The 121,896-nt window shown below is 42.8% G+C and overlaps 6 protein-coding genes across 9 annotated transcripts; 4 read left to right on the top strand and 2 right to left on the bottom strand.

Moving 5' to 3' along the window:
• Positions 1-46,648: 46,648 nt before the first annotated feature.
• arhgef7a (Rho guanine nucleotide exchange factor (GEF) 7a) lies at positions 46,649-73,425 on the bottom strand. 2 transcript variants are annotated; one of them, XM_041950140.1, is made up of 22 exons: positions 73,156-73,425; positions 70,235-70,318; positions 65,833-65,917; positions 65,568-65,701; positions 64,349-64,550; positions 62,863-62,951; positions 61,893-61,987; positions 61,601-61,696; positions 61,234-61,356; positions 59,112-59,250; positions 58,967-59,026; positions 58,707-58,853; positions 56,350-56,436; positions 56,193-56,271; positions 55,970-56,109; positions 53,974-54,198; positions 53,778-53,871; positions 53,041-53,130; positions 52,416-52,595; positions 48,600-48,699; positions 47,685-47,739; positions 46,649-47,513 (listed from the first exon to the last, which is right to left on the bottom strand). In XM_041950140.1, the coding sequence occupies exons 1-22, from the start codon at positions 73,318-73,320 to the stop codon at positions 47,391-47,393; spliced, it is 2,592 nt and encodes an 863-aa protein (XP_041806074.1). In that variant the 5' UTR covers positions 73,321-73,425; the 3' UTR covers positions 46,649-47,390. The 2 variants fall into 2 exon arrangements, with proteins under 2 accessions (XP_041806074.1, XP_041806075.1); XM_041950141.1 differs by lacking the exon at positions 52,416-52,595.
• Positions 73,426-79,191: 5,766 nt separating this feature from the next.
• On the top strand, positions 79,192-97,875 carry aff3 (AF4/FMR2 family, member 3). 2 transcript variants are annotated; one of them, XM_041951499.1, is made up of 19 exons: positions 79,192-79,368; positions 81,279-81,323; positions 85,521-85,595; positions 86,426-86,459; positions 86,565-86,622; positions 87,348-87,399; positions 87,832-87,866; positions 88,034-88,223; positions 90,199-92,178; positions 92,292-92,419; positions 92,536-92,692; positions 92,784-92,887; positions 93,060-93,123; positions 93,836-93,972; positions 94,075-94,146; positions 94,264-94,357; positions 94,493-94,542; positions 94,656-94,861; positions 95,011-97,875. In XM_041951499.1, the coding sequence occupies exons 1-19, from the start codon at positions 79,297-79,299 to the stop codon at positions 95,130-95,132; spliced, it is 3,675 nt and encodes a 1,224-aa protein (XP_041807433.1). In that variant the 5' UTR covers positions 79,192-79,296; the 3' UTR covers positions 95,133-97,875. The 2 variants fall into 2 exon arrangements, with proteins under 2 accessions (XP_041807433.1, XP_041807434.1); XM_041951500.1 differs by lacking the exon at positions 79,192-79,368 and adding an exon at positions 81,027-81,031.
• A 222-nt stretch (positions 97,876-98,097) lies between these two features.
• Positions 98,098-109,388, top strand: rev1 (REV1 DNA directed polymerase). Of its 2 annotated transcripts, none has more exons than XM_041951318.1 (22): positions 98,098-98,366; positions 99,187-99,262; positions 99,604-99,736; positions 100,181-100,349; positions 100,466-101,017; positions 101,119-101,939; positions 102,350-102,448; positions 102,573-102,689; positions 102,799-102,925; positions 103,012-103,140; positions 103,225-103,379; positions 103,456-103,575; positions 103,674-103,894; positions 103,995-104,167; positions 104,281-104,510; positions 104,593-104,771; positions 104,859-105,143; positions 105,767-105,866; positions 105,956-106,164; positions 106,281-106,431; positions 106,543-106,645; positions 106,736-109,388. In XM_041951318.1, exons 2-22 carry the CDS (start codon positions 99,197-99,199, stop codon positions 106,845-106,847), a joined length of 4,251 nt encoding a protein of 1,416 aa, XP_041807252.1. In that variant the 5' UTR covers positions 98,098-98,366; positions 99,187-99,196; the 3' UTR covers positions 106,848-109,388. The 2 variants fall into 2 exon arrangements, with proteins under 2 accessions (XP_041807252.1, XP_041807253.1); XM_041951319.1 differs by having other exon boundaries at positions 105,959-106,164.
• Positions 109,389-109,962: 574 nt separating this feature from the next.
• txndc9 (thioredoxin domain containing 9) lies at positions 109,963-114,008 on the top strand. The gene is made up of 5 exons (XM_041951458.1): positions 109,963-110,025; positions 111,060-111,265; positions 112,115-112,233; positions 112,958-113,212; positions 113,313-114,008. Exons 2-5 carry the CDS (start codon positions 111,092-111,094, stop codon positions 113,431-113,433), a joined length of 669 nt encoding a protein of 222 aa, XP_041807392.1. The 5' UTR covers positions 109,963-110,025; positions 111,060-111,091; the 3' UTR covers positions 113,434-114,008.
• A 731-nt stretch (positions 114,009-114,739) lies between these two features.
• mrpl30 (mitochondrial ribosomal protein L30) lies at positions 114,740-117,986 on the bottom strand. Its single transcript, XM_041951459.1, has 5 exons — positions 117,629-117,986; positions 116,443-116,529; positions 115,936-116,082; positions 115,391-115,464; positions 114,740-115,171 (listed from the first exon to the last, which is right to left on the bottom strand). The coding sequence occupies exons 1-5, from the start codon at positions 117,668-117,670 to the stop codon at positions 115,039-115,041; spliced, it is 483 nt and encodes a 160-aa protein (XP_041807393.1). The 5' UTR covers positions 117,671-117,986; the 3' UTR covers positions 114,740-115,038.
• Positions 117,987-118,386: 400 nt separating this feature from the next.
• On the top strand, positions 118,387-121,401 carry mitd1 (MIT, microtubule interacting and transport, domain containing 1). Its single transcript, XM_041951171.1, has 7 exons — positions 118,387-118,619; positions 118,715-118,816; positions 119,467-119,603; positions 120,261-120,347; positions 120,454-120,566; positions 120,688-120,748; positions 120,875-121,401. Exons 1-7 carry the CDS (start codon positions 118,475-118,477, stop codon positions 120,968-120,970), a joined length of 741 nt encoding a protein of 246 aa, XP_041807105.1. The 5' UTR covers positions 118,387-118,474; the 3' UTR covers positions 120,971-121,401.
• The last annotated feature ends 495 nt before the right edge of the window (positions 121,402-121,896 follow it).

Raw genomic sequence — 121,896 nt, forward strand, 5'->3', positions numbered from 1 at the left:
TAAGACGGTTTGCAACGCTAACATAAAGTAGTTATTTTGTTGTACAAGTATAGAATTTATAATCCTTGTAAATACAATATTAAGAGGCTACTTTAAATGTGTTGTATGCTTCATGCTTGTAGAGACATGTGATTTGTAGCAAAGAGCGAGCAGAAGATGTGCCGGAGACAGAAGAGCCAGTGAAAACAATTCAGGCGAAGAAAGCGAGGGATGTGAAGGTTGCTCTGAGAGGAAGATGAGGGGGGAACTGAAGAAGAGGAGGGAAAAGTGAGGGGACTGCTGAATAGTGTTTACCAGATGACCCAGGATAATGTCTTATCAGTTGTCTTTTACTATGAAGTGCAGTAATTCCTTCTCAGGGTAGAGGCCAGAAAAGAAAAATGTCTTTTTTTCTACCTTTGTCCAACATCCAGGCCATAATAAAGACCTATGCAATCGTGAAAGAAATAATGTTCTACAAAGTTCTCTCTCGAAGCAATCCTCATAATAAAAGACTCACACAATCCTGCAGCGTGTTGGCTGAAATGTGCAGAAATTTAGTATTGTGCAGGGCAAAACGTTTTTTTTTTAGCAATGCAATACACATATCAGACGATACACTCATAGCTAGTACAGATGCACACGTTTAGGTTTTGATTCAGTCATTTTAAAAATGTTCAAGCACCTGACTAACAATTCTTAAAATGACAGCTACTCCTTCTCTCTCATTGACAAATCCAGAGTCTATGCAAATATATTTAGTTTCAAGCATTGAACTATTGGACACAAGATGTTTCCTACTTTATTGAAAAGTCCATTTTCAGTGTGTATGTATGTGTGTGTGTGTGCGCGCGCACGCCCACTGGAGATTTCAAGTTTGCACATTATACTTGCACTGAATTGCATATTGAACCACGATTGAATTTCACACCTGTGTGAATGTGATGTGCTATGTACACACCTTTGACTGCAGATGACCGCAAGTATAGCAGTGAGGGACATTATTGCAATCTAATCACACGCAGTCGGCAGTTTATTTAACACCGCTTGCTTAAACTAATGCAGTAGTCCTGCAATAAATCTGACCTTCAAGAATGTTTTTAATTAAACTGTTTTAAAGAGGTGCTGATCCTTTATTTTCATCTCGGAGGCTGCAGTTTGTGGTATAAAGAGAGGTGTCTGTTATTTAGCGTAAATCACTGATATAAATGGGATATGAATTATAATAACTGCCATTATAAAGTAATACAAGTGACACTCCAAACGCTCCTGCCAATCAGCATGAAAACCCTCACTAGATCCACAACCTGTCATGTGGCCACCATGTTTAAAGGCTGTATTACAGTCTTGTATGATTATACATGTTGGATTTGCCATGCTCCTCAGAGATCTTACAAGCACTGTTGAGACTATGACATTGCAAAGCCATGCTTAAAGTGTCGGAAAAATGCCATGTGCAGGATTTTGTTGCTGTTCACAGTAATTATTTCTGTTTATACTAAACTCAATTGCAATTTTCTGCACTCTTAACAGCACTCACGTTCTTCTTGAAATAGTTTGCTCAGAATGCAATTATCCTTGGTTGTGCTCAGCCCATGTGAACATCAAGCAGCCCTGTCAGCTTAGCTGTGATGCAATCAATGTCACATTAAAATCATCAGTTAGAATCAGTGGCCTCGAAGTGGATTCATGGTATGAAAAATGTGGGAGTCAACAGTCTCACTTGCTTCCAACACTTACGTTCTAGCATGTGAATATTACAGGAAAAAGTCTGAATCATGGTCATACAGATTTTTCAATGTAAACAACCAATGGTTTAAATCTGAACATAATGTAAATTACATTTCACTCTGATTGGATCTTATATGATAACATACGACAAATAGACTTGATTGACTTAACTGATAGAGACACATTCAATACCAGTACATATACTTTATGTAGACACAAAACACATGGTCCCATCTCAGGTGTTAATGGGGAGCGCTTTAACACAGCAGCATAGTAAGCTGCCTGACTGTGTCCCTTTCGCTGAGGCACACTGAAAGTGTTACAGTGCTTGCAGAGCTTGCAGTGCATGAAGTGTTTCCCCAACCAAATGCTGCACGCCACTTGACAACGAGCTGAAAATAGCCAAGTGAAAATTTCAACCACAGCCTGAACCTTACTCTCTCAATAGCATATTCTTACTCTAAAGATTTGCTTATGCTTGGATTCACTTACCTTTCACCTGCCCTTTACAAGAACCTGATCCTATCTTTAGCTGCTCCCTCGTCTTGCCCAGACTAAAAGACTGATATTTTTCACACTCGAGCCACATTTCCATGGGCTCTCCGGGGCAGTAAATGTGAGCACGAGATAAAATGGGGTTTTAACTGTGTTCACTTTGTTATGTTTATTGAAATGGAGGCTATGTAGACCATCGAAGACGAGCTAAGTTAAAGGTGATACTGGAGGTCTACAAACAAGTTAGCAATAGGGTTACACCTTTCATTGGGGTTGGTGCATTAAAATGTGAAACCATTATAACAGCATGGGATCCCACTTTAAGCTCATTCTACCTTAGTTGTTGTAAATGCTGTGTACTAATCAGCTGTCAAACATACAGTGCACAGCGGTGACATGCAGAAAGTGGCCCCATTTGTTTGTGTTTACCTGTCTGTCATGCAGAAACCGAAAATGGTGCATCTCATTATGTTTACCATTTCCACTAGGTGCTGACAGGACCCAGTTCAGTTTAAAACAGGCGTATCTGTGATCTTTTAGTAAGTGTCAAATTTTGACTTTCTGAACAAAATCCAACAGGCAACATAGCTGTCAATTTTTTGAGGCTAATGGCCTGGATCAAATGTCTGACTGTTTCCTTGTAGAATCATTGTAAGGCAGTAATAGCACACCTCAGGCACTACACATACTTCACAGGCTGTATGTGGAGAGACAGTAGGGGTCAAGTACTGCTAGGCCAATTAGCTTTTTAGCAAAGTAAAAATGAGACTACATTACGCCACAATGTTTCTAGCTACGGCTTCTTAATGTCAGAAACCTCCACCTCCACATCTCAATTCTCCGTCTTTCACAGCGATAAAAATTTATATCGACTTCTCATGCCTTCCTCCTTCTGCTGTTCAGTCAAAACTATGTCAAAGGACATGAAAAGGGACACTGCAGTATGTACAGTAAGCCATAATCACATAATAGTACTGACAAGGACACAAGAGAACTGAAACCAATTTCCCTTCTGTATAGGCGCAAACATTAGGGCAAGCATTCAGCCGCGTTAAATTCCTGGTAGAGATTGCAAAGGGCGCGAATAGATGGGGGTTGCACCTAAGTATCTGGCCTCATGTTGTGATCCTGCACCACACTGTGGAAAAAAAACTGTACATTTATTCTGAGCCAAGCCAGAATAGCCTTGATTGTAAAACAAGCACAAATGTCTACTCTCATTTTTTGTTTTTTTGTTTTTTTTTTTAAAGGAGAAGCTTGTCTCAGGGTCACGCAGCTCTCACTGCTGCGCTAATTACAACCTTATTAGCCAGGAAGGACTCAGGTGCTGCAGAATCCTTCAGTGAGGGACATCTGTGGCTGACAGTGCCTGGAAGACTGTGTCATCCAGCCTCAATGGCTAATGAACAAACACAAGGATTTTCTCTCAGATTCATTATCGTCACAATCAATGAATTCCAGGTCCTTTTGGTTGTCGTTCTCAGCATATTATCTTCCCATCAGCCTGTCAATCACCCTCAGCCCACAAACAAACCTCTATCTCGACACAAACATGGATGCATACTGTCTAACACACACCCAAACACGCACAAAAGGCAAACACACACACACACACACACACAGAAAATCAGATCAGCTAATTAAGATGTGGCGGCTGAGTGGGAAGTAAACTCAAACAGGGCCGGACAGATGTCTCACTCTGGTGACTTCAAAAGGGAAATAAAGAACGCAGGGCCATGTAATGTGATTTAGATATAATGCTTCCAGGTCAGGGGTGATGGCTAGACCGCTGGGCAGTGGGAGAGCAGCTGACAAGCGTGTAACTAACCATGACGGATGGGAATTCAATGGAGTGCCTACACTACACACTTGGAGCTAGACGGGAACAAATTACGTGGCTGACCACCTTGTCGTCTACAGCGGAGGAGACGATTCATTTCTTGCTGGAGTTTTTTTTGTTTGTTTGTTTCTGACACATGTATGGGCGATAATCACGTCAGACAGGACAGCATTCTGAGGGAAATCCTCCTCTCTGACCCTGCAGCAGGAACATCCAGTCACTACACAATGATATGATGATTAATGAGAAAGAGATGCGCTGCTGTTCTTCCTGCATTCAAAATGGGTGACAGTGATGAGGCAGTTTCCAGCGGTGAGCTACAAAGCAGGTGTGTTACAGTAAATGTTTGTCAGACTGAAATTCCTTCTTGTGAAGAAATCAGCATATTGTATGTTTTGACTCACTTAAACGGTCAAAATTATTTCTCCTCATTTGATTGGTGCAACACTTGTGCTTGTGGGGCGCTAAACACAGTTTGTTACATCGCTTTAACTCCAATGGGGCTGATGTCACCTGTTGCTTAGCCTCATGTGTGATTTGATCACTCAGTATGTTACTTTGTGTCATGATCAAATCACAGAGTAACACATGTAGTGCTGCGGTTCCTTAATGCAGGACAGACACAGCACCGATGCCCCGTTCACGTCATATAGGACGGATAGTCGTTATGAAGACGAGGTGTGCTTACAGAGCTGGTCAGGAAAAAGGTAAAGTAATTCTAGTCAGTCCGACTTGCAAGTTAGGAAGCCAGTTAGCCAGTGTGCTAGTAGGGTTGGGTGATTGGATGAATACATCCGCTATTTCTGATAAGCTAAGTCTATTTTTTGAGGGCATTGTTTGTTATTTTATTTTGCTAAATCAAAGGTCTGCCTCCAAAGAACGAGTGAAAGCCAATTTTCAGCGACAGATTTTTGTTCACTGAGCTAACCGAGTAGCGCAAAGAGGCCAACAACGGCCAAGAGAGGCAAAAACAGCAGCCTGACGTCCAAACACTGTTTCCACAAATATATCAAAATGGATTTTATCCTTTTTCGAAAGCTGGAAAGTTATTCAAATTCGCTGCAGGACTTTTGTAGTTTATATTTCCTTTGAAAAAGTGAAGGGAAATGTATTGATGATACTATACATTATTATTTCATGATGGTGAACAATGAACCTGTTCAACCATGATCTAAATAAACTAGTATCCATGTTGCAATTACCATCTCTCTCAAACAGTATGAAAAAATCATTTGGGAATCCTCGGGTTGGAGAGAAACGCAAAAGACAAAGACATTTTTTGAAGCTCAAGAGAAATCAGAGGTGAGTGTGTAATGGCTGGGGAGCTGCGATGAGCTATTAAAATACAAGGAGAGCATGCAGACGTCAGCGAAGACGAGGCGAGAGAAGAAATTAAGGCAATGAGGGGTTAAAACATTTCGCCTATTATGCTCCCACTCTTTGGTACAGTCTGAGAAATTAATAGGAGAAATTAGCAAAGCAATTACCACTTTTAATTGGACTAATTCTTCTGGTCCTGTCACAGCTGCATCCAGAGGTACACTGTTAAACCTCCTCGTTCATGTCTTCTTCACCCTTTCACAAACACTATTATTAATTTCACAAATTTCCGTGGACCTCTTTTAGCCTTTGACACCCGAGCCACCGAGGGTGAGCTGCTGACAGCTTCCTCTAGATTATTATCTTCCGTTAGTATCTCTCTATCTCTCACTTACAGAGACGCACGACGCCCTCTACCCCTCTGTGCCCCATCACTTCTTCTTCTCTTATTCTTGAAGGAAGGAAACAATGGCGCAGTCCTTTGTGAAAGAGGAAGACAGCTGCAATTATCAAATGAGCTTTAATGTGGTGCACGGAACCTTTTGGACAAACAAAACTGTCAGTGCAACCTCGCCGCCACTTACTGTACGTTTGACCTTTAAAGTCTGACTCAACATGTCTGTGCCATTTCAATGCAGGAAGACATTTGTCCGTTGCATTGATTTAAAGAGGAATTCCACCTTAAATTTAGTGTACTGTGCACAATCACATAGATTGCTGTTTGTGTAATATATTAATACCACTGATTTTTTTTAAAATAGCCCAGACTCTGAGGTCTGTTTCATTAATTAACACTGGCTGACCTCTTTTCCACAGAGAACATACTGACAGTTGAAACAGAGTTCTTCATGCTTCTTCCTGCAGTATGGACCTTAACAAGGTGCTTCTCAGTCAGGGCAGCTAATACCTAAACTTCTTTGGTAGTGAGTTGGCTTGAAAATGTCTATTAGTGGCTAATTACACTCTCATTGTCTAAGCTAAGGAGAACCATCTCTAGCTAATGGTAGCTTTGTGACATTACATGGCGTTTCCTGTCCACTACTGGACCCCCATGGACTTGGCACCTACAGATGCAGCCTCAGGTCCAGGAGGCGCAGACCCGGCCATCACATACTGCACTGTGAAGACCCCCCACAACTCTTTGCCCCCACAATGGCTTTGTGTGTTTGAAGGTACGACATGGGCTCCACCATAGCTGATGTGTTGCCTCTCAAAAATGTAACTACACCTCAGAGAAACACATTGGGACCGCAAAGAAGTGTAACTGGTCAGCAAGGACTGCTTGTGTTTTCCTAAGTTTCCGGTGCTATAGAGATTGTCCAGAGTAAATACAAGCATGCTGAAAAAAAGCACAGTTTTCTTCTCCTTTTCAGTGAAAGACAACAAAGTCTTTCCCCAGCTGCACAGAACAGCCTCCTATTTGGTACAGAAACAAGGCAGACCTTCTCTCTGTTACTGTTAATGCTAACACACATAATTGAATGAAATGTCTACGACAGTGTCAACATTATAGGCACGAACAGTCCATATACTGGAGTGCATTAGACTGTGGTGCACCGAATACAGCAACCACTGAGTGTAATTAAAGCAGGCCAGATCATATATGACGTACCCGTTTAGTGTTGTGGTAACAATATCATGACATTAAATCAGTCGCTGAACTACAAGAGCAAGGGTACAACAAAATCCCAATGATTTCATTGTTAAATTTGACAGAAAAATTGACCAAACAGAGGAAGGAATGTCAGGAGAGACTCACTTGCTGTTGCTCAAACGACCATCTTGGTGATTCATTGACGAGATTGATCCCCGAGTATATCACTTGAGATGCAGTCAAACTGTATTTTTCACACAGAGAGGAGAGGCGGGAGCATCTGTTGCCCCTGATAGCTTTGACTTATTTGACTTTTCCTGACACAGAAAGATGGGCGCCTCCTTTGAAGCTCCTCAGATACGTTAACCCAGGCCCTCAGCAGTGATTCCCACTGGGGCCACTCACAGAATGTCCTGCCCTGATGGGCTGATGGGAATCAGAGGAAATCAATAAGCAATGATAGACTTCTGCTGTCCACTCAGCTAATCCAGTTAGTGATAGCTGTGGATTTAATCGAATGGTTGCGCACACCACAGAGACTCAGACGAGTGTATGTGTGAGGGCGTGCGCGCCCACACACCCACACATGCACACGCACGCACACAGACACAGACACACCTCCGAGTACACTTAACCCCATAACATTCTTATGGATAAGATCTGCAGATCTTCCACACACACTCCACGCTGTCATTTTGTTGAGACAAGCAGCAATTTGAGAGACAATTCATTCAGCGGTTAGAGGAGAATCAGTCAATTTAATAAATCCTTTGCTCATAGTCCAAGTTGGACTAGATTGCGGGAACATTTTCATTGGAGCTGAAGACGTGGAATAAAGACACATTTTGTCCCTATGATCGTTCGATAAAGGATCTCTTTTTTGATATGGAGATCAGTGCAATGCATGGCACTGTATGGGAAGAAATGGACTTCCTTTGACAAAGACGATCTCTCCACATGCCGTATACATATCAAAGTGACATAAACCCTGATAACTACACTCAATACATGAGCCACATATGTTGCAAAGTATTTCTGGGTTAATACTTTAACCCCCCCTCCCATGAGTGAATAGACATTATGAAAGCAGGCCCCAGTGGCACATGTTTAAAGGTACATTAAGAGAGCACATCAATTGTAGATGACATAATCCCCAGCCCTCTTTTCAGTCGCACTCTCACTTCCTTAATCTCTCCGTTCTTTAACCCTCATCTTCTAAGAGGCTGAAAGCTCCCTTCATCTTCTCCTCAAGCTAGCAGAGAAACCGCAAGCTGCCCGGGGAGAGAGGAGAAGAAGAGGTATTACTGAAGTCTGATTAAATTAACACTGTGATGCAGATTTCTTGCCTTCTCCGACTGTGTGGCGTCTTTGAAAATCAGATGAACTTGTCACATGAGGGTTTGCACATGTATAATGTGTGTGCTTGCATGTGCATGTGCATCTGCTTTTAATTAATTACTTTCGGCTGTGTCATTAGCAGGATCCATGACTTGGGATCCTGATTTGCATTGGTGTCTTTGATAAATAAATAAATACAAGATAATGGGAGCTAATAAAAGACGGGAGTGTTCTCTCAACCTCGTCCACCCCCTCTAACCCTCTGTAACCCCCAGCCCAGCCCCGGCTCTCCACGAGGCAGAAAGCGGAACCATCCCCTGTCGAAGTACTTTAATTACAAGGTTCCTACATCCAAATAACAAGAGGTTTACACAAATCCCACATGGGCTACTCAGTATTCAGAAACTATTCTTGCTATCCCTGTCTCCCCTCTCTAATACAAATGTGTACAACAATGTGAGCTCCAACAATGCACATCCTGTTAGAGTTAAAGTTAAATAAATTAAGAAAAGTTCACTTTGTCTAACCTTACGTCCAATTTACCTCCTTACATGTGAACTAAATTCCAGCTCAGACACTGATTACATTCCATCTATCTGAAGCTAATTAATCATTTCCATTATGTCTAATATTGTCATAAGAAAGGTGCTTAGTTGACACTCTAATTCATAGAATATGGCACCTCTCATAATGTGATCAGTACAATGTGCCAACAGTAGCAAGAAATAGAATCTGGCTCGATGGAGAGTATTAATTATATTCGATAAAGACATTGACCAAGACAATGTGTGAAGATGGTGGTATAAAAAGGAACTAACTTGAAACATAGTAACTTAATATTAAAGATCATAGTCAGGTTAGGAGCTTTAGTTAAAGGAAGTGATTTTTCACCTTTTTTAACCAATGAGGAATTACTGTCAGTCACAAATGCGGCTTTCTAGGTACCCATATGTATGCTAAAAACATGTAACAAACTAAATATAATTCCCATCTCACCAGCCAACCTTTCTCCCCCTCACAGAATTCTGCAGCATCTTCTTATATCACATTTGATCCTAATTTATCCCAAAAAAAAAAAATTGGCCACCGTATGGAAATTGTGCAATTTTATTACTTCTGGCCATTCAGTGCCAGAACCAGTGCCATTGTCCTGCTTCTTCTTCATTGACCCCATCCTGCCTCCGCCCATCTGCTCCAACAAGGTGATGTTTATCTCCAGCAGGAGGAAATTAAAGCCTTGCTTCATGAGTTGCAGATATGCAAATCTTGCACAGTGCAAATAGATTGCAGAACTCACACAGTGGACGGCGTGCGTTGGGCCGCCCATTGAGGCCCGCTGATTTGAAATCCAAATCAAGACACGCGGAAGACGCACATGTGGCTTACTAGAAAAATGTGGACTTTGAGATATTAAGGAAAATAAATAGGGAGGAGAGGATGAAGAATTAATGGCGGGCCTAAAAATTAAAAAACAGATTATTTATTCAGCTGGTCCGTCATGGTAGATATGGTTTAATAACTCTTGTTCGACCACAGGTGAAGGCTTATCTGAAGCTCTGACACACGCAGCATGGAAATAAGTTCCTCTGATATGGCCATTACATGGGGTATGTATTTTCTTGAACTCACAAAATTGGAAAGTAATAGTGGCCATGCAAAATGCCTTGCAGTTGTCGAGTATGTAATTTTGATATGCATTAGTGTTATTGTCAGGCGGGGTATATGGGCTGTTTCCTTGTGTGATTGCAGGTCTGGCTTGTATTGTGGGAGGGAAGCAGACAGGAGAAAATAGTATTAAACCTGTCCTTGCCATTCCAATCTGTCTGCATGTTTCTCTTTATCATTCTGCAGTTTCTATCCACTTACGCTATAATTAAGTTTCCTGACCCCTGCCTTGCAGCCTTAACTAGGCATTGGGAAATATACAGCCACTGCAGATCTCTTAGCCTGATGTGCTCTCTCTCCCTCCTCTCCCGCCTCCCTCTCTCTCGTCTCCGTCCCCGTTTCTGAAAATCTCTCTCTCCCACCATCTCTTTCTTTCTCTGAGTCTCCATGGCACTGTAATGGAATAAGAATTATTAATCGAGTAATTGTGTGGAACACATTAGTTTGCATTGAATTTCTCTCTCTCATTTTCGATGCTTGATTATCAGGCTGTTGGGCAGACTCTACCCCCTCCCCTTCACCTCTCTACCCACCACACTCCAAACACATAACACATGCCCACGCACACACACACACACACACACACACACACACACACACACACACACACACACACACACACACACACCGTGCTAGATCACACTACTCTAAATGGCATAATCTGCCGCTGTTTCTCTTGCACATACATGGACACATACACATATATGCCCAAGCACGCACAGTGGCTTGAAGTGTGTGTTTGCATCACACCTGATGCTTGGTGCATGTGTGTTGGAGGTGGTGGAGGAAAAGGCTCCTGGTGATGGGAGATTTAGTGCAATGTCCCTTTAACCTCCAACATGTCTGATAAAGAAGAAAAGCCAAGCACACAGCAAATAACCCCCAGCATATGTACAAATATGAATTACAAAATAAGAAAAAGAGCCTAAAACCCCTAACATCAGAGACAGACGCACTGGCACTGACATTCATCATAAAAAATCCCTCTTCAATCATAATTAGTCTAATTAATTTAAATCAGTGTTGGATGCCTATCTAAATACAGTGACAACACAAAATGAACATCCACCCTGCAGCACATAGCCTCAGCCTATACGTTCCCATAGTGAAACACACCCTCGTAGGATTAGAGCAGAAGAATAGGGGGATTATTATTTCATGACCTTTCAATCCGCTGCCTGTCAGGTTGAACTAAAGCCATATATGCTGCTGGAGGACTAATCTCCTTCTCCCTTTGTGTCCGCAAGGGATGTGTCATTTCTTTATCCCCTCTATACAGATTTACTCCATAAAATAAACTTCCTAGCCTGATCTGATAAGAAGCCATCTCCTTACCGGGATAAGGCTGTGGTGCCTCGTCTCCCTGCTTCCCCGTAGCCGTATTTTTGGGTGTCAGATAACTCAGACGGGGATGGGAACAGTCAGGAAATGCCACTTTGTCTGTCTGGGAGCAGGTGACAACAAAACGACAGTGACTCTGATTAGAAAACACCCTCTTTCTCACCCCCACACCACCACCGCCACCACCATCACTCTCTCTTTCTCCCTCTAAAACCGCCAAAAATTACATATTATCAACGCTTACCAGGTCGTGTATTAAACACTAATAAATTTATATTTTCAGACTTATACAGACATGCAAAACTTGCCACGTCACAGACGCACACTGCTTTTGTTATCGTCTCATCTTAATTACTCGCAAGTCATCACTGCTCCAGATGTCGATGTGATTGAGCCTGAGCCATGATCTGCTGATCTGACCGCTGCTGTCTCCGTCCTGCGTCCCCGTCTTCCCTGCCTCACCGTCTGTGTTTTATTATTTAATGGACATGACTCATATCTTAGCTGCCTCCTCAGACTGCAGGGCTCTGACCGTTTGACTGGATATCAGATTTGATGCACATAAATATTTCAGGCATTTTTATGAGGCGTATGCTCCCCTGTTGCCTAAAGGTCACAGCCTACAGGTGGCAGAAATGACAATTATGGATTGAAGAAGCAGAGGTTTACAGCAGCTGGCGTCGTCAACATCCAGCACTGCTGTAAAAACACTGAAGAGAAAAACATAATTTATACTTGGCCCTGAAAAATGAAAAATATGGTCAAAACTGATGAAAAGGTGCTTGGTGCTGCAAGGACTGCTGCATCAGAGGGTATTAAACCAATTTTGTGATAAAAAAAAAAAGTTGTCTTTCTAAATTGCATTGGGGGTGGGGGTGTCATGCCTAATCACCAACTGCACAGAGCCATTATTAGTCCACACTCCACAGCCTTTACCATTTAAAATAAAAAAGCTCTTGAAAACAACAGAGGTGAACATGTGGACCAAAAATAAAATAAATTCTGGCAGACACAAAAAAATCACGTCATGCTGTGCAACAATCAGCAGCAGAGTCGATTTTCAGCAATTAAATATCAGGGAAAGGAGCTGCAGAAAAAATAAATATTTATCTGGACATTTTAAAAGCAGTGAAACAGTGAAAAGGTGATGGAGTAGATTGTGTTAGGCCCGATCAAATCAAATCACCACAAGATTCATTTAATACTCCTATCGGAACTTTTTATTCTTAACATGATGATATTCGAGGTTATGTTTAATTGATTTCAGTGGGATATAGTTCGTTTCTCCGAGAAGAGAGACGATTACAGCCACTCAAATTTACCAATTTATCCCAAGTGCAAGTGTCGCAGTTCATTAAGAGCCGTGCTGGCGCGGGCTTGTCCTGCTGCACCGGACCTCTCGCCACGGCCGGACCTTGAAGCGCCCATTCATCTGTCGCCTTTTGATCCCAGGCCACTTTTCCTCCTTCGCTCGTTTCCTCACCTCCCAACTCTGCAACATTATTGTTCTGATTGGCACGGCGCAACATTTCTGCTTGTCTGCAAAACAGGATCCACACACAGACAGCAACGTCGTCGGGTTTTTTCTTCTTTTTTTTTTCCTCCCCTCCAACACGACGCAATTGAAAGACAGGCGCATTTTCGGAAAGCAGTGTGTATTTACGCGCACTCTGAATCACCGCATTGCTTTTTAAAAAAAAAAAAAAGCGAAAAGGAAAAAAAAGAAAAAACTCCAGACAATCATAAAAGAGACAGAAATGTCTCTTTTAAAATGTCAGAGTTATGGTGATAAGAATCTGAGGATGCAGGGAGGACTTTGGTGAGAAGTGACTAATTACCCTGTGGACCGTCCTGATAGTGGAGAATAATTAGATTCACACAAAAGACCCTAAACCAGCATCTGAATAACAAGAGCAACATTTTCAATAGAAAATTTAATTTGATTTTGTTGCGAGTTCCCTCCGTGCACTCGAAAGGGAAAGTGAGAGAAAAGCATTATAAGGACAAATAAAATAAAATCAAGAAAAAAAGGAAAAAAACGGGACGGTTTCATGCCTGATTTGGTTGGAAAAAAGCTGACAAAACCCCACGGTAATCAAAAGAGGGCCTACACGGCAGACTATACGTTCACAATTAAAGAGCGATTAGATAGCAAAACATATTGACTAAACATGCATTCAGTCAAATAGCCTGTCTTATTGTGAAAGCACCGTTCGCTGTGGCTTGTCCTCATTTTAGAAGAAAATTGGCTACAAAATCTAAATCAGAATTTTATCAATAACAGACCATAATTAGCAAAGACAGTTAAACTGTGAAATAATACACAAATTTGAAGGAGTCCAATGATCATAAGGCCACAAAAACATTTTAAACTGGCTGGAAAATATTACATCTATGGTACAAACCCATGAAATAAAAAAAACCTTCATTGTTGAATTGTGTTATGAACAGAAAGTGTGTTACAAAATAAAAAAAATGCCTCCAGTAGACAATTTGTAATGTAGGTAGTGAGGTAATAACACAACAAAAACAGGGTTAAATTGATGACTCTATCACACAAGAAAATTATTCTTCCGTCACTGTTTAAAAGATTTTTTTTTTTTTAAATCAGAGCCTATATAGATGGGCATATGCAAACTATGTAGGCCATACTACATGCAAATGGTGTAAGAGTGCTTTAGAAGATTAGAAGATAGACACCCGGCCCGCAGTGGGCTGAGAGGAGTGGGCTCTCCTCCAAGACTGTGTCCTATCTCCTCAGGACTGGAAAAAGCATCCTAATCCTTTACCTTTCATAGTGATCTAAAGCCGATTTAAAACTGTCACTACCCTAGTTTGTGTTTATTTCATGTTCATCTGCAGCTCAAGGCAATACTCTGCACACCCACTTATGACATGAGCAAAAAGATGTGTGTGTATGTGTGTGTGCGTGTGTCTCAGGGAGCAAGGGACTATATAATGAGAGAGAGAGAGAGAGAGAGAGAGAGCAAGAGAGAGAGAGAGAGAGAGAGAGGGTAATGGTGCATGCAGCCAACTGACCAGCAGATGAAGGAATACCCAGTGTGTGTGTGAGCGTGCGTGTGTGTGTGTGTGATCTGACTGCACTAATTGTTATATTGTATGTGTGCAGACTTGCTGCTTTGAGTCTCAGACATCCACCTCTTATTTCATGCTTTGTCTAACAAAACCAAGTAACTCAGCTTGAATTCACTTCCAAAAATACTCTCTCCCACACAAACAGATAGTCCAGAAGACAGATGAGCAAACACACAGTCTCTCGCTCTCTCTCAAACACACACACACAATAACAGAAACCATTGACCGCTGAGCCGGCAGGCCTATAGGCAGACCACCTTCCTCTCCTCACCCTCCTGCTCCTCAAGGCCTTACTGTATTATTCTGTAAGCAGCAAGAGCTCAGCATTGACAGAGCTAATCACTGGAGGCAAGGGCTCTCTCTCGCTCACTCTCTCTCTCTCTCTCTCTCTCACACACACACACACACACACAGAATGATTGACACACAATAGCTGTGAATCTATGCAGTGCCCCCCTGTCTTGCTTTTTGCTTTCTCTCTCCCAGCTGAAAAGACAAGGGGGGAGGTTAGTGTGTGGTGTGTGAGCGTATGTGTGTGTGTGTTGGCGGCGGGAGGAGGGAGGTGAGGTGGCGGCGGCGGTGGTGGGGGGGGGTTTACGAGGAGCGATGTCCAACAAACCGAGGCAGATCCAGAGGAGAAGCGAAGACGGCAAAAGATGAGCTCGTGACTAGCGCTGTTGCTATCCCTACTCCTAATCCCCACACCCCCACTCTGTCAGGTGCAGCAGCCAATCTGGAGTGAGTCTCAACCCCTCTCATATGAATATGATCCCTGCGCTGGCTGAAGCCCAGCGGACCACTGATCCTGTTATCATCTCACCGGAGAGACAGAGAGGAGAAAGGAGAAGGAGAGACAGGGAGAACGAGAGAGGGAAGAGGGGATGTGCGTTGTTTGTTCTTTACTCAGGCCTCCTGTGTCCTCACGCCAACACTGTCTACCCATAACCCCACTCACTAAACTGAATTCCTCCATAATCTTGAACCTCATGGGATCTACTTTAACAATATGGCATTTATAGATTAGTAGTTTGCTCAGGTGATAGAGCATGGTCGGCCATTATCGTTAAGGTCAGTGGTTCAATCCCCTGCCATCTGTACACATACACAAATGAATCATGTCTGACCCTCTTGCTGATTTCTCGGTACGGGAATATGTCGAGTAACATCAATGTTGAGCAGCAGCATTCATTTTCAGACATTTTTCAAAAAAAAAAATTGACAAAAAATTGACTCTCTCTAAGGAATTTGACATCCTCCCCATCTTGTCAGAGCTTCAGGTTTCCAAAAATTAGGTGCAACAGGTTCAAGTTTTCAGCCACTGCACGTGCAATGAATGCTTTTAATTCTAATGCAGCATCAATTGGCTCTTTGTTGCTTGCACAGCTTAGCACTTTATCTTATCCTTATTCTTGTTGCTGCAGCTTGTCTTTGCGTTTATCACATGAACCCTTTACTGTGTTCTGTATTGCCAGAGTAGCAACACTTTCAGTCTCTTCAATTGTCTTATTAACTTTATATTTCTATTTTTAAGTTTTTATGCTTTACAATTCAAGAATTTCCTCTTGTGGGACAATAAAGATCTGAACCCCAAATTCCTTTCATTGTGGGTGTCTGGGGAACAAAATGTCCTCTTGGACAAAAGGGTTGGGTGATAATTCAATATTATGGGCAAATTTCTGCTGTCCAAATGAACAATTCCAGACAAGCTCTAGGTAAAGACAGACAAAATTTTACCTTTTACACATGACGAATTTGTAATGCATAACATCCGATCAGATTGATTATATTATATGTGATTTTGCATATTTGTGATATAGTGATACATATATAGTGATACATATCATATATCCATATTTTATTGTTTATTGTTTAGTATATTTTATTGCCTAAGTATATTTTCATTCTGTTATATTTTTAATTGCTTCACGAATATTTTTTTTTTATTGCATGTTGGTTTATTTTATTTTATTGTAGTTATCTTAATTTTATTCACTCTTTCTATCCTTATCTTTCTTACCATCTAACATGGGGGTTGCAATGAAAATTTCATTGACATGTGCAATGACAATAAAGACTCTTGAATCTTGAATTGAATATCAATTTCACAAAATATCCTCATTATTATGGTGATAATGATTTCGACCACTTCACTACAGCCCGGCATCTTCCACATGTAACGTAATCTTGATTTATTTATTACTGTTTTGACATTGTGAGGCCAGTCGTTTTCTGGACGCCATGTGCTGGTTGCCCGAGGTGACAGGAAGCGGTGCAGTTAATTAAAGAGTGGACAGCACTCCAGACTCCACTCACAGACTCCTGGTATTGTCATAAGCACCACTCCTACAACACACTCCCTCAAGAGTCATTTCCCTCTGTTTCTCAGGACGTGAAGGGCCGCGCCGTGCACACTGTGGCGAGTCTGGCCTGCGTGGATGCGCACAAGTCCGCAGCCGCCATCTCTGCATTGACTCATCCAGATAGCCAGCAGATAACACTTTCAATTCAGCTTGATGTTATCGTTTTTCCTTTCTTAGAGAAATATGAACCTGTCACATGGGGCGCCTTACAGATTTGTTACATAGTTCCACGGTAGATAAATCCAACAATAGAGGCCAAGGCCTTGCTCCCTCTGCATGCACAGTTAGCAGGACTGCAGCACTAATCAGTGGGAGAGGATCACATCTGGCCTGACAGCAGCTGCATCACTGTTTAGAGGAGCTGCCAGCGTGAGAAACACACAGGTCGATTCCCTTTTCTCCCTGGACAGAGTGGGTGTTCTTCTCATTCATTTCTTCTTTCTCAGTCCTTTTCTTTGAGCTAGCCAATTAACCTGGGAGCAGTGTACTAATGAGTTCCCTCTGGTGGCTCTGCACCGCTCAATGGAGAAGAGGAAAGGGTGAGCAGAGAGGGGAGAGAGGAGAAGGGTCAGGGAGGGATAGCACGGGGCTGCAGGGAGGGAGAGGTGCAGGCATGGCAAAGGCGAAGGGGGGTAAGAGAGTTTTGAGAAAAGGGTGAAGAAGGGCTGATAAAGGGGTGAGGAGAGAGGAGGGGCGAGGACAGATGGGTTCAGGGCAAGGAAATATGGGATGGGTTGATGCAGGAGGAGAGGGGACAGAGCACCATCCAGTTGGCCACTACGGGCCTATCACCAAGACATTGTCAGCCAGACAATGGGCTTATCAGCCTCCTTTTCACACCAGTCTGATTAACTGGGAGGAATGGGAGGAAGAGGAGGGGAAGGGAAAGGGTACGTCCTTGTACCAGCCCAGTAAATGTCAGAGAATGGGCCAGGCACCCGGACTGGCCTCATGGTTTGAGTGTACATCACTTAGAAAATAGGGACAGTTTTAAACCAACTGCAAAACCCACATCCTCCCTGCATGTCTGTGAGTCGTGTGAGCATCAGAGAAAGATTCTGCCATAATAAATCTACAACCTTTGTAAATGTATCTCGCTAACCAGATTAGCAAGGACCTGATAAGCACCTTTAAGCACCATTAGCTACATCTGCGTCTTATCAGTCACGAAAATGGCATGAAGCAAGTAAGGTGTAGTAGACGCCAAGTTTAGAGAGGACAGACATAAGAAGAATCAACCATTCTACAATCGTCTCTCAAAAGAATCAGAAATGCACGTATTTTCATTCTTGCACGAAGTAATGACAGAAACGTTGAAGCATACATTTTTTAGAAATCAATAAATGATATTAAACCTGCCAAAATCTGCCATTTAATAAACAGAACAAATCAAAATCACGACTGTGAAAAGGAAAAAAAAAAATTGAACAGAAAGATAAGAAAAACAAAATTAAACTTATCTTATTTGTGACTGTATTCCTCTTTTGTTGCCTCTCTATAAATGATGATATATATGAATTAGTACTCGGAACTGTAATAACATATTTGTGAGCAATCAAATATGTGTTAGTAGCTATACAAAGCAGCGTCAAACTGGCCTTGCCTGCCAGCCACACTTTTCAAGCTTGGCGAGAGCAGTATAGACCAACAAATGACTAAGAGCAGGCTTCAGCAGAATTGTTTGTGTCATTGTTCAATTAGTCTCCCATATTGATCCCGGCTTGTTTGTTTACTTGCTTACTGCTTTCCATTTGTACGGCCTTGACAGCCATCTGTCACGCAGAGAGACAGTGAGAGAAGGGAGGCAGGAGGTGACAGAGTGGGAGGGAGAGTGATTTACAATGTGAATGCTGAGATAAAGGTGGATGGAAAAACTTCCAATAGGCTACGAGTGGAGACTTGATTTAACATAGGGGGATATAAGGATGACAGTGAGATCTTTTGTGATCTAGAGCTTGAAATGTTTTTCAAAGTAAAGCTTTTTAGGAAATATAAATTCTTAATCCAATGAATCCATAAAAGCTTGTTGCTCAATGACGCCAATTCACTGAGGAGTGTTATAAAAGCAATGCTTGGAGCAACAAGTGGTTGTACTCTTCTTGCTCTTCATTTCCTTCTTTTTTTCCTGCGTTTCTTTTTTACAAAAGAAAGGATGCAGTAATTAGAGGGTACACCAGGTGGAAGTACACAGCTCAAGAGCTCGGCACTAGCTCGCCCTCTCCTCCACAGGAAGATGGGAAGAGGGAAATGTGGAGGTGGGTAGAAGAGGGTGAACATGACTGGAGAGGAGAAAGTGGCAGAAGAATACGTCTAGGTAAAAACAGGGAGAGGGGGAGCAGCAGCCGGGCTTAGGAGCATATTGGGTCAAAGAAAATAAAATGTGTCATTTAGCCAAAGAAAGAAGATGAGAGCAGTGTGCAGAGCGAGGATGGGGGGCTTTGGGGGGGACGGCCGGCTGGGCGAGGTGAAGGGGAGGTGGAGGCGAGGTTAGCTGTTAAATAAGGTGGGGGTCATAAGAGAGGGGGTGGATGCGGGGGGGGCCACCCACAGTACAACTTGGCCAACAAAGCTGCTTCTGTCTTGGCCTCCCTCCTCCACAGACCTCCTTGAGTGGGCAGGATTCCATTAGCAAGCTGCAGAACCTGGGGTCTATTCAACCGCCCGTCCAGGCCTGAGTGAGTGTGTCTGCGAGCGCATGCACACGCACACAATGACCCACAGACACACAAGCATACGCGCACATATACACAATGACCCACACGCGTGCTCACCGAGCGCACACACATGCACTCATTCACAGTCACTCGCTCACACACATACACAACACCGCTAATTAATCCTCAGATTACCCAGCCAATTATTACCACACTTGTACTAATTAGAAATTATTTAAAGCATTTCCCAATTAGGGTTTACATGCTCAGTTGGGCAGGAGTCTGCCTCGATAAACCAACTGGTTTTATAGCGGGAAAAGCTCATTCGTATACACATGCATGTGCGCACACACACAGACACGCATTTCTGGATCTGACTGTGGTAATCAGGCCGTCTCAACGAGTCCCTCTGTTAGGACGAGGGGGATGAGGACAGACAAGAGGAAGAAAGAGAAAGAAATAAAACAACAAAAGACATGCTCCTTCAGTGCAGCAGCAATACTGTAGGTCGCTCTTGTTAGGGCTGGGGACAGTGATTAGGAGAGGCCACAATAAGACCTGCCAGGAAACACATGCCAATTAGGTTACCAGGAGAACCACAGGCCCTCATCGCTATGGGAAACCCACTAGTCTGTGTACCACACGGCCCCATGAAATACACACATATGCACGCACGCACGCACGCACTAACCCATGGCCGCATGCGCTACCTTTTTCAACCCTTTGATTACATTATGACATGGATAAGGGGAGGCCAAGGGAAAAAAGAAGCTAGAAAAGGGGAGAAAACACCGCAGTGCAATGGCCAAAATGACTGTGGCGAGAGCAAAAGGTCGAGGCAAAAGGAAAAAGTGGAAGTTGACGTTGGAGATCAAAAGTTGGTTGCTAAGAAGTCTCCCTGCGGATTAAAAGTGCACCCTCTGGTCAGCGCAGCCTTCGCTCAGACGACGACGGAGGGAGAGAAAACACAAGAGGGAGAGGGGAGAGACGGAAAAGCAACAAACAGGCTGTGGTGGGATAACAGGGGCGGGACTCTAGGGGGAATTATTAGCAGAGAGAATTACAGGCTCATCCATGGGTGACATGTAAGCCTGAGAAACACTCTCAAATGTTTACAACAGTGATATTTGCTCAACCGCGATGTTATCAGGCCTCGATGTAATACTCAAAGCTTTTGTTCTGACTTGCACGGCGACACTCACCACGTCCACAGATGCAATAAGCAAGAAGCAGATAGCAGCTCAGTGTTTGCAGGCAATGTTTGTCCTGAGAAGCTGTGACATGACCCGGGCAGAACAGAGAAGAAAACTCACTCTTTATATATATATATATTTGCGCTGATGTGATGATGGCTGAGATGTTGATTAATGTGCACGGTCCCTGTTATTTAATAAACAGGGTGAATACACAAAATATATTGAATAAATTAGAGCGTGAACTGATCTCCACTGCAACATCCAGCTCATTAGAATGCATGAGGAAACGATGTTCTGATTGCGACAAGAGTCACTCATTAAGCCATGTTTGTCCCCCGCCAGAGCACCACTCCCTGCACGCTACCCCCCTCTGCCCCAAAACACTTACCCCTCATGCCTGCCACACTCTCCACACCAAATCCCTCCCTACTGCACACTCTCCTGCTAAAAGCTCCCCGACTGAACAGCACCCCTTCCCAATGGACGTCACCAACAAACCACTAACCCTCTTTTCACCTCGACCCCCCCCCCCCCCCCCCCCCCCACCCCCCTGCACATATCCCTCATTTTCCTCCTCCTCCTCCTCCTCCTCTGCTGGGATCTGTGTCATCATTTTAATTAATTTCTAATCAGGCGAGAGTAAACTAATCAGGGGAGGCGTTAAACAATGACAGCTCTGCCTGCTCAGCCTCACACTGGGGGCCGCCAGGCTGTTCTGCATGCCGAGAGGAACCGCACATTGATAAACAACTCTGTGTAGACGGGGCTATCTACACCCATCTCCTCTCCCATACATGTTAATATGGGCCGCAATGCAACGCATATGTGGCCCATTTGCATTTGCAGATTGGACACGTCGCGAGCAGTTGATTGGTACAAGATTAAATTACCAGTATTTTACATTTATACCACCGTGTGATCACTTTTATGTGCATTATGTGTGATGTAAAACCATGCGGATTTGTGACTGAATAAACGTATCAGTTCATGGACATATGATGGAAATGCATGTAAATGATCAGAATGGACAAATAAATAACCTAACCCTGTCTGAATGGTACAGTATGTATCTGCTTAGAATGGGTTGCACAAAGACTGCAGTTATCTGTAGGCAGCCAGATCCCACCAAGGCTGAGCCATTGTGAAAAACAGACAGAGAGAGAGAGAGGAGAGCGAAGGAGAGAGGGAGAGGGAGAGAGAGACAGAGAGAGAGAGAGAGAGAGAGAGGGAGCGAGAGAGCACACTTTTGGGCAATACATTAACTGAGACAATGTAACAAGAGAGCGTTGATTAACCTCTTCTAGGTTTACCCTGTGCCCAAAATAACTTAAACCAACATAAGTGAATTATAATTGGCATAATTCTAACTAAATGATTGCATGACAATGTAGCTGATGACAGACGCTGACAAAAAATTTGTTTTTGATGACCATCACACCCGGTTGGCGAGGTGAAATTTTAAAAGTGTGTTTTGAATCGTGTGTGATTGGCATCAGTGTGAGGCTTGAGATGTAGCCTCACGTCTGCAAACGGAGGCCGGCTTCACGCAGGCTCTGCCGGACTCAGCGGAGTTACAACTCTTATGGTTCGTCTCGGTGTTATGAAGAAAGAGGCTTTCATGTCTCTCTCATCAAAGCTTTGTAACCGGACCTGATTTCTCCTCCTGCCAGCGCCATGGCAACCGATGACCATAGACCTAAGGGCCAAAGACCACTGGCATAGTTTCACAACACACAAGCAAACAGATGAGCGCATGCACTCAGAGACACAGAAACAAGCACTCGCACAGGCACAATCTTGACTTTCTGTGAAGTTGCGCGACAACAAACTCAAACAGCAGAAAACAAAAGCCGCAATGAAATCAAAGTTTCAATCACATGCATTGCTGGAAATGAAGAGGATATTTGAGTGATGAAAACTACCCAGAGATGGAGTGTGTTTAAAAAGATTTTTTTTTTTTTTGAATATCACCCCCTCCCCTCCATCACCACCTCCTTCCTTGCCCTCTTTGCCAAGTATTAGATTCCCATGCCAACCGCTTCCCTGGGATAGAATAAGGATTGCGGAGGTGGGAAGCTGAAACCCTTCCATAACATGTCAAACAACGCTGGAATCCAAAACGCAAGAGAGAGAGAAAAAGGGTTAGAGGCAGATTTTCTATGGGGAGAAAGAAACTGTCACATCATCAGATTGGTTATTCTAAGTGGAGGGATGTGGGTATGGGGGCGGGGGAGGGAGGGGCGGGGTGGCAGAGGCTTGGGCTGGCAGAATCTGGCAGCGATACACGATGGCGGTATTTCCACTAAAATAATCAGCCCCCAGGCAACGGAAGGGGGTGTTTTTTTTGGGGGGGGGTGCAGGGAAGAGAGACACAGAGAGGTTAGGATTGTAGGGGTAGGAGAAGGAGACGGGGTGGGTGAGGGAGAGGGAGGATATAAGGGAGGGAAATAGCATGATGGAGAGAAAGACAATCTGGGAAGCTAACCAAGGAAATCCTGCTTCTCAGATATGCAGCTGTGGAATTAAAATTGGTATAAAAACATGAGAACAAAAATATACTTCACACTTCACAAGCCTATTGAAGGGTGGGGTGGGGGGGGGGGGGGGGGGGGGGGGGGGGGCGGGAGGGGGAAGATGTGCCACTCTATGTTGGCACTGATACCTCAGGCACAAGGGGTAAACAGCTATTCTCCTCACTTCACTTCGTCTGGTGCAGTGGTTTCAGGGTGTGAGTGAGTAAGTGTGTTGGGGTGGTGATGGGGGGTGGGGGGGTGGGGTGGGGGTGGGGGTTGGTGCCTGCAGGGGTCTCATCAGGCCACAGGGCGAGCTCAAGAGAGAAAACAAGAGCCCCTCAAAGACCAAGAAACGCAAAATGCCCCATGAAACAATTTCTACACTTCTGCGTCCCCTCAAGCACATCACAACGAACAGCGAGGCATTGATTCATGATCAAACGACCGTGATCGTCACTCAAATTCAATAATAACAACCTTCACAATCAAAAGCGCTCTAAATATACTGTACCTCCACTTCAGGCCAGGATTAGGCCTTTCTGTGCGCACATTTGTGTTGATGTGCTGCATTACGGAACAAAGAACTATCAGAATCGAAAACAACCATGCAAACACACAGATAAACCACAAATCAATTAATTTTAAACGTGGTGAAATAAACTGTACAAACAGCACTGTGTTTGGGGCGCTGTAATATGAATGGTTATTATAAAGAAATTCTGCACAGGAGAGCGAGATTCCCCACGGTGTACAATACACTCAAACACAGCACGAGCACAAAGAGCAGGAGGTGTCCGTGCATCTGTGCGCGCTCCCTCGCAGATGCATTAACCAAAACTTCAAAAGGACTCGAAAGAATTTTGAAGTTACATTTCACTCAGCAGAACCAAGCAGCTTCTTTCATGGCAGAGAAAGGAAAAAACTAATTAATGACTGTGAGCTCTGAGAGTCATGTTATCAAATCCAGCCTATTGGAGTGTGACGCCACTAAAATAATACAATCATCAAGCATAATGAGTGAGTTAAGAAGTTTCTCTTAATGCATGTATCGGAGTAAATGGTTGCAGCTGGGCATTGTGTTATTTCATCACTGTGGAGACTTGATCTTAATACAAATCTCTATGTAATACAGGCCTATTCATGCAGCCTGCCTTTCCCCTCTGGTTCAATTATCTTGTGCTCTTTTGCATAGATATTCAATTAAAAAATGTTCCCCCTTTAGTTTTATCAGAAAATAAATTTTGGGCAATATATAAATAATAATTTCAAAATGCTGTGTGCATGCAGGCTGGTGTATGAGAATGTGACTGTCAAAGCAGAGGAAAGTTGGGCAGTAATATCAATTCTGTATGAAAAGGCAAAATAAAACTAAAAGAGAAATGGGATATTTTGTATTTTGAAACTATGTTTATTCCTGCAGGTTTCCAAATTAAGACATTCAACGAGAAAGAAGAACTCTCAATTACAATATGAGAGCGGAATATTGGAAATAGAGGGACAATTAAGCGACCATGAAATCATGAAAAGAAAAGCGAAAGATAGACAGAACAGCAAATCCACCTTATTCAGTGAGCAGTGTTTTTGTTGGAGTATTCTCTGCTGAATTTGTCAGCTTTCATTTCATCTCTCTGACATTCTCTCTGTCTGACCATCCAAGTCCTCTCCTGAGACAGATGAGTGGAAGCAGAGTTCCAGAGAGAGCTATCAGGATTAGGATAATTAATATCATCTCATTTCACTGTGATCCTCTCTGCGGCCCACTGCACACACAAGGACAGGATGCAGCGAACATTGTGGCGAGAGTATCCAGTCGGCTGTCAATCTAGGCCGCCCCCCCTCGAACACACACACACCCCAACTCTCAAACGCACCCTCCTCAGCGGCTAAATTGCAGTTTGAGAGACGACAGGGGAGAGGCAGCAGTGGCAGCGGTGGTGGGGGGGCTGCCGGGCCCGAGGGACGCCATACAATGGAGCGTGCTGCTGACCAGCGTTCAGGTGAAATTGAATTGGAAATCTTCCACGGCTGGTTAGCATAACAAAGGGCCTCGTGGCTTTAGACAAAGGCTGCTTCTCTAATGCACAAAATCAATCTCTCTACGGGCTCGGTGCATTGTTCCCTCCCGCCATACAGGTGTTCCTTCAATGGTCCTTAATCAAAAGTGTCAAAACAAAGTTAAGAGTTATCTCTGCTCCTCCGCAGCTGCTTCTGCAGAGCAGAGAGAGGGAAAGAGACCAGACACTCAGGATAGCAAACATTTGAGTGAGTGTATGTATAGGATGCTGAATACATTCAGTACATCCTGCGCCGCGGTCCGTTTGTCCTGAAGTTGAACCACCGAGGAAGACTAATCTCATTTCTGTCTGAGCCCTGTCCAAATGTGAGCAACTGCCACTCGCCGGTGCGAGCTCTGAATGAATCTCATCATGGAACGAGGCACAAGTTTGTCTTTGTTTGTATGCTTATTTCAAAGAGGAGGAAGATGACCAGAGTGTGGAAGCACTGACGCGAGGAAGGAATCATTCTAAAGCATCTTTTATTTTATTTTTTTATTATTATTTTTTTTTTTTTTCAGATGCAGCCTCCCCATCATTTCTAACCTCGACCTTCGCTCTGAGGGTCTGATTGGTAATATTGGTAGGAGCTACCTTTCTCCCTGAAGGTTGTTTAACAATGGGAAAACACAAGAACAGCTCTTCTGAGTACCTGAGTAACCCCCCCCCCCCCCCCCCCCCCCCCCCCCAACTCTCTTATGTTCCAATACTATAACACTCGACCCACTCTCTCTCCATTTCTTTGTAGGCCCAAGACCTTGACTTGTTCAGGGGAGATTAAATGAAATAATAAGAGTTAAAACATTGAATAGAGACCTCAGCCCATGGCCTCTTTCTCTTTCGCTCCGTGTGTGGGCTAACTGATTCATCCACTAAGAGACGGTAAGTGTTGTCACTCCTCCCTTGCTTTATGTACTCTCTGTCCTGCTCCAGCGCTTGTAACGTGATATTTATACACCTGAACTTTAAGTGCTTTCAGTGACACTGTGATCGCCATAAAGCAAGGCAAGTACAGGAAAACAGATCCTGTCTTAACTGACTGCTATACATGCTTCAATTTATGTTTTCTCCATGTTGTTCCCATCAGGCCCCTTAAACCAGCCAGCATGAGGAGCTGTGTGAGAGACGGCTGCACGCATTATGCTGCATGTATCATCTGTTCTATATGGAGAGTGGATGCATTTGATGGCTGTTTGTTTTGATAAGGTGAGGATATCTGTCGTCGCTCTGTCTGTGGATTACCACGTAAATAATAACATAAATAATCTGTAGACTAATCCCATCTCCTAATAAGTAGCATCATAGACTCAACGCCTCCACTTGACAGCCGCCAGACAATCTATCAGTGCACACGCCCTTCAACATTATACTGCACCACGTGGTTTACAATGTCAGCTCGGTGACGGGGAAATCTCTGCATAATACACTTTAAACTGACATTTTCATGATTGGGACAAGGGGATGGCAATGTGGATAAAATTGTCTATCATGGCATAGTCATATGTGTATTATGACATACTCAATTTTCTGGAAATGGAACCAGATGTAAATGTCTGTTTTTTATATTACACCTGACAAATCTGATCACTGCTTTGCAAAATCTCCTGCAGTGGCATCATACAAGCAGAGTACAGTACAGCAAAAAGCAGTGGACAAGGCTATAAAATGTCACAGCCCAAAACAAACTGACTATTAACAGGAAGTTAGAGGAGTGATTTCTTAGTGATGACAGCAGCAGAAACCTGATCCGTTGTTTTGTGTAACCCTGCGCTTCCAGGCCATGTTGTCCTCCGTAGAAAAGAAAACACTGGAAAAACAAATTAAATTCAACTTTACTGATCATCTGGCTGACATAACACTGAGAGGACAACAACATAATAATACCTTGACAACAAAGCACCACCTGTTTGTCCCAGGCCTGCACTAGCCTCCACGGTAACCTTGCTTTATCTACATGCACACTGAACCAGGTAAACTTGGAATATTTTTTGGCCTCACATTCAGACTATGTCTCATATGTTCCACTATTTATGAATGGATAAAAATTAGCCTTATGGAAAAAATAAAATAAGCCTGGCCAGACATCATTGGGGGCTGTGTAACTAAGAATTTACTGTGAAGAACTTTCTGTGGCCTCTAACTCTGCAATGACTTATTTCGGATGTTAATATAGCTGATCACACAATACAGGTGTTGCCATTAAGCTGTATTTATGGTGATTGTATAAGAGGACTTTGGAGTCATAAAGCTGATTTGATTTGATTTGACATCTCAGTGCAGCAGGTAGTTGCAGAAACTATGAACAAATTGCTATTTGTTTTCTAAAGGTATGCTCAGACAGAACTTTACTCTCTATATAAAAGACACTCAATCGTTTATAGCAAGCAGCAGATAATATTTTGGACACTAATTAATCATCATTGTTTTTATCACTGACAGGTGTAGAGTCACACTGGCATTAAGTGACACACTCTACAGTGGCATTGTTAGTAGAAAGTGGTGTTCATGGACATTACCCGATCCATCAGGGGATCTTTTAGGGCACTACGTATACAGTGTAGTGCACACGTTGACACTCCCAATTTGGATACTCAAATAAAATGGCGAAAGGTAAATATAGTGCACTTAAGGAGTGATTTCAGACACAGCCTATGTGTATAAATACTAAATTAATCACTATGTTACTTCTTATGGGAACTTAATGTTTTTCTCCTCTCATGATATCTTCTAGCATGAAGAACAATGTAACTTCTCCAACAGCAACTCTAAACTTGTGAATCTAGTTTTCTTGTTAGTGTAGAAACTTTTTTTTTTACAATACCTTTGGTCTATCTCATGTTAGAAAAAGATAAGATACCTATCAAAAAGATACCTAAGATTTGTAATCACTATTTGTTGTCTAATGCTATTTTCACTGTTTGCCCCAGTAAAAACCTCAAAGGTAATGCACCATCTTCAACTTTTATTGAAAATGTGTATAGCTCGCTGCATACAGTAGCTGTGCAGCTACACACAGTGAACTGAAGGCAGAAGAGAAACAAAACTATATAAATAAGAACAATTAAACAATGAGTTTGGCTGTGCTACAACTCGGTGCTGGTGATCACAAACAGCAGGACGGGACAGAATGAAGGTTTAACCAGCTGAAACTCAGCAATGTAACCAGGCTGTGTCTGCTGCACTCCTTAACACAGAATGGCTGTGGCCGAAAAAAGACAGAAAAGGAGAAGATTTCTTATTGTTCAGCATTTTAGTATGAATAACGATCTGAACAACGATGATCTGAAAACGCTAGTGTGGAAAGAAGTTGTTGGGGTTTTTTTTTTCCCCAAACACATAAACAGCGTTTTCAAAATCGGCTGGCTTCTTGTGAGCGTGGTCCTCTCGCCTCCACTATCTCCAGCCAGCCATCCACCAGCCCTCAACTCAATCTCTCCCAGCCTCTGCTGCTCTGGCCCTTGGGAGGACTCATGCAGACCAGTTGATTAAAAATCACTTAGTGGAGAACACAAACAAAGCTGTCAGCCTTTGGCTTGCCCTTGGGATTGGAGTGGGGGGGTGGGGGGCAGGGGAGGGGTAGAATGAACAAGAAGAGATGAAGAAGAAGAAGAGGAGAGGAGACACTTTGAGTTAGATCTGAAAAGTTGGCAAATGCCTCAAACAAGTAACAAGCTAGAATTGTGAAAAAGATTCTTATTAACTCATATTCCTACTGCATTAACATACATTAATAAACCTCTCCCAGTCTTTTGTTAGCTGCGTAGGACATTTATGCTTACTGTCTGACAGGATTACATGGACGTTTCAGTCACAGGTCTGATGTTTCGCTTCCTTCTTTTATCTGAAATCATGTCACTTTTTCTTGTTTATGTGAAGGATGTTTGATTTAGTGGACCAACATAGAAACCGTGCACTCAAAACTAATCGATGACTAGGTGGTGGATGGGTTTATAGAGTATTTATTTTGAAATCCAATGACCCTGGTGCCAAGAATTTTCATTTCTCTTGTATAAGAAGAGGTTTTATTTACTAAAGTTGCCTAAACTTAACCACATTTACAACGGCTTACCTCATTTTAAAAGGCCAGTTCATGTGCCATGCTTAACTGCACTGAATGTTTTTAACCTTGTCTGAGGTAAACCAGTAAAGTAAACATACTGTCTGCTTCATTTTAAAGTACAATAGTGTGGTAATGTTATAGCAAGCGGGAACATCCTTTTTAGCGGTGCGCTCATTGAGAGCTGGATCTCCATGGCGATGCGGTTAAGGGCTTTCTTGGGTAAATCAAACCCAGAGGCCAGTAAATAAACATGGGCTCATATTGCATCATCCCAAATGCACCAACAAGGAACATTTTCAGTGTCCCCGCTCAGACAATAAATTTGGTGAACATCTCTGCCAATTCATTATTACTGAAATAGATGTGGGGCAGTACACTCGTTCTTGGTTTGAAATGTTTTTTCATGTCTCGATTTAACAATTGGCTAACTTTTTCAAGTTATAAATAGCTGGCAGGGACACGTCCACTTTTTGTTCATGCCACCAGTCACCTAATCCAGTACCTCTTAAATGCAGTCCTCACTTGGGCTGCAGCTAACAAATTATTTTCTTGATTGATTAATTGCTCAAACAAGAGTAAGCAGAAAATGCCCGTCGTGCCCAATTTCCAAAGCCCAAGGTGACATAAACAGTTTACTTTGTCCAACTAACAGATATTCAGTTTACAACGACGTAAAATATAGACAGAGAAAAGCAGCTGGACAAGCTGGAACAAGCGAACTTTGCTTTAAAATTTTAATCAATTATCAGAATAGAGATTCATTTTCTGTCCTTCTACTAATTGTTTCAGCTCTAGTTCGCACATTATTCACCTGAACTAGACTCAATATGTGATGGGGTTTGTGCCTGTGCCACCAAATATCACACTGACAGCTGAAACAAGAAGTTGACTAATCAATCAGTGCAGTGGCAGACAGCTAATTGACAGCTATATTGATAATTGATCAATTGCTTTTGTCGTTTTTCAAGGCAAACATTTCATACTACCAGCTTTTCATCTGTGAGGATTTGTTGCTTTTCTTTGCCTTATGTGATTAACTGAGTATCTTTAGTGTTGGATTTGGACAAAATCAATTTGGCGTCACCTTGGATGGGTCTTTTTCAGTTTTGTCTTTCATTTTATAGAACAAACTATTAATTGCTTAATCAAAAAAATGTCAACAGATAAAGCAGTAATGAAAATTCGGGTTAGATGGAGCCCTACATACATCATTTCTTAATCAAAATAAAAAAACATAAAAACACTGAGCTGATGTGCTCTCGTCATACAGAAAACTGAGCGCATCACACAAGTTAAACATGAAGTTATGGCCACTCAACAGCATTACTGTATGAGTCAGTCAGAGGTTCACTGCTGCAGAACCACAGGAGGCAGGAAAGGATCAGTTGGTTAGAGACTAGATGTGTCAACACATGATGGCTGTTACTGGTCTGATCGTATTGTGACACCCATGACAGACATAATTAGTGACACACACACACACACATACATACATACACATGAACACGCGCGCACACACACACACACAAATAGACAGTGTTGTGCATAAACATTCACATACATGTGCAACAGATACACACACACACACACACACACACACACACACACACACACACACACACAGCTGCCAGTGACAAGGTAAGGCAGCACGGCTCTAACAGTCTGCTGGCCTTCACTACCAGATGGTAGTTCCCACTGGTTCTCCTAGCACATGCACACACACGCACGCACACACACAGGCAGGCAGGCAGGCACACACACACAGAGTTTAGAAATATTACATAGACTTACATTCATTTCTTGGAGATTTACCCAAACCATAACCATAACTACTACTTACCTAAACCTAATCTTACCCCAAAACTTAATCATTTACATTATGGGGACATTGCATTTTGCCCCCATAAGGAAGACGAGTCCCCAGAATGTGCCTGCATAAACAGATTTATCTCTCCACAATGTGAGGAATACACACACACACACACACACAGACACATACACTGTCCTCACATATTTAAAGCCAACCGAGTCAACGTTACTTCAAGGACTTCTGTGTCCTTTAGCAGGTACAACATGTTTTGTGGGCCCTTTAACACAAACTGATCCAAGTCCAAAAATCTCGACTTCCACAGTCAACTCTTCGTTGACATTACTGAAGGTAAAGGAAAAACCCAACTGAGCACTTGATTGATTTGTATTATACCCAAATAACGGTAGGGCCACATGGGGCCAACATCCTCAGTATATGGGAGCAAGGTGACAAGTGTCCCTGAGGAGGAAAGTTAAAAGACAAATTGAGAGTACATAGTAAAAGAGAGGAGAAGTTCAGACAGACAGACAATGAAAGAGAGATAACAGGTATATGATTAGAGGAGGAAACAATGAATATGGAAGTGTCCCAGGCTGCAGGAGCAAAGTCACCCCCTCGGTATCCCCACTGGGGCCTTTAAGGGTCAACTGAGAGCTAAGAGGCACATTGCTGTCTGGTACATTGCCTGTACAGACGACTGGAGAAAGGATGGAAGAGACACAAGCTTGTTTGGATTATACATACATTCACGCACACAGTGGTTATACGCTCTTCCGTGTCGACCCTTCTCTCTGCCGTTGTGAGTCTCCATCTTATTTTTTGCTGACCTGCGTGCGGAGGGTTTGACAGAGGTGAGCACACAATCTCCCGACGCCCAACACAGAGAATTGGATCACCCCTGGGCTGACCTCCCCGGAGCAACGCCTCGCCTATCTGCACCCCGTGCTGTCGAGGGGACCGTTTAGGGCAGACAGTGACCCCTGCTTGGCCCCCAGTTCCGTGGCGCCTCTGCCTCAGCTGCCGGGCAACATGACAACCTATACAAGGCCCTGTCAAACACATGATTGACACGTCCCCGCCCAGCTCGACCAACATTCACACTCGCCCTGGCAAATTACCCCAAAACCCAGACAGAAGACCATATCTTGGCTCCCTATTTGCTCTCCTGTCATCTTCCATATGTTACACACGCACACACACACACACACTGCATTCTGTTATGGATTAATTGTGTCAAACAATGTAAAGCTGGCTGATGCTGCAGGTAATAAGAGATGAGTTTTATTTTCTCATGTCTGCATCAAGGTGGTGCAAGCTGAACCAAGGCCACAAGACTGGCTCAGTTTAAATGGAAGAACAGGTTATGTGGTGACTAAATCAGAAAAAATACACTGTATGTTATTTAGTCACTCTCAGTTTTTCCCTCCTATTGTGACTGATGTCATTACTGATGCAGGACAGTCTGATCACGCACTGCTCCTCATAAACCACAATGTCTCCCATGCCTTTGCCGTACCTGCGGTGGAGACTGGCGCGCACACAAACAAATTGCAGGCACACATACAGAAAATACACACACACACACACACACATACACACACACACACACACACACACACACACACACACACACAAACACAAACACAAAGAAAGAAAAAGAGCTACAGTACTCCCTACATCAACAGTGGCCTAGATAAACACAATAGACACAAAAGAGTCACCCCATGAAAATAACCCTCCATCTAAGCATCACTGCACTTATCTACTCATAAACATAGGGATAAATCAATTCAGTGAGAAACACATATTTTTTTTCTCTCATTTGAAATTACAGCTGCGGGACCAAAGCTAGCATGATAGCATAGGTCAAATTCACTAACCTTTTCTCTCCATGGCAACAGTCTACCTCTTACAAAAAAAGAAAAAAAAAAACGGTAGTGTGGTTTGTTGAAGTCATTGTGAGATGTTTTTCCATGACCCGCGAATGTGTGTGTCATGAGTGTGTCGGTGTGTCTTTGCATGAAGGGCACAAGGACATGTACATGTAGACATTATAGGTACATGTGTGTACGTCCGCATGAGGGTATATCTGTCTGTCTATGAGAGTGCGTGTGTGTGATGACAACCCTGTTATCACTGCATCTGTATTAGCATTGCAGCGTCTCACCGCTTTGTTTTACTCTGACCTGTATAATCAGTGTCACATTAGCAACACAACAAATCAAACGCTGCGCCCCCCCCCCCCCCCCGCAACCTCTCTCTCTCTCACACACACACACACACATGCTGCATGTCCTCCTTCATGCTCCCAGCTGGCCACCATACTGTGTCAAACAGATGCTAATTAATATGATAACTAATACCTATTACACAACATACAAAGGCCCAAAACCACTCATTTAATTTCTTCTTATTCAAAAGCAGAGAGATGAAATTAATCAAGAAAAACTCTTCTTCCTGTTCATATCACAGCTAGCACAGTACATATCTGAGTAGGTGGTTATATTTAAGTATACTTGAAGATTTATTAAAAACAAGGTCAGTTATTATATCCAGTTAAAATTCTGACAAAAACAGACTGCGGTCACTGTTGTCAAATATAATTTTCTATCATAGTAAGGCTTTCCTCTCAAAATACTATCCTTGTTCTATTTCAGAAATAAAAAGGTAATACACCAGCACTGAAATGATTAGCCGATAACTATTCTAATAATAAAATTAACTGTTTAAGATTCTGAATTGTGCTGCTTTTCTTTAAGTGTTAATACGGTAACAACCTTCAGGTTTGGCGGTGCAATTTAATGATGTTACTTTGACCTTTAAGAAAGTGTAAAAGGCTTTTTTTGTGAAATCCACAAAAGGATTAAGTTATTAATCAAGAAAATAAACTGCATAATTAATGCTGGAAATAATAGTTAGTTGCAGTTCTATAATAAACTAAGAATCTAAATTTTCTGAAAGCAAGTTACATTTTTATATGTAAAAAATAAAACACATTTTCGTTCATAACTTTACTGTTTTGTCACTTTGCTCTGTTCTTTCTGATGCCAAGGTCTTAAAATGTAGGCTACTTAGATATGGAATAAGGCACTTCAGAGACATCAGCTTTTGTTTTTTGTAACAACTATCTTTTCTCACAGTTTTGACCTGAAATGACAATTCAAAAGGGGAGATTTCAACTAAACAAGCTTATTAAAAGAATTAAACAGTTTGGGATGTCTGAGAGCGCAGGAGATAGTGTGAGGCATTTTCAACAGATGTCAACTGAGAAGCATAAAAAGCTGCTTTTGTGAATAGTACAGTAACATCTCTAGGAAAATGCAACTTGAGAGTGGAAAATGAAAATAAAAAAGAGTATATTGCCTCCATAGATCAGCAGCAGTGCAGACCCTTGTTCTCCTTTCCTGACGTACAAGGAGGAAAGTCAGCATCCGCTCAGCTCCTTCTACTGTAAACCCTCCAGTGTTGGGAGGGAAAAAAGGGGGGACAAGAAAGAAGAAGAGAGGAAGGAAGAAATCGAGAAGAGGGGAGAAAAACAGAGGAAGGAAGGGAGAGAAGACAGACAGAGACAGATGGGCAAAAAGACAAGTGCGGAAAGACAGACGGGAAGAGGGAGCTGAAAGGAGAAGGAGAGGAGAGGAGATAGAGGGATAGATTGAGCGAGAAGGAGGCGTACTGTAGGAGATCCAGCTGACATTAGCGGGTGAGTTTATGAGATGTGATGATTAGCCAAATCCTGCTAATCAATGACACATTCACATGGGTTCCTGCTCTGTTGCTAAACACTAATTGGTCTATTCTGCTGCAAATAGGGAGATGCTGGTTCCCACTTCACTGTAAGCAATGCGAGCTGACATGGGGGCACATATGGGCGCGCACCATACACACACACACACACACACACACACACACACACACACACACACACACACACACACACACCAGACGTTACTTGCATGCACATACTGTACATCTGTAGCAGATTCTGGTACATAAAAGGTCAAATTGAAGCTGATTCAATTTGAGAGTGGATGAGGAGCAGAGGATGCTGTTTGACTCACTCTAACAATAAGGAGAGAATGGGATCCTAGAGCGGGCCAGTTGAACCAGCGCGACTGAGGGGGGGGGGGGGGGGGCTGAGTTGCTGGGGAGCTCTAAATTCAATTTCACTTTTTGTTGAGTATTTAGATAATGTCTTCTAATGTAATGCCGGCCGTGAGTGGATCCACAGTGTAGCTGCGGCAGTCATTAATCACAATGCAGCAGCAGCGACACCAATGTCCGAGGCCAGGCACTGCATCACTCAGCTGCAGGATGATACAGGGCCTGTACCTGAAGCTTTATCCTTATCTATTAAAATCATCTACTAAACCCACAAATTATAAGTATGTATGTATAGTTTAATGTAGTAGTTAAACGGTTATTACTATGTAATAACAAGCAGATATTATTCATCACTGTGTTGATTTTTGGCTATAAGTTCATGTGTGTGAGTATGCTACTACAAACCTGCCAATTCTTTGTTTGTGTAAATATACTCAGCCAATATATCTGATTATTATTGATCTTCATAAAAACTGAACTTGTCAATCACAGATTAGCACTGACTAATAATTGAGCAGCAACTATTAAGGCAACATGCTACCAAAAATGATCATGCCCAGCCAATAAATACGATAAAAAGCAGACATATGTATTATTTTTACAATATCAACAACAATCAAGAATTTTAAGAAACAATTAATTGCAAAGATGCCAACGATTCTGTGGTACTAGCCGCTCCAGCGCTGTTATTTCAGTGTTATCACATTAAACTACATATTGTTGGATTTTTTTGATCATCAGACAAAACAAGCAATCTGAAGATGGCATATTGAGCGAGAAATTCAGCATATTTTTCTGACATTTTACAGACGAAGCAGTCAACTGATTAATCAAAACAAAAAATATTAAAACAATCATAAGCTGCAGTCCTCTTATTTACGGCACTTTTATAAATTACAAATATATATCCACTGGCTACAGAGCCCCTCACCTTGGCGGATGGTATTGTCATAATATTTTCACATACACATCTCTCAATCTCTTTCATACAGTGCACACACACACTCACACACAGCACATCCACACCCACAACACGATGAGTACGGTCAATGCAGGGTGTATTCCTCTCTCAGTGAGTGCCGGCGGTTAACAGTGCTTTGCGCTGAAGAGGAGGACAAGAGGAGGTTTCACTCAAACACATGACTGTTACTACCTAAATATTAGTGCAGGGACTCTCCACCTCTCCCTTCTCTCTCTCTCTCTCTCTCTCTCTCTCTCTGAGTGTGCCTCAGCATGTGATACTGTGTCTGTGCACGTGAGTGAGTGTGTGTGTGTGTGTGTGGATGTAATTATGTGCAGAGGAGAGGCTGTTTGGGGTAAATAGAGTTGCAATTATTCTTTTAACCTGTTAGATTGTCAGCCCCACTAACACACAGGGCCAGGAGGAGACAGAAAACAGAGACAGACAGATAAGTAGTGCATTTAGCAAAAAAAACAGTGGCACACCGTTTAACTCAGAACGAAATGCCTAAATCTCTCTATGGAATGTGTTATCAGAAATGTGATTTTGTTGTTTCGGTCAGAATGAATGGATGTTAATGATTAAATGTCTGCAAAGAGTTACTAACACGGGCGATTCAGTATTTTTTTGTTTGTTTTTGTTTTATTGGAAATGACAATAATTGCGGCACCGATGAAATGAAAAGCAATGAATGAAAGGATTTATGTGAACATATATTTTGCTGTTGTAGCTCAAAACTCCTTGCGTGTACAGAAGTGTTTAAAGCAGGTGCTAATATTACGACTATAAGTGATTTGATTGCTGTGTGTCAAGGCATGATATCATTGAATTGATTTAATTTGCGATACACTCGCTGTTGACAGCTGGTTGACGGAGCTGAAGCGTAATGCTCCATCAGCAGCAAATGGAGTAACCCATTCCACACCAATACTGCCGCATTAGAGACAGGAAGTACATTTTATTTCCCCCTCAATGGCCTCATAGCAAAACTGATGACTGGCTTTTGAATTATTACAAGTTCCTGCAAAGTAGTCAGGTGGGAGGAGGGTGTAATTCAGATCGTATTTTGAATATGCTCTGCATCTAGCACAAATTATGTCATTTTATCTTGTAAATAAATCAGAAACTTACCGACCGGATGTTTAAAAATGTACAGATCACTGAGGAATTCAAGAAAAGCGCATAAATATGCATCATCAACAGTTCAATTCTGGGTGATGCCTCATAATCTCAAATACATTTTTCCCCTCTCACTCCCACTTGCTATACTTTGCACATACACACACACATAACACAGGCTAATAATGTTATCGGCTCAGATCACCAACTCAGCAGATCTCAGCCGCATGTCACCTACGATAACTCAAGGCACGCACGCACACACACGCGCACAAACACACAAACAGAGTTCGGTGGCCCTTGTCAATAGGACGTTAAAGGTTTTGGCACTAATGACCAGTGTAGAGATAAGACAGGAGAGGTTAATGTGTTGCTGTGGGTGATCAAGATAAGGCAGATCCCTTCAAGCCTGTGGACAATGAAACAGCGAGAAAGAGAGAGAGCATACAAAAAACCAAAGGTACAGGCAGAAAACATGTACATAAGCAAAAGCCTTGGAGACAGGCCTGTTTGTCTTAAGACACACTGCTGCGAGTAAACTACTGTTTATTATATTTATTGTATCAGTAGGTGCAGATTCTGTCCATCAGCACAGCAAATATGCAGCACAGCAGAGCACTAAACACTAAAAACTCAATAGCCACCACCAACCAATCCAGATTTTCACTGAATGGGTTATCAGCTCAAAAGACAAACCAAATATATGACCCCGTCTCGCATTCAAAGGCACTTTATCTGGAAACTTTCTTTGTGTGTGTGTGTGTGTGTGTGTGTGTGTGTTAATACAACATCTACAGTATGTGTGTATATCTCTGGTGATTTGTTTGTTCAATGTATTCTTGTAATGTAATCGGGGGGTAGATACCATTTATTGTGATTGTTATTTAAGTACTTGGCCAGCCTTAACAGACACACTCAATGCATGCATATACTGTATGTATCTATACACACACAGAGACACACACACACACCTTCCTCCCTGTGAAAGCAACATAAAATGGCCGCCCCATCCCCCCCATCTGTGTGGCCAGCTAGGTCGGCTGACATTTGGACACTTGTCAATCATCTCTTTCAATAGCAAAGCGGCAGGAAAAATGGAGTCGGGGGGTCAGCAACTCAGTGTATCGCCATGGCAACAACTGCACTGAAGTTCATAGCCTGCTGGGATAGTAGTTCTAAGTGTGTGCATGTTTGTGTGTGTTTGTGTGTGAGAATGTCCATTTTTGTTTCTGGTTCCAGTGTGTGCGCGCGCCGCCTTGTGTGTCCAATTGTTCCCTATCAGCCAGAGGCAAATACTCCTCCCATTTTAGCTCTTCCACCACTAACCTCGCCACCTCACATGCAGCTTTAGCCTTTTCTCCCTCCTTTCCTCTCTCCAGATTTTTTTGGATACCTCCCTCCTCTAACCAGTGGGTCAAGGAACATGGACCTGCAGGAAGTAGAGCATCCGAAAAAAAAATGAAAAAGTACTTAACCTTTCACCACCATGGCCTCTTCCTCCTTTTGCCCATTTGCCTCTCACTGCTTTCCTCTTTCTTGCCGGTGAGTGTTTCATTGCAATCCCAAACTGGCACCCGTTCTCCATGTAATTGTTTTCTCATCTTCAATAGTTTTGCTTTCATCTGTTCCCCAGCGCCACATGTGGACATTGTTGTTGAGTGGGTGAGAAGTGTGCATGTGTTATCCCATGCTATGGTTCGCATGTACAAGCTGCCCTGTGTTCAGCCAAAGCACAAGAAAGCAGGGTTACTGAGCACGCAAGCACAGCCACAACAAACTATGTGGAGGCTCCGCCGCTGGTGGTCTGTTTATGGGATGAATACGAAGGACAATTTGTGTTCTCAGTCAGGGAAAATAGCTCAGATTGAGCCTCGGAGGACAATCCACTGACCCGTTTACCGAACACTTATCGCAGAGAGGTTCACCAGCACTATTCATCTCCTGGGGCTCCAGCAGCCACACACAAGCAGGCAACCAGTCCCTCCCAGACTTTAATGACAGCACAATGTGCAGTGACAGCAGCCACACAGAAATGAATTTAATACAATGCTCTGGGAATAAATACCTCTCATGAAAATGTTGACATGCACAACATTTACACAGCAGTTTGTAGCAGATTTTAGACATTTGTGGATAGTTTAGTTTAGGGCTGGATGCCAAACTTGTGTTGAATTAGATTTTAGCACAATGGTTTCTTTTTGGCATAACAAAAAATGGCTCTTGGAAAAGCAAAGCTCCCAAGGCCAACAGAGTGAAAATTAAATAAATAAATAAAAAAATAAATAAAACAATTCACAGGTTGGTAGATGTATGTTAATTTTTCGTTCTTCCTCTCACTGTAACTCGTGACATTCATGAGTAAAATCTGCTGCTAATAGCTGGTTGATGTGGATTAACATGCTCCATTACCCCAATGTACCAACACTGCCAGAATCATCATAGAGCGTGTGCGCACACACACACACAAATACACACTCTATGACACAGACAGCAACACTGCTCCATCCAAATCTCCCCCTGACAACGCATGCGACACACACACTTCTTCGTCCAAAACTCTCCCTCTTCCCAGTCCCATCAATGGACAAGGCCTGACTGGAATGGCGTAATTCTGGGGGATAATTCATGGATAATTTTGGGATAATCTCCAGCAAACCATTCGGAGTGCTGCCACCCAGTTCGCCCACAGCCTGATTACCCGGCTCCGAATGCCAGCCACTTGTAGTGACCAGCACCGCCAGCAACCACTTTGCTGCATGCAAATAAACAAAACGAACAAGGACCGCCAGCAGGGAAGCATCCAGCTCGGCTCGCACTGATTTAACTATTAACTGTAGGTTAATGAACAGACACACACACATATTTAGGATAGAGTTCTACAAATCCACACTAACGTGAAGACATCTCATTAAATGCAAAAGCATGCACGTGGAGAGTACACACACCCAGCCTACCCCCTGCTCCCACCCCCCCAACACACACACAAATACAGCTGAGAGGCCTTTCATTATGTGTGATTGCCATCTCGTGGTTGGAGTAACTATATGATTAAGAACAAGTGCATAACCCTTTCTGTGATGTGCAATACAATATTCAGATTTACAGTCTAACTCTCTGAGCCAAAGCCAAAACCTACAGGCAGTTGAGACCAATCTGCCTGCTGACATTAGCCTAGCGACAGTAATATATTTGAAATGCTGTTAAAGCATTAACAACAGGGTACGAATAGCACTAATTTACCGGGGCATGATACCTTTAAAATTTAAGGTGTTATTATACTTGGTAAGCTACAATCATTTGCATAAACACCATGAATTCAAACAGGCAAGTAAAGTGAGGGAATATCAGCAAATACCATCAGCTTTATGCTGAATTTGGTCTCATGTTGGAAATGCATGAGGGGCTGCAACTCCAGTTCATATGTTGATAAATACTGACATCTAGTGGCTCAAACTAAAAACTCACAGTGTCAGGTGCACAGGGATCACTCGTTTGGACCCAAGTCAATACCACCACCTCTTGGCCAATGCCCTCATGTAACAATAATAAGTTGGCTAAAGACAATTCTTGCAAAATGCTTTGGTTCATAGCCATTTCCTGATTTTTCTTAAATCGGTGAATCACATTTATTCTAGGAACATTTACATTGCAAGAACATTTGAATCCTCCCATATAAATCATGAAAAGAACTGATGTGTGTTGTACATGATACAAAGTTATAACTCTTCTGTAACATTGTGACTAGTTGCATAACAAGGTATTCTGCACTGAACTTAATCTTCCAAATCCGGCAATGCATTCACAGTGAGGCAGAAGCCTTCACACGCACATACACATACATGCACGCTGCACTGTTGAAAAAGTTCAGTATTATCATATAAAGCCTGCCATTCTGAGTTTACAGTCCGTTTGATATTGTGCATACCTCAGGGACTCCTTCAATGCTTCAAAGTTGTGCAAACAGAATAACATTGAATTGGCACGGACTTTGGACCCCAACTAAACTATGTGGAATACTTCTCACACTTGACATCACACTTGAATTTGTTTTTTTTTTTCTTTCCTCCACACTGGGTGCACATGTAGATCAAAGCTCTCCTGTCTGTGCAGGAGCATGCACACACCCCTGACACACTCAGACAGTCACACAAACTCAGTTTAAGTTCACCCAAAAAAAGCACCATTTCAGATTTACTCACCATCAGTTAAGCCCTCTATCTCTTAGGCAGTGAAATCAAGGTTCTTACAATTTCAGTTTTGCATTCATGTCCTCAACATCCTCTCCCTCCACTGTCACAAAACTCTGTCCAGGATATGCTGTGAGTCAAAAAAAAAAAATTTAAGATAAAAATTGGAAGTCAATGTTGCAGCACAGGGGAAGTGTTTTCTTGAGGTATCCAGAAGAAGAGGTGTCTCCAGTCCTACAGTTTTGGAAGAATCACTCACCAATGTAATGGTAAAAAGCCTGTAACATGAACTGTAACAAGCAGGAAGCAAGGTCCCCCTCCCTCAGTCAGTCCAGCACTCCACAGAACACTTAAAGTCCAGTATGCTTTTGGTCCCGCTGTTTGAGAATGTCGACCAGGGAAACTCTTCTTTCAGAGCGTGTAGACTCAGTATCATCTCACAGGAGCAGCCTTGACCTGTGCGATGACGGACGGTAACGGTAAGAGATAATCTAGACAGACGGATGCATCAAAGTGGCATGAAAGCTCACCTGTTTTTCTCAGCCACCCAGCGTGTCTCCAGGCGGTGAATGCACTCCTGTCAGCTTTATACCACCGCAGACACACTGGTCTCCCCTCCTCTCTCCTCTTCCCCCCTCGCCTGTTAGACGCTGACTGCTTTGCTCTGCTCTATCTCTGCACTTGACCAATCCACTCTATCAGCTCCACCATTCTCAACTAGATTTGCACCGTGCAAACCTATTCCATTTTTATGACACTCTCACTCACTTGCCTTCTCCCCCCACTGCTGCCCGACCAGTCACCTGTAGGCTCAGAGGTACTCAAAACCATTTCCCAATCTCCCGCCCTCCTCGCCTCATTCTTATCCTTCCTATCATCTACTCCTCCTTTTCCCGTCATTTTTACACCTAACTCCCACTCCGTTTTCACTCCTACCCACTTTTAGTCCTTTCACTCTCTGCCTCTACCCAACCATTACCAATCTTCTTTGACACACTATTTGCTATTAGCCCCTAGTCTTCCTCCTCCCCTTCCTCTTATCCCTCCACTCTCCATCCCTGTCTCTGCCTATCCTCCTTATATATCCTCAGCCTTCGCTTTGCCTTCTCCCCATCTCCAGCAGCATGAATATATTATTATCTACACAATGGAGCCCTGCTTATTGTTTATGAATTACCAGCCTTGCGGCCAAACAAAGCCTATTTTCATAAGAAACCTCCATTTCATTTCAGCTCCAATTAGATTGGGGGCTAAAGAATAGGAGTCCTCAGGCCTCAGCCCCTAAGGATGGCAGGTCCATTCAGCTTCATTCAATGGGGCCTTATTGCTTTCCCATACAAAAGAGCACGTGGACGGGCTTTCAGACTGAAACACCAACCAAAAATGACTGGGAGACAGTACTGTACAATAACAAATCTTTAAAGAAAGGACACTGAGTGCTTATCCTCCCATCCATCACTTCATCCCTCACTCTTCGCTTTCTTCTTCTCCTCTGTTCGTATATTGTAAGACCTGGACATTAATGACAGACAGTTGAAAGAGAAAGGGAGTGAAAGAAAGAGAAGAAGAAAGAGGCAGAGCAGCTCAGTTTTTCACAATACATGTCAAGTCTAAATGATCACTGGCTGCTGAATAGACAGATGGAAAAGAAGTGAGTTGTGCGTGTGTGTGTGTATGTGTGAGTGTGTATGTGTGTACAGCTGATTGATTCTCTGCTTTGAAAAGAGAGAGAAAAGAGTGAACGAAGAGAGAGGAAGACCTTGATGCTTTTTCTGAGCTCCACAATAGTCGGGGGGTCTGAGCCGTATTGTGGAGCACCCACAGTGACAAGCTGTCACTCCATCCCGCTCGGAAGAAAGAGGGGAGTGAAGAGGGGCTGGGGCAGGTCAGAACCCTGATAATAGACGTCTGCCTCTTCAGTTCACAAGTTTCTCACCTACCAGACACTTGACAGGAAGAGGAAGGCTCTAAAGTCTGTCCTGGTGCAGCCAAAGGATAAATAGAGCAAAGTTGAGGCAATGAGCACTAGTTTACCTCCACCTGGAAAGAACGTAACATCAGCTAAGAGACCCAGGTAAACTTCCCAGTAGCAAGGCAGTGGCTCTTTTCACGCTCTGCTTCATTATTGGGGACTGCGTGGCAGTCAGCCAGCCCAACACTGTGAGAGAGTCAGGCCAACAAGGTCAGAGCACGACAGCGCTGGCCTGGCTTTATCTGCCAAGATCTGCTTCACAGGATGAATGTGAATTGTGCCTTTGTTCCTATGAAGAAATATTCAACGTGAAACAAAAGGCAACTGTTTTCATTACTAATGAGTGGACAAGGTGAGAGTCACAGTGAAAAGGTTGACATCTGTGCTTATTCATCCAACAGCAGCAGAATGGGATCATGCCCCCCCTCCACCACCACCACAAAGCTTGTCACGATTATCTGGGAACACAATAGATTTCAAAAGAATGGTTTCAAAAAGATGTGGAATACACACACGCACACAAGCGTGACTGATTGTTTTGTTAGGGTCAAAGACAAGATGCAATCAATATTATTGCCATACGAACCGATTTTTGATGTCATTTTCATGTTTCAACTTCAGTTCATACAACCAGCTCATGCACAACAGATTAATAGTGTGAACACAGAAAGTGCATTCACATAGGTTTGTCATCCCTCCCTGCAAGCATACACGATTTTCAGCACAGCGGAGACTGGGGAGTGATGATAAAAGACAGGCCTAAGTGAGAAACTTCTGAGTCTCAGAGCTCACAGGCAAATAGTGGAGCTAAAATGGGACTTTAAATGGAATGAAATGAAATGTGAGCAACGAAAGCAGCAGCAGCATGTGTGTGCAGAAGTCTTATAGAGGAGTGTGTAAACAGGCAGCGCAGCAGAGCAAAATAGATAGTACAGCATTAACTTTTAAATAGACTGCAAAGACTGTATTGTCGAAGCTGCAAATTTGTCCATTCAAGATCAACAGTTTTACCAAACAAGACATGTTCCCACTGCACAGTACGTCTCGACTCAACTCTTTTTCAGTACATTTTGGTCCTTTTCTCGATAGATGCAGATAGTGCCCCCTCAACGTAGGCAGGATTGTTAGCTGATGGTCATAGCATCACCACGTGAAACACGTGACATCTCTTCCACGCGACCCAAACACAGGAACAACGGGGGATATTGAATAGATTGTGTTCTCGATGCTGTGCGTGTGGTTGTTTGTGACAGCGAGGAGACAAACCTTGTTTCAGAAAAGGCTGAAGGCAGCAAGACAAAAGACAAAACAAAAACAAAAAAACAGGAGAGTTTGGAAAATCTAACATCAGAGAGTGTCGATTCTCCTCAACCAATTATTAGTCTGCAGTATTTTCACACTACCTTTCACCTTATTGGCTCAGCTTGATGGAACCTCGACACAGGTGATGCCAAAAAAAGGAGCAGGTACTATCCAAAACTGAAAAAGAAAGAAAAGATCCAATGGGTCGAGTCAAGCAGAGCTGTGCCACGCAGTAGAAATGAGGCAACAAGATTAGATTTCCCGCCCAGACTAACCTCATTCATCACTGCAAGCAACAAAACCATTTATCATACAGAGCCTGACTCTAGGCACATTAATGCAGCAATAGAAGGGTAGAAGAGAAGCAGTAACTTTAAATTTTGGCATTAAAATAAAATTTGGCATTGAAAAAGGAAACATTTTAATTGAAACGCTTATTAGGCATAAGCGGACCATAGAACTGACTATGGGAAGGGAATGCAGCCATCTGTTGTTGATTACACCTGAGCTGTTCCTGCTGTGACAAAGGTCAATACTCCATGGTCTGGAAAACATCTTTTCCAATAAAATGTTGTGCTGTGTTGATGAGCAGCAGATGACAATCAAGAGAGCAGTGTAAACTGCAGAACAACGGCTCAACAGCAGCCTCTGGCTGACACTGGCAGGTACAACAGAGCAGAAACAACACATCTCAGCATATACAGTTAGCATACAGGAGCTGCACTAGCAACACATACCTAGCTTAGTGAGTTGTCTGGTACTTGGTGCTAGAGATTCTTCTCTTCTTCCAGCTTCCACGAAGAAAATTCAGGACAAAAACTGAGCTCACTTGACAAAAGGCTTTTTAACAACAGGTTAGCTTGTTTGTGATATGCTACCTGAGCAGCAGCAGACGTAGAGTTTAAACAGCTAGCTAACACAGAATAGCAGCTACGTGACAGACGAAAACGGCTAACTCGTTCAGGTGGGCCGCCTTTTTTTGAAGGGTGCGTTGGATTACTGAGTTGTGCGTGTCACGTGCGGGCGGAGTAGCACATTACCAGTTCTTCGGGCGATCTAGTCACAACGTACTGCGCAAAACCAAAGGTTTTGATGAAATGAAACGAAGATAACAATGAGCTAATACTTCACTTCTCAGTGTCAGCACTTTAGTCTATTACAAATGCTGTCAAATTTCAAGCCAAACAAAATGAATAAAGGCACCAGAAAGGAAACAAATGTATACAACACACATTGTATTTTACTGTGTATCCTCTTCCTTTGAGATCCTGGGTATTTTCACCACTACATGGCTCTAAAAATCTTAAATATAAAGCAAGAGAAGCACGATAACTCTTTGTTTGAGGTGTTGACAGCTCATGTTGATAATGAGGCCTTAACCTATGAGAGGGGTCCCAAATACACATGGCTTCATTTTTAGGTGGTCACAGGTCAGAAGAGGTTTACAAACACTGCACAAGCCATTACGTTTGTGTCGCGTTTTTCATGGTAGGGTTAACCTGATAGGGGACCTCAACACAAAAAATAACAGAAAATTGTCTGGCAGCTTTTGATCTCCTGATCCACCTCCAAGCTCCCATCACTGAGACCAAGAAACACAAGCAGTACTCCTATGATGGTGTACTTCCTGGTTTTCGGTTTCCTTCGGTTTCCTCCTTCAGTTAGTTTGAAACAGTTTGATTGAATATAACTCATTAAGGCACATGCTTCATGTCGGCACAATGAAAACTAACATTAAATGTCTCAAAACTAGATTATGAAACAGGGCCTCTGACAGACAGGACCCACAAGATGAGGTGATGATTATAACCCACCTGCCTTGTCAAGGTGGCAATCTGGCCGTGGTGCTTTGTGTGAGTGTGTGTGTGTGTGTATAAATGAGAGACTAGAGCTCAGAGTCTCCTTTATCCTCTGTAGCTTTGGAGCAGATTTAGCAGCAACTCAGAAGTCATTCTTCTAAAACCACATTTATTTCAAAGGCTCATCTTTTAGCAGTATTTACATTATACAGTACAAGTTCAATATCTGTACAACTCCCTAGGATGCCTAGAAAGGAAGTCAAACCGTGAGGAGGGAAAAAAAACAACAGACACAAAAGATGAGCTTCCAGGCACGATCTTAACTTCAGGCTAAAAACACCAGACTAAGCCTGTGTCGGGGAAAGAGGCCAAACAAAATCAATTAATAAAAAATTAAATAACATAAGAGGTTATGAAATGGTTCAAGTTCAGACTTTGTGACCATTAAAGTACCATTGATGTACCATTATAGAGCAGATCATTAAATGATTGTAAACAGAGGGAGAGGGCTTCTCTCGACTTGTCTTGCAGCCACAATGAACAAGGCCAAAGACACTGAGGACGGATGTCGAAGTGATGGCCACACTGGGGGTGAAGTGTGTGATCTCCTCTCCATCGTGCTTGGTGTTTAAGGAATGTTATCATGGAATATGATACGATGGTCGAGCCTGTTCAGCATCACGTCCCAGTGGCTCCTGTCTTTCCACCAGTGGGGCAGTAGTGACCCTCCTCTTAGAGCAAACTACCTGCTTACAGATACACTCTCCTTCTCTCAGTCACACAGCCAACCTCAAATTATGTGTGTGATCGTGTGCGTTTCATACACTCTGCAAGCCCACACATCTACGTGCCCTTTCTTCCTCTTTTCAAAGCTTCAGATGGAGACGGCGCACGAGATCCTCAGAGGTTTGTCTCGTCCCATGTTGGGTCATTCATGCTCTTCAGCACCCTCCTAACAACCTTTTCCAGATCCTTCCGTGCTCTCTGCTCCTCCTCCAGTGACCTCTTCATCTTCTTGTTATCCTGTGGGGTAAAACAACCTTCTCACGCATGTTGCAGCAAAACTGATTTTTCACCAGGTATCATTTCAAATAGATTTAATTCCAGTTTAACTTTTTTTCTAATTTTAAGTGAAAGTTGTGTATTATATAAATCACATCACCATGAGCTTTCATAAGACAGCCAAACATTCACCTGTTTCAGCTCTTGAACCTCATCCCTCAGGGCATACACCACGTCCACCAGGCTCCTGTATGATTTACAGGTCAACACATCAGTGATGCAAACTAGACTGGTTACTAAAAGGACAGGCTCACAGTCGGTCCTGAAACAACGCTTGCATACACAGGGTTTAAGTTCACTATAACCAAATTATTGCATTTTTGCACAGAACAAGGGCTGTGGATTCTGTACCCCATCTCTTACATTAGATTGATGCAAGGAATGGATCACTGAACCCCTCTCTGTAGCTCAGAGCACTAGTATCTCCACCAATGCAGTCGGTTTACCAATAATCATCATTAAAGAGTTCCAACAGACTTGAAACATTTTAAAGGATAAGTCTGGTGACATTCTGTATTTGTATTTTTTTCAATGAAAGGGCAAAACCAAAAATTTATCAGTGCTGCTAATAAGTTGTCATAGCCTGATGCATCTTATTCATCTGGTATTCCAGTGTTGTCCAAAAGTATTCAAAACACACCGATGAGCTATACTGTTGCACTCTGTGTCACGTTCCTTCATTATGATGAAGGTGGGCACTGGTTTATTGAGCGCAGTTTACTCTATGAACTGTCCTGCTGTCATAGTCACTAGCGCACCATGTGTATTGATCCACAACAGAAAATAGTCCCACAAATGCACTAATTAGTCCTATTTGAGTAATGTTTGCAATAATATACAGTGCCCAGCTGTTTAAGAAAATGATGGACTTATACATTTTGTTATACAAAGTTATACATTTTGAACCCTCTTTAAAGACTTAAGTGTTCAGTAGTGCCACAGACAGGTAATGACATTGTTGGTTTTGGCCTTTGGATGGGATTTACAATATGTAAAGACAGTAATTGAGTGTAAAGAAGAATCAAAGAGATTTATCTATTATCTTACTTTTCTTCTGCTGCACTTTGTCCGTTGCGACTGGGACTCTCCACCAGGACTTTCTTCTCACCAGGGATGATCACATGCAGCCCTGTTTCTGTTCGCGGCCCTGTTTCAAAATGAAAGAGCACTCAGTGATTGGTACTTTGCTTGTTCCACCTTGACAAAGATGAGTCAGCACAGAGTCATCTTCAGTAAATTACTTTTTTAGACCACAGTCTGGACTTCTTTATTGGAACGAGCAACAGCATAGGAGAGAAACAAACATACATCACAGCTGGTAATAGTAGTAGTGTGTTAGTCATGCACAGAGCCAGATAGCAGACAAGAGCCAGGGGAAAGAGAACGGAAATGAGAGGCTGGCCAAAAACAAAAACAAAAAAACACACGCACACACAAATCCATTCATTCACATTACAATTCTCTGTCAATCCCAAATGAATGAGAACTCCAACATCTTCCCCAAATGACAACACACAACAGACACAATCAGATTTGCCATTCTAACAAATCACCAGAATGCCAGTGTCTACCAAATGACAGATTTATTCAAAACTCATAATACAGCGTTTGGGACTTGAACACTTCAGCAGTGTAGAACAAATACACTGACAGCGCTGTTAGATAAGACATGGTCACATATGTGAACTGAGTACAGCATTAGAGCACACAGAGGACAATGTTAGTCAAAGACAGTTGGTCTCTTCACCCTGCCTGTCCCACAGTTTGACTTAGTTTCTTAAACCACAGAATACACCTGTCACAAGTATAGCACATGATATAAGGACAGTGATATTCTTAGCTCAAATACTCATAGAAGGTAGAATGTATTTTTTTTTCTTGCTCCATGACAACTAGTATTTACAGAAAGGGAGACTATGTGCTCTTATATTTCAAGTCCACTCTGACAGTATTCTGAGGTTGAATGAGTAGTTTACATAGAAATGTTCCCGTATAACCACAGTCTCTTGTTTCTTTTTCTTTTTTTTGCCCCAATGCTTTCAAAACACCGCAGGTGAGCATTTACACTACGAATGAGCATTTACTTTACAGTAACACTGAATACTCAAGTCTACCTTTAGGACTATATCATACACACTCTAGGTAGACGACAAAAAGTACAGAATTTAACTGATTCTATCCCCACACCCACTGGCCAGTTACATGATTGTGCAAAAGAATAACACTTCATGTTATAATAATTTTCAGTGTAAACTTTGATACAGACCAATAAAATGTAAAAAAGAAAGAAAGAAAGAAAAAAGAAAAAAGAAGAGAAGAAATGATTCTTCCAGGGATCATTTTGTAAACATTGACATACAGAATAAAATATAAATAAAAAAACACCTGCATACAAAATAATGACTACATCAAAAAAATCATTTCAGAAACAGTAAATCGTACCGTAACATGGACCTTTATATTCCATTAGTCATTCGCACTGCTTGCTGTAAGAGGAGATAGATTCTAAGTGGATGCCAACCTGTACTTTTAATACCAATACTGGAAAAATACTTCTTCATAAAAATATTCATTAATGCAAGAGACAGCTTGGGAAACCTCGCAGGCCAGACAACACAAAGGCGTGTCTGGCTTATGAGGTCGCAGCATAGGTGCTAGCTTGTTGTAACACAAGGGATGTTTGTTTCTGACATTACGCTAACTTGGTCAAATTGTCAGTCAGGTAACAGCGACATCTTCAAGGAATAGTTCAACCCTTGAGGAAAGAGGCTTATTCTCTTTCTTCACGAGAGTCTGGTGAGAAGATTGATACCACTCTCGTGTCTGCTAGCAGCTGGTTAGCTTAGCTTAGCATAAAGCATGAAAGCAGAGGAAATAGCTCGCGTAGCTAAGTGATGAGTTGTTTTTTTTGTTCTCTTGACACATAACGAAGAAGATGGAAATATGATCAGCTTATTTGCTTTCTGTCCACGAGCAAGTTAAGAAAAGCAGTATCAATCTCATGTTTGTGTGTCTGCTACAGAGGCTGAAAGAGGGAGACCGCTAGGATAGCTCTGCCTACAAGAACCTCTGAAGCTCACTAATTAACATATAACATCCAGTTCAATTCATTTAAATACTGAGGTTTAGCTGCTGGTACCTGGATTGTGTTACCTATGGACAAAGCCATGCTAGCCATTTCCACCTGCTTCCAGCCTGCATGCTAAGCTAAGCTAACGTGCTTCTGGCTCCAGCTTCATTTTGAACAAACAGATCTGAGAGCGGTATTGATATTCTCATCTTACTCTTTCCCAAAAGACTGAACTATTCCTTTAATTAGCAGAAGGCATAAAACAAAGGTGTTGGATTTGTATGGCAGGACTGTGTTAGGCTGTTTATTGGTGTCGGGTTGGTTTGCTACGCTTGGTTTAAATCTTCAGTCTTTATGTTTGTTAATGCACTAACTTGAGGTCTGAAATAAAATTTCAATGCAACCCTGTAGAACCACTGACAGACAGCAACATCACTGGATGGAAGATCGGGCTTTAAATGATGATGCATAGGAAACTACACAATGCAGTAAGTTTTAAAAGGGTCAGTTCACTGAAAATACAAAAGAATCCCCCAAATTTTCTAACTTAACTATAGAGATGGTATCAATTGATGCAGGAAGTTGTCTCAGTTACTGCCTCTGAGATTTCTGCAATCCATGCCATTACAATGTAGTTAAACTGTAATTTAGTTTGTGGTGCTCACCGGCCAAAAAAAAAAGTGTCACAAAAGTCAGTCCTTACTGAACACACTGTTGGCAGCTTTCATAGGGACAATTTCTTTAGTTGGAAGTAGTTTGAATGAAACAACAACACACCAACAGCAAAATTCCAGTCACTTCAACTGTATAGGGAGTTCAGTTTGAAGTATTTCAAGTATTTCAAAACCAGGTTAAGAGTGAAAATGCACAAATGGTTTTTGTTAATTTGGGTGAACTGACCCTTTAAATTCACCCTTCTTAGTCCGCTAGCTTTTATCCTGCTGCAGAAAGTGTGACTAGAGAGTGACGCGTATGTGATAATCTCCTCTTCATGTGGCAGACAGCTACACCAAATGATGAACTATGTTTCACAAACTATAGCAAGGATTTTTAGCATTTAGTAGCTTTTGGTCATGTGGCGTGACAAATTTAATCATGTTTAGCACTGGCAACATGAATAAAGATCCAAATTATGACAGAAATGATATAAAAGGTTGAGAATTTGGATACTGTATTTGCATGCTGCTATATTATCAGGCAGCAGGGGCGTATGTGCCCGAACCTGTGCGTGTGTGTATGGCATCTGTGCTATGTTTGAGCATACATACTCTAGAAACACATACTGGAGAGAAGTAGTACATGGTAAATAGAATACACTCGTTCCTGAATTACATCTGAATATCAGACAGGAAAAGCTCAGTCCCCATCTCTCCCTCCCCTGGTTATCCCTCCCCTATAATCCACTCCAACGTCCCTGTACTCCCCGCTGAGAGAGTCCGCCACGTTTATGGTCAAACAAGGGGAGTGGTCACATTCAAGATAAATTAACAAGAATTACCAAACACTTACTGCATGACAACTACACAAAGAGAGGAGGCACATAAAAGGGAAAGTGGCAAGGCAACAGGGAGATGCTTAAAACATCTTAAAACAAACAGTCTAAAAATAAATAAACCAAATAAGTTAACAAAAAAATGAACAAATATATCATAGAAAATAAATAGATAAATTAAAAAAATCTAGTTTTTTTAATACATTGAAGGTAAAAGAGGTAAGCGCGCTGTACGTTACATTACAGTACAGCGTGCCAATACTATACGTTCTTTAGTTCTGGTGAGAGATGCAGCTCTTACGCGGCACCGAACCCATCCTGTAACTGTGGGTGGTCCAGATGGAGTCATAGTCAGAGTCCTCCGAAAGGTCAGAGGACAATTCTGGCCGTGACACGCTGCTACGGCGGCCCGGCGAGTCCATACAGGACCGGTCCACGTCGGCCAGCACGTGGTTGTGCATCAGGTCAGTGCCCTGCCAGGCTGTTCGGGGCGAGGAAAGTGTGGCGGTGGCGGTGGAGGAAATGGTGGGCGAAAAAGAGGAGTGATGGTGCAGAGGGAGGAGGAAATAACGGCAACACGCAACAAATGGTAAATCATATAAACCGGAGATGCAGAGTGGGATGATGGGGCATATCGGAATGCATGGAGATAAATTAAATGAGAGCATGAAGGAAACGAACATTGATGGAAAAAAGAGAAAAAGAAGTAACTCGAGGTAAACCGGAGGTATGCCACAAAAGTGAGGAGTGGAGGAGAGACAGACAGAAGGAGAAGATATTGTTAGAAAGATCAGCTCAGAATATCAGTGTTAAAGAAAGGCACTGAGTAACAGAATACAGGTACAGCACTAACAAGCCCCAGTGTGAGCCTCTCTTCTTTAGTGCATGCACATGTGCAGTGTGAGTTAGAGTTTGTGTTTTCTTACTGGAGTTCAGAGTCTGCCTGGTTTTGGCGCTGGTGCAGTAAGCCTCTATAACTTTCAGTATCTGGGCATCTTCTTCCAGAGCAGCTGTACCTGAGAGCGAGGCGAATGGGGAGAAAAAAAAATGAATTTACATGCCATGACGCTTGTCAAGGCCAGCAACAGCCTCGACAACGACACATTGAATGATCACATAACATGGAGACAGATCAGTGCTGCATGTGGTGCATTGTTTATGTTTTCATATTGGGTTAGGCAATAATGAGTGGGACAGAACAGGATAAACATCTACGTAAGCTTAGCTTAGCAAAAAAGATTGGAGGCAAGGGGAAACAGTTACCCTGCATGTGTCTTAAGGTGAAAAAAGTTCACTAATCAACATGCTCCATCTCATTTTTTACATATTCACAAACACAAATGTAAATATTTTCTAGAAAGCAAAAGCATGTAATAGCATGATAGCTGTTTCCCTTGCTAAGCTAAGCTAAGTGTGTCCAGGCTGTATCTTTATCCTAATGAACAGAATTGAGTGTTATTGATAAGAAAGTGAATAAGATATTTCCCAAAATGTCAAACTGTTTATATATATATATATATATATATATATATATATATATATATATATATATAATAACAATAATTATTATTATTATTATTATTATTATTATTATTATTATTATTTATACCTTTAATATGAAAACACAAACTCTGGACATAAATTGCAAAACTTTTTAACATACTCTTCCTCAAGGCAAATTCCTCCTCAGACTGCTTCCTCTCAGGCTTGCGCTTAGGAAGGAGTTTCTTCACACTCTTGGGACTTTTACTAAGATCCTTTAGATTGGAAGAAGAAAATGTGAGACAATTGCACCACAATTAGAAAATCAACATAACAAAAACGAGTAAGTCTTGACTACATAAAACACGGTCCCTCACTTCCTTGTAGCAGAGGGCTGCAGAGGGCCGTAGAGGGGGCGCGGGCCGCAGACAGCTCAGGCTCCAGGGTTTGGGGGTGTTGGGTGGTTCCAGTGGGCCCCACATCATGGTGCTGGACAGAGACGTCCCATGAGAGGAGGGATGAGGCAGGGTGTGGTAGGTGGGAGCCACTGTCATGGCCCTCCCCTCAGCATGCCGGGAAGGTGTGAGAGGGTGAGATGGGAGCTGAGGAATGAAAGAGGAGAGAGCTATTCATAAAAATCTGATGAACACCCAGCAGATCCAGCACCATACCGCTGTTTAGTATGTGCTGTTCAGAAACTTAACACTTCAAGCACTATTTAAAGCTGCTCTTACCAAGACTTTTACAACTGATTACTTTGTGTACTTTGGTTTTCAAGCCCAGAACATTACTGTTTTGGTTCACTTGCACTGCTCTCATGAGTATTGTTTGCAAATGCAGCAGGCACACGGCAATTTTAGCATAATAATCTTCAGGAGGAGACCAAAGCAGAGTTAAAGGAGAGTGGATACCTCAGTTAAATTCACCAGGCGGCTTGAAACACAACACTGAATGAATGCTAATGTTGCTCTGTGTCCACTGGATGTGTCAATAGGGAACTGCTTGCTAACACTGTTGCCAAAACATATTTACTAGGTGATAATATGCCAATGTCGTGTTCACAGCTTGTTTTGCTGCCCCCTAGTGGCACAAGAACGATTGGGATATAATGAAAAGATTTTTCTCATCCAGTTCGGGGGCACAATGGCAGCAAAATGGGAGGAGGTGCTTCTCCAAAACAGGGACAGAGTATTTGTACACTGACATGGTTAGATTACCAACCAGCCAAGTGTTCCTGAAAGTGTCTATGGTCTGCTCCCCAGTAGCAGATACCCAAAATACTCCTACAGCAGGGGTCGGCAACCCACGGCTCCGGAGCCACATGTGGCTCTTTCATCCTTCTGATCCCTGTGGCTTGATGAATATAATTAATGAGTATTTAGTTAAAATGTATTTTATTTTAGTACGTCTTAAAACAGACATCACGCACGCCTCACAGACGACATCTTACGATCCTGTGTAAAGATGAAGGTGACGACATGCAGCCCTGATGTGCAGACGCTGTGCGCTGCGGTTGAGGAGTAGAAATCACATTAATCAAGCATGATACATATTTTAACTGCCTATTATTTTGCATATATTCATATTTTTTCATTGTTCAGTGAAATAGTCGTTTATTATTCAGGTTGACAGCTGACTGCACACGCCAGTAAAAGGATGACTGCACACAGAGAGAGGACGGCATTTTTAGTTTGCTGCCAGTGGATAATTTAAGTTCTGCGTTTCTTCATAAATACAAGAAGGACTCAAATAGACATTGAGCATTTTACTTGAAAGAACCTTCAAAAGGGTTTTGTGGCTCCCAGTGTTTTCTTTACTGTGGGGAAACGGGTCCAAGTGGCTCTTTGAGTGGTAAAGACTGCCGACCCCTGCCCTACAGGGAAGCCTCCTGCTGCATGTGACACCACCCTATATTTAATAAGACTAAATCATAGAAAAACACAATTTCACTTAACTGAACTCCCACAGATAGATCTAGACCAGTTTTAAAACAGTTACCACTTGGCACGATGGAGCCACCAACATGCAAGTGGCCTCTTGTAAATAAAATCATCATTATTGTTGATTGTTTTTTCAAGGGATAAGGCTGAATGTTGATTGTTATGCATTTGTATTCATTTCGGTAAATGCAATTGTGCATTACAGCCATTCTAGTGAGAGAAAAAAGCCACTTCCCACAGGGTTATATAGCTATTTTAAATGATTGCTAGGTATTATGCGAGCCAGCCTCAATTGGCATGTTGATTTCAGGGTTCATGTCATAAAAATCAGTGAGAAATTAATATATATACTGATAGAGTTTACATCATGTTGGGTTTAAATGATTAAAGAGAACGTCATCTGTATGTGGGTATGTAATCATTAGCTCCTGACCGTGTGGCAGGGAACAGTGAGTGGTTTGTGGCTGGGTGCCGTGGCTGCAGTGTGTTTGATCTGTCTGGTCAGGTGCTCCACCCAGTCCTGCAGGTCCTGCTGGTGCGTGCACACCACCTGGAGACGCTCAAACATTGTACCTGCAAGGACAGAGACAATGTTATTGGATGATTATGCGTAAATGAATTACACTCATCGCCTTGTTTATCTCATGTAGCCCTACCATTGAGCTCAAACGCGTTTTTATGGGCTTCACAGTCTTCTAATTTGGTCACTGTCATGCTGGCCAGGGGCAATTTTCCCTGCAGAGGGAATCACATCACAATCAGGATGCAACAGTTGCGAAATCGGACTGATCTGAGAAAATGTTTATCACTGACCTGGAATATAAAACCACTCATCCTCGGGCTGGCAGACAACATGAGGAGAACGTGAGGGAAGAGCATGAGGTACCGCTCACTCTTCTCCTGACAAACAGGAAGAGGGTGCGGGAGAGAGAGAAATGGAGGGAATGGGAGAGCGTAAATGCAAGAAAATGATCAGGTGCAATGCAGTTTGTAAATCAACAAGCTTGGCAATATACTGTAGCTGAAACATGTATGAAGCGAGTCTTATAAGTCTTTTTGCTTTAGTCAATTTTTTGAAAAAGACCATGAGATACAATGTTCAATTTAACCATTTTATCTTGAATTTAACAACTTTTCTTTTCACATTTCAGTTTTATGATCAAAAGTTATTTTTATGATTTAAATTGAGAGTTTGACGGACTTACAAATTTGTTGTGTGTCTATTTGTCTTAATTACTCTTTTCTAATTGACTTTGAAAATATTCATGTTATTGTCACTACTAATACAATCCAAGAAACAGTCTGTGGATCTTTATCAAACTACTAAATGCTCTTCACCAAAAGCTGAATGCAAGCAGTGGAGAAAACACTGCAGCAGTGTCCAGCAGTGAAGCCAAGTGACTTTGACTATATTCACCCTGAACCCAATAACCAGCCATACGCTGGTACATTCGCCATCGTTGTATCGCTTGGGGTAACAATCCGCAGCCCAGGGGTTGGGACCAGTGATCTAGACCAGGCATGTCCAAACTATTCCATAAAGGGCCGTGTGGCTGCAGGTTTTCGTTCCAACCAAGGAGGAGCACACCAGCTTAATTAGCTGAGCTCAGTCTTCAGCTGATAACTCAGTGATCCCTTGATGTTGATTGGCTGGCCTGGTGTGCTCCTCCTTGGTTGGAACGAAAACCTGCAGCCACACGGCCCTTTATGGAATAGTTTGGACATGCCTGATCTAGACAGTTTGAAGCCATATAATATGATAAGACCATCAAAAAGGTGGCAATAGCAGGAAGGAGAAGATGAAAACCTCAAAATCTTAGCAAGTATATTTGTCTAATCTCCAGTCAAAATATTCAAGTCAATGTTTATACTCAATACTACAGTGTGATTTTCATTTGTATTTTTGCTGCTGTGTCAATGAGGAGCCCTGGAAGACTAGCAACCACTTTGTGGAAGCTAATCAGGATCCAACAAAGAATGAATGAATTATACTAAAGAACATAAGACACGATCACCTCACAAGTACGATTTCAGTGAGATATAGTGACTTATAATTACTTAACAAGTGAATTTTGACTTGTTCCATTGGCAGATTTTTCTTTTATCATTACAAGCAAAAATGCCTTGTTTTCATTTTCATTAACATATTTTTCTGAAGTGGCATTTTTTCCAGTAATATACATGGAAAACAGTTTACATCCCCAATGTTTCATGAAAAAATTGTTCAGCTTTAGAATTGTTTTTGTGGAGTTGCCCTGTTTCAACCTGTCAGTTCATTATAGTGAATGATGTGATGCTCTCATGGCAAGCAAATTACACTGCAGTACTTAATTACAATATAAAACTTTGAGTTTGAGTGAGGTGCTATTGGATCCGAATGGAGAAAAATGTGTGGAAAGATGTCCCTTTTGATAAATCTTTTGAAGAGAGGAGCTCTCCAGTCGTAATGAGGAGTCATTTAGAACGTGTTCTCACAATCATTGAATTTCATTACATTCATTTGGCAGATGCTTTTGTCCAAAGCTACTTTACAATTAGCACATTCAAACTCGACAGAGCTTTTTATCGCAATAGAGGTTTCGGTGCACTTCAGATGCCACAATTAAAGTATTCATTTTGCATTTCTCAGTCATGGAGAACTCTGACTGGGAGTTAAATTATTACAAATAAATTATCATGTTGAGAGTTCAATGAAAGCTGAAAGATGGTGACGCTCCAGGCTTTCCTTTCAAGTATGATTTACTAATGACTGTCATTTATTTATGTTGCTGATTTTTCAGCATACCAAAGCAGTGGTTAACTGTATATGGTGCAGCCCTGGATGTGTCTGCGAATTTGTTGCTATGTTGAGAAAATTCTTACCAAACTACAATACCAATTTTCTTGAAATCGAAAGAAACTGCGATCATACTTTTAATTTCTTTGACTGATGTGTACTTACTCACCAGAAATTATTTACTTTTATATTATTTATGTTATATCCAAAACTTAAACACTTGTGATTATAAGTGATGGTTTAAGCCAAATGTGCTACAGCATTAAAAAGCACTGTTCATTAAATAGCATTAATTATTATCACAATTATTGCAGGAGAGTATTGGGTTAGGCAGAGTTTTGTGCAGAAGCAATGGTGGTAGCAGTTTATAGCAAGAAGTAGATGGTGCTGGTACCTCTGAGCCAGGACTCTGGACTAAGACCTGGCTCATGTAGAGCACAGAGCCCAGGGTCTTAATGTCATCCCCCTCCCACAGCCGGATGGACTCGGTGAGGATCTGCAGCTCCAGCTCCTTACGCTTCCGCACCTCCTGGCACTGAGCCTGACACAATGGATGCAAACAACAGCTTAAAGTCCTGCTATTAATTCATTTCATTTCATATTAAGTTGGGTGACGTGCTGCATCTGACAGGAGAGGAAGCGAGATCAGCTTACAGAGAGATTTTTAAAAGATGCCATGCACTTCTGAATGTCTGGCCGGTCAGGATGACTCTCCTGAAAAGAAAAAAGAACGGAAACATGCTGGTTATTAAACACACATCACAGCACAAGTGCTCCAGACAGATGATTAGGTACACACCTCCATGTGCCTCTCCAGTTCTTTGAGCAAGGTGGGGTATTTGTCGAGTCTCATGAAGGGTTTACTGAGGCCCGTGGTCAGTGTGAGGATCCCAGGACTGACTGCTCCCCTCCCCTCCATGAATTCCCCCAACACTTCCCTTCAAGGGCAGAGAGGGAGGGAGAGAGACATAAATTATTCATTTAGCTTCTCATGTAACAGTGATGACTTTTCTATTAACACCACCACAACATTTACAACCAACAATATTCACAGAGCGACTAACTGGCCTCTGTTATCTCTTATTGGGAAGAAAATACATTGATGAAAACAGTCAGGCGTCTGTTCAAGCTGACACACATTGCTGGCAGTTACCTTGTTACAACTCATTCGCTTGCTGCCTTTGTAATGACGATGGAAATTTAAGACTTGTACCAATGAAAATCAAGTTTTTGACCCGCACACAGCGTCCAATCAGGGTTGTAAATGAAGGCAGTCTAATACAGAAGTCCTGCAGTAAATCCCACCTACATTAATGTTAGAATGGTCAGTTCTTGTTGTTCTGAGAGATGTTGATTCAACTTGATTTTGGAGGTTGCACTTTGTCGTGCTGTTGAACTGTAATGCGCAATACTGACAGGTGTTCCTATTATTTTGTCCACTCCATTTGTATTAATGAAGATAGGGGAAACAACAGAAATATCCTGTTAGTATAATGCAACAGTTCAAGAGCACCTAGAACTACAGCCTCCACACTGATCATACAGTTGAATCAACAACTCTAAAAAACAGTTTCAGCAAAAACTGAACACTATAACCTGATTGGAGGAAGGATTCATTACAGGACAATTGTATTAGACTGTTGCTGTGCTAATATGTGCACATAGTTTTAAGTGGGTGTACCTAATAAACTGGCAACAGAGTGTGTTTTCCTAACATCACAACAAAGCAGTTTTGAAAAGAGACAGCATAGATGAGAGAACACTTCTCACACAACTACAGCAAAGGCGGTATTTGTTGCAGCGTATTATGGTTCACAATCGTAACACTACTACACCGAATCAGGTCAGAGCAGGGTCCAGTTCTATTGAGGCAGGTCTCAATAGATCAGTGAGGAGAAACAGTGTGTTTTTTTTGACATGTTTTGCTGCTCTCTTGTTAGCTACGTGTTAACTGGTGGAGCATCATGCTGCTGTCAGAGCTGGTGTTCTCCATCTATTCGTCTGTGGAAGGTTTAAGGACATTTTAGATCAGGTCGGATTATCCACAGACGCTTTTCAAACTGCTTCTGACTGTCTGAGTGGGACACTTTTTGTAAAAAGCTGTTTACACCTGTCAGGTTATGCATGTGTCTGTTTCAAATTGGGTCCAGAATTTGGACCTCTACCCCCCCTGTACTCATGGTAATTTGCTCCAGAATATCCACACAAATTTGTCTCATTCTCTCCTTCAGCCTTATTTGAATTTTTTTGCTTTAAGTAGAAAAAACTGCACTGAACCACAGCTGTGTTGATAATTAAAAGCTGACTGCAGAGTATGCCCTTTGTGTTCGTACAGACACGACATAGTTAACCAGCGAGCTGCAGGTAGCTAGAAATACAACAATACAACCAGTCCCCTTTTCCTGATATCTGCACATGAATGCAGAATCTGCAGGCAAGGGACAAGATTTTGCAGAGAGAGGACAAGAGCAGACTTTGGTTGCATGCAGGTAAGCAGACCTCGTGGAGAGCAAAAGAGGCGGAATGCACTAGCCGAAAAATGCAATCACGGAACTGATCGGTTATTGTCTGACAATTTTGCTTTAATTTTTTTTCTATTTATTTGCATTCATATGCAGATATCTGTTTATAGAGGTTAGCTAATCAGACTGTAAAGAATGACTGGCACACTGAAGAGGAAGTCTTGGCCCGGATATCTGTTACCCTGATAGCAACTAGCTACGCCGGAGGGCCAAAATATTGCCTGTCGCCCCCAGAGGCTAAACTGTTGTAAGATGATAGCCAATGGGTTCCGAGATTGATAAAGAGTTTCCCTGTGCAACATAAAAACCCTCTCTTTCCTTCCTTGCAAACGACTGCATGGAAATAGGTTGAAAACACTGTAAAATTAGACTAAATGTGTAGCTGATGTGTAAACGTACCCGTGCTGGGTGAGCACATTCACTGCAGAGGGGTGGTTGGAGCAGTAACCGGCATAAAGAGCCTTCATCTGTGGCATGAGGTTGAGGAAGAAGCCTCCCACCCTTTGCTGGCTCTCTGGAAGCCTGAAGAGGAAAAAAATCACACGCTGACAAAATGCTTCTGTGCAAACTCTCATACACACACTGAAGTGTATAAAATGTGTGTGCTATCAGCTAAAAGCACTACAAAACCACAATACATTCCCCAGTCTGTGATTTAATCCAACATCCCTGTAGTACAGACAGCTCAACACTAGATGTCCCTCTGCCTATTATCAAACAGTGAGGCTGCTGCTGCGGTCAGCTGTGTGTGCGGGGAGGGACTTACTTGGTACACTCCTCCAGTGATTGGACGAGCATCTGCTGGAAGGTACTGATCTCCTCAAGGTTGCCCAGAATCAGAGCCACGTCTGAGCTGCTCAGTCTGGAGGAAAAGACAGGATGGACACAGCTAAATGGTGAAAACATATTCAGTGACAGGCGAAAATGTTAAAGGTACTCAACCCAGATTTGTTGTTTAAAAAATGTACAAAATCTGATCGATCCAGGTTCCTATTACAAAACAATCACACTGAACCTGGTTCTGCTTTCATCAAGGTTTTTGTGTAAACGATTCGTACTTGTCGATGCTCTGCAGAGGTCGCAGGTAGTTCGTCAGGAGGCTCTGAAGGTCCTTGGAATATTCTGTCTCTGTTTCTAAGATGTTCTGCAACACCTACAAAACAAAGGATTATTTTATACACTTTGAGAGAAAAATCTATAAAAACATGTAATATTATAACGTTGCTTCTATCCAATTCAAACACCTAAAGAAAGCACTTAAACATAGTGTGCCAGATATGTATGCATTTGCTGCAGAGTTTATATATTATACAGTGAAAAATACAGGCTAATTCCAAATACAGGTTTGCAAAGTGAGCCATATAACTGATAACTGTAACTATAACTGATCATATAACTACATTCACTCAATCACTCATTCATTCATGTATGAATATACTGCACATCTGATCAAAATATGCCCATATTCAAGGTACAGGTTCCACACTGGAGACCAAAGTGACACTGATCAACTACTGTATATAATGAGCTTTTAATGAAGCATATTATATCATATCTTTTATATTAGAGGAGGATGAGGCTTGTTGGCTAATTGTCAATGATCAATTTTGAATAACGTATTAACAAACAAAATATTGCTTCAGTCCTTCTTCTTGGTTGGGGGAGCAATAATGGAAAATAATTCATTCCCTTTGCTTATCGTGCTATGATGACAATTTGACTAACCACACCACTGTCCTCAGCTGCAGTAACATTTTCAAGGGTAGTCACAGGGCAGAGAGAGGAAGTATGTCAGAGGCCAACTACTTTTTATCCTGGTGCTCCACGTAATTACTTTGCGGCAAGAGAATTTACAAAGACTGAATGGAAAAAGCACGTGTACAGGCACAGACAGAAAGAAGGCACTCATAAAAGCCCTCTGCAGAGGCAGAATCCTTGAATTTCAACACGATGTCAGTGGAGAAAGAAGAGCCAGTCAGTAAGCAAAAAAAAGTGGAAGTGACAGTGAGTGTGGAGCTGCATCCTTACCAAGTTATAGTACGTCTTGCTGATTGCAGAAGTGTCAAAGCCTTTAGGTGGACTCTTAAGAGTGCCGGACTTGGGGGACACTTGTTTGTCTGTTGCCAGAAACAAAAGAAATGAATTAGGGCACATAAGTCTACCTGACATTACATCTAACAAGACATGAAAACGAGCATTTTCAATCATCACTGTGCCTTCAGTAATTTAAATGCATGAAATATTAACATCATATAAAAGTGGACCAATAGGCAGCATAATTTATATGCAAACAATTGACTATAAATTAGGTTATAAATCCATCCTGACTTGTAATTCCCAAATCATCTGTGCATGAGTGCTGATATAAATCAGTTAAAACTCTTTAAGCATTAATCATTTGTATTACATTGAGAAACAGGCAGACAATTATTAGTGGCATGCATTTCAGAGATGACTCACACAGCTGAAACACACTAGCGTTTCCAAACTCTTAAAACTTCCTAATTTAGAAATTTGATATATAAAGTGGCTGCATAAAGATGCCATTGGCTGTAAAAAAAAACAACAAAGTCCCTGTCCCTGCTTTTAGTGGCTGCTGTTGTATTGCACATGTTTACACTGCTTGATATCCAGAGACTTATGTTTACCATTTGTGTACTGAGAGTCAGACTCACAATAATATGCATTGAGAAAAAAAAAAACAAAAGCTAGTACGTTGCTGCAGCAGCATTATAGCCGCTGTTTTCTGTTGTCCCATCTCAGCATTTCATTCATCCCATGTGCAATAAGGCTTCTTACGTCTAGTCTAGTACACCACGAACTGCATGTTGGTTCCCTTTATCTCATCCCTGTTCATATGATTGTTTTTATTCTCATTCATACCGCTGTTTTTCTTGGTTTTCCAACATGAAACTTTTATTGTGTATAAAACCAACACTTTTGTCCTACTGTGTCATTATTGTGTTTATGTTTTCGTTTTGAAGCTATCTGAAGCGACACTGCTACCGATGAAAAGACATCTGTGTCAGTCGGGTGCCGGTCAGAGTACAAATATCTTGCACTCGCGGAAAATGATCATCAAATTGGTGGAGTGAGTAAATAAACGGCAGTCAACTGGAGGATCAGATTTTAAGCCGCCACCTCTTGCCACATGGCATCGCAACCTGTTTTACAAGCGATAAAACAACAGACCGCGGCGGGCCTCGAGAAGCAGCAGATGTGGGGCTGTGTCACCGCCATAGGGCCAGATGGAATGCCAATGACAATGGCAACTGTGTGTAGTGTACCAGTTGGCAGTTTTTTTGCCTGAGAGTGATGTGAAAACGTCTGTTTAGAAAATTATTTAATCTCTCAAGCTGCCCAGTGATCATTCACAGACACATGCAGGGGAGGAGGACATATTTAAAGTGATGTAGCTTTAAGGATGCAACTATCAGTTTTTGGAGTTAGAAACAAATCCCTACACTACTGTATTCGTGTTGAAATGTCTTGCAGAAGCAGTTGAGGTACACACCAGAGCCTTTGATCTCACGGACATAGTTGCTAGGAAACCACCCAGTCCTGCCATTGAGCATCCCCTCCCACCAGCCGCCCTCCTCCTGGCGAGTCACGCCGATGATGTCACCCTTGGTAAAGGTGAGCTCATCCTCATTGGTCTGCTGAAAGTTGAAACGTGCCTTCACCAGCAGCTGCTGTCCACTGTTTTCGGACATGTCCTGACGAACGAGGGAAGATTGACACCAAGGAGGGAGAAGAGCAAAAGAGAAAGTGAGCAGCGAACAGAGACAGACATTGTGAGGTCTGGAGATGAATTACTGATGAGAACACCAGACACCAAGTAGGAGGACAAGTGTCGACAAGAAGAGATTTCCTATCAAACATCCCTTCATCCACATTGTGAAACAAACCCAGCAAATATTGTGAAACATCTATCACTCATCGCATTTTCATCCCTCAGAGCTATCCCCATGTTGCCAATTAAGTATTCAAAGTGCAATTCCACTGCAGTTTATACAGCTACTGGTCAGAATCAAACTTTATTTCCAGGCAAATTTTACCATGACTACATTACTTTTGTTGCACCTGTTGCGACGGCACTCCTCCATCATTCTAAAGGTGTGGTCAGACTGAATTTAGCCCGGCAAAATTGAGCCGGTGTTCGGCAATAAGCAGGTGGGAGAGGACACAGTGTGGGCATGGAACTGCAGGAGCGAGCGTGGCTAGCAGGCTAACAAAGGCATTCCAAGTTGTAAAATACTGACATACACTTTCATTGCTTGTTAATGTCCTTACACTCACTGCGGCCAAACAGAATATAAAGATTCAGAGCCAAGTAGAAGTCAGTTTGTGTGTGGAAACAAATGTCTCGCCTGGTCCTCATTAATACAAGCGAGGAGTTAAATCCAGTGTGACTGCGGACATCTGTACTTATCGTTCAACGCAGCTCTACCACCTCCCCCACCAGCATGAGCAGAGATCTAACTGGAATAAAACAACTGTTCCAAACCACGATCCTGAACTGACAACACTGCATTATTATTGATTTATTATACTGAGCTGCAATTGGACAAAATAAGACAATTAAACACAACAACATGGCCACAGACCGTGAACTCAAACTCATCAAATAGCCGGAAAGTTAAAGCTTCACGGGCAGTTTTTACTCCGTGTGACAGGTGTTGTTACTGTGTCCGTCTATTCAGTCAGAGTTCCCTATTGAGTGGTGACCTTACCAGACTGCGAAACTGGTTCTGCAGCAGCTTGGAGGATCGGCCCAGTGAAGCCTGACAGGACAGCGACTCGAACGACTTGATGCGATGGGCTGAAGAGTGTCGGGCGCACACTGAATCACTGCCCACGCCGATATCTGAACAGAAAGGGCAAAAATATAAATACACCGGACCTGGTATCTACAGTCAGCGCCCACACGCTCATGACTACACACAGGTCTTTCATTAAAAAAAAAAAAAAAACACCCACACGTCATTTTTCACTAACCTGCTGTCACTTTATTCAGAGCGACCAGACTGCTCAGCACCTTTGAGAAGTTCAGTCCCAGCAGCAGGTCACTGGCCTCAAACGGCTGTGGGAGAGAGAGAGAGAGCCAAAGAACATGAGCGTCAGAGTCAGAGACTCATTGGCAAGTAAATTTCCATTTTAAAGCTTAATCGCTAATTCCAGCGCAGCGGGGCTGTGTCATCACTTGGCCACGGTGCCAGCAGTGAGGGGTCAATCGATAACTCTAGTTATCTTTGACAGGAGTAGTGGGCGAAAGGCACAAGCTCAGCAGACACACATACTGTATATCTGCAGCAGCTACAAACAGACGCTACTTACAGCCATCTACCATGCTGGAGGAATTATGTGTGTTAAAAACATACTGACAGAGGTTCCCTTGTCTACTTCACGAAGGGCAAGAACATCAAAGGATGTGGTTAACTACATTCTCTATATTTCTCAATAACAACAATCCCATGAAAAGGCCAAAATGATCCTACTAACAAGTATTTCCTGTATAGCCAAAGTCAGATATACTGGGCTAACTTGCACGTTGGAATTAGAGTTGACAATTGACGATTATCATAACATGTGCATTTGTTTATCTGTGGTATTGAATTTTACTGTGCTATTAAAAATGCATATTTCTAGTGTATATCAAGTTTCATGTCTGTCAGGGCATAATATTTTGTGGAATTATAATAAAATGTTTGTTTAACCAAAAATAATAATAATAACAACACATATAATTGTGTGATACTGGGGTATTTTCTGAGATGGTTATCGCTGTCCAGAAACTATTCAGGACACATCGATGAGTCATATTGTTACAGTGTTTATTTTAAGCCAATCCCACATACACTATCCTAGTGGTAAAAATACTCACTAGTGCATGAAATGTGTTACCTCAATGTTTTTTTCTTTTTGACGAAACAAGATCAACATCACGTAACAAAAACTGTTGCGGCATGTTGGTGCTGAATGGGTCAGATGGGTAAGCTGCTCGTGCCTGTATAAAATGTCATGTCTGAGATGTAACGTGTCATTCTGGCATCGGTACAGAAGCTCAGGTACTGTATCAGCACGACTTTCAAACACTTTCACACAACACACACAGGACAGATGACGGCAGAACTGGTGAAGTGAAAGTTGAAATCACCTGCACTGACAACATAACACGACTGTATATCCATTACATTTCACGTTCGGACGAGCTCGGATGCTGACGTGAACATCATTTACGCTCTGAAACTTGTTCATTACGATAACATGACGCAGGCAAGAGTGTCACACACAGGGTGAGGAAGTCACAAAGTATTTAGACACTGACTGGTGCATTGAGGGTTTAGGTTTTTTTTTTGGGGGGGGGGGGTGCTGACCATAAGAAACAGGTAGAATAATGGCAGCCTTATCGTTGAACTGCAGTAGAAGTATAAGCACTGTCTGCGTCACTATCAGTGTGACTCTCACGACCCTCTCGCTTCGTATGAATGGCAGTGATTGTATCTGTGTTGACGACTGTAGTTGTCCTCTCGCTTCCTGCGTAACGGCTTCATGTGATTAGTTACTCTCGCTTCAGTTATATTGAGGGTGAGTGACTGTGAGATATGAGTCTCTCTCATCTTCCGCTCTGATTGCAGATATGTCCTAAGGGGATATGTGAATGACTGTGTTTGAGAGTGTGTGTTTGTGGGTGTGTGTCTACAAGCTACTGGAAGACTTACTGTCCTTAAGGAGCATTCATGTGAAAGCACCCGCTTCCTCAGCCGTCTATACTTTCCCCGGGACTGCAACTTCCACTAACATTCAGTATTTGTGCACAACTTTTTACCCCATGATAACTGCTATCATATCCTGCAGCTTTAGAGTCATTATCTCTCCCACAAAAAAAAAAAACTTACCAGTCTCAGTGAAGCATGATGCAAATTAAACATTCATGCACGGAGATAATGAACATGACTAACGCTACAAGCTTTGACACGTCCGCTAGGCCTCAGTATCACAGTCAGGTAATGATCCCTCAGAGCAGGCTGACACAATAGTGCAACACCCCTCTGTGACTCAGCGAGCTACAGCAGCGTGATGAGTTGCTCCCTCATTTGTGATGCTTGAGTAAATCAGTGTTTACCTGCAGTTTACCCCTCGTCCAGTATAGTTAACGCAAAAGCACAATGATCCTTAACGCTCAAACAAGGAAGCCATGCAGTTCCTTTTCAGGCCAAACAGTGGAATATTCTTCACCGGCCAAGTTAGTCTCCTGACTTGTATCCAAACTGATCATGTGTTTCAGTCCCTGAAGACCAGACTGAGGGCAAAAACCCCATAATCGAGCAAGGAGCAAAGATTATAACCCGACCGATACTGGATGTACTGCATATTTGAGAATTTATTCAATCTGATTTGATGTATCGGTGTAGCTCTGCAGTTCCAGCATCACAGATTCACTGAGATTCACTGTTTTTCTAAAGTAAATATTATTTTTAAATTAAGAATCTGTTGGTTTTAGCCCGTTGTTTTGGATTGTGATGGCCATTTTTTTTCCATTTTACTTGACATTACATGGATTAAACAGTTACTAAATTAATCAAAAAACAACTGACTGATTAGGTGATGGTGAGAGTGATTGCTAGCTACAGCCCTACAGCCAACACAAGAAATGTTAGTGTCCAAATAGCTTAAACAGCACAACGTGTCTATTGCAGCAACTATACAACAGCCCTTTCTTGCTTCCATTTGGGATATCAATGGATTCAAAGTCCCCCATTAGCCAAGACAGATGGATCTGTGATTATTCTCAGGGTAGACGGGGAGTAAGGTTACTATTCCAGAGAGACCAGAGGGGTCATGAGAACTCTAATGATCACTTCCTGTGGTCAAACACATCAGGGGTTAGGGGTCAGTAACAGCAGCTGCCCAACTGTGAGACGTGGTCTTGAGCGTCTACTCCGCAAGAGGTACCCGAATTAGATCTAAACGAGATCAGCCCAGTTGAAATGTCCCCACTACACATGCAAGCAGAGCAAGACGAGCACGTTGATGCTCGGCCAAACATCCAGCTTAACTCCATTAGAGAGAGGTAGGTCAGGACTGCAAAAGCACAGCGTCTGTCTGTCTTTCTCATGGAAGAGGCCGCGGCTCTAATCTGCAGCCACAGCTACCTGGGGTCAGAGCCAGCAGTGCTCCGGGCTCTGGAGAAGATCCATCTTTTTGCTCTACAGATGGTGAGTGGACGACTGCCATGTCCCAAACTACTGTAATCCTGCTCTGTCCAGTTCACTTAAAAAAGGGTCATATAATAGAATGCACTCTTGCACGCAAGGAACTAACTTTGTGTTAAAAAAGAGAGCGAGAGAGAAAAGGGCAGGAAATTTGGTGCCTGTATTGAGTACGGTGTCTACGCCAGTGAAGGCACAAGGCAGCACGACACAGGAGCAGTTATTCTAGGGAGTCTGACTATTTGTTACCAATAAAACTGGAGATTATGATGGCAGAACATGTCCCTGCACCGAGCCAAAACAAACAGAGCTCTTCCAATAAACTCACAATGGATGTCTTTTGCTTCCCTGGCATTTCAGCTGTCTATAACTACTACAGGGGCATGTTTCACACACTTTATATGACAGCGCTCAGTCTTACCCCATCTCCACCTCTTGTTCGGTGGCCGGAGACTCTGCGGGGAGAGGCATCGCTGAGGGACACTGAGTTGCATTGTCAAACTGGGACGGTTCAATGACCCTTCTATGCGCTGGCCAACACACAGCCTTGAACAGCACGCTGTCCTCCATTTGCTCAAGATTATGGAGGCATTCTCACCAGCCATAACTGCAGCATACTCAAATATTTCTATACAAGCCCTGAAGGGTGAGGTTCTTAATCTGAGGACATGTTTAGACTTTACGCCTCATAATAACAAGACTGCAATTACCACGCTGGAGCAGGACTTCCTGACATGCTCCTCTGCTGTTCAAAGCTGGAGAAAATGATGACACAGGGGCTGGTGTGAACTGGCGCTGACAATAAAGCCACGCAGGAGCCCGAGGACAAAGCTCTGCATCAATCAGAGGCGTAAACATGATCCAGGCGCTCCTGTGCATGACTGAGAAATGTGCGCACGCTGCAGTGTGGTAGTTTGAGCAATTTACGTTGCTTGAGGTTGCCAAAATGTTGCAAATGTGTCACCACTGGACGGAGAAGCCAGTCTCAGCAAAGCAGGCGAGGGGTGATTGTTCTCGGCTTGCAGTTCACTCCTCCTCCCTCTGTCACGGACCCATTGTTTATTGTACCAGCGTCTCCTCTTAAACACGCAAACTGTACATTTCCAGCAGCACTTCTCGGCGTTATCACACGCAGGCGGGCGTGGTGTGCGCGCTGGATTCAGGCTGGACCTGGAAAATGAACTTACCTCGACGCGGAATGATGTGCAGCCCTTGAGAAACTCCTTTATGTTGTTCAGGCACTCGCCGTCGTTCTTCGGTTCTTGGTAAATCTGGAAAGACGGAAACGCAGGTCAGACATATGCTTCCACTTCCACGCTGCGGGTTTCTCGCCTGTCACACCGCGGTTTTCTGCGACTTTCTCGGCCCTAAAAATGGATCTTCGCGATCGACGCGCATTCTTCGTTGTGTGTGTGTGTGTGTGTGTTCGCAGCGGGCCTGACACACTCCGGGAGGCTGGACTCAGATCCCGCAGCGGGGAAGTGGAGGAGGCTGTAGTGTTGGGTCGAGGGAAATGACGTCGACAGATAAGGACCCCCCCCCCCCCCTCCTTCCTTCCCCTCCCCTCACTGGTGCAGTGGGGGCCTATGGGTGCGCTGGTTTTTATCAGGACCTACTCCAGCAAAGTGGTAAAGAGGAAGAATGTTAGACAAAAATCAAAAAACAAATCCAGCCTCATTGATACAAACCTCATGCGCTGCTGTTTCTTGTTACTCATCAGCTGACATATACTGCCGATATCAATATAGAGTACTGACATTAACTGGTGACCAGTATACAAAATATGGTATATAAAGTATGCAATAATAGGCCTCACAGTGCAGGATTTTAGTCCTCTATTTAACTTTTCCTGCAGGACTGTCCCCATCTCCTTCACATTTTCCTCACTCTTTTCATTCTTTGCAATTTCTCCATTTCACTCAAAACATTTTTGCTCATATTTTACTACATTGCAGTCACAACAGTATCCATTCTTTAGCCTACACATTGCTCATTTTTTCTCAATTTCACTTGTTGTTATAGTTCCCAATTTACCTCTTGCTACTTGTTGTCTAAATGTGTCCAAGGCAGAGATTGGTCTAGGAAGTGTGCACGTAACATCTGGAGATCAATACATTCCAGAGCAAATGAAAGAGGGTGTCGTTGTTCTAGTTAAAATTAATAATACATGTAACCAATCACTTCTCTCTATCAAAATATAACTGGGAGGATGAAGAGGCCTGCTATAGCTCGCTGGAAAGAACCCTGATGCACATTATCTTTGGTCTATATCGCACTGGCATCTACCCTGACAGCGACTGACTAACGCAGCTGTCGCCCGCATCTCCCACTGTCTTCCAGCCCACATGCAGCACCGCGCAGACTTAGAGTGAAGACTGACGTGTGGCCAAAACAGAACCAGATGAGGGCCACTTCAGGGCCAGACAGTGGCACAGCACGATGAGCCAATGAATAACGAGCCCTGGGAGACACCCTACTCACTGTATAAACACAACAATATGGAGAGAATGTTCAGTATTATCACTATTATTATTATTATTATTGTTGTTAAAAGTAATAATATTAGTATTCAGAGTGTAACTGATGAATTAACAAGAAATTTCAGTACAGATATGCCAAAGATATGTTTGAGGTTAATTTAGAAAGTGTCATCATTGCATAGTTTGTCCACCAGGGAGCACTGACATGTTTATTTTACAACTATGTCTCTATCAGTACTTATATTTATAAGCAAATGAATGGGATCCTTACCTGAAACGTGTGTTTATGTTAAGTGTTTAAGTATGGGCAAAAAAAAAGAATATTGGCTCAAAAATCCTGTATCTATCTATAGTAGTATAATCATAATCAACTCACTTCGTTCATATACTCAGTTCTATCTTTGTGTCTTAAGCTCTATTAGACATTTTTGCCTTTGGCTTCCACTGAGGTTTCCATAGATTTTAAGAGTTACAGAAAGGTGTCCTCTCTGACCAGGAAGGACAATTATTTCAATTTGTTATTCAGTTATTTGGATATATTTAACACAACAATAGTTAGTTTGATCATATAAACATATTGCTGTGGGGCAGGGCAGAGGCATTTAACCCTTGACACTTCTCCTAATTTATTGGAAAACCAATAAAATGAATCCTCCCCAAACGAGACGGCAGCAGATTTAACAGAACTGAGATCAGCAGTCTGATGTAAACTGATCTGGATCTCATCCATCAGGACTAGGCTCCTGCCCCCCTCTTCTCAAACATACATTATTTCAACTGCAGCATTTTAGAGAGGCTGCATTTTTTTTTAACGTGCATCAAACCCTCTGATGTGTGCAACGCGCCTGAACATCATTTGGTTATGTCACAGAAATGAAACAACGCCCCGCCGTCGTTGCGGGGAGGGGACGTGGAGGAACCTGTTTGCTATTTAACAGGCAAATATCTCACGCCTGTGAGGAGGTGCGGGCAGCCTCCAGCACAACAGCCTCTTTTCAGGAAAACATTGCCTCCCTTAGGTCGCTGTCTAAAGAGGCTGACGCTATACGTTGACAGACACAAACACTGCGCTGTTTCTTTAAATGGGGAGAGGGTCCATCGCCGTCTGTGCGCCTTTGCAGTCAATGGCGGCCCACTCTTATTGCTGTGGTCTGTGTACAAATAGCCAGCCGCTCACCACTGGCTGATCAAACTGTGTGCATATATATGTATAAAAAACACTAACACGCAAACCACGTCGCCCTGGATTAAAGATGAATTTAAAGCAGGGGCTTCAAGCGTTAACGCAGATCTGCATTGACATCACATGAAACAAGGCCCTCATTATTAAGACCTGGTGGATCTAACAGCTGCCCATAAATTTGATCCATCAATTATCTGTTTGCCGTGATACCGCTTGTATTTAGAGCACAATGCGCAGTGGCGGCGTGTGTGCGAGCATATAGCGCTGCTTTCGCAGACAATAACCCGGTCTGCCGTGACCTACAAAGGAAATCGCCTCATGGACCACTGGGCAGAAAGAGAAGCCAGACAACAAACCGCGTCGGTTTTCACGGATCTGGGCAGCACGCAGACGCGCCGACGGGGGCGTCTGCAGAGGAGAGCGGCGGCTGTGTCAGTGCCCTTACTTTCTCCGTGGAGCCCGGGCTGAGCCGCTCCAGCAGCCTGCACAGGACCACCCCATCTTTCAGGGAGGTCTGCAGAAATGCTTCAGGATCCGAGATGGTCTTCTTCGGCGATTCCAGCACCCCGAGCGTAATCAACCATGTAACCGTCTGTTCCGCCGAATTCATGTCCAGTCGCAACAGATCCAATTCAACAAAGCGGCTGTGTTTGGTTTCTGAACAGCTTGCTGCCCCTGTTACGCTGTCATCTGTGCGTTAGGACAGCAAGGCGGTTAATCCAGAAAAATGATGCATGAGATGTCGATGAGAAAGAGAGGGGGAGAGAGAGAGAGAGAGAGAGAGAGAGAGGGGCTGCGGGAAAGCCTCCACCTCAGGTTGGATGCGGATGACGGCTGGCTGGTGGAAATTCAGCAGGTCTGGTTTCCTCCCCTGAATGGTGTGTTTTTCCCCTCCAACCTGGCAAGCTGTCAAGTGCGGTTCGCTGTGATGCGTTGAGGCAGTGGACTGCATACATGCGCATCGCAGCCGCCAGCCACTCATCCATTGGATGACATCACGCAAGAGGGACAAGCCAGCCCAAGCAGTTGTTAGGGCACTTCAGCCTGACGTGAATAGGCTTTTTCTGCGTGGCTTTGCATATCCTGCTCTCTTTTATCCGTTTATTATAACCACGCCACAGGCTATCTGTTGTTATCCGCTGTAAGCTGCGCTGGTTTCGGACAGGCCTCGACTCAAACGGGGAAGCAGCTGAGCAGACGAGTCAGATCAAGAGCTTCAATAACTGCACGATATTTGAGCTTGGCTACATTTTATGGGCATCGTTTAACCAAAGGTAACACAAAAGAGGCAGGACATTTAGCCTAGGCACTCACATTTGAGCAGTGAGTCATGCGGATCGGTTTTACCAGAAATGACACTAGTGATGCTCAACGCAGCATGAGTAATTATTTCTCATGGCTTTCAGTGTAAGAGAAGTGGTTCAAAACTGAAACATCAGGGGTCACAAAAAAGAGGAAAAAAAACATCATTTCCACAATCCTGTTCATTCTAAATCCTTCAAATGAAACATTCCCAGAAGGAAAACACTGAAGCGTTAACCTGTGATGTTGGTTACAAGTACACATCACTTTATATATCATGAGCTAAAGTGTTTCCTTCCTCTGTGTAGGCCACCTGCCATCTCAGCCTGCCCTTGCTTTGGACTTTTTACTGATAGAATTAATCGACAAAATAATCATCATCTTAATCAATAATGAAAATAGTCCTTATTTGGAGCCCTAACACACGTCACATCACCTCAACATATTCACATATATTGTCTTCTGTTCTGGAAGACATGGTTTGTGTTGTGTATGCGTTTGTGTCTGAGTGCATGTTGAGGAGGTGTCATTAAACAGGAATGCGTGATCCAGCATTCTCCCTGTGTTTGTCCTGAGGCAGCAGGAAAAATTAAACATTTACCACACACAGCACAGTAAAGCAGCAACTGACCCTGTAGTAGAATAAAGCTGCACTTCTCGCTGTGGCCACAGGGTGGGGCTCTCTCCCCACTGTGTGCTGATCTGACGGTCCACTCATCCAGGGCTCAATGGATGCTGTCGTAAAGTGGCCCATAGCTATATGCAAACACATCAACCTGCGAAGACAGCAACAAGCCAATTAGCCCCTACTAATAATCTCTATCACCTATAAAGATTGCTAAGCATTTAATCCATTTACCAGAGGTAACAGGAGCCTTTGGTTACAGTATCAAGAACACAGAATACTGATGAGACAAAGAAGTGTCCATGAAAGTCATATTTCAAAGGTGTGTTTGTGCATTAAAGCTTGTTAATGATCTAAAGAATTCTTCACTTATATGAGTAGAAAGTCTTTATCAGTGAGTAGTTTACATTCAGGCTTTGAAAATGATGCAATGGTGAAACTGTGGCTTCCACTTCAGAGTGAGACACTATATATAAAGGCATTATTCTGTTTGTGTTCTTTACTAATGCTTTATTTTCCAAAAATCTTGGGATGCTGTATAAAAAACAAATAACATAGAATGTGATAATTTGCTAATCCTTTTTCACATATACTTAATAGAAAGCAGGACAAAGACAATATATTTACTGTTTTGCCTCATCAGCTTCATTTATTTTTGTAATTATCTGCTTATTCTGAATTATTTTGTGTGTGTGTGTGTGTGTGTGTGTGTGTGTGTGTGTGTGTGTGTGTGTGTGTGTATTTGATTTTAACTGGCAACCCAAAAGTTGTTGACATTAAGGAATTACAACAAAGCATTAGTAAATGATGTATTAATCATTACAAAAAGGCTTAATTAGAAGCTTTCATAAAGGCAAAGTTATAAAGTGATCACAAATTGCCCACCTCTCTCTCCCTACCTAGAGGAATCTGGAACGTCAACAAGATCTCCAAGGTAACCAAAGCAAGCTGCATAAGTCAGGTCCATTCATTTTTTTTCCCAACACCTCTTCATCTCCATCATCCTCATTTAGGCTGTGTGTATGAGAGAGAGGGAAACAGGGTGTGTGTGTGTGTGTGTGTGTGCTGTCAGGAAGGCTGACTCTTGAGGCCTGCACTGTTCTAAACAGGCAGCGTCGAGGGATGCCCTTGAGTCTTCGAGGTCCTGTCACCATGGGTCTGTAACCAAGGGTGCTGTGTGTGTGGCTTTGGAGACTGGCCCCAGGCATTTCTTATCCCTCCATTCCCGGATCATCCCTACATTTCCACTCTGTTCCACAGGAAAACACTGCTGCTGCTCTCTGCTTCCTTGCTTTGTGAGCCTGAAGAAGAGAAAAGATGAGCGTTTATGTAGTGTCAGGACCACATGCTGTGAGTCTAGTCCATACAGCCTGCCACCTTTTTAGGTACACCTGTACTGTCTAATCCAGTCCAATACAACGGTTCTGCACTTAAATCTGCTTTTAAAGCCTATAATTTTTTTTAAAGCTGTCACAACGGTGTTGCTGTGCTGCATCATATTCAGTAATGTTTCTAATATTCTGACCCCTCCATGTACTGTATATAAATAGGGAATTCCTATCTCTCTCCAGCTGTCACTATCATAATAAAGCTGAAAGGCCTCTTACTATCCTGACTGACAAAGAACAGCATCTAATCCTTACACCTGAGAAGCTGAAACCAGCAAATGTTTTGCTTTAAAAAAAATGATTAATGGATTGTCTAAACTGTTGCCGATTAATTTTCTGCCATTTGAGTGATTGATCAATCATCTCATTTTTAAATCTCAAAATTTTTGCCACTGTAGTGCTCATAGTATTACAAGACCGGTACTTTTGCTTCTCACAGCAAGTGAAAGAAGGAAAGACTCTGTCGTCCTGTGCAGGTGTCGGCCTGTACAACTGTACAAGTGCTCCTTTTCACATGTCATTGGTGCATGAAGAGGGAAATATTCAAATAATTGTACCGACACCATTCAATCAACTCTAACATTTGTCTCTCTGCACCTAGACCATGTGTCTGAGACAACATTTACTGATCTTTTGTGTCACTGTTTCATTAACTGGGTAAAGGACTGATCATAATATCAGAAAGTTGCGAATGGTGGCAGATTATGCATGTTTTTGAAATCATTTGTTTGGTCACACTGCGTCCCTGTTATCTTTGCATCATCTTTAATGCTGCGTGGTGAGAGTAACTAACTCACAAACTAATTCAAGTATCTAAAATATGAGGATTTCCCTGTTTGTTACCAAATGATGAGAGAGTCTTACTCAGCAAGAACCTCACTGACTGTTGTCACTTATTGACAATGTCAACAGCCTAAAGGGCAAAATATGTCAGAGTTTTTATCTTACTTGTGAGTGCAGGGCTCATCTTTCCTGAACATTTGCACGAGTCAGTGCACAAGAAACAAAAGAAACACACAGACTAAATGAAACTTCCCTTTGAAACACGGAAACACAAAAACCACAGAGACAAATGTGTGCACCCACACAAACAGACTAGTGAACTGAGAAGAATGAATTAATGTAGTGAAGTTAGGTTGAATTATTGAACCATAACTAAAAGATAAAAGGTCACAATATCTCTAATTTATTACAGGACGTGATCATACTGCACAGTCTTCTGATCTTTTGTTAGGGTGTGAAAGCCATGAAGAAATGTCATGAATACAAACAGAAAATCGTTCTTTTGTCTCCTTAATTTGCGTCAACACTCTGCGTCGCCACACAGTTATCTGGGGCTGCCCCTGTGTTCAGTCATTGACAGGTGCCATAAACAAATAAGGAACACTGTGTGTCTCATGAGTGTGCAGCCCAAATCAAATTCCACATATAATCAATTAAAAATGCTCTCCTCTGTCTCTCTAAAGAATATGCTTCTGATTTTACAGGGGAATCAGTGGAAGAAGGAAGATGGTGTCACCCATGGTCCCAAAATAAATGTAGTAAATGCTCTAATGGAACTCCTTGTGTCTGTTTTTCCCTCTTCTCTCAGCCTCCCCCCCCTCCTGCGAGCCATCTGAACCAGGGAGACAGCTCATATTTTATCATGACAAGGCAAAATCCATGCAACCCAGAGCCACTCCACAGGCTAAAATACATTAAGCACTGTAATGGATGGACTAGCCAACACAAGGCCAAAATGTAGACGTAGCCTACAGTAGGAGCTAACATTCATTTTTTCATCGGTTCACAATATGCTCTCAATCACTTATCTGTTTATTGTTAGACATGGCTTTACATGTAGAATTATAGATGAGAGGGACATCAAAAAAGTCAGGATTTTTTGGAGATGCATTTTCTTGTTCTTTGCCACACATATCAATGGGTGCTGCATTCTGTTTATAGCTGCTCTAATCAGTATTTTATAGCTTCAGTGGATCAAACCCCAATTAGTAGCCTAATGTGTCGCTAATAGTTTAGGTTCACTTTCACCGATGTCTTCCTGCTGTTCCAGCAACAGCAGGCATGGATTAGCTTGGATTAAAATGGATTTTTAGAAACGATGAAAACAGGGCTCATGAAAAATTGACTTTTTAGACATTCGTGGTTCTCTCAGGACAGCTACCCTACAAAATTATGATATATTATAGAACATGATGCATTGCTGTAGATAAAACTACTTAACTGTAATAAAGCAGTTGAAATTAGCCCAAAACTCAAACATCTACAGCAGTAAAACGCAACAAACACATTAAGGGTCCAGAGTAATTTAGTGGCATCTAGCAGTGACTGTAGAAACACTCACTAACATTATATTCCATATTCTGCCAATAAAACCACGTAAATCTTACATGCTGGACCTTTAATGCAGCTGTAGTTTAATAATAAAACACTCACAAGGACCATTTCACTGCACAGTGAGTACTTTTACTCTTGATACTTTAAAATAGTACTAACATATTTTTACTTAAGTAAGGTTTTTAATCCAGGAATATTTTCATAGTGTGGTGTTAGTACTTTAACTTCAGCAAACAGACAGCAAAAAGCTCGGATAAACTCACCATAGCTGCCTGCCTGAGACAACACAGACAGCTAGCGACTAGCTGGTTAGCATAACGGTGCATTTATGCTAGCAGCTAAAAAGCCAGATGCTTTTCTCCGGTGTCGGTGAAGACATTGTTTCTTGCTGTCTCTTAGATATATAGGCAGCCGTTTGCTAACACATTAGCAATGTCAACTTCTAATACTTTGCTGTTTTTAGCTCAGTGACGGCCCCATGTGGCCAAAAAAAAAAACAAAAAAAAAAACAACAAATCAATTAATGCAGGGTTAAGGGCCCCAAAATTCACAGCGTCGCCCCTGTAAATTGGATTGGCTGTGATAAAACTTCCTCATCTCGTGTAATGTCGCGGCTCTGTGTATTTACAGCTGTGTTATCCTGATTACGCCACTGAAAAGCGCTAAAACAGCAGCGGCGCTGCGCTTCCACAGGGCCGCTCTGAGTCGTGATCTCCCCGTGTGAGCTGCGCGTGTGTCATCTCTGACGTTACCGGCCCGCCTACCTCACCCTCTGTCTCCCTCAGTGACACACACACACACATACACACACACACGCTCTCCACGAGAGGAGAGCCGCTCTGCCAGCGTCACACAGGGGCACCGCATCCGCCGCTCTTACCGCGAGTCCGCACTGGCATGGACGCCGGAGCAGAGCGCTGACCATCCAGGAACCATGCCTACTGTCCTCGGTGGCAAAGGGAAACTTTCTATTGACTGTTTTCTACTCCGATGCGCATATTCTCAGGTGAGAGGTTGCATGGAGGGTGGAATATCAGCCTACTTACAAAAAGCATGTAGATATATCATCATTATTGTGTTTATAGGGCAGCATAGATAGGTCACTGGCAGCTTCAGTGAGGATTTGAATGTTCTTGTCTAATATTAGAGCATGATGAAAGTCACCGGTCTGCACATAGAAAACCTACCTGCGGGTTATTTGTAAAGAGTTTTTTCATCCGAACACTTACATAAAATGAGTGTAATGAACGAATTCCTGCAGAGTCTGCATGTTGTGCTCCTATCTTCATAAAGATTGAGTTTGCAGATTCAAAGTCTTTTCAGATTTTCCTTAAGGGCACTCGACACAGACGGAAGTGCTGACGGGAGCCTGAAAATGAGCAGAACTTCAGTAATTGCTGATACTTTAAGAATGTAACAGGTGGTTAGCAGTGTAGTTGGCTTGCATGCTGCTTGCTGCAGGTGTTATGATGGGTTGTGGTTTGTTTGGCCCAGAGGGATTTCATCCATCAGGGTATTGCACCAGAGCTGTGGCCTGTGATGCTACTGGGGATGAATGTGTGAAACACATTGCACATGATAATATCCATACTAATGGTCCTGTAAGTGTAAACTGAGGAGGTAGGCCTGACTTTGGCTAGAGCGCCGCCACAGGGAGGTGAAAATCTGGCTGTCTGTGTTTATGTTTTTCATTTAGTGCCCACGGCCTCATAGCTGCCTTGTGGCTGTAACAATCAGACAGTTTTCACACACACTGTTTTCCATCCGCGGGCTTAGAGTGCAGCCACTCAGACACTGACCTTAGTGAGTCATGCGTGGAAGAAGAGACGGTTTCACACAGTCACACACATGCGTGCACGCAGCTCTACACACACATTTTCTGCTGTGCATACTTATACTGCGCAGATGGCACAGACATACTGGGGCATGGAAGCAAGAAGCAAATCACCCAAATGAAATATATGTGTAGGCAACGTTAAAGACATTTCATTTTAGGTGGAAAGACAGTAAATGGTAAGTGTTCAGCAGATGAGTCCATATTGAAATACAAAAATTTTAAATGATGAAAACGTGAAACAACCAAACCTGACAAACATTAATGAGCGTGGTTACTATTATAACCAGGACACTTAAACCACTAATTACATTAGTAATTACAAACTACAGCTGGATCATCTGATTTTCACACGAAACTTACAGTCAGAATGAAACACACTCCCACATAAACAGAGAGGACCAACACACAGTCGCACAGAGGGGAAAGTGCGAGTAATGCGAACTGTTTGTTCTTCATCTTAATGCTTGAGCAAGATGGTCCTCTGCTTTCATGCCACATATTTGAATTGTGAGCTGAAAATGTGGAAGGGGTGAAACGTGGTGGTGGGGGGGGCAGGGTTGCCTAACGCGGATGGAAACGGAAAGTCGCTTGCAACAGAATCAGCATCGGTCTGGATCATCTGCAGCTGTGATTTCAAAGACATGAGTCATCATATCTGAGCTTCAGCCTCCTCACAACTCTGTGTATGTGTGTGTGTGTGTGTGATCATTAGGTTTACAGTAACGTGGTACAGTGTGTTGTGGCTGTTGCTGCAAAAAGGCGGGAAGCGGAAGCTGATGAGAAAGTTCACATCTTAAGCAATGACTGGTGTAGGATATGAATGACTGTATGTGTGAGTACATGTGCTTTGTTTTTTGCTGAACGTGTGTAGCTGTATACACAATGTGAATTTTAGATTGGACACATGCTGCACTTTACTGTAGTTTCGGTGCTCAAATACGGTTTGTGTGCACGGTCAACAACGGCTCTTTCTCCGCTCTGTCTTGCTGATAGCTGGTCTTGTGTCTGTGGTTCTGATGTCTTACCTTCCTGTGACTTTCTCCTCTTTTACCATCACGAGTCTCCTTCTGTTTGCACAGGTAACAAGAAGCCAACTCAACAGCTGTGCCAAAGATATTCTGGAGGTAAGGTATTACTTTAACTAGTTTTTTCATCGCCTGATTTTTTTTTAAATTAAAAAACAAAGATAATAGCAGTAATTGAGATTCATCCCTCATTAAATGTATCAAGTCAGTGTGAGTGTTGTTTTCAGCTTTTTAAATCATTTGCATTTGATTTTATATTTTTCTAGACTGAATAGAGTAATTACTTGCGTAGAGGAGGAAACACCAGACATAGGGCTGCAACTAATGATTATTTTTACTATTAATTAATTTTTTGGATTGTTTTTCTAAGTATTCGATAAGTCATTAGCCAAGAACAGCTCATCCAAACAACTTCATGCTCGACACTGCGCTTCATTGGGTCCTGAACGATACACTGCATGCCATGACATAGCTGTGTCCCATATTAATGCTAGATTATACGTGTCATTTGGGTGCAAAAGTTCAGAAGAACATTTTGTGGCCTCAGTGAAGTCAAAGCCCCATTCTGTGCCCATGGATAAGCCCGTGGATGTGCATCAGGCATGGACTATGGATGGACAGTTCAGGCAAAAACAGCCTTCAACTTAATCGTGAACATGAATGAATTAACTGGGTGGCTGCTGTCATTGCTAACAGCTAGCTGTTTGGGAGCAGGCTGGGAGCTGTTTGGGGCCATGTTATTTTGGACAAGGCTATTTCCTGGATTAAAAGATTCTTTAGGTTTGAGTTTAGCGAAACCAAATGACAAACTTACATGAGTTTGCTACAGCGTAACATCTCCTGTCTCTCCGGCCTGTTTTTCTCCATCTATTCTTGAATGTGCTGTGGTGAGCTAAAGAGAGCAGCCTGTACCCAGCATGCTGTTTGGTGGTGTAACAGTTAATAGGGTCCCCTCTCAATACACGACACAGTTTCTGGCAGTAGCAGGATCAGATGAAATGAATGTAATCGAGAAAATCGCAGACAGTCAGAGACTCCTGTCAGAAAATAATGAAATAATGTTTGACAATGTTAAATTTACCTGAAAAAAAAGTTAAACTGTTAACTGATATTTAAAATAGCTGCAGATTATTTTTCAGTTCATCATTTTATCAGTTAATCAGCTGTTTTCGGATCTGAGGGTTTTTCCAGGTATCATTTGTGTTATGTTGGAGCTTTTACAAGGCAGAGGATCATTGCTCCCTGGGTCATCTCACTACTGTGGGACAGCGAGCAGGAGTAGAGGAGGAGAACAGAGATACAGAACACGGGGTGGGGAAGGGCGGGAGGAAGATAGCAACACATAATGCTCCACCTGGGAGACCTTGTTGTTGTTGGAGGAGGAAAGGGGTGAGGGTTGGCGCTGTGTCCTTGGTGACTGAGAGAGGAGAGATAATGAAGTGAAAGGATGAGCAGAGAGAGGAAACACTTGCCCTCCAGGGCTTACTGTAGAGGGTGGGAAGAGGAGAAGAGGAGGAGAAAAGCTTTGGAGTCGCCTGTCAGCTTCATAAACATGTGCCATCTCATCAGCGTCTCTGGGAACATGCCTTCCAGCAGACTCCGGTTAGAGTTAAAGACGAAGTTTGGCATTCTGGGAAATAATGCTTACTTGCTTTCTTGCCGAGAGTTCACGCTCACATCAGTGCGTTAAATATGAAGCTACAGCCAGCAGCTGGTTAGCTTAGCTTAGCATAAAAACTTGAAACAGGGGGAACAGCTAGCCTGGCTTTGTCTATGAATACCTCTAAAACTCACTAATTAACATGTTATATTTAGCTCTTTTAAATGCTTGCAAAAACTGAGCTATGAAATTGACACATTGTGCTTTTGGGGGCCAGACTATGTCTTAGCGGGATTTTTTAGCTAAACTACGCTAACCGGCTATTTCCTGTCATGCTACATGTAGCATACAGACATGTTGTAACGATCATCTCATCTAAGTCCTGGTGAGAAAGCGTTGTTCCAATATGTTGAACTATTCTTTTAGATCCCAACACCTGCAGTTGAGTTGGGTGTCTGTTCCCACACATCCTGATCTGCACTCAGCCCATCCTCACACAAATCCTCAGACATCGGAGCTGATAAAACATGACCTTTTCCAGAGCTCGCTCACTATTTTAGCAGTCAAGCTACCTCGTGCCCCCCCTCACCCGGTGATCGTCACACACATGTACATTACACGCTGATGCCCTCGCATCATGACGCACCAGAGGAACCAGATCATGCTAACATGGTAAATGAATGGCACAAAATCAGGCCATTTTGTTCAGCATCAATGAGGCCTGGTTTGTCTGAGTGTGACTGCAGGCAATCTAATCAGCAGAGATTATAATCAGAGCAGGAGCAAAGACAGTGTACTGTGGATGCAGAGCTCGCTCCATGTGGCTGGTTTCCTGTCGAGTACCGTGCAGAGCGAACGAATAAGAAATTGGATAAATTTTCGTGATAGTCCAGGTGTATAATCATGTGTAATCAACACAGACTCTTTCATCCTTCTGCAGGGTGAGACATGCACTGTCACTGTCACTCACCACATGTATTTGAAATGTGGAATAATTTGTCATTTATTACGTTTTAGTAAATACTTAAAAAAAGTTTGATTCAGGATTTAATTTGCATGAAAAACACATAGTAATAGACAATCATACTGATTGGGAGATAGCAGACATGATTTTTGGAGAATATCTATAATCATGTGCAGGAATGGTGGGGATTTGTTAAAGAATGGGGTGTGCAGAAAAGAGAGTTAGACTCGTGACTTGAGAGTTGTGGCCATAAAAATGTATCATGTTGCTGTAGCGCCACCTGTAGGCGAAAAACCATAAAGTTTTCGAGCCATTAGCTGTCGTAATCGTACGATTCGTTCAAGAGCTGAATAACTTTATCTTGGGGTGCTATAGTTGCAGCTAACAGGAATACATGATAAATATATTGGTTCATTTATCATTCACTGATACTTTAGTCTGTAAAATGTAAAATGTGATTTCAAATGTCCATCGTAAGTAAAGGACGAAGAGATGTCTTAAAATTGCATATTTGCATTAAATAAACATTGCTAAGACATTGAGAAAAGTAAGAAAATCTTCACAACCGCAAATGATCTGCATTTTCATTTATAACTGAGGAAAATAGATAATCAATTAAATTATGATTTGTCTTTGAATACTTTTCCGTTTAAAGATCACACAGTTAAGTTTAGACTAGTCATTTCAGCACTCTCAGTGACCTATATAACCACCGTTCAGTCCCCATTGACACGCAGTTTGTCACAGCAGTGACTCAACAAAGGACCTGTAGACTGACAGTTGACTGTGCAGATACTGTAACAGTGTTTCCTGCAGCTGCTGGGGCAGATGGGTGGATGCTGCTCTTAGTTCCTTCCTTCAGAGCTCTTCCCAGAAATGTTCAAAGGATTCACTGCTGCAAAATAATTTGTAACGTCTGCCTCTACTGTGCATTCTCCAGTCAACTATTGTGCCCTACAACTGTACTGTGCCTTTATAAACTGTTGCACAGGGTCCTCATGATTGCTTGTTTTGGCCCGAGCCACCTGACGTCTTTTATGATCGTTCCCCCAGGGCTGCCTTACAAGTGGCAAATGTTTGATGAGCTATCTTGAGATTACCACCATTAAAAAGCTCAGAAACTCGACAGTCTAGTCATACTCAGACCTACCCTCTTGGAATGCAAAATTCTGCATAAAAAAAAAAAAAGTTTAGCAGATCATATTTTCAGCTCATTCTTTTTAAGTGCTTTACAAACTCTTGCATGCACCAGAGCAGTTATTTTAGAGATATAGTAGCACTAGGGTCTGTAATTTGCTCACTGAGTGAACGCGGCCATCAACAACTTTACTTTCCAAAGGAGAAAAGAACTGTGAACATAACATAATTGATGAAAGATATAGCAGACACTTCAAAAGCCTGGAAAAAGATACAGCTGGAGAACAGTCAAAAAACACACACTCCCACACCGAGCGTGTCATATGCATACCTCAGCCTACAGCCAACACAGCACACAGAGACTAACTCATATTTATACCCAGTGACACTCCCCCTGGTGGGGAGGAACAGTGCTGATAAGAGGAGTCAACTGCCCAATGAGTGCTGCGCGTGAGGATACGATACTCCTGAATGAAAGAATAATGAAGAAAGTTCAAATGACAGATTCACGATGCCTGGAGTTCCTCTATGTGAACACCATTAATCACAGTGACATCCCACAATTCACCCTTGACCCCCCGCTTCTGTCACACAGGACATGACTCAGTCCTGGCCGTCCCAGCAAGCCTTAGGGGGTGACCAGGCCCAGCGAATCCTCTACAACTCTAAGGTGTGTGTATGTGTGCGCGTTGTATGTGTTTGCTGTTTATCTTTAATTATCACTCCAATGATTTTACATATTAGAGTCTGTATACAGAGCCTGGAGAGTGCTACTGCATATGTGAAGGAAGCTGAATAAAACCTTCTGTGGCTTCAGAGGGAGCTGCACGAAGTCTGATAAATGTCTCAAGTGATGTCACTTGTGGAAATGTCAGATGGGTGCGAAGACTAACCTGACACGCCAGACTGTTGATTACACAGAACCATCTGGGAAGTCGTCCATGGAAACTGTTTGGAAAAGGGCAGCCGCTTTAAAAAATACTTGGCGGGTCATTGGATGAACCATCTGTCCATCACAGACTAACTGAAACCAATCAGATCGGCGAACCATAAGACTTCGAGGGACTCTTGCCCAAGCCGAGTCAGGAGAAGAGCAAAAAGATCATTCCCATGGAGAAAAGCCTTCAGTGTCACTCTTTGCTCTTCTTCTCCAGTTGTGATGTAACTGATGCCATAGCAGCATCTACGCTAACCTGTTTAGGAGATTATTGTTTTCAAATGAACAATCGCGCTGTCGTCACACCTAAACCAGGCCCGCCAGTGGCTGCCAGTAGTTCCAAACCACTGTGGTGTGGCCGCATACTTATAAACTTGAAGCCTGGCAAGTTAGATCCTCGGCTTGCGTGATCTCGTGTGATCTTGTGATCTCGTAGAAAATGAAAATAAGAATGAAAATGAAACAAATCTGGTGTTGAGCTGGAAAGATATGAGCTTACCAGACGTCTGTAAGTTTAGTCTGTGATTTTTGCTAACTATATTTTGCTCTTCTTCTTTTCCAAGGAAGCAAAACTACCAACTACACAACAAAGGCAAAGTATGTGTTCACTGACTAATAAGTTTGCTGTTCTGATATATGTAATCATTTCATTTCTTCTCTATTAATATATGGTTTCCTGCCCGGTTTCTCTTTCTCTGTAAGGTCGGGGAGATGTTCAGCTTCGAATGACCCGTCACCCCCACGTGGCACCTCACAAATCGTAAGCCGGACATGAGGAAACACGATCCACCGAAGGCCATCAAATCTGAACTGCCGCCGTGGCACGCACACAGACGATATAATATAACACGGGCATAATTTATGTTTTCTTCTCAGCAACTTTTGCAACATTAGATACAGATCATGAACATCATCGTCTGTACAGCCGCAGGGGAAGGCATTAATGATAGAGGAAGGGAAGTCGACATATATAGAGTCAGTCAACAGCGCTTAAGGCTGCAGAACAAAGGTCAGGTCAAAGGTCAGGTAACATTCTTGAACGCTGTCAGTGGAGACCGATGTGCTCCTGTTTGTTACCTCTTTACATCCTCTTTTTAGTGTGAAACACATGTTCAGCTGCATGTTTCACATTAGCACACAGCCTTTGTTATGCAACACAGCAGCTTTACTGTTATTAATATTATTAATAACAGTTAACATTCATAAAACACTTGGAAGATTTTTTTTAACTAATTTTGAGCATTTTTCAATCTAACAGAAATGTGTTTAGTTATTGTATATTAATAAGACAAAAAGAGATATTTAAATAAGACATTGAGAATTTAAGTAAAATCACACTATTAATTTATTTCAAATTGATTGGCAATTTGAATCTTTATTGGTTATTGTTATAGATCATCTTAATTGAATAAAACGTTTGCCAGGCTTTGACAATTTAATTATATCTACATGTTTTTTTTAAATATGACTGTTTTTCACATACAGCATGCTTGCTGATGACCTGAAGCTGAGCAGTGATGACGAAGACGCTCAAAGGGTAGGTTACACTCTCCATCTTTCCCTACAACCAGGGTGGTTAATTAGGCAATGGTTCATAACAATAACATTTGCATCATTGTGCAGAAATACATGTATTAAGTATTTCTGACCTAAGATGGACATGTCTTCATGCTATTGTACATGCTTGAGGAGGCAGAAATGCAGTGAGAGGGTGTGAGAGAGCAGAAAGATGAAATTTACGGGAAAAAAAACAGATACTATGACTGGAGAGTTTGGCAGCTCCTGCTGACAGATGCCTGTTTTTCAGGTATTGTTCAGTGGTGTGTACACACCCATGTGCAGTTTGGCACAAGCCTTTCTGTATTTGCTATTAACATTAGGACCAGAAGCAGCGGGTGTAGCAAGCTGTTCTCTGCTCTGCTGCTGCTGTGGATGATAAACTTCTGTTTTCTGTTTTGTGTTCCTGAAGGCAACCCGTGAGTCCGCTTTCTGGGACGGACGCAGGTACTCATGTGTGCATATTTTGGATATGAGCTTTGCATGTTTTCACATGACTGTTTGTCTGTAAACATAAGTTCAACTGTGTGACTAACAACAGAATGTGCCTGCCGCACTCGGCCGTGCACCCACACTGACCCCTCTCTGATGTTTGTGTGTGTGTTGACTGACAGCCTGTCAGCACAGCGAGCGCACACACATGGCAGGCGGGTGAGACATTCCAGCTCAGACTCTTCAGGCTCAGACTGCTCCGCCGAGTCGGGCAGCAGCAGCCTTCACTCCCGGAGCCCCAGCAGGAGCCCAGAAGTTCCCCCAGATCCTTCGTCGCCCGCCAACAGGCAGCCACCGTGCAGCAGCAAGGAGGTATCACCGCCGAGCCTCCTCTTCCTCTTCTGCTCTCTATCCTCTCCGCGAGTGTCTGTCTCCTCTTCTGGCTGTGTGCCTTCGGGTGAATTCTCGACAGGGAGCGGTGGCCTGGAGGCAGCTGACGGCAGGTGTGGGGAGGGACGAAGGACTGAGGAATGCGTGTGCGTTGGAGAGGAGGGGGGTCGAGGGGCAGAGGTAGCTTTGGGAATTAGTGTCTGGGTGTCATGTCAACAGGCCCGGGCTTAAAGAGGAAAGCCCTCAGGACGTGGAAGTCATCAGGACCTCTGTTCATGTTGACATCTACAACTAGAGCTACCCTCTCTTTCAAAACAAGCGTGCACACACAGAATGTGGACTACTTGTGTATCATTACCTCAGATGGGTGTAGCACATGTTAGGCATGATGGGCTTTTGGAGGTGTGGGGCATTGTGGGGGTTAGATTGAGATGTGTGCTATGTGGGAAATGAAGGGGAGACCTGCTCCTCTTTTATGAATGGAAGGCCCTGTACGACATGGACTGTATTCCTAAACATGCGCTGCATTGGGCCCCTATAGAGAGGGAGGGAGTGGGGGGTGGGGGGAGTGCACGCCATGTGTTTTTCATTTACGTGGACTGTTTAAATGTCTCCCAAGGAAGAGATGGGGGTTGGAGTTATGGAGGCAGCAGAACCAGAGTTCCAGGTAGTGAGAGAGAGAGAGGGAGAGGGAGGGACAGAAAAGAAGGAGGGAGGGCGGTCGAGACGGTACAAGAGATGCAGTGTCTTCTCTGGAAAGAGGGTGAGGGATGTGGGGAAGGGGGGGGGGGGTCACTGTTTGACTTGAGGAGTAGAGGTTTAATTTAGCCCCTGCTCAGCCTAGAGAGAAAAAGAGAACGCGAGAAAGAAAGAAGTTTGCTCTCCAGCCGTGAGTATCCTCTTCCTTTTTTTTCCTCCGAGCTTGAGTAAAAACCCCTGCTTTCTCTTGTGTTCTTCTCATTCTTACCATTACCAAACCAGTCGCTAAGCAAACATCAAGTGAGTCATTTGGCGTAATTGGACGGGGGCTGAGCTTCTGTAAGCACAGATGTGGACTGTGAGACCATGAAGTGAGCAGGCTATTGAGAGGAGGTTATAATGTCAGCTGGATTCTCTTATTGAACAAACACATCTTAGGCGTGAGTCACGATCCAGGTTTGTCATTTGGAGTTTGTATTGTTTTGAAAGCAGCTGAGTCGGTGAGGTGTTTGTTATGTGCACTGAATGTGGTGCATTTTAGATGCTTCTGTTACAGTGTGACAGTGTTGTGGTATGTGCACACACACACAAATATGTGTCATTCCTCTCATGGTTAAATGTAAAGCTGAGTGGCCATGCCTTCTCTCACACATACTGCTATCTTTTTTCATCTGGTCTTATCTCTTAATGAGTATATAAAAAGACGCGTACTGTATTTTAAGACACTTTTATAATCAGTCTTATTAGTATTTCCGTTTTCTGTAACTTCGTACTTCTTCGCCACATTTCTGTTTAAAATTTTCAACTTTCAAATGATCACCTTTTAAACTCTGATTATGTATTTCGTAAAATCAGGTTTCAGGTTTCATAATTCCAGTGCAGAGATGCAACATGTACTTCCTTGTTTCAAGATACAGTTGCTTCTTTAGAAATTATTGGCATGCTCTTACTTTTCAGATTTTAAAGAATCAGTTATATCCAGAGTTGTCTTTACAGTACATATACAGCTTATGAAGTTGTTGAAATTTTGCTACTTACACATTATCAGTAATACACTCTATATATAACTGTTTTGAACTATTTTCTATTTTAAGCAGGTTTTGTTGAAAATACTTGACTCAGATTTTTAATGTGGGACTTTCACTTGTAACAGAGTATTTTTTTACATTGGTGTATTAGGACTCCATGTAGACTTCTTCAAATATATGGCTGATATTTAACATGTGTTCCTCTCTGCTTGTTTCTTCTGTGCTTTAAGACCGACCACCCCTCTGCTGCCCAGTGGCAGCTGGATAAATGGCTGAAGAAAAAATCTGCCAGCAGTGAACAGGATCCCTCCCAGAGCATTCCAGGACGCCTTCCCTCTCCCCACACCCAACGAGCCCCATCTCCAGCCTGGGACAGCAATCAGGAGTACAGCCCCAGCCAAAGCCCTATTCCCAGCCCACAGTTCCATTACAGCCACAACAGCCCCCTACCCAGTCCTGGTTATAGCTACTGCCCCAGCCCCAGCCCATTCCCCAGCACCTGCCCAAGTCCCAGCCCTAGCCCGAGGCGTAGCCCCATCTCCAGTCCGGTTCCAAGTGTTTGCCCCAGTCCGCATGGGAGCCGTAGCCCTAGCCCTCTACCTAGAGACCCTCCAAAAAGCCCCAGTCCCAGCCTGCCTGCTCCTCCTTCAAGGCTTCGTCACTACCCTGAGGCTCAGAGTCAGAACCAAACACAAAGCTTAACAACCACTCCCCAAAGGACAAAAAATAGGTCATGGATTGCTCCATTGCTTAACGCTGACACCAAGTGCAAGCCTACAAACACCAATCATCTTCAGCCAGCTCATCAGCACAGGCCTAAGACTCGGCCCACGCAGAAGCCAGACCAAAGCAAATCCAAGGCGTCTGCTCCTCTGAACTCTAACCAGAGTCACGGCCTTAAATCTAGACCCAAGCCTAACTTCCATCCAAACTCTAAACAGCCTTCTGAGGCTCCCAAAGCCAAACACACTCCACATTCTGAGAAAATCCAGAGTAGCAGATCCAACCACAACTCCAACCACAAGCCCAGGCCTTCACTTCAGCCTCGCTCACAACATAGCCCCACAAGAGCAAAGCACCTAGCTCCCACTAGTCGTGAAGCTAACCCTGGTCATAGTTCTGACCCCCGATCTACCTCCAAAGCTGCGACTAATTCTAATACTGGGTTGAACTCTAAATCAAACCCTAGCCTAAAACCAAGGGACAAGTCTTGGGAGGCTACAGCCCCAACTCCTGTGCATGTTAACCATACAAAAACACAGCAGAAGAAACCCCAGTCCAAGGAGCAAGACGTGGAACAAAGAGGAGATCAGCTGACCCGAGCAGAGGGGAGGAAACAAGAGAGAAAAGAGGACAGACATCGGGAAAAACAACAAGGGAGACGGGAGAGAAAGGAAGACAGGAGGCTGGCGGAGGAGCAGCTGCTGAGACGTCCCTGGATCCAGAGTTCGTCAGACGAAGAGAAGGAGGAGGAAGAGGAGGAGGAGCGAGTGATAGACAGGCAGAGGAAGAGAGAGGAGACAGCAAGAGGGGAAAACAGCAGGAGGAGGGAGCAGCAACATAGACGCGAATGGCAAACAGTCCAGGCCAAACAGAGACTGCCTACCAACAGCGAGCGACACCGCCTTCGAGACGACTCGCGCCACCAGGGGAGGCCAAGAAAGGGAGGCAGGAGTGAGGAGGAGAGAGAAGACAGTTCACCTTCTTCGTCAAGTTCCCCAACTCCTCTCAGACCGTCCTCCTCATCCTCTTCCTCCTCCTCGTTGAATTCAGATTCCGAGTCTGAATGTCAGGCTGCGGTCACCAGAGTTCCAGCAGACTCTACCTCTCACAAGAGGCTCGCCAAGAGGGGGCAGCAAGGCTCCGGCACAACTGACACCAACAGGCCGAAGGTGGTGCACCCAAGAGGGCCCACCACAGGTAATCCCAGCGAGGGGCAGCAGAGTGAGGGGAAGCAAAAGCTCTACACCCTGGTCCCCTTCGGGCGAGGTGAGAAGGCTACAGCACCTTCCCAGCGAGGGCTTAGAAATCTGGTGGTGCAGATAGACCTCTGTCTTCTCAAAAGGGTCCCGGACAGCACTGCCAGTTCCACTGTGAACAAACCCTCCTCTTCCTCCTCCTCTTCATCAACCAAGGACAAGCAAAGAGAGGCTATGAAGCACCTGTTTGTCCCCGAGACTCTGACCAAAGACGGCAAAAGGAAACGCAAGGTATAAAACATGTTCACATATTTACGTTTCTTCTCTGTTGAATGTGATGTGTATCGGCAGGAAGCATCCATACAGTCTTCAAAGCATGCATACGTGTGTTTGTGTGTGACCAGCTGGAGAATGGTGTGTCACACAGAGAAAGCAAGAGGAGTATTCCTTATACAAATGACCTCTCGGGACGCACAGAGTCTTCATCTCACACAGCTGAGCGCAACTTTGTGACTGAGACCACACACAACGGGTGAGAACACACATCATATCCTTTCACTCATTATTCACGTAAGTGTATTTATATTTACATCCCACGTTATGAGTGTTAGTGTACATGTGTACATATGTGGGTGTGTGTGCTTGCAGGTACTTGGACGAGTACTTGGACAGCAAGAGGCCATTGTCTCCCCTTTCTCCACTGTCTGACAGCCCCGAGTCCACCAAGCCTCCCTCCAAAACAAAGACTTCAGAGCAGCATCACGTCCACAAGAACAAAGACAAGAAGAGAGATTCTGCTATAAAGGTAGTACAAAAAAGTACCTGTTTAGATTAACCCAGCTCCATTGTTTGCAGCATTTTGGTTTATTTGACCTCTCTTTGATCTGTGCGCTCAGCCCAAGATGGAGGTGGAATGCGTGAAAGTGTCAAAGCAGCCCCAAACACCATCGGAGTCCTGGGGCCCTGCAGGACACAGGGGGGCCGTGCCAAGCCATGAAACGTGAGCAATCATACCACGTCCACACAGTGCAGCACTGCATAGCCCTGCACTGCTGGATGTTTGTCAGACACAGACCCAGCAGACACCTGGGAATTAGACTTATCGATGACAGAAAACACTGTGACTGCACTGCCCTTGTTTCATTTCTCTGTGTTTCGGTCCGTCCTCCTAGTCCACACCATGCCGAGTACTACTTACACGAAGCTAAGAGGATGAAGCACCGTGCAGACGCAATGGTGAGTCCTTGATCATAGGCCCTGCTTACACCTGCCATTAGCATGCGTCCTGGGTGGTCTGATCACAAGTGGACAAGTATTTCAGCACCTGGTATCAGAATGCATCAGCACATGTGTTGATAAGTTCGTAATTTTGTAATCAAGTATTTGGCCCATGGTCTTTTTATTGCAGACCAGTGAGGAGGACACTGCATTAGTCCAACGAATGACACATAAATTCATATATATGTTTGTTTTTTTTTTGCTGTTTTGCTGTTGGTGCATGGTTCTGCAACATAGGGCCAGAATCTGTGATAACAACTGGAGCAGAAGTTGGTCCAGGATGTGTTTAGCCTAGCTTAGTGGAAAGACCAGAAGAAAAATGCCCTAAAATTGTCAGTCAGACGGCGTGCGCAACAACTTAAAACGTCTTTAACTGTCAGCAGTGGGTTGTACCTTCAAAGATATTTTTGTGACCTCACAGATACACAGCTGTCTGTTCGGGATTGGAAATATTTACCCAGAGAAAAACTAACACACAAGACCAAATTTATGGGAATGAAGAGGAGCGGAAGAGCGGACTTGTTTAGCTGTTCCCCCCGTACAGTTTTTGTGCTACGATAGGCTAAACACATCCTTGAAGACCCTCTCAGCTAATCACCGCTTGCTTTAGACACTGAACTATTGAAATATTTACTCCCATATTTGTCTATGTTGGATGTCTTTTTTGCAGGTGGACAAGCTAGGGAAGGCTGTGAACTACATCGACGCTGCTCTCTCCTTCATGGAATGTGGGAAAGCAATGGAGGAGGGGCCGCTCGAGGCGAAGTCTCCGTATACCATGTACTCCGAGACCGTGGAGCTTATTAGGTGAATTGTGAAAAAGCCATTTGGGTTTGGACGTAGAGACAATCAGACACACATGCATATCCATGAGCTGCAGCGCCATTGTTAACAGTCCTGTGTCTTAAGGTACGCTATGAGGCTGAAGAGCCACTCTGGCCCTGGAGCGAGACAGGAAGACAAACAGCTGGCGGTTCTGTGGTGCGTATGTCATCTCCTCTGTTTATGCCACATCTATCATCAGGCCGAAGGTCCTGCATTTTGGGGATGATTTGTGGTCCGTATGAGTCTCTTTGACTTGCGCTTGTGTGCCCACAGTTTCCGATGCCTTGCCCTCCTTTACTGGCAAATGTTTCGTTTAAAGAAGGACCACGCACTGAAATACTCCAAAGTTCTGCTGCACTACTTTAAGGTTTGTCTAAACACAACAAGTCTGATGTGCCATTTATAGCAAATTTCATTGTCGTTTCAATTTCTGGACAGTTTTTGGTAGATGTAAACATTTGGGTTTGGGTGACTTTTAGCCTTGTTTATGGTGTCATTACAGAGTTCTCCCAAAGTGCCTTCTGCACCGCCCTGCTGGAATGACTCTGGGAAGTAGGTGGATAATAGCTTCATATCACAGGCTCTTGAATTTTTTTGCATCCAGCAGCCACTGCACCTTCTCTGACCACCATCCCTCTGTTGTGCATTGTGTTTCTAACTCCCAGGGGTACAGGAGACCCTCCTTCTTCTCTCTCACCCACTGCCAAACACCTCAGACAGGGTTCGCATGGGGGCAGCGACTTACCCTCTCTCATAAGCATTCCCCAACGTATCCACCAGATGGCAGCAAGTCACCTGAACATTACCAACAGTGTCCTGTACAGCTACGAGTACTGGGAGGTGGCAGACAACCTTGCAAAGGAGAACAAAGGTATGGAGGCTAACAGGAGCCACCATTCAATGTATGAGATGGCAAAAAACCCCTTTTGTCTACAGGTTTACATGAAAATAAGCAACATATGTCAAATGAATCTGTCTCATCTGCAGTTTTAAGAGCACTGTCTTCCTTTGCCATTCCAGAGTTCTTCAACTACTTGAATACTTTGTCTGGGCCATTGACTCTTCACAGCAGCATCGCTCATGCGGTCCAATACACCAGACAGGCTCTGCAGTGGATACGCATTAGTGCCAAACTTAACTAACAAGGAGAGGATTTACTCTTACCTGCCCACTGGATCTCCAGGCCTTATTTATAAGAGACAAAACTCTGGATCTCTATGCAGCTGATGGGACTTATGCCTTCTGTGTGAAATGGAGTCGGACGAAATGCCATATAGACCCTGCTTATCCTCATAGGATGATGGGGTGCCCGCCATCCGGTTCTTACTGTGTGCAAAGCCTTCTGAAGGAAAAGTCTTTTCCCTTCTCACAGATGAACTCTGTGCACCTTCTTCTTCATCTGTGAATTAATGTGAAGAGTTGTGTGTGCTATGGATTTGAAGTCTCTAACCATTTGCCAAATGTCCCGTGGTGACAGAAACAGGACTCATTTGTTCTCAGTTGTATGTGCAATTTCACATGTGAAGCCTTTTTTGTACTCTGGGCCGAGTCATCGTCCAGCGGACTGTTTCTCTGGGGCCAAAACAGGAGAAGATGCCGAAAAAGACCAACCAGTCACATACCACTTTCTCTAAAGTAGGAAACTTGCCTGCATCTTTTCCTGATGACATTTTTAAGGACTTTTCTTTTTAAATCTCTGATATTTTCACTTGTATGTGTTTTTACTGTGCAATACTTGATGGATTATCTGTTTTTAGAAAAAAAGAGAAAAAGATATGAGAGAAAAAGAAGTTGGTGGGTCTAGTTGCCAGCAGTCACGTTCCCTTTTATGCAAAATATATTATTGTCCCTGTTTGAGTTGGGGTTATGTAACTGAATGATTAATGAAGCTGGAGAGGTCACTCAGGCTTCCTCTTGGTAAGTTAACTGTCTTGGCTCTGGTGCAGGAGTACGCATTTTAAATTTCCAGCTTCTTGCAGCCCAAATGAGACAGGTAGCATAGCATCATGACAAAGGTGATGATCTTTTGCATCTTAATTTAAATGGAAGGATTACAAGGTCGTCTGTCGGTCGAAGCTCTCTTCAGAGCATTAGCCCACAACACCCTCTCGAAATCTGCTCAACAAATAGAAGATGTGGGCAGTGATTCAGAGCTACGAACGTGTGACATTTTGCACATACAGTAAGCTGCTCTTTGATACTGTGACTTTTGCACAATTTTCCAGTGATTATTTATGGACAAGGATGCTCCTTATCCACAAAGTGATGCTGTGTCCTCAGGTGCCTCGGTCTTAACATTGCAGTGCACAGCTTTCTCAACAGAGGCACTCACCCATCAATGTGTGAGAGAAGCTCACCGAGCCTCTCACTGAACACCCTGCTCTTATTGCCTCACTGTGTCTTTTTTATTCCATTACGCTGACAGGGAAGGTATACTGGCAGGGTGTGTTTTAAATCAGTTGTTCGTGCGTTAATGCATTGATGCATTTCTCCTGGAAAGGAAGGGGATTCATATAGGTCGTTTCTGGCTTTCTTGCTGTCACTGGCGCACACACACACACACACACACACACAGTATAGGCGTCAGTGACTGTGTGTGAGTCACACTCTACTCAGTCCAGTTGTGCAGAGATCCCCCTCTCTCTACACACGAACGCATCATTCTCTGACTCTCCATCACTGCAACTATTTCCTGCTGCACAGACTCAGAAGTCGCGCATGAAACTTCAGCATCTGATGTCTGGTACCATAGCAACAGAGAACAACCAATAAGGGGGCTCTCCAGGACACGACAAGCCTTGGGTCAATAGCATCCTGGCTTCTTTGATTCTGTGAAATGAGGTCTGTTGCAAACTAATCCAGCGCCAGACTATAGACATTTTTTTCCTATTATCCTGCACTATGACCTACTTTATTCCACTGTCCTCAACTCAAAGGTGACTGTTATATATGCACAGTAGACCAATATGGAGTCAAGTGAGTCTGTCTCAAAAAGGTCAAATCAGGCACTGACATACAAAGCTGCAGGAGACATGTGCAAATGTTCTGTTTTTGCTGTTCTGTCTGCACGGGGTTACTTATTATTGTCTCCATGTGATGTTGTCGGAGCGGACTCCTGGCTCGTTCAGTTTGCACGTGCCTCTGCGTCACGGCCGTTATTCCCTGCGTACGGGCCGTCTGAGGACAACCGTGCTCGGAGCCAGACAGTACACAACGAAAAAAAAAAAACTAGACTGCTCTTGATCGACTGTCTACTGCAGGAGAGCAGGCGGTGTGGGCGCGTTAGCCCTGTGCACACAAACCCTCCTCATACAAGCCGCGGAGATAGTTCTTCCAAGGTGAACAGTGCGTCAGAGTGCGATCAGCAGAGATGACTGCAACAGCAAACAGCTGCACATCAGCGCTTCTCCTGTTCGTGTCGAGCCCAAAGGGCAAATCGGTGTGAGAGAGTCAGAGTGGGCGGTTAGAAACTGTACAGAAAGCTACCGTGCAGTCATTTCAGGTGACATGCACTCGTTTGCCCGCATAGTGGCAGCATTACAACACAACTTGAAGCTAAAAACAAGAAGCCGGGGGATAAGCTGGATCAAGCTTGCCAAGAAAAGCCACACCAGAACCGGAAGTTGAGCGTGTTTCGTTTTGAAAATAAAATACCGTTTTTTTGCCAGACATGATACGAGTCACTTGACTAGCCAAGGGAAATTTAAAAAGAATTCTGAATTATTATACTATGATATAAAAAATATCTGTAAAAATGCATAGCACAAGCTAGTTTTTGTTGTTTTTTCTTAATTATTATTACAAACACAAGATCATATTATTGTTAATGCAGACTGATTAGAGTTAAGTCGAAAAAAGTCTGACTTGCATTGTGTAGAAACGCTATTTAACAACCTAAATTATATAGATTTTTTAATTATAATTATAAATACATACAGGAGCCTGTCAAGAAGGACAAACACTGTACATTTGTAATCTCACACACCTCCAAAATGGTCACTTGTCACCGAATGTTTTATTTTGAAAATCTTATCCGGAACTACTGTATTTCGCCGTGCTCACTTGACTCTAACTGAGAAAAAGGGAAAGCAAATGGATCAGGCGGTAGAAATGGAGAGCAAAAGGACTGGGAGGGAGAGCGAAAATGTTGAAGAGACATGGCGTGGCAGCGTAACAATATAAGGAGATCGCAGTTCATCAAAAGGACTTCTCCGGAGGATAAAGTCAAGGCTGAGGAGTCGAGCTAAGCGTCCGGAGGGTTTTCATTTCGCTTTGCTTTGGTGTCACCTCGGAATCAGTGCGCACACAACGTTTGTGTTGGGCATTATCTGCAGAGAGAAGTCTGTAGCCACCAGCCCAGCCTGACAGGATAAAAGGTAAAAGCAAGTGACTTCAGTTGGCGAACGATCACTCAGGACGGCGGTTTGTTTACAGCCGCCGTTAACACCGCACTGAAGTTACGTTACCGTGTCCATTGTTTGGCAGCTAACCCCGCCAGCATTGTTAGCGCGTGCGGGGAGCACACTTACACGCGTGCTTTTTCGTTCGCTTGAACTGACACGATGTTACGGTCGTGTCATGGCGCAGCGACATGCATGATTAACTAGCTAAGCATCGCTTTGAGTTGCTAGGCTAATGTTAGCCGCTGCCATGGAAAATGTGTCAAAGTGCCACATGGGGCTCTGTTGTAACCTAACGTTACCTGTCAGTGGCAGAGGACCTGCCCGGACATGCCCTTGGACACAGAGCTCTTGTCCTGAGTGTACAACCAGTGTCATAACACATGTACTGAATTAACATTACGACGCAGTCCTAAATTCACTCCAAAGCAGCCAGACATGTCAGTTGCTAACAGTGTCAGAGCTTGTCTGTGTTCTGCATCCTGCACCTGGGGGAAGATTTGTAAACTACCAACAAAACTTCACTCAGGAATTGTTGACTTGAATATGTAGCAATCTAATAGTACTAACCTTTCCAGTGAGGTGGTAATTGAAATGATTGACACACCTTTGTATGATTCATCTTGTCATCCAGCACCATTTGTGTGCATCACAAGCACATTCGTACATTTCTCCTGTAAATTATATAAAGGATCTAATCAGTGAATTAAGCTTTGACCTGTGCAGTCTGGTGTCTGAACCCCAGCTTTGACTTGCATGACTCAGTATTGATCAACAGCTCCTCTTGTGCTTCCAGGTAACTCAGTATGAGTCGAGATGGGTGGATGAAGAAGAAAGCCAATGCCAGTGGTGACAATGGTTGGGCTGAGAGGGTGAGTACCTGTCCTCTCGTCCACATGGAGAGGGTATATGCAGTTTATTAAGGTTAATTTAGCATGTTAGAAAGCAAAGCAGCAATGGATTAAAAAAAAAAACTTCTGCATAATGTGAAGTGTGTCATTTATACACGTAAAAAAAAGAGTGTCTGCATAGATGCTGTTCCCGATTTTGGTGGGTTATTATGTAAACCGCAAACATATTTGCAGAACATGCATGTGTGTCAGACGTGTGGTTTGGTATGTGTAAGTTCCCCAGTTGATCGGTCTGGGATTCTGCAGGCACAGTTGTTGTGATTGATGACACCTTGTTCTGTCACTTCTCTCCTTGTTTGCAGGGCGGCTACATGGCTGCCAAAGTTTCCAAGCTGGACGAGCAGTTTAAACTTGATGCCCCCAGAGAGAAACACAAGGAAGGGTCATGCTCCAGCATTTTCAATGGAGTGTCCATCTATGTCAATGGATACACAGGTAACACCGAGCTATAATGCATATTCTTACATAGTCGCTAGTTTGTTCCTCTTCACCCCTCTCACAGTTCAGTCAGTCTGTAACAGTTTGGTAATGTAAATGAGAGAATGTCCCAGAGGAGCATCAGGAGAAAATCACTTTCAGGTCATGGTTTATGTGATTACTGGCTCTATTTCTTACCCATGTATACATTTCCAGTGTTTGTGATGTTTTGTGCAGATCTATCAAGACTTTTGTGCAGATTACTTGGTGCACATGACCATTGAGATCAGGTATCTGGTCAGGTGGCCTATTGCTCAGTCTGCTGTAGAGGAGACATTGCATTTTGCCACTGTCAAGCTACATAACTGAAAATGTTACTGTAAGATGACTCATGAAATAATCAAACTGATCATTTCGGGATCTTTTCATTTGCTATTTTGTGTTTTGCCTGTTTGTGAGCAGAGCCAAGTGCAGATGAGCTGCGCAGGTTGATGATGCTGCACGGTGGCCAGTTCCACGTCTACTACTCTCGCTCTAAGACCACCCACATCATCGCCAATAACTTGCCCAACAGCAAAATTCAGGAGCTCAAAGGAGAAAAGGTCATTAAGCCACAGTGGATCACTGACAGGTGTGTTTAGTTGAACTTGTGTGCCTTCCATGGGTATACTTGGTTGTTTATTTAATGTGTCTTCTGCAGTATTAGCTAAAAATCCTTACGTTTACATTATGTTTGTTTAAAAACAGTGTCAAGGCTGGGCGTCTCCTGCCTTACCTACAGTACCAGCTGTATGCTAAACAGAAAGGGCCACTCTTTCCTGGCATGGCTCTGCAGCAGACCTCAGAAATCGCAGGGCCCAGCCACGGGCTGCTTCAGCCGAGCCTCCATCACAGGCTTCATCTGCCACAGCGCAGCATTCAGCACTCTCTTCTCAACCATGAGCAGTCTTCATCCAGCTGCCAGAATAACTCCGTCCCTCACTCCAGCCACAGTCGACTTCACCAAGGCAACATCCAACCTCAGCCCATCCCGCAAAGCTCTGCAGGTCACTTCATTGACACCCAACCAAGTCGCTTAGCGTCCGGTCACCTCAATACAGATCCCAGGCACGGAAGTCCTTTACACACCTACGCACTGTCTAACCCAAAAACCCCAAAACCCCCACACAAACCCCCACAGTCTACTCTTCAAACACCTCATGCTAATCTCCAGCACCAGAGAGCTGGCCAACCACAACCTCAGATCAGCTCTACTTGCAGCAGTGCCCAGAGTGGCTGCAAGGAAGAGGAATTAAAAATGTGAGTATGCAACCCCCCCCCTTTTTTTTTTTCCACACACAACGGGAATATCCTGTTCCATTACTTCTTGTTAAGTAAGACATCTCTTCTTTATCTCACAGAAATGGAGTATTGCAGACCTCATTGGATGTGATGAGCCATTCAAAGATGAATGAAATGCAAGAGTGTGGCAAAGAAGATCCTCTGCCACAGGTGGTGAATGAAGCACCCCTGACCAATGGACACGCTCACCTTGCTAATGGTGCCTTAAAGCCAGATGAACACTCTGTTGACAAGGAACTGCCTGAATGCAGACTCAAGAGTTCAGAGGATAAATCTCACAGTCCTTCAGTACAGTTTCATACCAAACCTGACCCCTATGAGTTTCCGCACAGTCCCCCAAAGCAGTCTGACCAGTCTCCTGTCTTTCTAGAGCAGTCCAGCTCTCAAGGAGCCTATGAGCAGAGGCCTAAACCTCCACCACCCACCTACCAGGAGGCTATAAAAGCCACTGAAAACCACCTACTGCTAAAACAGCTCCAGCCATCCTGTCAGGTTGATTCAAATCCCGAAAAGACTCCTCTTTCACCTGCATCTCGCCCCCTTTCACATTCTCCAATTCGACTAAACGGAAGTCACCATAATGCCTTTTCATCCAGCTCAGCCTCAATAAATACAACCGACATAACAACCAAACCTGATCCTCCCACTGCAAAGTCATCGTCACCATCCAAGTCCTCAACGCAGCTGCTGGCACAGACGGGCGGCTTGATCTCTGAGTTCTACTCTCACTCACGGTTACACCAGATCTCCACATGGAGGACTGGCTTTTCTGAGTATGTCAATGAACTGCATAGTAAAAGAAAAGCAGCTGGGGCCACCTCCTTTTCTGGAAAAGACCGACTGCGGAAATATGTTGCCCAGCACTCTGCAGACAGTCGAGGTAGGAAAGAAGAGGTCACTTTGTTGGTTTTCCTACTAAATTCAGGCTGCTATCTTTTTTTACCTATTTAATTGTTGTGAAGAAAGCATGTATTTGTGTGTCGTGGTGGCTCGGTGATCATGGATGGATAGCAAAACTTTTCAAGTGCAAATGCAAAGGGAGACATTAGTTATTCACCTCTCATTCTCACAATGTGTTATTGTTCTCTACTGTAAATAAATGCAAAATTCATTTTACTTATAAGTAAACTAGTACTCATAAGGCCTTAAAGTACATGTTAGAAAATCTAAAAGATAGATTATGAGTTCTGGGGATGCATGTGGCTTCATGGATTGTTGTGTTCCTGTCTTTTTGTGATTTGGTGAATACTTTGGCCTGATGTTCTGGTGTGTATTTATTTGTGTGGTCAGGTCAGTCAGCGCCCTCCAGTGTTAAGTCTTGCATTCTTCATGTGGACATGGACTGTTTCTTTGTGTCTGTGGGGATCCGACATCGACCAGAGCTCAGAGGTAAGGCTCTTTCGCGTCTGTTTAAATTGTGCGCTGGCAGTGAAATGTGTTCATATGTAATATTCACAAATTGGTCTCATCCATCCAGTCAGTGCTCACGCTTGAGGTCATGGTTTTCTTGCAGGGAAGCCTGTAGCTGTGACCAGCAACCGTGGAGAAGGCAGAGTGCCCCGGAGGGTTGGGGCCAACCCTCAGCTGGAGCAGCAGTACTACCAGAGGAAGCAGAGTCACCCTCGGCCTGGTGAGATTGTCGTACCCAAACTGTTTGTCATGGAGTGTTGCTCAGTGCGTTTCCTTTATTAGCCTGTACGTGTCTTACTTAACTGTAACGTCTTTATCTCGCCTCTCAGAGAGGGCAGATGAGGATCTATACAAAACTCCTTCACAAGAGAGTCCAGAGTCCCATGCCAACGGAGTCGACCAGGATGCTGCTGCTCTCTCCATGGCAGAGATTGCATCCTGCAGTTATGAGGCCAGGTAAGGACACACCTTCTTTATTAAACAACACAAATTACTGTATTTTTTGCTAACTACTATGTTAATACATCGGTTGTCTCTCACAGGCAGGCAGGCGTGAGGAACGGGATGTTTTTTGGCAAAGCAAAACAGCTATGTCCCTCGCTGCAGTCTGTCCCATATGATTTCGAAGCCTATAAAGAGGTGGCTCTCACCATGTATGAGACTCTTGCAGGGTAAGAAGAACTCAGTTTTTTACTCACTTCCCTCACATGTAAAATGATCTAAAGCACACCCTCTCATTTCTCACTCCTTTGCAGTTACACTCATGACATTGAGGCTCTGAGCTGTGATGAAGTGTTGATAGACGGTTCTGCTCTGCTAGCCGAGTTGGGCATCAGCCCAGAAGATCTGGCCAAAGCGATCAGAGCAGACATCAAGGAGAAAACGAGATGCTGTGCTTCAGTGGGCATGGGTGAGTCTTGTACTGTAAAATAGATCAAGATAGTGTTCCTGTTTTACAAGCTCAAACTGACTGCTCATCTGTTCAGGGTCCAACATCCTGTTGGCTCGGCTGTCGACCCGTAAGGCCAAGCCAGATGGGCAGTACTTCTTAAAGTCGGAAGAAGTGGATGATTTCATCAGGGACCTGCCAGTGACCAGCCTACCAGGTAGATACAGCACCACCTGCTGGTCGTGGCCTGCACTCCACAGTCTTCAAAATGTTCTTGTGGTGAATATTTGACTAATTGTCTTTTCTTTTCTCTAGGTGTTGGGCCTGTTATGGGCAGAAAGCTGGCTGCTATGGGTGTGAGGTTGTGTGGCGACCTCCAACAGGTCTCTCTGTCTCAGCTGCAAAAGAAATTTGGGCCCCGGACTGGACAAACCCTGTTCCGCTTCTGCAGGGGTCTAGATGACCGGCCTGTCCGCTATGAGAAGGAACGGAAGTCTGTCTCAGCTGAGATGAACTACAACATTCGCTTTACTAAGGTTATAGCTGCTTTCTTTCACCTGTGCCATCTCTTCTCTTTCATCCTCCCTGCAACCCTATCTCGCTATAACCCTCTTGTCCCCGTCATTCTGTGACCAGGTTGATGAGGCAGAGTGCTTCCTGACTAACTTGTCCACGGAGGTGCAGAAACGTTTACAAGAAGCAGGGCTGCGTGGTCGCAGAGTTACCCTTAAGGTCATGGTTCGCAAGGTTGGAGCTCCACTGGAACCAGCTAAATATGGTGGCCACGGTATATGTGATAACCTAGCCAGGTAAGAAAAGCCTGTTGTCCTTGTATGCTACAAGTGATTAATAATCTCCTCTTTTCATTGCTTATCCATTGTCTCCCTGTAAACGCATTCTTACCTGTCTCCCTCTCTGTCAGGACTGTGATGCTCGCTCAATCTACTGACAGCGGTCAGCTGATTGCTGCTGCTGTCATCAAGCTGTTTCATGCCATGAAGTTACAAGTTCAGGACCTGAGAGGGGTCGGCATCCAGGTTCAGCTTCTCGAAGGCAATCGCTCTGTCCACCAGGAATCCACAGGCTCCCGGACGCGTTCCATCAAGGAAATGTTGCTTGAGCAGGGATTAAATGCAAGATCAAGCAGCAGAGGTTTGTGCAAAGTGTTTGTGATTCTGGTTATAATCATTGTTGTCATCGGTGAAATCAGTTGACTTGAAGATCAATATTACAGATGTTGCTGACAGCAACACACATCAGGAGTCTTTCTCAGCACCTGGCACCTGTCCACATCCTCTGTCCCCTCCCGAGCCAGTCCCAGGAACAAGCAGAGAGCAGCAGACATGCAGACAAACTCCAAAACATTCTCAAGCACGTCTCAACTTCAGTATTGAGGTCCCCTCCCCTTCACAGGTGAGGTCTTGAAAGAAGTGTCTGACTGATCAAACAGTTTAACAATGAAATGTTTTTAACAACCCGTGCTTCTCTTTGATGTCCCAGGTGGATCGTTCCGTGTTGGAGGCCTTGCCTGCGGAGCTGAGAGAACAAGTGGAGCAGTCGTGGATGAATCGGGATGGGAGACCAAATAACCGTCAGTCACCCAGTCCACATCCCTCCGCTCCTCCTCCACAGCCTCCATCTCTGAAGACTCGCCCAACCTCCCCTCTTCGTCCGCCTACCTCTGCTCCTGCACTCTACACTCCACCTGTTGGCACGTTGGTTCTGCAGATTCCGAACCAGCCGGACAGTCCGGGGATCGTACTGGAACTGCCAAACTTCTCGCAGGTAGAGTTGCAGCCGTTTGACATTTTGATGCTGTGGTAATTCAATTTAGAAAATTCAAACAATATTTTCATGCTTAAATGTTTTGTTACATATTGATTTCATTTTATTACCTTATACAGAGTGGTTGCAGAGTGTAATAGATCTGTTTTTTTTACACTGAAATATAGCAGGACACAAGATATAGATAAAAGTGCAAACAGGAAGTTAGTTGATCTTTGACAGCCTGCAACATTTGGAAGAAACTTTGATGAGAAAGTGATGTTATACTCTTTTGACAAGTTTATAGCCTTTTGGTTCATTCAGTGTACATAAGTATTTTCATCCCCTTAAGTGTATCTGGGTCAGGGTGGCAGCAGACCAGAGTAGCCTCTTTTCATGTCTCCTTTGTTTGGAAAGGAAGCTGTGTGGCTCAGGTCTCCTAGAAGTCGCTCACATCATCCCGATTCAGTATTTTTCATATACGTTAACAATCTGTCTATAATTTTGTCATCATGACTGTTCATATTGTAATTTCACAATTGGGAGGGCAAAAGCTCTTCTCAAAACTGCACATTAGCCCCCAGTTATACAAAGCTGATTTCCTTGTGTCTACGTGTTGAGCTTCATTTCATGTCTGACTGCAGGTTGATCCAGACGTATTTGCTGCCCTTCCCAAAGAGCTCCAGGAAGAACTGAAGTCTGCCTACAACAGTGTAACAAATATGCAGCCCCAGGCAAAAACGTGTAAGTCTCCCGGTAAAAATGGTTTAAATTGAATGGGTTATTGGCTTGCATGTTGTCTTCATCTCATGGTTTTCCTCTTGGTTTCTCAGCAGTGGAGCCGAAGAATCCGCTTATGCAGCTGAAACAGTCAGGAGTCGGAATAGGTATTGGTCGGGTGAAGCGGCGCTACAAGAGAAAAAATGCGGTGAGCCCCGCTAAAAAAGGTCCTTCCCCTGTGAAGAGGCGTCAGCCGACCAACAGCCCAGCCAAAACCCCGCAACCTCCTCTCAAATCACGGGAACCAATGAACATAGTAAAGGTGAGCCAATAAACAGTTCCACACATGAAAGTGAACGCCTTCCTTGTGGTGGTGGCAGTATGTAAAGATAGACATGACCTTTTGGAACTGAACTTGCTCTTGTTTTCCCTGCCCAGACTGAAAATGGTCCCTCCGCATCGACCTCAAAACCAGACATCCCGGAGAATCTGTCCAAATTCAGTCCTCGACCTGCTCCGGCGTTGGCTGGAGCATGTGACCTGACGGACATTAAAACACTCCTACGGGAATGGGTCACCACCATAACAGGTATGCAGGGAAGAAACCGCTCTGTCACAGCGCCTGCTCATGCACTTACCCATGTCGTTGTTTGTGTGGTTGCAAGAAATGCATTTTTAATGACTTGTTACTTTTCGTCAGAACCCATGGAGGAGGACATCCTGCAGGTGGTGAAATACTGCACTGATCTGATTGACGACAAAGATCTGGAGAAGCTGGATTTGATAATAAAATATATGAAAAGGTAAGTACTGAACAGTTCAGCCTCCTCTGTTCCTATACCACCCCAGCTTTCTTTCTGTGTCTTCATTTATTCTGTGTGTCGTCTGTGCAGGCTCATGCAGCAGTCGGTGGAGTCTGTTTGGAGTATGGCGTTTGACTTCATCCTGGACAACGTGCAGGTGGTTGTGCAGCAGGCTTATGGTAGCACCCTGAAGATAGCATGAAGCAGGAGGGGAAGTGTTTTCACTGCGTGTTACCATTACGTCGCTTTTTGTTTTGCTGCTTTTTCCTCCTTCTCAGCTGTGACACCACTGAAGCATCTACCAGAATATTCTCGGTGGCCTCCTGAAATAGAAATGACTAACTTCACACACCTCACAATACACTACATTCTGTTCTTCTCTTTAATGGACACGTAAGGGTGCTTTCACACCTGTGGTTCGATTTGTTTGGTTCGGAATGACGTTTTGCAAATGAACCAAGAGGATTAAACATGAAGTTGGACAGACTGATAAGTCCTTGATGGGACAGTTTTGGTCATTGTCATTCGGACATGCATCATCAGACCCATGGAGAAAATCAAACTCTGGTGGCTGACAGATGTTTATGCAGCACTTTAATGTGTATATTTATATTCTTAGGTGTGAGCTCCTGAAGAAATAGCAGACTCTAAGCATTATTAGTATTGTTACACTGCAAATTTAAAGCATTTTATGAGCAATGACCAACAGGTAGAGACAGGACTTATTACTGTGGAATTGCTGTCACACCCTTTTCAATGGGCCAAGAAAGTAGACGGAGTAGGATACAAGCACAAAACAGCAACTTTTGACCTGTTAATCAGTGAAATTACCCGTCACTGATGTGCATATGTGCTACAACAGTTACCAAATGATTTGCATATGTGTACATGGCTTACACAGATCAATTAGAAGGTCGCTCTATGAACAGACTTCGTGATTAGTAGATGGATTTATTCGTTGCTTAGGTTTTGAAATTGTTCTAAAATCATGAATCTCCTATCATAAAATCATGTGGTCGGTTGGTGTGCTTTTCACACTGCAAGCAAACCACATCAGAGAATGCTTGACATCAGGCCGAGACCCACCTTTTAAAGTGGTCTTGGTCCGAGGAGTTGATTGACAACTTTCACACTAGTCCAGACGACCGCACTCACGTTGCAAACGGACCTGAGGTTGTTTTAACTGAACCGACCAGGTCAGGTGTTAAAGCACCCTAACACAAATGGAAAAGCAGGAAATGTACTTCTATCAATCTACACAACAACACCCAGAATGATGATAATCGTAGCAGCTTTTTGCAAATTCATCATTTTCATATGGAGTTCTTTTTTAGAGAACGCTAAGATTTGTTTTCAAACGTTTGTGAGATTTTATATAGAAATTGTTGCTGGCACCACTTAACTCTTTCTTATACATCCAGTCTACGCCAGCCTTATACGAGTTTAAATCTCCCTCCTCCTGGAGAGTGTTTTCCATCTGATAAAGCTGTCGACTTCCCCCTGTGTGTTCCTGTGGTTTAAATAATGTTACACGGGCACATTTAGAGGTTAATTTTTGATTCACAGATGCAGTTAAATCAGTCTAGGTTCAAAATAATGACTGTGATACCACAATCATCATATTTAACCTGGTTTCAGGATCAGGTAGTGTAGCACTCCTCAGACATCAGATTTATGATAATCCCAGAAATGGTCGGAATAAAATACTTAATTTTTCATCAGTGTGCTACTTGTACTGACCTGTGAAATATTTCCAACTGCTGTGTTGCAAAAAAGCGAACAAAATGTAGTCTGTTGCATACAGTAGTATCTTTTCTCTTGTCTCTCGCAAAAAAAGTGCCAAACCCTGTTATTATAGTGTGTAAATAATGTTTTTAAAGACACTTCTTAAAGGTTTTCAAAGAAAAGATGTACGTGGAGGGTTTACCTCTTGTATTGTTTACATGTAGTGACTTCTTAGTAACTGTCTTTAAATTGTAAATCTTCTCACTCTAATTGTTTGTAAGTTGTTCAAACATGGAAATTGAAAGCTGGCCAAAGCACTTCATATAAGGTTAACTGTTGATTCTCAGTAGCACTCTGACTCGGGAGAATGTTGAAGGGGGTTATGGCAATCAATGAGTAGCCTATGCATATATTTTCATCACTAATAAGTGAGATGTCCCTTCAAGATAGTGTAACATGTCATACAGCCTCCTTATTTGGACTAAATCTCAGTTTTCCTGTGTGTTTCCAGTCAAGTTACTAGTTTGTCAAATCTGAATATTGAAATAATTTTGCATTTGCAAAGGAACGCGTGACCTGATTTTTAACTCTGAAGCCCATCGTATGTACTTGTGTACATACATTGGAGACGTTTGTATGGCTTGTGGCTACATCGTTGTATTTGTGTGAAGTTAACTTTTCTGATTGGTGATTAGAAGTACTCAGCAGATGCGGCTGGCTGGCTGGCTTGTGATGTCACCATGCGAGACATTATGTGTGTGGTTGAAAAGTTAAAAACAGTATCTCTATATGCAAACCAAATCGGTCTGTCCTTTTTTAACTTGTTGAAATGAATGTAATTCAGAATGTGCAAGTCTCCACTCACTTTCAAAATGTTTGCTTCTCTTCACCTGTCATATCTTGCCAGAAGTTAAAATTGGCCAGTCTTGACTTCTCTAAACTGGCTTGTGCCTGAAGACCTGAAGCTGTGAACTTGTTTGTAAGTTTTCTAAATCTTGGTAATAAACTGTAAACTCTGTATTAACTTGTTTGTCTGTGTCGTTTTTAAAGCTACAGTGTGAGTAATAGAAGGGTGTCCACTGAAGTTAATGTTGGTTCTGAAAATAATGTTTTTCCTACTGTTACATTACAAACTGGAAATAGTGCAGGATGTCTAATTTTGAGTGATCAACTCTACACTGTCCTGTAAGGAACAGATAAATGCAGTAGTATTTAAAACTTCTATACTCAAAACTTCACTTGATATCAAAGGAGTTTTTTTCTCTTTTATTATGTTTGCAGGTATGAAATCCACAAATGTGCTAAGTTGCTGAAATACTGCATGTTTGTGCCAAACAAACTGAGGTCAAGAATCCCAGTATACCAGCCACCAGTCTCTTTCTTATCAACATGTATTATGAATAAATTAAAAAAAAGAGGCAAGTTTAAGTTTTTCAATATTTTATTTTTGGTATTATTTAATACAAACAAATGTGTATCCATAGGAATACTGTTTTTGTTTTCAGTGTGTCATAATTGAGTTAGAGGTTTGAGTTTGGCTTCCTTCCCGGATGTAGTTTGCCTGACGTCGGCGTGCCCACAGTGACGTTACATCCGCAACCGTTTGCATTTCGCGCACGAACTGAAGTGTTGGTGAGCACCTGTAAATCTATCAGGTAACACACATTTCACTGCAGTGAGGTTATGAATTAGCATATCTTAATTTTAACACAGCGTAACATCGACGTTTGTCATTATTTCACACACTGATCGAGTATTTTCCCTGGTCGATGCGAATGCAACTTATCTATAAAATTCGCAGGGCTAATGTTAGCTTAGCAGGCTAGCATTAGCTTTAGCATTGTCAAATTTTTTTCGTGGTTAGTGGCCAAAGTTAGTACGTAGCTACATTTCTCGATTAACTGGTGTGTATAGATTAGCTGCATATGAGGCGAAAAGGCAGGGGTCGAAAAATGAACAACCATAACCAAGTATGTGACCGCAGCTAGGCTAACGCTAGCAAGAACCGGTGAAAACAAGGTGTGCCCAGTTACCATGGCTTTGTCTCTACTTTGGATACGTTGCTCAGTCTGACAGCATTCGGCGTCATGTTTTTCTCAATGACTTGACAGGAGCGCCAGCCTCTTACTTACACACTGGGTTATTCACACTAGTGTTGATCATAATTGGCATTTTTCTACGTATATCTTGCTAAATGTAATATAGTCTAATACAACAGTCCTGCAATAAACCCTACCCTCAGAATGATAGCAGTGTTCAGCTTTTGTTGAAACTGAGAGGTGTGTATAATGTTTTATCCGTCCCATTTGTTATTAATGACGGTAGACTTAACACTAGGAACGTCTCTCAGTGGAACAAAACACAAATCAACATCATCACAAACTACAGCTTCTGAAAGCTGAACATTATCCCCTCTGCTTTAATGCTGGGCTGTTACATTAGACTGCATTAGTTTCAGCTGGGTGTACTGGCTAACTGAGTGTGCAATTTGCATTATGCAAATGTGCATTTTCATTGTGAAAAACTGTTGAAGTTATATTTTTTTTCCCCCCTCTGATGTAACTGTTATCATTGTGGCATGTTGTGGAAGTTATTGAGCGGCGATATCTCAACTGGTGTCATATTGTTAGCTTGTACGTTATCTGGTGTCGCATCTCAGCTTTCACGATCTGTCCTTTTACTTCCTCAGATTCAAAAGAGTTGCACACTGAGCAGGCAACCATGGCCAACCAACCAATCGATATCATAACAAAGGTTTTGGAGCAGTCAGCCAAGCTGGTGGAGGAGAAGCTGGATGCGCAGTTGAGCAAACTGAATGAAATGGATGAAGATGATTTGGAAAGACTTAAGGAAAGGCGATTGGAGGCCCTTAAAAAAGCCCAGAAACAGGAGCAGGTATGTGGGATGTTTTCTTTTAACTGTTTTATACTCATTGGCTCACGCAGTGAATTGTACCATTTTGGAAAATGAGACTCCAAAAGCAGATGAAATGATCAGGGCCACTTAGTAAATACACTTACAGCAAGTGCAACATTTCTGTCACAACATCAGCATCTGCTGATGTTGTGACAGAAATCTGTGTGTCCATGCCACTGCTTTAACTGGCATGTATCTCGATACTGATGATACTTTGAAATAATTATTTCTTGGAGGTGTTTTGTTATTATGTGACAGTGTGATTTTGAATTCTGTTACTTACTTATTTAACTTGTCATGGGGTTTTCTGGAATCTTGTGGACTTTTGAGGAAAGGATTGTTGGATAATTGTAAGTCAGAAAAGATCAGAGGTCTATAGTTTTTTTGACAGTTGCTTTGTTTTGTTTTTTTACAAAAGTGTGTCTTCACAGAGCGATATATACTTAGATGGTAATTTTTCAGCTGTTTTATCCACAGGGTCCCTCTGAAATTCATTGTTTATTCTGTTAGAAATACATTTTGTTAGAATATTAGCCAAGACAAAAAAACGTTATGGAAACCAGTTTTGCAATGGAGAGTTTCAGAAAAATAATTGAATTTTGCACAAGGGCCGTGGTGCTTCTGATTTACTCTCTTGCTTTCAAGTTTTTCTGTACACGAGGAATCCAAGTCGATTTTTCCTGGGAAAAACTGTTTGCCACTGTTCACATCCCAAATCGGCTACCAAAAGAGACTGCACGTTCTCATTGTGCTCAAATTTAAAGGCCAGTTTTTTTCACTCTTTAAGAGTCACTGTTCTGCCACTCAACTGAGTTCTCTGTTTTGAAGGAGTGGTTGTCTAAAGGCCATGGAGAGTACAGAGAAGTCCCAAGTGAGAAGGATTTTTTCAGCGAGGTCAAAGAGAGCAAGAATGTTGTCTGCCACTTCTACAGAAGTTCCACCTTCAGGTACGTCCATAGCTCACATTCATTTATCTGTATTAAGACCCTAAGCAACAGGTGTACAATTAAGAAATTTTACCTTGCAATAAAATGATTAGTCAATTAATTGATGAGTCAGTGAGCAGAACATTAACATGCAATGATCATGATGATTGATTCATAGTGTCATTTATCAAGCAAAAATGGCGTTTTCTATAATTTTAAGTTAGATTCTTGGGTTTTTAAGTCTTTGTCCGACAAAACAAGCAATTTGAAGACATCACTTTTGGCTCTGGTAAACAGGCTTTTTTTTTTTATACTGTTTTCTGACAATTTGTATACAATATGAAAAATCAAAAAAATAATAAGTAATGAAAATGATATTAAATTGCAGTCCTAATTTAATCACCTTAATAATGCTTAAGCATGTCACATTCAGGAGTCAGCACCATACCTCACTGGTGCCCAGCTTTATATATAGTTTGTTCTTTATAGTCTTATTTCACAATTTTTCACTTATTTCACTGTGTGTAATGCTGCTGCAGCTCTGCAATTTCCCAGCTTGGGATATATAAAGCCAGCCAGCCAGCCAGCCAGCCCCAGCCAGCCAGTGTTTAAATGATCACATTTTTCATGATGGATCTCTTCTACAAGTTAATTTCTCTGTTTTTGATTTTTGATTTTAGTAGCTAAGCGAAATTGTCATCAGGCTGCTGAACCTGCCATTCTGCCATCTATCCCTTACATATAGGTGTAAGATCCTCGACAAACACTTGGCCATCTTGGCAAAGAAGCATGTTGAGACCAAGTTCATCAAACTGAATGTGGAAAAGGCCCCATTTCTGACAGAGAGGCTGCGCATCAAGGTCATTCCTACGCTGGCCCTGCTATTAGACGGAAAAACAAAGGACTATGTGGTTGGATTCACTGACCTGGGAAACACAGACGAGTTTCCCACAGACATGCTTGAATGGAGACTCGGCTGTGCAGATGTTATTAAGTACAGGTGAGACATCCCTCCTTCACCTTTTAGCAACAGATTCACTGTGATTTGCTGATTAAAACATTCAACCTGATTTTAACATCACACATTTTTCCTGTTCCAGTGGTAACCTGATGGAGCCTCCTACAGCGACGCAGAGGTCGGGCACAAAGTTCACGAGGGTGGAGAAGAAAACCATCAGAGGACGAGCTTACGATTCAGATTCAGATTCTGGAGATGACTGAAAAGCATCGACAGTCTTCCGGTTTTCTCTCTCAGGGCTACCTCATTCAAAAAAGCCTAGCAGACAGCCCATTTTAATTTTTCCTCTGCCCTTCTCTCAGTGATTTTACCTCACATTTTCCATATTTTAATGTACCATATCTCAAATCAAGTGATCAGTTAACATTTTTGATTGAGCCTTATTTAATAAATTGTCTGCCATGTTTTATATTTCAATAACTACTTAAAGAGCAAGAAAACATTACTCATCTAATTGTTGAGAATCCAGTATATGTCACAGAATCGTTGCACTAACCATGTATCATCTAGCTCTTAGATTCATCTTATTGTTTTTGATTTTGTTTTGTTGGCTAAACCCTTAAAGCTTTGTCCTTAGTTAGAGGTGTGCTCATTTAGGTAGTTCTGTTTATTTCGTGTGTTTCCTTGTAACCGTGTGAGTCTGATGATGAACAGAAATCTTGATGCATGAGTGCCAAGTTCATCTTTTAGCACCAGAATACATTTTTACATGACATTTCCTTGTAGCAAGAATTTGGCTTAACTAATGCAGACTTAATAAAAAGTATAACAGGAATTTAAAAATGTCTGCTGTGATTTTGTATAGCTTCTCTGGATGCTGTAGCAGCATCCCATGTTTCAGTCGGGTATGTATGGGTGGAAACACAGGATCCTACAGTTCCCATAATGCAACACAATATTTCTTTATTGGACCCTTTCTCTCTAAACAAAACTTGTGTAAAATTGAGTGCCCATCCCATTTCATGTTACATCAGGTTTCTATAACATTCACTGAAGTGATTCATTGATGTCAGTGATAATGTTAAAGCCCCCCCACACACACACTCTAGTTTGTTTGTCTCTAGTTTCACCTGTGGTGTCATGCTGAAGTGGCACTTAAGAAAGCTTGATCGATTGCACTCTGAATGTATAACATTTCAAAGTAGTATACAAATGTGAAGTTACTTGGCTTCTTATTTACTTGCAGTATGCAACGAAGCCTGTGTAGGGAGTCTGCATGTTTTCCTTGTTCGTGCAAGGGTTTCCTCACACTCTCCGAAGATGCAGGTTAGGTTTATTTATGACTCGAAATTACCCGTGTCAGCTGGGATCGTCTCCAGCCCACTGGAACACTCTGAGGGATACAGCTCATAGATGGTTGGATGTGTACAGTTAGTATGTAGTATGGAACTACACAGCTACAGTCCTGTAAAGTCCTGTCTGAGGGGACCCTTGGCTTCTGAAATAACTCTGAGAATTGCCATTGGCAGTCTGAACAATCTACAAAAAACAAGAGAAAAGGATAAAAAAGCTCTTTAGAGTTTTTATACATGTTAAATAAAGAATCTGAACCATCACCTGTTGCTAAATAGTCACTGAAAACAGATTTTCAATTTTAACATCTGCATATATGACTGACAAACTGGTAATTAAGTTATTTATTGAAGGGTAGACAAAATAAACCAACTTGCCTGGATAACTACTGAATAAACCCACAACCCATTCAAACCTGGATCACAGACTGGAATCAGCAGGACGCTATGGAACACAGGATTTTCCATAACAATTATGAACAACTGAGCTGTTAACTGACATAATTGAAAGCTGAGTTAAGATTCAATAGCCTTGGGCTCCACAGGTTGGAGGAGGCGACGAACAATCAGTTCTCCGTTGCTGTTAATGTAGGAGTCTGCCATGTCCTGTTCAGCAGGGAGTCCGTAGGGAGTCCTCAGAGGCTGGATCCTGAATGAACCAGGAAAAGACAGGAAGTCATACACACGGTCTCTTCAAATATACCTTCAATGATCAGATTAATAGCTTTAAGAGGCACTTGTTGAGTGTTCTTATGAAGATAAATTCTCTTTTGTAACTTAAGTCCTGAATCTACATCTGCTGGCACATTTTCTTTTGCTGCATGCTTTCATGATTTGCAGAGACGCTCCTTTTTTTAATTAATCTTACCTTACAAGGTGCTTGACAAATTTCAGTTGGCTGTTGACTGCAGGTGTGTTTTTGTGAATCACAGGTACATGTGCCTAAATACACAGCAAGAACAGTGACAGAGCAAAAAAAAAATTAAGACTGAGCATTACGGAAAAAACAATAATAAATGGTCTTTGTAACTCCATAGTGGACAGATGCTTTGCCTGCCTGGGAAGATACAACCACAGCTAATAATTTTAGGGTTCATCCCTCTATACTGCTCACCTATCTTATTGAAAGTTGTTTCTTTGGTCTACACCACAGGGCTGAGGCACAATGTGTATAATGCTAATTGAGGTGCTAATTTATGCTTATAAAAGGCACTGCACATGACCTATTTACACATTTGTACTCCTCAATAATACATCTCAGTACTGTACATTTCTCTAATTCTTGAGAGTCTGGTGTTCTCTAAAACATTTCCTTTGTTTGTCTCTTCCTTTTCTTAAATTATCTTGAATTCACTTTGACAGTATAACAGAGGAGGCAACCTTTGCTCCGGGCTCTGAACACAAAAGCCTGACCTTTTGAAGCCCAAGGTGTTTCACCATCTCTTTCTCCCAGTATGGCCTTCGGATCACACTTTTGACTCGTGTCACTATATGCAGTTTATGAGGCTGGTCTGGATCCCCTCCATATTTCTCATGTTCTTTTGATCTCTCAGCAAAAAGCTGTGAAGGAAAACACAGAGTCTTTGAACACCGACAACAGAGAAAATGTGCTGAAGTAACCCTTTAATCATAATCAGAAGTGCAGAACAGGAGCATCATTATTAGCATGGGGGATTAATCTGCTGCACCTAATGATCCCCCTTCCCGTCTTCTGTATACCGTTAATAGACCCTTGACCCTGCTGGGATTCGACCCTACCTAATTTACCAATATGCACTATATAAACGAAAAATTACCAAGGTATTAAAGTTAGATTTTGACACAAGGCCACTGTACAAGACAGGGCAAGTTTGCAATCAATTAAATTATTTGCAACTAATGGAGACACAGCAAACCCGTGGCTTTTGCCTTGATTCTTACCTGTTGTGGGATTCTTGCTTTGGTAAATTTGCTGCATGCAGACACAAACCATGGGCAAGGTGACAAAAGTGGACTTTCTGTCAGGATCTGTAAACACAAACAGTGACGAGTCAAAATGAAAAGCAAAGTGTGATAATGGAGATGAAGAGGTGCTTTGTAATGCAGGAGCACAGAGCATCCTGTAGGGTAGGGCCCTATGACGTGAGGCAATTTAAATTTGTCAACCGTCAGATTTTGGCATTATGTTAATACTGTGGTGGCAATCACTTTAGTGTCTCTGGGTTTATTCCGCCATTGTGGGCAATGTTTTAAGTCGATGAGGTGGGCAGCTCCAGTTTTGAGGATGATTTTTGGAAAAATATGATCAAGTAATTACATTTGTCCGGTACAATTTGCTAATTATTTTTTAATTTAATCACTGTCAGAACAGTTTCTCCATATAATATATTGCAATTATGTGTTAACACAATTAGGGCTGCAACGACTAATTGCCAACTATTTTGACAATTGATTAATCGGTCTGAGCAATTTTAAGAAATTAAAAGTCAGAATTTTCTGATTTCAGCTTCTTAAATGTGGCCATTGTCTGGTTTCTTTGCTCTTCTGAGACAGTAAACTGAGTATGTTTTAGGTTGTGGACAAAACAAGACATTTGAGGACTTCATCTTGAGCTTTGGGAAACACTGATTGACATATAGCACCATTTTCTGACCGTTAAAAGACCCACCAACTAATCCAGTACTGAGGAAAATAATCGTCAGATAAATCGCCAATGAAATTTATCATTAGTTGCAGCCCTGAACACAACAAAAAATAGAGACAGTTAATTTACCCATGTTGCCCACCCTCTATGAACAATTGAATGACTTAGATGATGGCACTATTTATCACTTATTAATATTTGAACAAGCCAGATTTCCAGATGGATAAGTAACTTTCAGCATAGCAGAAGTTTGGGCAGGTTGAGTTGAAAAACGCAATGAACAAAACAAATTTAATGTGATATCACGCGCTATGTCGATTTTTGTAACTAACGTTATACATTGAAGACAAAAAGTCAATTCTCACATTTACATACAAAATCCCTTCACAGTGTGGACACATAGAGGTCCTGCTTTAAAATACAGAAAACGTTACTTGCTTCTGTCAGTATTGGACTGTTAAAGTTTGGAAGTGAGGGTCTTACCTTGACAGATAAACAGCTCAAACCGCGAATAACGCCTGGCATGTTTTATTTTTCGGCAGGGCTGCCGGCCACAGACAGCTAGCTAACTTGCTACAGCAACTACAGTCATTCACGCCAAGGTTAAAGCCGTACAGATCGCAAAATAAGCGCGTAGATCAAACGTAGCTATCCGTTATGAAAAAACAAACAAATGCTATTATATTCATACCATATTCACCAAATTTACACGTAAAACGTTAATTCAAGAGTTGATTAACAACGCCTAACGGATAGTCACGTTACTATCATACTGGTTTATCTCCTCCATGGAAGTCTCCACCGGAAGCATTTTCCACGAGGACCCGCCCTATGCTGCCTCTACGCTGATTTGTTACGTTTACGTTTAGATGGTTGGTTAGATGGTCAGGGTTGGAAACTATTGCAGGTTTAGAGCCAATCTGAGACAAGATAGGGGCGGGTCTTCGTAGAACGGTTGGGGAAAAACATACGCGGAAACATCAAGGAGTTACATTGAAATTGCACCGATATGAAACACGTTGCTTCAACGATGTTCCGATGGTCTATCTTGGCGATTTAAAGAAATAAAAAATACACTATTTAAACCTAATAAGATATGATTAAACAAAGGTGCTTTAGGCAAATGTTTTTGTTTCAAGTAATACTGCACCCACCTAATCACTTTGGACCATAACTCCAGCACTAAGTTTCTCCGGGAGTTATTTTTGTGGCGCACTTACGTAGCTATCAGATTGAGAAGATACTTCTGTGACTTCTCTGACAGTAGATAAGCATGAATACACTGTTGGCTTTCTAGAAGCTTTTGAAAGACGAAGGATAGGTAGAATAATGACACAAAATCATGTGTCAGGGATGGAGACATCTGCCATCTCCGTCCTGAAGCGGGCAGTGGAGCTGGACCAGAGCGGCCGCTTCCAGGAGTCTCTTGTCTGCTACCAGGAGGGCATCCAGTTGCTTATGGACGTGTTGAAAGGTCTTTGACTCACTCTTTCAGGCATACACACAGTACAAACCAGTGAAGAGGACATGAATCATAATTTATTCCGGTCTCCTTGCTCCTGCCAGCAGCTGTGAAAGATGACTCAAAGAGAGGGCACTACAGGGATAAGATAAAGGGCTACATGGACAGAGCAGAGCAAATCAAAGCTCATGTGAACCAGATGAAAGAAGGTAATCAACACAAGCACTGGCTGAACAACACACAGGGGCGAAGTGGGCAGCTGCCTCAGCCAAGGCCGCCAGATTAACATGCTGTGGGGCAAGAATGAGCTCAGGGACCCCACTGACCCCCTTTGTTTGTGGTTAATAGGCTTTGCATACAATAATTTTGTCATATATGAACCATCTATACTTTAGAGAAGGGCCTTGTGTACCTTGTCAAAATGGGTAGAAAAGTAGGGTCTGCCTCAAGGCCCTTAGCTGAGAATGTACTTCAGTGGTGCGCATAAAATAAAATATAAAACAAACATAACTTCTTATTCTCACAAACCAACTGGCTCACACAGCACAATACAAAATAAAAACGATAAGGGCCCTAATGTTGCTCCTGCAGTTTTACCCAATCTCAAGGCTGTGATGAAAAATGTTGTTTGAATACTTTTACGATTTCAGTTGATATTTTACTACACAGTGCGTATCGTTAAACAAATTTGTGTTTGATCAAATGATCACAATCTACGTGACATACAGAAAACCTTAGGCAGTGTAGTATTCTGGGGGTTGGTCTAAATAGGAGCTTTTACTGTTGCAAGCTGCTGTCTGTGCCACCTCTAATTTCCATTTCTTGTCTCTTTCTGTTTCTGTTTCCCTTCTCTTGTCAGATGGGAAATACCACGAGCAGATACGAATAGCCGAGGATGCTGTTGGTTACAGCTATGAGGCTCTGTTCAAGCCGTACATCAGCAGTTTGCTCACAGAGGTCTGGGTTGAAGATCCATACATACGGCACATCCACCAAGTAAGAGCCTTGTTTCTGTCAGTGCACTGGTAAAGCATGATATCACCTGACATGACAAAGGCATGAAGGTGGATTGTGCTTTATCAGTGTATCTTGAGGTCCCAGTGCCAAAATCTGTTTTTGAGACATCATTATTTCATTATGCTGCATTTTCCTAATTTAGGTTTAATCAAGTTACAAAAACAGTGTCAAATTTACAATTTTCTCTTACTAAAATTAGAAATGTCAAAATTATCAAATTTACAACAACATGCAGAAGAAATGCAGCCAATACTGGTATTTGAAAAGCTGGAACCAGCAAGTATTTGGTATCTGTAATGGATAAATTACTTAAGTGATTTTATGTGGACTGTCTGTCCGTTGAATAAGCATTAGTGAAATTTTTCAATCCAAGGCTTTATTTCTTGCAAACTTTTGCGACATGAATAATACCTGAATAATAATACCAAAACATAATTTCTGTTGTCTCATAATATTACCATTGATTGCCTAAAATGTTGATTTTTCTTTTTTCTTTTTTTTTTCATTTTTACAATGCACAAAGCCTTCTTTGTTTTGATGTTCATATCTTAACGCTAACTTTTAATCTCAACATACTGCTGTACTAAACTCACCCTAACATGTGAAACAAACCTCTCCCCCTTCCCTCCACTCCAGTTGTACAACTTCCTGCGGTTCTGCGAGATGCTGCTCAAAGCGTCCTGCAAGGTGAAAAAGATCCATCTCCTCACCACTCAGGAGGAAGTAGGTTATTTAAGTAATGAGGTCACACTACACAGTGAATGCATGGCAGCCATAGCAGTCTCTTCTGTTCATTTTGTGTTGAACTGCCATTCATTTTGTCCTGCAGACGGACAGCAGCCAGCAGAGCAACGCTCTGGCCGAGCTGAAAGAGAGTCTTGCTGCCCAGGGAGTGACTCTGGATCTGCAGTACTCCTCCACCATACATGACAGGGAGATCAGGTACAGCTGCAACTGGCTCACAAAGGATTTAATTCCAAAAAACAGCACACTCTGTTTCACATTAGCACTCCACTCTTATGATTGCAGCTTTATTTTAATCCAAAATTCATTGTGTTTCAAGGTTTGACAATGGTTGGATCATCAAGATAGGAAGAGGACTGGATTACTTCAAGAGACCAAAAGTGAGACGTCATACTCATTGATATTCGTCCCTTTCTATGGCTGCCACTGTCAGACATACAGTGCTGAATGTCTGTGAGTCAACACGTGGAGTTCTGGTTGTAAGAAATGTTCGTTTTGTCTTCCAGGGACGATTCTCTATCGGATATTGTGACTATGACCTCAGGCAGTGCCAGGAGACCTCCGTAGACATTTTTCACACCAAACACACAAAAACATTGTGAGAGCCATAAAGTTTCAGTTCCTTTTTTCTATCTCAAGTGACTTAATTTACTTACCTGCCCTCAAAACAACACATCACAACAAATCCAACAACACGTTGTTGGATTTGTTGTCAATGTACAGGCGCACTTGACCGGCCTTATAACGACTGTGTGCCATTAATGTCAAAGGTTTTACTCAGCATGTTTTTTGTCACTCTCTTCAAACTCAACCAACTGGATGATTTCTGGACTGTATGAATGATTTTCTATTTATTCACTGTTATATGTAGTTTTCATCTCTTTTCTTTGAAATGTTCTTGATGATTTTTTCCCCACTTTTCTTTTATAAGTGGGTGGCTATGACTGTTTACAGGTAACATGGTTTTTAGGGTACCATACTGCCATCTGGTGGAAAAATAAACATTTTAACATTATATTATTAAGTGCCTTTATAAAATGATGAGATGTGTCTGTGTGTTATTTCTCGATTTTTATGCTGTTGTTCAATTCATAGATAGAAAAATAGCAACCTTACAGAATTAGTAGTGTCTGATTTTGGTGTCTTTGTATTGTAACCTACCACACAAACTGGAGTTTTTGGAGCAGTGGAATATTAGTTCTATATAGTAAATTTAGTTTATGTTACATAGTGGTCTATAATTATTTATTGGAAAGTCAACGTTGAGGGTCCCCCCAGTTTACAAAAGAATCTCTAATCAAAAAGACGACTATTTGCTTGCCTACGCCAGAGCTTCTGACCAACTCAGCAGACTCAGTTGTCAAAGAACAGTTCATGTTCCAACTTTGCATAAATCTGAGCACCATTGGACCTCTGGTCCATGTTGGTTTAGGGGGAGACACTACAGGTAAAAACATTGTTGCATCATTTGTGTATTTAACATGAAATTTCAGAAAACTTAACACAAAAATAATTGCTTTAATGTAAG

The sequence above is a fragment of the Chelmon rostratus genome, chromosome 13 (assembly GCF_017976325.1).
Source record: "Chelmon rostratus isolate fCheRos1 chromosome 13, fCheRos1.pri, whole genome shotgun sequence".
Taxonomy (NCBI): domain Eukaryota; kingdom Metazoa; phylum Chordata; class Actinopteri; order Chaetodontiformes; family Chaetodontidae; genus Chelmon; species Chelmon rostratus.

Coding starts and splice junctions, on each gene's coding strand:
- mitd1 (XM_041951171.1), top strand. CDS start 118,475: ATGACACAAAATCATGTGTCAGGGATGGAGACATCTGCCATCTCCGTC. Junction 118,620..118,714: donor GCTTATGGACGTGTTGAAAG/GTCTTTGACTCA, acceptor TCCTGCCAGCAG/CTGTGAAAGATGACTCAAAG. Junction 120,749..120,874: donor ATTACTTCAAGAGACCAAAA/GTGAGACGTCAT, acceptor TTTGTCTTCCAG/GGACGATTCTCTATCGGATA.
- arhgef7a (XM_041950140.1), bottom strand. CDS start 73,320: ATGAATTCGGCGGAACAGACGGTTACATGGTTGATTACGCTCGGGGTG. Junction 59,027..59,111: donor AACTGGAGAGGCACATGGAG/GTGTGTACCTAA, acceptor TTTTCTTTTCAG/GAGAGTCATCCTGACCGGCC. Junction 52,596..53,040: donor CAGGCAGACTCTGAACTCCA/GTAAGAAAACAC, acceptor CGCCCCGAACAG/CCTGGCAGGGCACTGACCTG.
- txndc9 (XM_041951458.1), top strand. CDS start 111,092: ATGGCCAACCAACCAATCGATATCATAACAAAGGTTTTGGAGCAGTCA. Junction 112,234..112,957: donor TACAGAAGTTCCACCTTCAG/GTACGTCCATAG, acceptor CCTTACATATAG/GTGTAAGATCCTCGACAAAC. Junction 113,213..113,312: donor GCAGATGTTATTAAGTACAG/GTGAGACATCCC, acceptor TTCCTGTTCCAG/TGGTAACCTGATGGAGCCTC.
- aff3 (XM_041951499.1), top strand. CDS start 79,297: ATGCCTACTGTCCTCGGTGGCAAAGGGAAACTTTCTATTGACTGTTTT. Junction 86,623..87,347: donor CACGTGGCACCTCACAAATC/GTAAGCCGGACA, acceptor TTTCACATACAG/CATGCTTGCTGATGACCTGA. Junction 93,124..93,835: donor AGCACCGTGCAGACGCAATG/GTGAGTCCTTGA, acceptor TCTTTTTTGCAG/GTGGACAAGCTAGGGAAGGC.
- rev1 (XM_041951318.1), top strand. CDS start 99,197: ATGAGTCGAGATGGGTGGATGAAGAAGAAAGCCAATGCCAGTGGTGAC. Junction 99,737..100,180: donor CTATGTCAATGGATACACAG/GTAACACCGAGC, acceptor GTTTGTGAGCAG/AGCCAAGTGCAGATGAGCTG. Junction 103,380..103,455: donor CTGTGCTTCAGTGGGCATGG/GTGAGTCTTGTA, acceptor TCATCTGTTCAG/GGTCCAACATCCTGTTGGCT.
- mrpl30 (XM_041951459.1), bottom strand. CDS start 117,670: ATGCCAGGCGTTATTCGCGGTTTGAGCTGTTTATCTGTCAAG. Junction 116,530..117,628: donor TGAGCTGTTTATCTGTCAAG/GTAAGACCCTCA, acceptor TTGTGTTTACAG/ATCCTGACAGAAAGTCCACT. Junction 115,465..115,935: donor AACACCTTGGGCTTCAAAAG/GTCAGGCTTTTG, acceptor CTGTGTATTTAG/GCACATGTACCTGTGATTCA.